This window comes from Schistocerca serialis, chromosome 4 (assembly GCF_023864345.2).
Source record: "Schistocerca serialis cubense isolate TAMUIC-IGC-003099 chromosome 4, iqSchSeri2.2, whole genome shotgun sequence".
NCBI lineage: Eukaryota > Metazoa > Arthropoda > Insecta > Orthoptera > Acrididae > Schistocerca > Schistocerca serialis.
The window spans coordinates 275,396,492-275,540,670 of record NC_064641.1 but is presented as its reverse complement, the minus strand read 5'-3'; the positions used below and the strand labels follow the sequence as shown (position 1 = coordinate 275,540,670).

Here is a 144,179-nt window from a genome sequence, read left to right as displayed (position 1 = left end):
CAAACTTCGTGTTTATCCATAACAGTATAAATGAACAGGTTCTGACGGCAAGTATACGATTTTTCAAACGTGTGACAACTTTTACGCAAAATCTTGGACTGAGTTGATGATCTTCAAGGAATTTTGTAAACTTCATTAATGAATTGATTTTTTCAATTAATTTTCTTAAATTACAAACAATCCCATATATTTGATAACATTCTATTGACGATTGTGAAAGAATACAGCAACATACGAATTTAGTTTGCCGGCCGGAGTGGCCAAGCGGTTAAAGGCGCTACAGTCTGGAACCGCACGACCGCTACGGTCGCAGGTTCGAATCCTGCCTCGGGCATGGATGTGTGTGATGTCCTTAGGTTAGTTAGGTTTACGTAGTTCTAAGTTCTAGGGGACTTATGACCATAGATGTTAAGTCCCATAGTGCTCAGAACCATTTGAACCATTTTTGAATTTAGTTTCCACAACACACATCAGGTGGTGTAGTTTGAAGGCTCCGGGGTGATTTTAATCCTAGCTTCTCCAATGTCCCGTAAGCCAGATGGAGGAGCAAAGACAAATATAGTCCCGGGAAGTCGACAATGTATTTTTCGGACTACATCTACCTTGACGACGCATCATAGTAAAATACACCACTAGCAAACACAGCAATAATACATATATTTTCTGCAATGACCAAAGAGCCGTTTTACAATAAAGGCAATATAAAATTTATGTAACATTGCAACCGGTAGTAATGTAAAACCTATAACTGCAATTCAGTGTGCTCATGTATGAAAACTGATGGGACTATATGTAATATACGATGTGAACTTGTGCCAGTTCGACGTACGTGGCCTGTCAAGCCATAATATTTCATGTAAATGTCTTAAACAGTCCAGGGGGCTATGCGCCGTTTCCTGGCGTATTTTTCCCTGTGAATGTACTTGTAAAACAGACTTAATATTTTTTTCTGTAGTATGTGAAAAACATGGACATTCTTTCATGTGAAGTGCATCGAGTGACAAGGAGAAAGACAATAACCAGGATTTATTATCTGTGTAGAAAATAATTTTTATTTGTCCAATAAAAGAGAAGACATTGTACCTATCCGATTAGTACAGCTGATCTAGCAAGACGCACTCTTCCCACGTTCCGTATCGAAAGGTCTGTAATAAGTGTAACAATTGTAAATTTATCTAAATCGTTTTTCGGGACTGATGACCTCAGATGACAAATCCCATAGTGCTTAGAGCCATTTGAACCATATCTCTCTCTCTCTCTCTCTCTCTCTCTCTCTCTCTCTCTCTCTCTGCCGGCCGGTATGGCCGAGCGGTTCTAGGCGCTTCAGTCCGGAACCGCGCTACTGCTGTGATCGCAGGTTCAAATCCTGCCTCGGGCATTGATGTGTATGATGTTCTTAGGTTAGTTAGGTTTAGGTAGATTCTAAGTCTAGGTCCTAGGGGATACTCCTGGAAATTGAAATAAGAACACCGTGAATTCATTGTCCCAGGAAGGGGAAACTTTATTGACACATTCCTGGGGTCAGATACATCACATGATCACACTGACAGAACCACAGGCACATAGACACAGGCAACAGAGCATGCACAATGTCGGCACTAGTACAGCGTATATCCACCTTTTGCAGCAATGCAGGCTGCTATTCTCCCATGGAGACGATCGTAGAGATGCTGGAGGTAGTCCTGTGGAACGGCTTGCCATGCCATTTCCACCTGGCGCCTCAGTTGGACCAGCGTTCGTGCTGGACGTGCAGACCGCGTGAGACGACGCTTCATCCAGTCCCAAACATGCTCAATGGGGGACAGATCCGGAGATCTTGCTGGCCAGGGTAGTTGACTTACACCTTCTAGAGCACGTTGGGTGGCACGGGATACGTGCGGACGTGCATTGTCCTGTTGGAACAGCAAGTTCCCTTGCCGGTCTAGGAATGGTAGAACGATGGGTTGATGACGGTTTGGATGTACCGTGCACTATTCAGTGTCCCCTCGACGATCACCAGTGGTGTACGGCCAGTGTAGGAGATCGCTCTCCACACCATGATGCCGGGTGTTGGCCCTGTGTGCCTCGGTCGTATGCAGTCCTGATTGTGGCGCTCACCTGCACGGCGCCAAACACGCATACGACCATCATTGGCACCAAGGCAGAAGCGAGTCTCATCGCTGAAGACGACACGTCTCCATTCGTCCCTCCATTCACGCCTGTCGCGACACCACTGGAGGCGGGCTGCACGATGTTGGGGCGTGAGCGGAAGACGGGACCGTAACCCAGCTTCATGGAGACGGTTGCGAATGGTCCTCGCCGATACCCCAGGAGCAACAGTGTCCCTAATTTGCTGGGAAGTGGCGGTGCAGTCCCCTACGGCACTGCGTAGGATCCTACGGTCTTGGCGTGCATCCGTGCGTCGCTGCGGTCCGGTCCCAGGTCGACGGGCACATGCACCTTCCGCCGACCACTGGCGACAACATCGATGTACTGTGGAGACCTCACGCCCCACGTGTTGAGCAATTCGGCGGTACGTCCACCCGGCCTCCCGCATGCCCACTATACGCCCTCGCTCAAAGTCCGTCAACTGCACATACGGTTCACGTCCACGCTGTCGCGGCATGCTACCAGTGTTAAAGACTGCGATGGAGCTCCGTATGCCACGGCAAACTGGCTGACACTGACGGCGGCGTTGCACAAATGCTGCGCAGCTAGCGCCATTCGATGGCCAACACCGCGGTTCCTGGTGTGTCCGCTGTGCCGTGCGTGTGATCATTGCTTGTACAGCCCTCTCGCAGTGTCCGGAGCAAGTATGGTGGGTCTGACACACCGGTGTCAATGTGTTCTTTTTTCCATTTCCAGGAGTGTATATATATATATATATATATATCAAAAAAAGTTTTGTATCACCTCGGTTCCAAGAGTTCCGGAACCTGTACGGAAAATTGGAATAGAGCTCAACATAAACATTATTTCCGCCCTCTTTTTGCTCATGAAAACCACAAATTGCCTGTTGTACCACCATACAGTGAGACCTTCAGAGGTGGTGGTCCAGATTGCTGTACACACCAGTACCTCTAATACCCAGCAGCACGTCCTCTAGCACTGTTGCATGCCTGTATTCGTCTTGACATACTATCCACAAGTTCATCAAGGCACTGTTGATCCAGATTGTCCCATTCCTCAACGGCGATTCGGCGTAGATGCCTCAAAGTGGTTGGTGGGTCACGTCGTCCATTAACAGCCCTTTTCAATCTATCCTAGGCATTTTCGATAGGGTTCATGACTGGAGAACATGCTGGCCACTCTAGTCGAGCGATGTCGTTATCCTGAAGGAAGTCTTTCACAAGATGTGCACGATGGGGGCGCGAATTGTCGTCCATGAAGACGAATGCCTCGCCAGTATGCTGCCGATTTGGTTGTACTATCAGCCAGACGATGGAATTTACGTATCGTACAGCTGTAACGGCGCTTTCCATGACCACCAGCGGCGTACGTCGGTCCCACGCAATGCCATCCCGAAACAGCAGGTAACCTCTATCTTGCTGCACTCGCTGGACAGTGTGTCTAAGGCGTTCAGCCTGACCGGGTTGCCTCGAAACACGTCTCCGACGATTGTCTGGTTGGAGGCATATGCGACACTCATCGGTGAAGAGAACGTGGCGCCAATCCCTGAGCGATCCATGTGGCATGTTGCTGGGCCCGTCTGTACCGCGCTGCAAGGTGTCGTGGTTGCAAAGATGGACCTCGCCATGGACATCGGGAGTGAAGTTGCGCATCATGCAGCCTACTGCGCACAGTTTGAGTCGTAACACGACGTTCTGTGGCTGCACGAAAAGCATTATTCAACATGGTGGCGTTACTGACAGGGTTCCTCAGAGCCATAATCCGTAGGTAGCGGTCATCCACTGCAGTAGTAGCCCTTGGGCGGCCTGAGCGAGGCATGTCATCGGCAGTTCCTGTCTCTCAGTATATCCTCCATGGCCGAACAACATCGCTTTTGTTCACTACGAGACGCCTGGACAGTTCCATTTTTGAGAGCTCTTCCTGGCACAAAGTAACAATGCGGACGCGATGGCACCGCGATATTGACCGTCTAGACATGGTTGAACTACAGACGAGCCGTATACCTCCTTCCTGGTGGAACGACTGGAACTAATCGGCTGTCGGGCCCCCTCCGTCTAATACATCTACATCTACATCCATACTCCGCATGTTGTTTACATCTTTGGGCGGGTTTAGTGACATCTCTGAACAGTCAAAGGGACTCTGTCTGTGAAACAATGTCCACAGTCAAGCCTATATTCAGGAGTTCTGGGAACTGGGGTGATCAAACCTTTTTTTGATATATATATATATATATATATATATATATATATATATATATATATATGTGTGTGTGTGTGTGTGTGTGTGTGTGTGTGTGTGTGTGTGTGTAGCAGCGTAATCCTCCTCTCATGAATTTCATCAGACTCTCAGCTTTCACTAGAAAAGTAGCAAAAAGACAAAGCTAATTATGCCTCCGTCAGGTGGAGAATAGAGGAAATATCAGTACCACCATACGCGACCAAATATGTTTCCCCTCATTTGACTTTACAATTATGTCGACAGGACATCGTATTTCTACATTAACTGCGGAAGAACCTTACATCTAAACGTAATAAAACTACTCTCGTCTTCATGTTAATTGGTAAAGGGAATATGTTTGATACAGTCTCATACTCCAACAATTATATATCCTTAAGTTCCATATAATAAGATGCGTTTGCATGGATGACGTGTTCTAAATAGAAACTGTCAGATTTTATTTACAGAATTACTCGTAGGAGCTGTTTGTGTAGCTCATAGTATCCCTGCTGTAACGTCTGTTGATAGTTACGTTGATGTTATTTTTTATGGTTACATTGCTGTTATTTTCATATATGCATGTTGGGATATTAAGCAGATAACATTTTAAAAAATTCCAGTCAGCCTAGATTTATCTGTTATGTATATGAGTTGCGAAGAGAACATTATATTCGCTATACCTTGTCGGACTGATGTTCTGTTTTTATCTTGGAGATCGATTAGTCGGGATTCGCCAAAAGTAATATGCATCACAATCACACATCGTCATGTGATTATCACGAGGTCGACCTCAGGACAGAACAAAGCTGTTATCAGTCGCACGTGATTTTCTGCAACTCGTGGTTCTATTCGGAAGAAGAAGCGATAACAAGGGGAATACCACTGACAACATCTTCACCGAAAGAAACGCCGCCAGCCGCAAACGCTACCTTACTCCCCAAACGGACGAGACCATTAAAATCGTTGTGATCAGCTGCCGGACCATTCGCAGGACACTGAAAGAGTAAAGCACTCCCAAAAACCTTTGTCAGTCACATAATACTATGAAAAACAAAAGCAAGCTAGGCACTTAACAGACCATTTCGACGTTTTCTGGGATAAATCTAACTACATATTTAAATGATGGGCTCATGGGAGCGGAACATTTTCGCAGCAGGCAAAAAATCAGAGCCATCGTGATTGAAATTGAAGCGGTGTGTGAAATTATCTGGCCAAGCTTTCAGCCTATAAATGATCCTTCTACCGACCAACAGACTGACCCTCAGATGAAACTGATGAAAATGAAGAAACCTCATCTCGCTAGTGAGTCATCATTAGAGGAGATAATTTTCATCGAATAATAAAGTGGGATTGTCACAGTTTTGCAAATGTAGGGTGTGGCAAGACACCCTGCAGAAAAATGCTAAATTAGTTTTTTGAAAACTATCTAGAACAGGAAGGTTGGAAGTCCATGTAGGAAATACATTAGATTTGATGGCAACAAATCTAACCAGAACTCCTTGAGGATGTCCACTCTGATACTGGTGCCAATGACCATGAGGCGCTGGTACCACCAGTGGTTATCAGAGTGCAATGGATAACACAAACTAGTACAAAGTTTTACATGGTCTGTAAACTCATGAGGGGGCTGGAAACATTCAACTCTGGGCGGATGTAAGTAGAGGAGCTACGACTGAAGTTTAGAATAGTTGACCAAGCACTAAATACATAAGTACCTAATACAGAAGTTAATCATTGGAGAGATACTTCATGGCATGTAGTCTCTGTAAAGAAACGTTTAAACACACAATAGCTACTGCGCAGTATGTGTAAAAGTGTATAGGTGTATAGCTGTAAAAGTGTGAATATCATCAGATAGAAAAATGCTACAGGAGACGTGTCTTGGCTATTAAAAGAGCAAAGCGTGAAGCTTTCAACTACCGTATCAGACTCTTTAATAACGTCTTTTTCCAAAATATTAAAAAAAGTAGTATACGCATGAGTAATCTTACACTTAAGTAGAAACGTTTTACTTGCGATATCACAGATTGGATTCCACAAGCGTCGGTAAACTAAGAATGCTGTTAACAAAGTATATGTTCACACATCAAATAGTACTTACCTTAAATGATAAAATATCTTTCCAAGGTGTTTGATTTCGTGGATAACTTCACACACTAATAATAAATTACTTTTTATGGAAAGGATGATTTAACGCACAGCTGGTTTTAATCATACTTAACGAACAAGTAGCAAAAAGTTGCGCTGAATCATTTAAACAATGTTGGAATACCTGTAATAGTACCTAACAAACAGAATGCAAACAATGTTAAAAGGGTAGAAAAATTTAGTGATTACAGAGTCACAAAGGTAATTTTGGGTCTACTGCTAGTCCTTATTTATATATATATATATATATATATATATATATATATATATATATATATATATATATATGTGACAGACCTTCCATTTAACATTCGACAAACAGAAACTTATAAATGATGTTTTTCAGAGCATTATTATTAGGTTCTCAGAAAATTTTCTCTCCCTAAATTTTGAAAAAAAAAAAGAAGCAATACATTCAGTTCTGTACGACAAAAAGAGTAATATCAACAACTGATGTAGCATAAGAGCAGGAGTCAGTAAATAGGGTAAATTTCAAAATTACTGGGTGTACATTCCGATGAAAACTTGAAGTGGAAGATGCATATTACTGTGCTTCTCAAATAATTAAGACTAGCTCATTTTCTCTTCCTATAACTGCTAATCTCGGAAACAAACGAATTAACCTTTTGATTTATTTTGGAAAGTTCTAGTCAATAACGTCTTGTGGAATAATTGTCTGGGGTAACTCACCGCTTTGAAATGATGTATTGATTGGAATGTTGTCTACTCCCGGGGTCGATCCACATATCGAAGTAAATATATTTAATTTTTGGTGCATGTCGTGGTTGTATTCATATGTGATGTTGCATCCTAAGTCTTATTGAAAGTCAGATTGCGTTGCGCTAAAAATATTGTATGTCAGTTTAGTGATGAGCAGAATAAGTAAAGAGAGAAATGTCTGAGTAAGTTCAGTTTTGCCCAGCTGTTTGAAAATCAAATAACGTAAGAGGTTTATCAGCACAGTAATTCATAAATTTTTCTAAGGGGAAGTTTCAAATTCAACGCCTACTACATAACGTTTTTTCCTCAACATAGATTCCTGAAACCCATTATGACTCCCATAATTCTTACGCTAATTTTAACAGTTACCATGCTAAGAAAACTGCGAGGGGCCAGGGGCGGAGTGAAGATGTTCTTACAGGTCCTGACACATCTCGGATCCGTGGTATTTCAGCTCCCATTGTTTTGAGTCAGCGTTGAATGATGAGGAGACACAAAACTCGAAAAGTAACACACTACAGTGGACGCTGATCTGTTGCTGTTCTGGTGGCGCTGTATCACGACCTACGGCTAGCTCACTGGAGAACGGAATTAGCAACAGAAGCAGAATGAGTGCTGTGTAGAAACGAAAAGAAACTGAAGTGCATTGCACACGACTCAGGCACTCATTGACAGTGGAAGTCAATTAGATATCGTCTCTTAATATCACAATTCCCTCTTTACAATAAATTAAGCCTGCAGTATTGTCTATATTCATCTAAATTTTCTCAATTCCCATAATGTACCACATCTCAGCCACTTTTTTACACTGCCTGCCTCAGATCCCTCTTAGCCGGCGTGTACATCATACTGCGTCATGTGGCTCGCTACATGGATCCACACGAGCTGATAGGTAACACCGCATGCATACGTTTTCATCGGCCTGTTACTTGGGACCTTCCCGGATACTACAACTAAATCTATTTCTGACATATTGAAGCTCAAAATGTATCAAATAGGACAGCAGGAAGACGACAAACCCAGGAATAATAGACACAAGATGCCCTCGAGTGGTTGCAGAATGCACGTGTTTGCAACTTACTCTCATCTGCGTTGCCAATGATGGAGCCATCTCCACCGCTACCACTTGTAGGGGCGTGGGTGTTCTCTGGTGAGTCGGGTTGAGTCAAGAGCCTCTCAATGACAGCAGAACCCCTTTATTACTCTCCAGCAGTTCGTATTTATCGCACACGTCATATCCGGTGGGTGGTGAGTGTGGGCGTCGAGCCCACAGACCTCTGAAGGGAGGTGTTGTGAAGACGTCAGTAGTGCCTACGCCCATCTCGCCACAACAGCACACCACGGATATTCCTGGCCGGACGGCTGACCTACATCAGTTGCTGATGCCATAGCCTGGCACAGCTGGCCAAGTACGACATGTGCTTCATTTCAGGTATTAGGCACGTAGACAACTGCAGTATTTCATCTCTGGTACGGCCGCCCTTAGTTTGTTCTTCCAATGCACTTATAATTGAGAGCCCATACTGGGACTCTTTCTCCACCCATAAGGTTTTCATATTCATTATATTTTATCATGTTTTATTTCATTTTTTATTTATATTATATACACCTAAATCTTTCCATACATCCTCATTTCTTTTACGAACTCCTCTTCCACTCTTCGTAGAAATCTCATTTCTTGAGCCTGCATTCTGCTTTCTTTTTTTTTCTTGCTATCCATGCTTCGCTTCAATAATTAATGGTTGGTACTGTTATGGTTTTGTGAAACTTCAGCTGGGCTTCTTCCCTGGCTTTATACCGCAAATTTTTATAATCTTCACCTCCCAGTACCTACTGCAACGTACATCTTTCTGAATCTGTTTAGTGTATTCATCTCTTGGTCTCCCTCTACGATTTTTAACCTCCATGCTGCTCTCCAATGCTAAATTGGTGATCCCTTGATGCCTCAGAACATGTCCTACCAAGCGATCCCTTCTTCTAGTCAAGTTGTGCCACAAACACCACTTCTCCCCAATTCTATTCAATTCCTCCTCATTAATTATGTAATCTACCCATCTAATCTCCAGCATTCTTCTGTAGCACCACATTTCTAAAGCTTCTATTCTCTTTTTGGCCAAATTATTTATCGTCCACGTTTCACTTCCACACATGGCTACACTCCATACAAATACTTTCAGAAAAGACTTCCTGACACTTAAATCTATACTCGATGTTAACAAATTTCTCTTCTTCAGAAACGCTTTCCTTGCCATTGCCGGTCTACATTTTATATCCTCACTACTTCGACCATTATCAGTTATTTTGCTCCCCAAATAGCAAAACTCATTTACTACTTTAAGCGTCTCATTTCCTAATCTAATTCCCTCAGCATCACCCGACTTGCCGGCCGGAGTGGCCGCGCGGTTCTAGGCACTGCAGTCTGGAACCGCGCTACCGCTACGGTCGCAGGTTCGAATCCTGCCTCGGGCTTGGATGTGTGTGATGTCCTTAAGTTAGTTAGGTTTAAGTAGTTCTAAGTTCTAGGGGACTGATGATCTCAGCAATTAAGTCGCATAGTGCTAGAGCCATTTCAACCATTTTTTTTTCACCCGACTTAATTCGACTACATCCCATTATCCTCGTTTTGCTTTTGTTTATGTTCATCTTATATCCTCCTTTCAAGACACTGTCCATTCCGTTCAACTGCTCTCCCAAGTCCTTCGCTGTCTCTGACAAAATTACAATGTCATCGGTAAACCTCAAAGTTTTAATTTCATCTCCATGGTTTTTAATTCCTACTCCCAATTTTTCTTTTGTTTCCTTTACTGCTTGCTCAATATAGATATTGAATAGCATTGGGGATAGGCAACAACCCTTCCCAACTACTGCTTCCCTTTCATGCCCCTCGACTCTTACAACTGCCATCTGGTTCCTGTACAAATTGTAAATAGCCTTTCGCTCCCTGTATTTTACCCCTGCCACCTTCAGAATTTGAAAGAGAGTATTCCAGTCAACATTGTCAAAAGCTTTCTCTAAGTCTACAAATGCTAGAAACGTAGGTTTGCCTTTCCTTCATCTATTTTCTAAGATAAACCGTAGGGTCAGTATTGCCTCACGTGTTCCAACATTTCTACGGAATCCAAACTGATCTACTCCGAGGTCGGCTTCTACCAGTTTTTCCATTAGTCTGTAAGGAATTCGTGTTAGTATTTTGCAGCCGTGGCTTATTAAACTGATAGTTCGGTAATTTTCACATCTGTCAACCCCTGCTTTCTTTGGTATTGGAATTATTATATTCTTCTTGATGTCTGAGGGTATTTCACCAGTCTCATACATCTTGCTCACCAGATGGTAGAGTTTTGTCAGGGCTGGCTCTCCCAAGGCTATCAGTAGTTGTAATGGAATGTTGTCTACTCCCGGGGTCGATCCACATATCGAAGTAAATTTATTTAATTTTTGGTGCATGTCGTGACTGTATTCATATGTGATGTTGCATCCTAAGTCTTTAATATGTTTAACTTGCTCCATCATTTTATTATTCAAGACTACTTTTGATCTTACTGGTTGTGTGACCTGAAATTCTATCACTTTCTTTTTATCTACAGCCAATTTTAGGTTGTGTTCTGAGGCTATCTACTGTAACTAATAGACTTCCATCTAAAGGTCATCTTCATTATCTGCAACCAATGTTCGGTCATGTGCATATGTGATTGCATTAAGTGTAGTAACTATTACTTTTTTACTCACAATTTCTCGATTTACTAGTAACTTTATCAATGAATAAATGTGAGAGTCTAGGAGAAATACAGCACCATTGCCTTGCTCCTTTGTTTACGTTCATTGACTTGGTAACTATGTTTGCCATATCTGTAACAATTTTGGTGATCGTGTGCACACTCTTAATAGTGTTTACGAGATGTGATGAATAACCTCATTTAGCTGTCATACCCTATAGCATTTCTTTCGTTAACATTATCAAATGCCTTTTGAAAATCTATAAAGACAAGATGATATACCCCGTTGCTTCTCGCCTCTTTTCTGTAGCTTGTTGTATCTTAAAAACATAGTCAGTAGTTGATCATCACTTTCTAATACCGGTTTTTCTTCAAGATATTAGGTTTTCCGTGACATTTTTAGTCTGTTTAGTCTTTTACTCTGGATTTCGGCATGTTTTGGTATCTTTTTACCTCTCCAACATTTATTAAAAATTTGATACTTTTGATGTAGGAATGACCTTCCATATCTCCACAGGTCAATATCAATACCATCGAAACGAGTAGCCTTTCTGTTATTTGTAGCTTTTGTTAGATTCTCTCATTTCTCTCATATAAATATCGTTTATTCCTTCCGAGTCATATAACTAAGATGATGTCTGAATTACACTATCATCGGATAGTCTTATTATTTCTTTGTTTTTCTGTCTCAGCTGCACTGCCAATTCGGGTTAATGATGGCTAGATTCGAACGTGACCATTAACTATCGAACCATAGCCTGAGCGGTTCTGAAATGATTAACGTAACAACTTTTGTACATTTTGTGTTATTCACAACAGTTCAACTTCGAATATTCTGTGTCGTTAATGTAACTGCCTGCAATACGGGAGTCATTTGTTAGCGAAACGTAATTTAGTGGATAGAAGGCACATATTTAGGCACGGCTGAGCGCATTGAGGCTGATTCCTCACCTGTGGTAGAGTGGGAGGTCGTCTCAAGGTGTGGCAGGGGGCGAAAGACATTCCGGAGGGCTGAACGGAAGGCCTCTCCAGTTTGTCTGACGAACCGGTTTCAGGCTCTGTCTCAGGCTGATACTGATCTTCGGCCTAACGTGGCTGCTTGTCCTGTTCCAGAGGTTGCCCCTCAGTCTGCAAGATCCGGGCGGTCGCAGAGGGTGGGCTTACTGGTAGTTGGGAGCTCCAACGTCAGGCGCGTAATGGGGCCCCTTAGGGAAATGGCAACAAGAGAGGGGAAGAAAACCAATGTGCACTCCGTGTGCATACCGGGGGGAGTCATTCCAGATGTGGAAAGAGTCCTTCCGGATGCCATGAAGGGTACAGGGTGCACCCATCTGCAGGTGGTCGCTCATGTCGGCGCCAATGATGTGTGCCGCTATGGATCGAAGGAAATCCTCTCTGGCTTCCGGCGGCTATCTGATTTGGTGAAGACTGCCAGTCTCGCTAGCGGGATGAAAGCAGAGCTCACCATCTGCAGCATCGTCGACAAGACTGACTGCGGACCTTTGGTACAGAGCCGAGTGGAGGGTCTGAATCAGAGGCTGAGACGGTTCTGCGACCGTGTGGGCTGCAGATTCCTCGACTTGCTCCATAGGGTGGTGGGGTTTCGGGTTCCGCTGGATAGGTCAGGAGTCCACTACACGCAACAAGCGGCTACACGGGTAGCAGGGGTTGTGTGGCGTGGGCTGGGCGGTTTTTTAGGTTAGATGGCCTTGGGCAAGTACAGAAAGGACAACAGCCTCAACGGGTGCGGGGCAAAGTCAGGACATGCGGGGACCAAGCAGCAATCGGTATTGTAATTGTCAACTGTCGAAGCTGCGTTGGTAAAGTACCAGAACTTCAAGCGCTGATAGAAAGCACCGAAGCTGAAATCGTTATAGGTACAGAAAGCTGGCTTAAGCCAGAGATAAATTCTGCCGAAATTTTAACAAAGGTACAGACGGTGTTTAGAAAGGATAGATTGCATGCAACCGGTGGTGGAGTGTTCGTCGCTGTTAGTAGTAGTTTATCCTGTAGTGAAGTAGAAGTGGATAGTTCCTGTGAATTATTATGGGTGGAGGTTACACTCAACAACCGAGCTAGGTTAATAATTGGCTCTTTTTACCGACCTCCCGACTCGGCAGCATTAGTAGCAGAACAACTGAGAGATAATTTGGAATACATTTCACATAAATTTTCTCAGCATGTTATAGTCTTAGGTGGAGATTTCAATTTACCAGATATAGACTGGGACACTCAGATGTTTAGGACGGGTGGTAGGGACAGAGCATCGAGTGACATTATACTGAGTGCACTATCCGAAAATTACCTCGAGCAATTAAACAGAGAACCGACTCGTGGAGATAACATCTTGGACCTACTGATAACAAACAGACCCGAACTTTTCGACTCTTTAAGTGCAGAACAGGGAATCAGTGATCATAAGGCCGTTGCAGCATCCCTGAATATGGAAGTTAATAGGAATATAAAAAAAGGGAGGAAGGTTTATCTGTTTAGCAAGAGTAATATAAGGCAGATTTCAGACTACCTAATAGATCAAAACGAAAATTTCTGTTCCGACACTGACAATGTTGAGTGTTTATGGAAAAAGTTCAAGGCAATCGTAAAATGCGTTTTAGACAGGTACGTGCCGAGTAAAACTGTGAGGGACGGGAAAAACCCACCGTGGTACAACAACAAAGTTAGGAAACTACTGCGAAAGCAAAGAGAGCTTCACTCCAAGTTTAAAGGCAACCAAAACCTCTCAGACAAACAGAAGCTAAACGATGTCAAAGTTAGCGTAAGGAGGGCTATGCGTGAAGCGTTCAGTGAATTCGAAAGTAAAATTCTATGTACCGACTTGACAGAAAATCCTAGGAAGTTCTGGTCTTACGTTAAATCAGTAAGTGGCTTGAAACAGCATATCCAGACACTCCGGGATGATGATGGCATTGAAACGGAGGATGACACGCGTAAAGCTGAAATACTAAACACCTTTTTCCAAAGCTGTTTCACAGAGGAAGACCGCACTGCAGTTCCTTCTCTAAATCCTCCCACAAACGAAAAAATGGCTGACATCGAAATAAGTGTCCAAGGAATAGAAAAGCAACTGGAATCACTCAATAGAGGAAAGTCCACTGGACCTGACGGGATACCAATTCGATTCTACACAGAGTACGCGAAAGAACTTGCCCCCCTTCTAACAGCCGTGTACCGCAAGTCTCTAGAGGAACGGAGTGTTCCAAATGATTGGAAAAGAGCACAGGTAGTCCCAGTCTTCAAGAAGGGTCGTCGAGCAGATGCGCAAAACTATAGACCTATATCTCTGACGTCGATCTGTTGTAGAATTTTAGAACACGTTTTTTGCTCGAGTATCATGTCGTTTTAGGAATCCCAGAATCTACTGTGCAGGAATCAACATGGATTCCGGAAACAGCGATCGTGTGAGACCCAACTCGCTTTATTTGTTCATGTTGTTGTTGTGGTCTTCAGTCCTGAGACTGGTTTGATGCAGCTCTCCATGCTACTCTATCCTGTGCAAGCTTCTTCATCTCCCAGTACCTACTGCAACCTACATCCTTCTGAATCTGCTTAGTGTATTCATCTCTTGGTCTCCCTCTACGATTTTTACCCTCCACGCTTCCCTCCCATGCTAAATTTGTGATCCCTTGATGCCTCAAAACATGTCCTACCAACCGATCCCTTCTTCTAGTCAAGTTGTGCCACAAACTTCTCTTCTCCCCAATCCTATTCAATACCTCCTCATTAGTTATGTGATCTACCCACCTTACCTTCAGCATTCTTCTGTAGCACCACATTTCGAAAGCTTCTATTCTCTTCTTGTCCATACTAGTTATCGTCCATGTTTCACTTCCATACATGGCTACACTCCATACAAATACTTTCAGAAACGACTTCCTGACACTTAAATCTATACTCGATGTTAACAAATTTCTCTTCTTCAGAAACGATTTCCTTGCCATTGCCAGTCTACATTTTAAATCCTCTCTACTTCGACCATCATCAGTTATTTTACTCCCTAAATAGCAAAACTCCTTTACTACTTTAAGTGTCTCATTTCCTAATCTAATTCCCTCAGCATCACCCGATTTAATTTGACTACATTCCATTATCCTCGTTTTGCTTTTGTTGATGTTCATCTTATATCCTCCTTTCAAGACACTGTCCATTCCGTTCAACTGCTCTTCCAAGTCCTTTGCTGTCTCTGACAGAATTACAATGTCATCGGCGAACCTCAAAGTTTTTACTTCTTCTCCATGGATTTTAATACCTACTCCGAATTTTTCTTTTGTTTCCTTTACTGCTTGCTCAATATACAGATTGAATAACATCGGGGAGAGGTTACAACCCTGTCTCACTCCTTTCCCAACCACTGCTTCCCTTTCATGCCCCTCGACTCTTATAACTGCCATCTGGTTTCTGTACAAATTGTAAATAGCCTTTCGCTCCCTGTATTTTACCCCTGCCACCTTTAGAATGTGAAAGAGAGTATTCCAGTCAACATTGTCAAAAGCTTTCTCTAAGTCTACAAATGCTAGAAACGTAGGTTTGCCTTTCCTTAATCTAGCTTCTAAGATAAGTCGTAAGGTTAGTATTGCCTCACGTGTTCATGAGACCCAGAAAATATTAGATACAGGCTCCCAGGTAGATGCTATTTTTCTTGACTTCCGGAAGGCGTTCGATACAGTTCCGCACTGTCGCCTGATAAACAAAGTAAGAGCCTACGGAATATCAGACCAGCTGTGTGGCTGGATTGACGAGTTTTTAGCAAACAGAAAACAGCATGTTGTTATCAATGGAGAGACGTCTACTGACGTTAAAGTAACCTCTGGCGTGCCACAGGGGAGTGTTATGGGACCATTGCTTTTCACAATATATATAAATGACCTAGTAGATAGTGTCGGAAGTTCCATGCGGCTTTTCGCGGATGATGCTGTAGTATACAGAGAAGTTGCAGCATTAGAAAATTGTAGCGAAATGCAGGAAGATCTGCAGCGGATAGGCACTTGGTGCAGGGAGTGGCAACTGTCCCTTAACATAGACAAATGTAATGTATTGCGGAATACATAGAAAGAAGGATCCTTTATTGTATGATTATATGATAGTGGAACAAACACTGGTAGCAGTTACTTCTGTAAAATATCTGGGAGTATGCGTGCGGAACGATTTGAAGTGGAATGATCATATAAAATTAATTGTTGGTAAGGCGGGTACCAGGTTGAGATTCATTGGGAGAGTGCTTAGAAAATGTAGTCCATCAACAAAGGAGGTGGCTTACAAAACACTCGTTCGACCTATACTTGAGTATTGCTCATCAGTGTGGGATCCGTACCAGATCGGTTTGACGGAGGAGATAGAGAAGATCCAAAGAAGAGCGGCGCGTTTCGTCACAGGGTTATTTGGTAACCGTGATAGCGTTACGGAGATGTTTAATAAACTCAAGTGGCAGACTCTGCAAGAGAGGCGCTCTGCATCGCGGTGTAGATTGCTCGCCAGGTTTCGAGAGGGTGCGTTTCTGGATGAGGTATCGAATATATTGCTTCCCCCTACTTATACCTCCCGAGGAGATCACGAATGTAAAATTAGAGAGATTAGAGCGCGCACGGAGGCTTTCAGACAGTCGTTCTTCCCGCGAACCATACGCGACTGGAACAGGAAAGGGAGGTAATGACAGTGGCACGCAAAGTGCCCTCCCCCACACACCGTTGGGTGGCTTGCGGAGTATAAATGTAGATGTAGATGTAGATGTAGAACAGTTGTGAATAATTCAAGAAGTGCAAATGTTTCTTCCTTAATCGTTTCAGATCCACTCAGGTAATGGTTCGATAATCAACGGTCACTTTCGAAACTAGTCACTATTACTCAATCACTGCGACTGAGACACAAAAATAAACAAATAAGTAAGATGTAATGCAGTTGTTTGTTCTTCTGCCAATGGATTGTTCGAATTCCGTAAAAGATACAAACTTTGCGGAAAATTGAAAAAGTCTACCTAAATTATAGTGAGATAAAATAATACACAGAAACTATGAAGAAATGTTGATGTCGCAGTCGAATCGTCCCGAAAGTGTGGCTTCGAATCTACACCTCAAGTCTAGTCGCTTACGTTTTATTACTGTTCTATTTCTAAGCAGTCCTCCAAATATGGCTCAGGCTATGAAGATCTAGAATCTTTTCTCCCAGTGCAGTGCCTTAACAGAGCAACATTATGCTTCATTATCAAGTTAGAACTACATTTTGTTTTGTAAATATCCTACAGCTACTGTTATTATGACTATAACACTAATGTAATGTTTGTAGTTACCTGCATCTAAATATGTCACCGTGGCAAATGTGGGAACAGGACTACGTTTTTCTGTAATTCAGATAGCGTCGTAAGTGTGGCTATCTGTGTATTTATGGACACCTAATCATGGTCTCCACGCGCCTAATACCTTCACTGATCACTTCATCCACTCTACCTGACGCTCGCTTTTAACTCGCACTCACTGTAGGGTCTTATTCCCCGTTTTGCACGTGCAGCACCCAGCAAAGTAAGTAGCGACACCTATTCTTGTTATTTAAATTTAGGGTGGAGGAGAAGAAAGGAACTGAAAGGGAAGGGACTACTGATGTCAGCTGCGTCAGGTTCTTCGCCGAATCAGGGGCTGCGAGAGAAAATATATGCTGGACTGGGATTCGAACCAGCGATCGCCTGCTTACTATTTTTTTTAAAAGGAACCTTCCCGGCGCCCAGATGGTGGGGGAGGGGGGTGGGCAAAGTGGGCAGGGGTCGCAACCCGAGGCCTGGCCACCATGTCCCGTTCCCACCCTCCAGGAATCAAGGAAAGCGAAGGGAACATGGAGTAGAGGTAAAATGAACATCGTTTATTTATTTTCCTTTTCTTACTTGTCTTATTTTTGTTTATTTTAACATTAACACGATCGAGAATAGCAGGACCGGCGTCACGAGAAGGAAGGCGCAGCAAGATGTCAGAGTCAGTGAGACTATCGATGTGTAGTTTTTCCGAAAAGAACATTCCGATGACCAGAGAATATATCGGTTGTAAGTGTGGAAGAGGCGCTGATCAACTCTCCATAAAAGGAACATCCCAGCTTTGGGGTGGGTTAAGGAAGACGCTACTAAGGAAATTGGAGAAAAATTGACTGTATTTTGGATTGCGAACAACTGAAAAATGGCGTTCATTAAGGAACTGCCAGAAATCAAGGATACTTTTCTCTCCATCCGCAAACAAGTAGGGAGCTGCGTGTCCACAAATCCACTTCACAGAGTTCGTCTCCGATTTCAGGAAGTATCCCGCGCCCGGAAAGAGGAGCATCAGAGTAGATATCTGAGGAGGAGACGTAAGGGTAATTAGACACAATATCTGTCGCACCAGACCCAGACACCTCTTGCCGATCTGCACACTAGGCGGTGGTGGTCTGTGTCCAAAACATCACAGGCGACGCAAAACGGGATGTCTGCGAGGTGAATCCTGTGAAGGCGTGACCGGTATAATTGCTTCCCATTGACAGTATGGTATCATGCAGACTGGACATCAGTGCCGAGATAAGGAGAGCACACCGATCGTCAAACGGCACGCCAGCCGACGTGGGGTTGCTTCTCCTCAACCACATTCGATGACCTGTGCTGCTGAAGGAAACCATAGATCGCCTTCGTGGATCTCAACTGGACTGGCAGTATCACAGTACAGTCATAGCTCAGTTCGAGGAAAAAGTGGGGGAAATAAAAGAAGGACCGTGGGACTTCCGAAAGCTCGATAGATGCTGAGAGAGAGAGTGGTGCAAGGGCCTCCATCGAAGGACTATGTTGGCTCAATGTAAAGAGCCAATGGAAAGGGCTACAGCTATGTCAGGGACATGATACAGACCTAAACCACCCTGCACCGCGAGAGAGTACGGCTCTAGTAACTTATCTTGAACAGCAAGTCGTGGCAAACAAATGAACCCAATGCCACCAGCGTGCGGCGGGCCATGGATGGCGGAAGTGTCTGTGACACGTGGGGGAAACGTGACGCCAAACATACATTTACGTATAGTGTCTGTTGCAGAAGGTTGAGTGCTCGTGAACGGTGATCTAACAGCCAAGCTCACAGTTGGGAAAGTAGACGTCGACAGTTGAGAGCAGTTGTCCGCCGCAGATCACTTGACTTACTAGGCAGCTGCATTAACCGGTGTGTCATGCGGACGCAGTGTCTGCTGGAACTGCGTGGACTACCTCGACACGCCTCTCGGCAATTCCTACCTAGCGCCACCTATTCGCAGACTCTGTCCGTGTCCTCCATGCTCGCCACTTTGGGATTCCCACAGGAAGTCAGACGTAGTGATGCATCCGCAGTGAAGAAGGTGGTTGCCCATCGAAGCGAATCAATTTTGAATGCGTGGTATCTCTTCTTTCGGACGTGTCAGAAAGTGCTGATACCTTGCGTTCATATAACCTGTTCTTGTATTCTGCGGCAATGTGTATGGCATTTTGTTTCCTAGATCGTTAATTGAAATTCATTTTTCTGGTTATTTTATAGCCATATAATGCATAAATCTGATGCAGACGGAATATTCGGTATAGAGGTGTTGAATAAAGCGCAGTGGAAGACTGAGTGTTTTTAGTTTCTACGTTTCGGCACTTGCAGACGCGTCTTTGCGTAAGCTCGTGTCAAAAGATGCACCTTGTCAAGAATGGGATAGACATAGTGCATTTTCTACCTTTCCCAGGTGCTCTAGAGGTGTGAGCAAACTCGCCGGCCCCTATAGAAGTGTCGTCCAGTCGACTCTACGAAGTCTCCACCTATGTGCTGCTCCTTCCAATGCCTCTGGATGACGCATAGAAACAGTAGTGAATGCAGTGCCTACAGACTTGCTCTTAAAACTATGGGAAAAGTTTGTCTATCCTCCGAATCTTTTTCGTGCGTGCACTGGAGGTCACATTGAACTCTTGTGAAAGGTAAACGAAAACTTTGATTCACAGCGTAATTGCAACGATGTATCCAAACGTTGGGCGTGAATACACGTGAAATTGCAAAGTTCTTGTTGTAAATAGTGCGTTAACGAACGAATACCTTGTGCATTTTCTTACAACTATATTATTGCTTCTACAGTCAAAGAAATTTCATAACAGTATTTATTTACAATATCCACATTCTTTATACTTGAGACTGAACAGGGTAACAAAGTTGTTGAGGACTGCAAAAAAATATTCTCAAGACAGAAAGGAATTAATAACATTAATTGCTAGTGGACATTGATTTAAATCAACGGGGAAAGTTGAAAACTTGTGCCTCAGCGAGTTCGCACGTTTGTCTCCCGCATACGAGGCAGATGTACTAACCACTGCGCCGTCCTGACATACTGGTCAGCGCGTCTGCACTGATTACTCCTGCACGCCTTCCATCAAACTCGTATTTTCAACTTATCCACACACACTACTGATGTAGTGGCCCTTGTTCATTATAGTCATTACTCGCAGCATTTCGACGATTCCCGTAAAGCATTCGCCTCCGCATTGAAGTGATCAATTGGTCGTGCTCGCATTACATATGAGGTGTCATGTAGGTATTTCTTCAAGGCGGTGTATTTATGTGTAATTTGCACTTAAGTGTAATTACTCATTCTATGTAATGGCTGCGACGACCGAAAATTTAACTCAACATCCTCTGGTTATTTATTATCCCTTTCCGTGATTTTACAGTTGTTGCCTAATGATGACTCGCACAAATGTGATAAATCAGACATGGTTATCATATTTTCGTTTCAGCGACACGTTACAACGTCAGACTGTGATAGTGCCTGCATGACTCCCTTGTAATCCTTGCGCCGGATGTGACGTACGACGTGAGCAATGCACTTCCAATGAAACCAAATTATATGGCTTTCTAGAATACTGGAACAGTACACTGATACTGAAAAGACGTTCAATAATGACCCAAGAAATACTGCCGCAGACCACATTTACATCTCCTACGACTTTCTTCTTTGAATATTCACTCACGAACTGCAAACCCTAACAGCCAAAAATATGTTTTCTACAAAAGAAATGACAGTATGTATTACCGCCTCTGTCAAAAGGGAACCCTTCTGCTGTGCTGTTAGTAATTATTGTTAACTGGGCGAAATGGTGTGATATGTGAATGTTTCTGAGGGTGGAAAAGGTGATGCTGTACAGACAAATATTTTTGGCCCTTTCTGTTTTTCTGTAAGCTACATTTACTAATAATGACTCATTTGCTGTCGTGTATTACGAGATTCTTCGAAAAGTGTAAGAAATGAGATGTATTAATAGTAATAATAACTTATTAACAGGTCACGTTCAATGTCGTCGCCATGCAATTCCTTGTGCATAGAAATATGGTACGGGTGCAATCGATGTTGATGTAGCATTCTCAACACCGACGTTTTTGAGATTCCCGATTCTCGCGCAATTTGTCTGCTACTGATGTGCGGATTTGCCGCGACAGCAGCTAAAACACCTACTTGGGCATCATCATTTGCTGCAGGTCGTGGCTGACGTTTCACATGTGGCTGAACACTTCTTGTTTCCTTAAATAACGTAACTATCCGGCGAACGGTCCGGACACTTGGATGATGTCGTCCAGGATACCGAGCAGCATACATAGCACACGCCCGTTGGGCATTTTGATGACAATAGCCATACATCAACACCTTTTCCGCAAGTGGTAAACGGTACATTTTAACACGGGTAATGTATCACGAAGCAAATACCGTCCGCACTGGCGGAATGTTACGTGATACCACGTACTTATACGTTTGTGACTATTACAGCGCCATTTATCACAAAGCGAAAAAAGTGGTCCGATTAAAACATTCATATTTCTTTACGTACTACACGAATATGTAATCACAGATATACAAAGCTTCTAATATATGCGATAAAAAGTTTGTATCAGAACATTACTGTCACTCTAGACCTCAGCCGAAAAATTACTAGTGTGATCCCAACTAGCGACGGAGCACAACAAGGCCATTGCATCTCCCGAACATTGTATAACATTTACATAGTATATATACGGGAAACATAATTTCAAAACGGTATAAACCTAGACAGGAGGACTCCTTTAAATATCTTACTATATGATGACGATGCAGCGATCCTAGCAGGTAAAGACTAGGAACTTCAGAAAAGACTACACTTACTGAAACGTGCAAGTGGGGCAGGTTAAAAGATTTTAGGGCGAGTAAACCACTTCATTTATCTAGGATGTGAAGTGACATATGGCTTCAGCAAAAATACAGAAATTAAGCTTAGTAAATTTAACGTGGTACGTGGAACAATTAACAGAAACTTTATAAACAAAACTAGGGAAGATATGCAGATTAAATTCTACAAAACATTTACATCCTGCACGCTGCCCTATGGAAGCGAGACCTGGGTGATTAGGAAAGAAAGCCGTTATCAGGCTCAAGAAATGGAATTCCTCAGACGAGTTAAAGGTTTCACAATAGAAGACAGACTAATGAAACAAGATATTAGAGAAGATCGAAAAAAATTTAGTTCAAATGATAAAATTCTATAGTTTGGGAGAAAATGTAAAGAATACCTAGAAAGAACAGAGAGTGACAGACCCCCTTAAAGACTAGAAATTATAAGTGCCAAGGAAGAAGAGATAGAGGAAGACCCCCGCAACGACGGGTACCGTAATAGGCAACTTCGTCTAATAGCTGAAGAGGTGACGAAGAAGAAGATTCCGGAAGTGATGTTTCTAAATGTAGCGGAGGTTACAATTAAATGGAATAACTGAGCGAGCCTCAGTCCGTATTATTCAAAGTCCAAATTATGGGACTATTTTCTAAACTAGTTATCTGAAGCTATAATTAGGAATATAACATACAGTGTGTGCGTGGTAAAATAAAAGAACTTTAATTTTATAAAAAATTCTGTACAGTGTAACTAAAAGCAACTAATGTAACGATTAAGCAGCACTGAATAATAGGATTACACAGACTGATGTCACAACACATACTCAAATGGTACGTTAGGTGAGCTTGATGCACAGACTGCTTCATATACACTGTTCAGTCACATTAACGTGGCCGCCTATCAAAAGCCTGAATAACCACCTTTCGCAGCGCGTAATGCTGAGAGACGTGCAGGAAGAGAGTCAATGGAATTCTAGAAGGCACCGACTGGAATGTGAAGCCGCGCCGACTCCAGTGTCGTGGTCAGCTAAGTTTTTCGGTTGAGGATTCATGACGCGTACAGCTCGATCGAGGTGGCCACACAGTTTCTCGACTGAGTTTAACCCGGGGAGTTAAGTGGCCAAGGGAGTGCGGTAAACGCATCCTGCTGCTCCTCGAATAACGCACGTGCTCTGAGAGCCTTGTGACACGTTGCTTTGTCCTTTTGGTAGATGCCATCACGCTGGGAAAACATAAATTGCATGTAGGGGTGGACATGGTCCCCGAGAGTAGATGCATAATTGCTTTGATCTGTTGTGCCCTTCAGAATGAGAAGATCACTCAGGGAATGCCACGAAAACATTCCCCGGGCTATAAAGCTCCCTCCTCCGGCCTGGGTCCTTATAACGATCATTGTAGCGTGTTTGTTTTCAGATGTTTCACGTCATACACTGCAACGGTCATTTGTCCGATGGAGCGTAAAACGTAATTCGTCTGAAAACACCACATGTAGCCAGCCTAGTTGTGGTATTGGTGTGAAAATTCCAGCGATAGTCGCCGACAAAAAGCAGTCTGCATGGGTGCATGAACCAGGCGACTGTTGCGGAGGCCGTTACGCAGAAACGTACGTTGAAAGGTCGTTGAGGTGGCTCTGCTGAAAGCCGTTTAGTTCATCTTGGCGGTCAGTTGCTCAGTAGCAGCACGTCTGTTCGCCGATACACATCCCCGCAGCCGTCGTTCATCCCTGTCATTTATGGCTCGTGGTGCAAGGCATTTAGCGACGCACGGTATACTTAATACTTATATACATTGATGACCTGCAGCCGTCTAGAACGAAATTAGAATTATATTAATACCTTCAGCTGCTGACATGCGTTTATATACATCAACGGGGAAAATGTGTGCCCCGGTCGGGACTCGAAACCGGGATCTCTAGCTTACATGGCAGACGCTCTATCCATCTGAGCCACCGAGGGCATGGAGGATAGTGCGACTGCAGGGACTATCTCTCGCACGCTTCCCGCGAGACACACATTCTCACCCCAACACACTCATTACTCCCGGAAGACATTCTTACCAAGTCCCGTAAGAGTTCGGGGAATATGTGTGCATCCCCACAGAAAAGAAGAAGCCCAAGGCCGGTATTGCCAGAATTACACTACAGGTCATTAAAATTGCTACACCAAGAAGAAATGCAGATGATAAACGGGTATTCATTGGACAAATATATTACACTAGAACTGACATGTGATTACATTTTCACGCAATTTGTGTGCATAGATCCTGAGAAATCTATACCCAGAACAACCACCTCTGGCCGTAATAACGGCCTTGATACGCCTGGGCTTTGAGTCAAACAGAGAGCTTGGATGGCGTGTACTGGTACAGCTGCCCATGTAGCTTCAACGCGATACCACAGTTCATCAACAGTAGTGACTCGCGTATTGTGACGAGCCAGTTGCTCGGCCACCATTGACCAGACGTTTTAATTGGTGAGAGATCTGGAGAATGTGGTGGCCAGGGCAGCAGTCGAACATTTTCTGTATCCAGAAAGGCCCATACAGGACCTGCAACATGCGGTCGTGCATTATCCCGCTGAAATGCAGGGTTTCGCAGGGATCGAATGAAGGGTAGAGCCACGGGTCGTAACACATCTGAAATGTAATGTCCAGAGCTGTCAGTGCGAACAAGAGGTGAACGAGACGTGTAACCAATGGCACCCCATACCATCAAGCCGGGTGATACGCCACTATGGCGATGACGAGTACACGCTTCTAATGTGAGTTCGCCGCGATGTCGCCAAACACGGATGCCACCATCATGATGCTGTAAACAGAACCTGGATTCATCCGAAAAAATGACGTTTTGCCATTCGTGCACCCAGGTTCGTCGTTGAGTACACCATCGCAGGATCTCCAGTCTGTGATGCAGCGTCAAGGGTAACCGCAGCCATGGTCTCCGAGCTGTTAGTCCATGCTGCTGCAAACGTCGTCGAACTGTTCGTGCAGATGGTTGTTGTCTTGCAAACGTCCCCATCTGTTGACTCACGGATCGAGACGTGGCTGCACGATCCGTTACAGCCATGCGAATAAGATGCCTGTCATCTCGACTGCTAGTGATACGAGGCCGTGGGGATCCAGCACGGAGTTCAGTATTACCCTCCTGAACCCACCGATTCCATATTCTGCTAACAGTGATTGGATCTCGACCAACGCGAGCAGCAATGTCGCGATACGATACACTGCAATCGCGATAGGCTACAATCCGACCTTTATCAAAGACGGAAACGTGATGGTACGCATTTCTCCTCCTTACACGAGGCATCGCAACAACGTTTCACCACGCAACGCCGGTCCACTACCGTTTGTGTATGAGAAATCGGTTGGAAACTTTCCTCATGTCACCACGTTGTAGGTGTCACCACCGGCGCCAACCTTGTGTGAATGATCTGAAAAGCTAATCATTTGCATATCACAGCATCTTCTTCCTGTCGGTTAAATTTCGCGTCTGTAACACGTCATCTTCGTGGTGTAGCAACTTTAATGGCCAGTAGTGTATAAACTTATATGGATATGGTGTCTGTTCTTTCGGACATGTCCCTCTTACAGGACTTGGTAAGAATGTCTTCCAAGAAAAATGAGTGTGTTGGGGTGGGACACTACGAATGTAGCGTGTGGATACTGCTTTCACAGGTAGCCCTGCCTTTGATGGGATAGGTGCTGTTTGTGACCAGCCTGGAGCAGGTGGTGGTGGGAGAATGTATGGAGCAGGTCTTGCATCTAGGTATATTACAGGGATATGAGCCATGAGGCAAGGGGTTGGGAGCAGGAGTGGAGTAGAACGGACATGGATAACGTGTAGGTTCACTGGGTGGTGGAATACCACTGTGGGAGGGGTGGGAAGAATAATGGGTAGGGCATTCCTGATTCCAGTGCATGAGTAGAGGTAGTTGAAACCCTGGCAGAGAATGTGTTTCCAGGTTGTTCCACTAGTGTATGTTATTAAGTCACAAGGGGAATGCTTCTTTTTATCTGGATGATGGGACTTTGGGGTGGTGGGTGACTTGGGGGATCTGTTTCTGTAAAATGTTGGGAGGGCAATTTTGGTCTGTGAAGGCCTCAGTGAAAGCCTTGGTATGTTTCAAAGATGACTGCTTGTCACTGAAGATGCAAAGGCCACAGGTGGCTAGGCTGTTTAAAGGGGACTTCTTGATATGGAATCGATGGCAGCTGTGAAAGTAGAGGTATTGCTGGTGGTTGGTAGGTTTGGTATGGATGGAGACACTGATGTAGCAGTCTTTGAGGTGGAGGTCAGTATTGAGGTAGATGGATTGTTGGGTTGTGGAGGACCACCTCAAGCGAATGAGAGAGAAGGTGTTAAGGTTCTGGAGGAATGTAGATAAGGTGTCCTCACCCTCAATCGAGATCAAAAAGGTATCATCTAGGAATCCGACTCAGTACCATCCAGGACTGGAATAACTTAAAAATACCATACTCCACTAGGGTTTCGAGTACCTCTCCTCATGTTCTGCAATGAGGAAGTCCTACTCACTCCTTCCACAGTGGTATTCCTCCACCCATCAAAACTATACAATATCCTCATCTATCCACTCCTGCTCCCAACCCCTTACCTCATGGATAATATACATGTAGTAGACTTACATGTAAGACTGGTCCCATACATCCTCTAACCATCATCTAAGTCCAGTCACAAGCATCATCTATCCCATCAGAGGCCGCACTTCCTGTGAAAGTAATTATGTCATCTACAAACTAAGCTGCAACCCTCCTGGCCTCGGTTGTCGTTAGTTACTGTCCTTCACTCACCTATCCCCTCCTATGCTCTCACTCCAGAGCTACAAGCCTTCTGCACCTAGCTACCCTTCCCCCTTCCTACCTCGTCTCTCGTCTTGTATGCTCCCACAAGCAGCACTTTATCATCCCCCACCCCTACCCTTGCTGCCCCTCCTCCTCCCCACACCAGCCTTCTCCTTATCACCACAATGCACAGTTGATCGCAGTCTGGTCTCAGCTGCCAGAATCAGTGGTCATGTGTGTATGAGTTGTGTCTGTGTGAATGTGTGCATGTGTTTCTACTTCTGGAAAAGTTATTTTGGCGGAAAGGTCTTCTTCTTTTTGTTGTGCCTGTCTACAGCTCAGCATCTCCACTATTAGTTAGTAGAAATCTGTTCTTTTCATAATAGTGTCATTATTCCATCCTGAATGTTCCATTGTTTGAAAAGTTATTTTTGTTGGTCAAGATACAGGGACATCCCGTACTGTCTTCTCCATTGTCTGCATTGAAGGATACCATATGTTCGTCAAGTTGCTTGCGTCTATAAAGGCGGTTACAAATAAGAATCATTCTTAGATCCATAGACTGTATCAGCGATGTAGAGCCAGGAGGGTCAAAAACCCTTGTTGAGTCCACCATCACTACCAAAATTAGGGGATTGAGCTGAAGCAGTGTCGAAAAGCAATAACATTTTCAGATTTCCGGGTTTCAGTTTTAACTGTTCAATTTGGAATTCTCGAACTTCAGGGACGAAGTCGTTCTTGAACCGGTAAAAGAATGATTGTGGGGCAATTGAAGCTTTTTTGTTAGCTGTATACACGATTGGAAAATGGTGTATAATATTTTTGATAACTATACTTCTTTTACGGATTCCCCAATCACGAATGAATTCAAACGATGTGAATCATCAACTTAAACATCGGTTAATACTGTTAAGCAATCACGTGTTGGAAATTCACATGGAGTGAATACTGAGGGTCGAAGAAATCAATGCATATGATTGAGAATAAAAGAATCTTAAATTTGTTTTAGTCCTTTACGGGTATTATCAATGTTGAAACAGGCTTAAACGTTCAAAATGAGCACCATTAACTTAGCGCAGAACATGTACTGACGTTGCAGTGTATCCCATGTTAGATGGGAAATGTGTAGTGTGTTCTGTGTCTTCTGTCACTGCTCAAAGAATTCTTGCATTTCAGAATTATCAGCCATGTGGTCTGTGTTCTTGTAATTATTCTTCACATTACAATTTTGGTTAAAATTTATTCTAAGGAAAAGTAAAGAAGGGAAAATTTTATGAAACTTGAATATTGACTGTTCTTTAATTTTTATGTGTGTCAGCTTCATTGTTTGTGACAAGATCTGAAGATTACAATTCTCATATGACTGTGATTCAAATTCTTTGTGTTTAAACGGCTACAGCATAATTTCAGTTTTGAATAACAACCTTTTCCTTTATTTGTGATCAGTTCGTTAAGCTTTCCTCCTCCTATTTGTAAGTCAAACTTATAACGTTCCTGAAGCACTATTGTGTGACCAGCTAGCTGCATTCTTTGTAATATATCAATACTTATGAACAAGTAGATAGTAAATCTTACGGCTCTCTCCTATTCGTGGTTTCTTTCAGGAATTTGCAGCTAAGGGCTTTATTTCAAACATTAAAGCAGAGCAGGGCAGAGCAGCGTTGTCCACTGTGCAGATAAGAATCAACTGTAGGGCACAGACGAATTTTTTTAGGTAGAATCCGGGAACAGCACTCATTTGTATATTTTTCATATAACCCAAAAGCTGCGTTTTCTATCAGCATACAGGTTTAATACAAGACAGTTGTGAATCGCAATTTCTTCAATTTTGATGAGGCATTAATTCATTGTATCGCAGACAGCTACTCTTTGGACTTAATTATTAATGATTCAACGTTCGTTAATTTTAGTTTAGAATAATTATATCTCAAATATTTGAGGAAATTTGCATAGTTAATATTTACATTCAGAAGTAGTATAGTTATGGCACTTCTAGATCAGGGCATGTACTAACACTGTTATTAACGGTTACATACAACAGTGCTTGAGTCTTGACGGTACACACCTTTACGCCGTACCTGTACAACTGAAGAAAAAAATTAGAAACGCAGATTTCGAGATGTGGTACGATGGACCTTTTGCTGCGCTTGAAGCGATATAAAACATCCGTAGTATTCACAGTTTGAAAATGCTCAGAAACCCATGAAAATGACATTTGAAGAAGTCTACGTAAATTTCTTAAACACTCCTTGGAAGATCACAGAACCGAAACCTCTTTTTTAACAAATCAAGTGCTGCATACAACACCATATGAACATAAAAGTTACACCACACAGGCAGTCATTCACAGGTAGGAAAACACACACAGGCAACTTTCAACATAATGATGTCAATAGAACGTTAGCCAATTAATACTAAATCACTACTATTTTGCCCAGAGATAATGTTAAAAAAAATGGGCGTAACACAACGATAAAATAAAGAAAAAAATTTCTAAGCAGTAGAATACATATACAACTGAAATATATTTTTCCGATACTGTGACACACCAACCAAGAATAACAGACGTGAAAGCACAGTATTGTCACTCACCAACGTAGTATGCTACAACTGAGCAATCGTATAGACACAGCACAATAAATGAATAAAGTCGAACCAGGATCTACTTCTACTACCAAGGACTTCCACCAGTAGTTTACTACAATTACAGGCCTACTAACGCTGACTAGCCTATTGACAACAATAGCAACATAAAATTCATGAAACTGACATAAATGTACAACAGCTGAACACGCCTTTACTGTGAATACGAAAAGAAAGCAGAATTTTCTCTTGTACAATGATAGAAAAAGTCCTCAGCGTGGATATAAGACACAATACCAAAGCAGACACTTGCGTCCACATGGCCATGACGTGTAACATTGGACTTGTAATGAACATCGTACTCAAAACATATATGCTAGCCGCTTGCGGCCTTCACCGTAAACAGCACCCGGCGCACAATAATCTCTCTCTTACAGTTTGCCAGCTGCCCACCTAACGTAATTGGCCGCTAAAGCACACTCCTAGAGCTCTGAAAATTACAACTATAACAAAACCACTCTTCTCCGTACCTGATTTCGGTTGCCGTCTTCACTGGCCCCGGTGATGTCCATGTAATATTGTTCGTGACCCGCATTGACTGTTGGCTGCGTACGCTGCCCAGCATCTCAGCATACTTTCCAGCTGAACTTCCGTCTCGGTTGCTGGCCTCCAACCAGGTGTCGTCGCTCCGACTACGGCCCACGGCAACAATTTCGGCCTATCATGTCACACACAAAACAAGTTCGGACCGTGCGCCATACCAGGGCCAGCGTCGCCCCATGACTCGTCCGCCTCTATATACCGTGGGTTCTAGCGGCGGCTGAAGTTCCAGTCGCAGCACATTCCATTCCAATGTGCAACTCTCTAGGACCAGCCTACTTTCACAAACTTGCCCGTCACCCGAGACCTCACCACCGGCAACGTGCCACGGAGTTGTTGGCCACTACACCGCGGCTGCTGGGTCTGTTGATAGTTCTAAGCAGTGCAGCTTATTCCACTCAGTACGAAAAAACGCCGGATGCTGCGCCGATCCTTGGGCACGACGACCCGCCACAGGCTTGTCCGCCATTTTCACTACGGTTGCGGCGCTGGCCTACACTACAGATGATGATATTGGTATGACTCGGGGCAGCTGACTAACTTCTTCTGTACCACGCCGCTCCCTCTAAGCCCGAAGCGGAGTTGCTGCGGTCCAAACGCTGCAACCACGTCCTCTGGCCACACTACGTGTGAAAGACAAAGCACCACTGGGAGGGAAAGAAAGCAATTGTACTGTGAAATTCAATTTCGCGGCACAGAGCTGTGTCAGCACCTTCACTCAAGAAGTCTAGTACTCTTATATAACACTGAAGGCATATTCTGCAATATGACGATCAAATAATTACTGCGTCGACCGACTGGCAGTCTCGTTGCACGTGAGTTTTCATCTGCCTTTATATGGAGGTTACGTCAGTTGCACGTGCCTTAAGAGTACATTAACCCTCCTCCGTAAACATCACAATTTTAGGAAATTGAGGCCTTCATTCTGCTGCTTTAGAGCCCAGCGTACAGACTCAAGCTGAAGTGGATAATCGTCTCTTCCCACAGCCTGTAGTCTGGTCGCACGCAAACGATGAAGCAGCTCCATATCAAACAGTGGTGACCACCGAACTCAGCCTACGGTGTTCACTTTGGCTTCAAACACATTAGTAAATTCGACAGTGTGGCATGACGCAGTGACGCCTACACATGGAATGACTCTTTCTGGTGATCATTTTATGGTACAATTATTCAGTGTATGTCACACATGGTTGTTTTATTTATGCCAGACACTTTGTGAATATGTTCTGGTTTTTATGCTGTGACACTTGCATTATATAACCAAGCTTAATGTACTTCTCCAATGACTTCGTTTATAGACGTCTGGTCCTGCCCAACATTGTGATACTTGGAAGTGGACAAAGGCCGAAATCATGATTGTGCAGTATAATAAACGATATATGCAGTTAAATGATGGAAGTTTTGTTTAAAAAGTATTACGTGACTGTGGTCACGAACCACTGTAAAATCGTAAGCGGCAATTGTTTGTATGCTTGCATCGCGCATTTCCTAAAAACACAACAGCACGTCTTCCACAAAAGTTACGCATCATCCATGGTCTGCCTGCATTGGGTCTGCGTACCATCAATGTACCAGTAGTCCAGTCCAGCGTTGGTTGAAGTAAATGTGTGTGAACGCAGACATCATCGTGCAGGAAAACTTTCGCGGTGCATTCGCTGAGCTACTGGACTATTTGTAACCGTACAGTGTTACTTTATGTGTTGTCAAGATCTGGTTTTGTTCATTAACAGCTATATACTGATGACTGTACGGCGAGGGATGTGAACAAACCTTCTAAAAGTATAATTGCATTAGGAATTGCGCATTTATTTTGTTGTTCTGAAATTAAGAGTATAAAAAAAATTCGTATGGTCTGACGTCTTCCTTAGAATGTTATAATTTATTGCTATGAGAAACATAAAATTTTGCCAAAGAAATGAGTAAGCCATTAGGCTTGTTTCTCGTTGATTTTCGTGATAGCCTTTTCTGCAAATGTAAATGCACAGCAGGGAGACCCAGTGGACAATGTCGAAATATGGTTGGTAGGTGGGCCTTGCCGCTTTCCATTTTGTGAACACCTGTTACGGGGAACGAAGTTTACCGCAGATATCCCGAAACTGTGGAGAATAGCCCGTAACACGCCCGGGGGTGCAACTGGTGGAGAACCCTTAAACTGTTCTCGTTTTGACCGTGTGCCCTGTCCACACCTCGTGCCTGATACTCCCGCGCCGGTCACGTTAATGCTGCTCCACATTGTTGCTGGCTTGCTTGAAATTATGTATATAAATATGCAGGCGGGTTTAACACCAAACACGACACTGTTCCACGTCTGGTATGAATAAATATATTCTGAGACAATAAGAAAATCGCAGGTTGCACTGTTTACACTCTAAGTCGTAAGTGTTGATGCCAATTAACATTCTTGCTGATTTGATGAGAGCTCATAATTATCATGCCCTTATTACATTGTAGCATTCCTGGCCATGTTAATGTCTGTCGCTATTGAACTTCACGCCGTCACACGTATTTCACAATCTTACACTGACCGAACATTCGGCGATAAATACACAGGCAATGATGATGATTATCTGTCCACGATTATCACTTGGACGAGCGTACGCGTAACCGACACGACGCGGGTGATTGTTGATGATGCGGAAACCGAATGGTCGAACGAAACTTCTTACGCGCGTCACGTACACACAGATATCTACTACCAGTCCTTCTTGACACTTGCAATAATATAACACTGTTCATAAGAGTTAATTTACATTTCACAGTTCTCGCTCGTACGAGCGTGCGCGTAACCGTCGCGACGCGGTTGATCCTTGATGATGCGGAAACGCGATGACCGAACGCATGTTTTTACGCTCGCTACAAGACACTGGCACTTGATTGGTCTCCTTTGCGGTAAACTATTTTTACTCATTCATATTAGTTTCATTCTGGGAGGCCAAACACAGCGCCGATGATTGTCGTTTTATGGTGCGATACGCAAACGGGCAGATACTCAAAATAAGCTGTCGGCAGCGTTGCTCATAGTTAATTACTTTTTTACGCACTTTTCACTGAATCCACAGCCATATCTCATTACTTCATAATAATAGCACTGGCAGCCACATTTGAACTTCCATAATAATGCCTTTCCCATGCAGAGCTACCCACAACACAACGTAGCAGCTCCGTGTCCCATGTTCGAATCTGCAAAATGCAGCCCCTCGCGAAGACACTCCGCAACCAAGCCAGCGATATGACAATACGCATAAAAACCTGTCAGTAGTGTTAGGGCAAGGTCATGTACTGACATACTCTGCGAGACAAATATTAGTGATAATGTTGGCACAAATTATGGAAGAAGGAGGTAATCAGCAGGCGGTAATCAGCACTTCTGCGTTAATAAATAATTCTAGCAGTGGAAGCAAGAATTTTCCAGACTAGAATATTCTGTTGCATGAATTACACCATCTAACTTCATGAATTCGCTGAAAGAAGTATACCAACAGCCGTCATTCTTCCTAAAAAATATTATGTAAGCAAACAATTTCGACGCTTCATTAGCGGGGACGTTTATTTATTCGACATGTACACTCCAAACACACGACAGCAACTGTGTTGTCTCCACTTGTTGATGATGAAACAGGTTGCTTAAATAATAAAACTTTAAGGATGAATTGCCTGCTGGTATCCTTTTTCTACGAGTTATTGATCACCCACAATCCTGCATCCAGATCAATATGACAGATATGTAAAAAAAGACTTCAATAACGTTTCCCAAACGTATTTATTATGTAATCTGGTCTACCTAATTAATAAGATACGTGAAGAATTTGCAAAAGTATTTTTACAGCACTCCTGTTAAGGTACGCTAAAGACAGTTTATTTCGTTATTCACATACAGGAAAGTCAGCTTAACATAAATTGTGGTGAAAAGTACTTTGTGTTCAAAATACTGAAATCTAATTCTAAGTAGTTTTAACATCTTTTATCAAGTACCTATCATTACTCTGCTTAAATCCTGTGTTAAAATTGATGTTTACGGTGTAGAAGAGCAACAACAGCGAAATACAATGTTTGTGTGGTTTTTTAACGTAACTAAGTGGCGATACATAACTCTGATGGTCGCTTTGTTACAGTACATGCTTAAATTTCATTTGTTAGAATTCGCTCAGTAAAAGTCTCGAGATTAAAGTAATTTCACTCTGATGGCGATTAAAACTTCGTATTTTTGCGTAGTTCGTAAAGTAATGATTGAAAAGGAAGTCATTTAAGATCTTGATAATTTCATTTTGGTACAAGAAAGCTACATTTCTGGAATTATAAATTCATTATCTCTTCTAAGTTGAATGAGCACTACCTTCGAAGTTCGTATCTTCAGGACGAAGCGACCGGTATTAGCAAGTAGAATTATTGCTTTTTAGGAGGAAAATTCTGAAGTTGAGTAAGTATTGGTTGCTAGCCCTTTGGTGAGTGCTATTGCTGTGCTTTAGTGCAAAAAATTAATTGTCGTATCAGAACGATATTTACAGGTAACATTGAAGTGTATACTTTGTTTCTGGATACAGGAACCGCTAGTTGACCACTAAACGCTTCGGGCGAAGCACGATAGCCTAAGAAATATTCAGACAAGTAAAACTACGGTAAGAAAGTTCAGATTACTCTAAAGTAGTGGTCAAAGTATTAATGTTGCTGTTTTTGGTAGGGAGTCGTACACTGATGTGGCAAAAGTCATGGGATACCTCTTAATATCGCCTCGGACCTCCCTTTGCCCGGCGTAGTGCTCCAGCCCGACGTAGCATGGACTCAACAAGTCGTTGGAAGTACCCTGCAGAAATACCGAGCTAAGTTGCCTCTATAGCTATCGATAATTGCGAAAATGTTGCCGGTGCAGGATTTTGCGCACGAAATGATCTCCCGTTTATGTCCCATAAATGAGTCAATGGGACTCATTGCGGGCCAAATCATTGTCCAGAATGTTTTTCAAAATGGCTGGGTGTTGTGTGCTGTCCTTAGGTTAGTTAGGTTTAAGTAGTTCTAAGTTCTAGGGGACTGATGACCATAGATGTTAAGTCCCATAGGGCTCAGAGCCATTTGAACCATTTGTTTTTCAAATCAGTCACGAACAGTTGTGATCAGGTGACATTGTTGTTTGGGAACATGAAATCCATGAACGTAAATGATCTCGAAGTAGCCGAATATAAACATTGCCAATCGAGGATCGGTACAGTTGGACCAGAGGACCTAGTCCATTCCATGTAAACTCAGCCCACATCATTATGAAGCCACCACCAGCATTCAGAGTGCCTTGTTGACAACTTGGGTCTATGATTACGCAGGGTCTGCGCCACACTCGTACCAAACCATCGCCTCTTACCAACTGAAGTCGGGAAAGTCCAACCAGGCCACCTTTCTCCAATCGTCTGGGGTCCAACCGATATAATCACGAGTCCAGGACATGCGCTGCAGGCGATGTCGTGCTATTAGCAAAGGCACTCGCGTCGGTCGTCTACTGCCATAGCCCATTAATGCCAAATTTCGCAGCACGGATACGTTCGTCGTACACTGCGGTTATTTCACGTATTGCTGCTTGTCTGTTAGCACTGACAACGCTGACGCCGCTGCTCTCGGTCGTTAAATGAAGACCGTCGGCCGCTGCGTTGTCCGTGGCGAGGGGAAGTGCCAGGAATTTGGTATTCTCGACACACTCTTGACAGTGTGGCTCTCGGAATATTGAATTCTCTAACGATTTCCGAAATGGAATATCCCCTGGTCAGGCTCCAATTACCATTCCGCGTTCAAAGCCTGTTAATTTCTGTCGTGCGGCCCTAATTACGTCGGAAGACTTTTGACATGAATCATCTGAGTACAAATGACATCTCCGCAAACGCAGTGGTCTTCTGCACCTCGTGTACGCGATACTACCCCCATCTGTATATGTGCATGTCGCTATCCCATGACTTTGGTCATGTCAGTGTATGTTTCGATAGACAGACAAGTTCCTACAGGGTCATCTGTTTAACAGGCGCAACCAGATACTCATAGTAAAAGGAAATAAGAGAACACTATAATTACGAGTAGAAAAGAGGGTACAGGGTTCTGCATTGCCTTTAGCTCAGCTGCACCGTAAAGAAAGTGCATGTCTCGCAGTTCCTACCATGTGCAGCGTTCCATTTTATGCAGTGCGATCGTCAAGCAGATACTTCAGGGCTATATGTTGCTTATTGGCTCAATACACGCCAGCGTGTCACAAGACACCTCAAGTCAACTTGATGTAACGATGTTTGAGGATTGTACTTTTTGTTTATCTTTTTCCACCACGGAAGTGCTTATGGGTTCTTAGTGCTCACTCAGTATGCGTTTCTGACACCTGGGTGCTACAGGAAATATGTTTGTAGTGGGTTCCATAGCAAAAAAATGGTTCAAATGGCTCTGAGCATTATGGGACTTAACTTCTGAGGTCATGAATCCCCTAGAACTTAGAACTACTGAAATCTAACTAACCTAAGGACACCACACACAACCATGTCCGATGCAGGATTCGAACCTGCAACCGCAGCGGTCGCGCGGTTCCAGACTGTAGCGCCTAGAATCGCTCGGCCACTCCAGCCGGCGTTCCGTCGCACTATCTGTCCCTTTGATAAGTGCGACTTTTAACACCCTGAGGAATGGTGAAGAGTGACAGACTAAATTCGTATCAGCTGTGATAACAGGTGATAACCGACCACACAGTGATAAATCCGTCCAGTGCAACGTGGGAGGAACGTCATATGACGACTTAAATGGTTTATCCGTTCTGATAACTTGTCAGATATGACTAAAGGAGCGGGATTTGCTGGTTCATCTTCGTATTACGTCACTTTCACTGCTCTTATAGGAATGAGCGTGAAAACACACTGCAGTTGTCATTTGACAAGCAAGGAGTTTGAGTTTAGAGTCTGCTAGCGGCGATTATCTCGGTACCCGGTAAGATACGATTATGTTGTGCACCTTCATTCCTACTACTTAGTGCTCTGAACCACCAAATTAAAGTTGAGTGAATTGTTTACAACTAAAACTGTTTGGGATTTGATTTAGATTTCAGTCGGTTGACTCGAAGCAACCGTGGCGTTATTTCACTCACAATAACGGCTATTAAAATATTTTGGATTTGGTAATACCAAAAATTTTACCTGCATGTTATTGTAGTGTCATTCATTTTACGACATTAACAACGACAGTTATGTTTATATAAATAAAGAAAATAACTGAATAACATACAGCAATAAAATTTATTTTATTCGTAGTTCCACTGGACTGTGGTGTAAAATGAGACTAAATCGGCAATACAGTAGCATGTCATGGCTTTATCTATTGCAAAAATTATTTTCCCATGAGCTATCTACCAGGCTCAGCAGTATCACGATCAGATGGTTGTATTTCCAATGCATTAGATCGTAAGCTACGTGGCAATTGTGGTCAAAGATGTAATGATGTCACAGAGGTGAGCATAATATGCTAAAGATTCTGGTGATACAAAATATTGTAAATATAAAATACTGCAAATAATTGAGGGTGTAGGTTGCAAGTGCTACTCTGACATGACGAGTTCAGTACAGGAGAGGAATTCAGGGAGGGCCTCATCAAACCAGTCCGAAGATTGATGACTCAAAAAAAAAAAAAAAAAAATTGTTTCTGCAACTGAAATAAAATATTGCTTCAGTGGCACGAATGAAGAGGGTAAAAAATAATTTTCACTATACAGCGTTGTACATATGAAGTGCCTGTAAATAGAAGAGTTATTAAGCTAAGTAAGCTGTTGATTAGCGCTCGGGTGCCATAGTGCTTGATGGTATGGAAATCATAAACATGAAATCTGACACGTTACATTAATCTTAATAAAAGTACTAAACGAAATTAAAGCTTAATGTAGAATCAAAATGCCGCTTCAGTTACGTAGCTTTCCTGCATTTGTATGAGTGATTATCTGGCATTCTAGATCACTGGAACATGTAATAATTAAGCTGAATGTTAATACTCGTATTACTGGCGAGAGCTACCTAAAAAGGACCAGAATAATGTGAAATTTAGAACTATGAGTTTTGTTTCGTTACGAGATTCACCTGATATCGCAGAATAACCAGTCATGATGAACAGTCAGTGTTCTACATTTACTATTCATTCTTACGAAAATACAACCGAAATTATCACTTCTATTACGACAATATGCAAATAGATGAACACGTAAAAACCGCGTAAACAATGTTGACACTCGGTGCGGTGGCTGATGGGAGCGACCGTACAGGCATTTGCCATTTACGGTCGCTCTCATGGGCCAGTGCGTCGAGTGTCAGCTTTATTTACACGAATGATGTGTACCTTACATCAGTTATTCTTAACCGCTGAGACTTGTCGATACTACCACCATTCATCGGACCTGTCATATAAATGTCACTATGAGAAGTTAGGTCGGCAACGCAGTTGCAGATAGGAAGGGATGTATTTTGCACCATGCGAAAGACAAATTTAACTAAAAAGAAAGTTGCTTGTCTCATTCTTGTATTGAACTCTTGCTGTATTGGTTAGCTTTCTTTTGCAACTACCCGATAGATACTGCATAAGTCAACGGGACGGAAAATCCTTACAAGTAGAAAAAGAAGCAGGAATTACATTTATTTTTCCTTTTAAGTGTGAGTTGATTACTAGGTGTTAGTCCGAGACAGTGAAATTCATTTGTTTCATTTCTTATTACGAAGACAAGAAAAGTGTTTATCAATCATGGCTGATAAAAATGAGATTATATTAAAGTCTCGTATTGCATTTCATGCCGGATACTGGATATGACGGAAGTTGGGTTTGAAGATTTTGTTGACATTCAGTTGAGACGACAAAAAGGAAAAAAATGTTGTATTATAGAAACAGTAAACAAATCCACAATGAATTTCTCACTCTGCAGCGGAGCGTCCGTTGACATGAAACATTCTGGCAGATTGAAACCGTGTGCCGGACCGACACTCGAAATCGGAACAACGTATGTTCTGTCTAGGATAGACAAAGAAATGCATTCAACGAGTGAAAATGGTCATCTAAATGAAAAATATCAGGCAAGGTATTAAAGAGATTTTTATTGTCGAGGCAGAGACTCCTAAATTGCGTACTGGTCATACAGGCGCTCGAGACACAGAAGGTAATGGACATCACAGCAAATATATTCCACTGATCTTTATAGAGAACATAGGAAAGTAAAGAATATCGCGTAAGATGGAATAATTAACAACAAATATCGAGCTCATTCTGAACGCCTTGAAGGGATATTTCAGCTATATAGTTTGAACGTGTAAATACAGATGCCGTTTCCATTCCGAAAGGATGAGTGATCACACATTACTAGATGACAAAGTATTTTCACCACTTCCCAACATAGCTATCCAGGCATATATCACGACCTTACTCGCTGCTTCCATTCTGATAAAAGCGTTTTTTGAGCGGAAGCTCTTGTCACTGGAAACGGATTCCCTAAAGGTCGAGATTTCTTAAAACTTTGTACCAACGCGCTGTGAATAAAAGGCAAGCCAGGTGTTGATTTATGTATAAAGTATAATCTCTTAGAATCATATATTACAATAATGTACAATATTTTCAGAAAAATAATACACGTGCAATAGGAACAGACGACAATGAGAGAATTCACATACTGCGTAACCCGTAAGTGAACTGTGGTAAAGAGAAGCATTGCACCTAAGAAATAGGGTACTTGCTATAGCATTTGATCTACTGGTAAACAAAAATGGCTATATCGACAAGACATAATTGGAAGTGTGGCCATACGCACCTCGCTTTCGAAATACAGACACAGTAGGAGAAAAATTACATGTCTTCCCCGGACCTAGAATCAAGATTACTCAAGATGATCGAAGCGAGGGATTTTGACGCAGACGATGGTACATTTCTTAAATGGTAAAAATCCCTTGTTATGAAACAATCAGAAGTGGAGAAGGCGTTTCTGACATTGTGCGTTTCGGGCACTTTTTGGAAAGAGCACATTGAACCATGGAAAACAGGAAAAGTTTAATTCGAAAGCAAATAAAAGGGAATGCTATTTTTAGAGCATGTAAAATAACCAAGAATGAGACGTTACTGAAATGTTTTCTACAGAACTTCTTAAACAATAAGAGACGTTAACTGCAGTTGTACGTATCTCACAATTTAAATCAAACAACTGTATGAAAATTGAAACAGGTTATACGGCAAAAGTAATAAGACTGTAATTGCTCAAGTTCGGTGTATGGTTTGCTTTCAGATTTATACACTCTGAACAAGAATGAAGGTCAAGAAGGAGGAAAGTGATCCGGAGCCAATAAAAGTGGTGAGGGTTACGAATCTGGACGAAGAAGGCAACAAGACTGGGGCACTTGATGTGTAAGCATTTTTTTTATGTCTAAGTACTGTCTCAAACGTCACAGAAAATTTGTACAACCTTCATTCTTGTCTTCGCTCGTCTTGTTATATCTGTTTGTCGGAAGTGTTTTAGAATTTATCTTTGGCTTTCAAAATGCAATTTTTTCTAGTGTGTCATAATAATCTTTATTGCAACTTGAATCATAATACTTGTAATTTCTGCGTTTAATTACATCTCTTGCTTCTACTTCACGTTGATGCTCTATTTTTAGCTGTCATAGATCTCTCCTGAGTTACTACGACTATATGTTTTATAGTTTGTAGCTTACATGAAAGTCATCCACTTGCTTATAGGATGAAACTATGTCCTAACTAATATTTACTGTTCTAGGGAATTCACGGAACCGGAAAAGTCGGAAAAAACAGAAGAAATCCCTAGTGTGTCCTTCATTAAGCTGGTAAGCAAATGATATGTTATATAAATTATTTACTCCAGTAGAATTAGTGTCGGGTTCCATAACAAGAATGACAGAAATTGAAAACAAATTTCTCTTAAAATGAGTTTTTCATTGAGTATATGTTTTTTTTAACGTTCTGCTAATTGTTACCATTCCAAAGCGACCAGTGCGTTTTTTTTTTGTTTCTAAACTTTTAATGAATCTGTGAAAGATAGTTTGTTCTGATATTCAGTCCGAAGACTGCGTTGATACAGCTCTCCATGCTATCCTGTCCTGTGCAAAACTCTTCATCTCTGCATGACTGCCGCAACATGCGTCCACTTGAACCTGCTTACTGTGTTCAAGCCCCGGTTTTCTTATAAAATTTTCAACTCTCACGCTTCCCTCCAGTGTCAAATTAACAATTCCTTGAAATCTCGACTGATCTCTTCTTTTCGTAAGTTGTGCCACAAATTTCTTTTCTCCCCAGTTCGATTCAGAACGTTCTCATTAGTCACATGATCAACCAATCTAATCTTCAGCATTATTCTGTAGCACCACATTTCAAAAGCTTCTATTCTCTCCTTGTCTGAGCTACTAGTCGTTCACGTTACGCTTCCACACGACGTTATATTTTGAATGTTTCTCCAATATGTTAGTAGTTGACTGCAGAAACAATATTGTTGTTACAGTAGTCTACGGAAACCCGTTCACAGATGTCGGGCGCTGATGGGGTCGTGTATACGATTAGAGTTCACCTCCTCTGCGTCAGTTAAGGACTGAAGATGGTGTAGCAAATCACCGAAACTATGAGCTACAGAATAAATAACATGGAAAGGACGGCTACAGGTGTTCCATTTTATAATAATGGGTGACGTACTTCTCTCTTCACATGAGACGGGGGTGGTCTAGTTTGTAACGAGTGTTCTGCAGTTGCGAGATCACTCTGCGTGACGGAAAAGAAAGCGATCTTAACTGAGAAATGCTCTTCTTTACTGTTCATAAGTCCACCAAGACAGCGCTACGTTCAGAAATGCTACAAACGTGGTGCTACAAACAATATGAGCAACATATAGGAAACAGTGAAGCTCAAAATCAGAGAGGATGGCCTGAGGGAAGGGAAATGATTGTAGCCGTCCATCTGACTCAAAGAGTGACGCACTAAATGTACAGATATTTTTTATTTCTGAAGAACATTCAACATTACAAGTTCCGGCCCAGAAGTACATAGCCTGTTTCGAAATCAGGGGCTGACGAGATCTACATTTATATGTGAACCGCAAGTAACAGTACAGTGCGTGGGAGAGGTACATTGTGTCTGATAGTCGACAATGACGTACATACAAATAGATTTAAATTTACTCACGTGAGGCTTGTATGTAATAATCCAGATGTGCATCACACTGTCTCACCTAATCCCATCCCCAGAACCATGTCAGAAGGCAGACAGGAAGCAAAAAATATGTGAAGCGAGAGACCACTACTCGTAATATTAACTACAGCACACTGACCCTAGTACAGCTCCAGATAAAGCGGATAAACAAGGGATTCACCGAACCCTGTCTTTTTGCCTCGGAAACTAGTGGTTTGCTTACCAGAACTTGGGCAACCTGTCTTGCACGTGCATGCATGCATAATGTCACATTACCCGAGGATCCAGACAAAGTGAATCGTTCTTCATAGCATACGCCAGAGGTATCAGACACATCACTCTGGACACAGCTGGTAGTGGCTCGTATAAATTATCTATCGCCTGGGCCGTTTCACTTATAGTAACAATAAAGAATGCTGAAGGCTGTGGATCTAGATATGTTGTTATCGATTTTACAACGGTCGGTTGAATGTCCCCCTTTCATAAACTGACAGTTCAGAAAACCAGTGGATAGTTTTACCACAGAACATGTAGAAAACTGTTGTGTATTTTGAATTTTTTTATTTTTATTGTGTGTAAAATTTTTTTAAATGAATGAAAATCAATTAAAAAACCGAAAACGAAAACAAAAGGAGTCTTCTCCGTTCATATCGTGTACGATTTATTATAATTTCGAGTTCCATGGCTTCAAAGTGGGCGAAATCGCAACGAGGAGCCGAAAGTTGCGTTCTGAAACAATTTTCTGGACTATCCCAGCTAAAGGATGTATATCAAGTTCGTATACACATATAGCAATTGCGAAACATTGCCGGTTTTGCTATCTTGAACAAAAACCCCAGAGAAACAAACGTTTCTTGTTTTTAGTAACATATACATATTTCTGGAGAAACAAAGGTGACTGGGATCATGGATGTCACTGTCCAAGATGGTGGCGCGAGAGGTGGTGCCGTGTCACTCCAATATTTTTTTAAAAATATTCAATTTTTTGAGTCTTAATTGACAAAAAATGACACCTTCGTACGAATATACCCCAGATTAACTAATTACCCTCGTTAAAAACTCTTGTGCAGTAAGAATTAATGATTTAAAGGATTTACTAACATGCCAGTTAATCAAATCCGCTTATATTATTCGCTTAAAAGACAATATTCCAAGTTTTAATGAACTGTGTTGGGACGGCTATGAATGATAAAGGAGCAGGGGAGATTAGCACGAACCTGCTTGGTTTTGCTCTAAGTCTGTAGGAGGGTTGATCAGAAGACAGACAGCTAACAATCGAACACTATGCGACAATTACTTACTGTCCGGTGTTAGTAAATAATAAAGTTACATTCAGAGCATACGCCGAGACGACTTGCCATGAAGAGAGTTCAGGGCAATTGATTAATGTTGTATTTTTTAAAAAGGCCAAAAAATGATTTTAAGTAAATATGTTTTACAGAGTATATTCCAATTTTGACAACAGAAGAAATGTATTTAGATTACTATACGAAGAATTTTTTAAGGTTATTTTACCTTATGCTCTTGACAATGCATTTAATTATCGTTTATGACCATTCAACTGCTGCATTTTTATTCCTAGTTTTCATAGTTCTTCGCGATTTTAAATGTTATTTCTTATGTTTGAAAAATAAACTGAATTAAATCGTGTATGTAACAGGCTATTTATTTACATTTACAATAAATATTAAGTAGAATTTACTTTGGAAAAGTATTCCAGATGAAATAATCTCTACGGTTGTTTAGGACATAATAATCATACACACACCGCTGGTAAATTTAAATTTTAATATTACGTAGCTTTTTAATGCTCAGTAATAGCAAAATACGTTTTAATTCAGGCTGAAATTGGCAGGCTTCAGAAGTTTTAAGTACCAGTTGAAATGTGTGGACTGCGGCTTTCAGAATGCTCCAGAATGCGATATTAGGTCTGAATTTTTTTTCAAGGGTATCTCCCGTTATACCCCTTTTGTGACCTGTAACTTATCTATTGTGTGTGTGTGTGTGTGTGTTCCCCCCGCCCCCCCCCCCCCCTCCCCGCTTCCCCGTCCACTCTAATTCCACGCTGGTGACGCCCGATTCACCGAACACCACGCATCCCTTATGCCATAGTGTTGAGGATACATTCCTGAGCAGCCTCTGAAATTTTGTGGATGTAGTTCGGGTTCACTCTGCATGACAGTGGATTACTGTCAGTGTTTAAATGGAAGGTCAGCCTACAAAGCTGTTGGCGCTGCACACGGTGTCTTTCCACAGTACCGGTTCTCGACTGCGTGGGAGAAGCTGCTGATGTTTGTGGGGCTGGTGGGAGCCGTGGGCAGCGGCGTGTGCCAGCCGCTGAACGTGCTCTTCTTCGGCGACCTGACGGGCATCATGGTGGATTTCGGGTCGGAGCTGGGCCCAGCCATCGTGTCGGCGTCCACAGCCTTCATGGCCGGCAACCGCCGGGACCCGGGAGAGACGCTGACGGACGCCGTACTGCGTGTCATGTACTCCGAGGAGACCACGATCACCAGCGGCAACTTCTCCTACGCGGAACTCACCCAACGCTTCCTCGACGGAGTACACACCTTCGCCGTCAACAACAGCATCATCGGCGGAGCCACACTCCTCTGCACCTACGTCGCTGTCGCGTGCTTCAACTACATCGCTTACACACAGGTTAGTTTGATAGTTTTCTTCGAATCTGCATCTACATCTACATTTAGACGGTACATGCGGGTTTGCATCTATTCCCCTTGAGCATATTTGCTCTGTGTGGTGGACTTTGCTTACTGCGCTACTGTCACTTCCACCTTTCCTGCTTATGTTGCGAATGGTATAAGGTAAATTCAAATAGCAATTTACGCACTGACATAACTACTTAGACTTCCGCGGTCGGTGTCAAAACGAATGAAATTCTTCTGCATGTTGCACCACGTCATAGCATAAAAGATAGAATAATTTAAAATATATACACTACAAAACGGACGTTTTGAGCGTATTACCACGGCCTTCTTCAGGGTGGGTGCACTGGAGGAAAGACGCCTCTATTAATTGCAAACTGTCGGTGTCAGTACGTCATATTTCTATATCTTTATTCGCCCTAGAATATAAGGACGCTAGTCATGAGGAGAGAGGGACCTAAGGAAGAAGGCTATTCGGTGATTATCCGGCTTGTCGATGATTGACACATGTCTGAAAATCAGCGTTTGGCTTGTGGTGGGCATGTTTGCTTCCTGGTGTGCGCGGAAGTCAAGATCCACGAGGTGACAGGTTCCACCAAGAATGCAGTGAACGATCTTAATACTACAGGAGTACGAGTGCAGAGCTGCCGACATAGGCTAGTCATGGAGGCCATTCAGCACACGCCTGGCACGTGCGACTAGGACAGCACAATAAATCGGCGATAGCTGAACAACACCGTGACTGTGGACAGCCTATAATGTTTAGGAAGGGCGTCTACTGGCAAAGGAACCGTGGAAGCGCCAACGAAACATATGAGAGGTAAATGAAATCGTTAAGCAACCTCACAACATCAACAGAGAAGACAGCTACAAACTTCCGGCGTACTGGCTGCCGGCTATCCCTGTCCGAGGGGCCGCGAGCGATTGCGGGACGGAAACCTGACGGGGCAGGGACAAAAAATGTTCAAATGTGTGTGAAATCTTATGGGACTTAACTGCTGAGGTCATCAGTCCCTAAGCTTACACACTACTTAACCTAAATTATCCTAAGGACAAACACGCACACCCAAGCCCGAGGGAGGACTCGAACCTCCGCCGGGACCAGCCACACGGGCAGAGACACGACAACCTAAACAGACAGCTATAGAAAGGACTGTCAGTGAATTTCCGCGCACACCAGGAAGAAAACATGTCCACCAGAAGCCAAGCGCTGATTTCCAGACATGCGTCAATCAACAACAAGTCAGATTATCCACGAATAGCCTTCTTCCTACCCTGATTAAATGATAATTAAATCAATACCTTAAGCTGTCCGCAGGCGTTGATGTACGTACATCAACGGGGACAGTTGAAAATGTGTGCCCCGACCGGGACTCGAACCCGGGATCTCCTGCTTATATGGCAGACGCCCTATCCATCTGAGCCACTGAGGGCACAGAGGATAGTGCGACTGCAGGGATTTATCCCTTGCACGCTCCCCGTGCGACTCACATTCCCAACCTAATGTCCACACACTACATTCGTAGTGCCCCTGCCCACTACACTCATTACTCGCTGTAGACAATTTTACCGAGTCCCATAAGAGTTCGGGCAATGAGTGAGCACCCGCACAGAAGAAGGTCAATGGCCGGTTACCCTTAACAATATATGGTGATGGTATTTGCTCTTCCGGACATGTCCGAAAGAACAGATACCATCGCCATATATGGTTAAGGCTAACCGGCTATTGACCTTCTCCTTGTCCGAAAGAGCAGAAACCATCTCCACATATTCTTCCTACCCTTTCCCTCTCGTCATGACTAGTGTTCTAAATTCAAGGGCCGATCGTCTTTTGTTCATCAAGGTACACATTATTTTGTTAACCTAATAAACTTTTGCCAACGGCCTTGCTGCAGTGGTAACACCGGTTCCCGTCAGATCACCAAAGTTAAGCGCTGTCGGGCTCGGCTAGCACTTGGATGGCTGACCATCCAGTCTGCCTAGCAGTGTTGGCAAGCCGGGTGCACTCAGCCCTTGTGAGGCAAACTGAGGAGCTACTTGATTGAGAAGTAGCGGATCCGGTCTCGTAAACTGACATACGGTCGGGGGAGCGGTGTGTTGACCACATGCCCCTCCATATCCGCATCCAGTGATCGCTCTAGGCCGAGGATGACACGGCTGCCGGTCAGAACTGTTGGGCCTTTATGGCCTGTCAGGAGGGAGTTTAGTTTAGTTTTAATAAACTTTTATTGATTGCTACACTACACTTCAAAGTGACACAGATGCATGACACTATTTCTCAACGCAGTGACTAAGCCTTTGTCAACAGCCTACTAATCGTTTGATTTCTCAACGAAACAAATCTGCTCCTTGGCCACAGTGCCTTTCGAGAACCGCTGTGTGAACGTTGGAAAGTATCTTTTCCCTAATATATATTATTTTAGCCTGTCGAAAAGATGGATATGACATGGAGCAAAATTTGGACTTACCGATCAGCATCACCATCGCTTATGACGTCTTCTTTAAACTGTCGCCACTTTACTACGGCTGGAGTCGATTATGAATTTGCCCCACATACCACCAGAATTTCACAGTTAGTCTGTGCGGAATTTAGACGGTTTACGCACAAGAACAGTACTGTCCTGCGAACTTCACCTTTTGTGGACGTTTCCTGTTGCCGCGTCATTTTACTAGCACACTGTGATCCACATGTTATCCGTACCGCAGTAGAACTGTGTCCGCAAGAAACTCAGAACACGTAATCTCCTCTGACAATGCGTCACTCCTGCTGCGCAATGGTCTTAGCGTGGGATGTCATGTGTAGCCTACTTTCTAAAGTCTATGCTTGCTTCGGAACAACGATTGCTGACATACCTACGTAGGAGATCGAATCTTTCTAAGATTATCTTTACAGTATTTTAACGAGAGGGCCTGCTCATGTAGCTTAACAAGCAGAGTGCTAGCTAGTGAGACAGAGAGAGTAGACAGATCCGAATCGGATGAGCAAGCCGGATTAAATGACCTTTGATCTGTTATACGTCTCAACCTGATTTTTTAGCGGTTTTCCACTTCCGTTTAGACAAATTATGGATTGGTCGCCAACCTCCACCAATACGACACACAAACAGTTAAATTATGATAACACACAAAACGAAGTTAACAGTATTCGTAGACATCTGGCGCATCGAACGCCTTTTCTTAGGTTAATTTATGACTGTAGCGACTGCATGGACATTCTGCCACAAAGTTAAATAATAAAACAAATCTACCAAATCATGAAAACAGGCGACTCTTCACGGTGGGGTAAGTGCTACTAAAGAGTATCTATTCACATGACATATGTGAGAGGAAGCAATATGTGTTTGACTATTCTGGAAACGTACGCTCACGAAATTTTAACAGAAAATCACGTCGTGATGGACAACGGTTCTCTTAAAGTGTCTGACACAGAACTGAAAAAAGAATGGATGAAGATCAGGGTTCAACTTCCCGTCGACAAGGAAGTCATCAGGGATGAAGCACAAGGAAATCGACCGTGTCTTTTCAAAGAAACCATCTCTGCATTTACCTAGAGCGGTTTCAGGAAACCACGGCAAAACCTGAATATTTGGAAATTTGTGGTAAGTTCTACGGGACCAAACTGCTGTGGTCATCGGTCCCTAGGCTTAAGCACTACTTAATCTAACTTAAACTAACTTACGCTAAGTACAACACAAACACCCATGCCCAAGGTAGGACTCGAACCCCCGACGGAGGCAGCCGCACGAACCGTGGCAAGGCGCCCCATACCGCTCGGCTACCCCGCGCGGCGGCAAAACCTGTATCTGGGTTTGTCGGTACGCAATTGGATACCTTCTCCCTGGCTGTTTCGCACTTGCTTAACGAATCCAAGATTATGTATTAAGCTCTTCTTCTTTCGAGCTTCTCTATATCTTTTATCAGTCCTAGACTGAGGTGTGGTACTCAGGTACCGGTCGAACGATGGTTCTGTAAGCTGCGTGCGTTAAGGGCAGACAACACTTCCTGAGAATCTCATTCCTTAATCCGCCTTTACAAGATTATTTTTTGTGGTCGTTTCTCTTTACATTGGTCAGTACGTGTACTTCCATACGTGTAACAGACAGGACTGTCTACAGTGAATTTTCGGCAATCAAAAAATAACGCTTATTTCCCGTTACCTGTGGCACATCGAATTATGTTAACAGAAGGCTTCAAATATCTTCAGAAGGCGTCGTCCTCTGCAGGTCTTCCTGCGTATCTCCGCAGTTTTCTATCCTTCCGACTTCCACAGTTACTGTTACAGGTACCTCAAATTAACGTTCATACTATTTGAACACTTGGAACCAGAGTACAGATAACTTCGGTCATGTCAAGGTAACGAGTTGACGCACCATTACTGTTCATACTGTACACTGACACAGCATTCTGCATTAATTTTAATAACAGACATTTTGTTGATGGCCGGCCGGAGTGGCCGTGCGGTTCTAGGCGCTACAGTCTGGAGCCGAGAGACCGTTACGGTCGCAGGTTCGAATCCTGCCTCGGGCATGGATGTGTGTGATGTCCTTAGGTTAGTTAGGTTTAATTAGTTCTAAGTTCTAGGCGACTGATGACCTCAGAAGTTAAGTCGCATAGTGCTCAGAGCCATTTGAACCTTTTTTTTTTTTTTTTTTTTTTGTGATGACGCGCTTACATATGAGAAAGTCTAAACTCAGATCAACTACGGTTCAGCTACGTCCATCGTGCCGAATGGGAATAAAAATTAGCGTGAATGTTGAAGTCGGAAGAGTGGGTGCAATGTCTATGATTATGAAGGTATGTCTTTAACCGTTATTACGACCAACGAATGAGTGGTTATGTTTCTGAAGCATTGGATGGATACGATAAGAAGGCAAAGAGCACATAATGATGACATAATTACCACTCCCTTTGAGAATGTGGAAATGAAATAAGAGTATAGCAATCACACATCTTACACTGCCCGTGTCAAGTGGTTTATTTGACGACCGATTCCGCAGCACTACTACCCCATTTCCGATAGCAACATAGGACACGCCATCATCCTGGTTGATTATGATGAATTTGAAAATTGATGTTTCTTTGAATATATATACGTATTGACGTGACTTACCACGATTTATTCTTCTGTGAAAATCTCCACAGCTCAGGGTACCATTTACATCCAAGGTCTAGCGTTTTATTTGTTTTATTAACGGCGCAATCTCTGTTTTCCGCTACAAATTTTGCCTTTATGTCTCCACCTAATACAATGAATCATATTTCCTGATCTTAGCCCATGCCTTAACGCCTCGTCCCTCCTTGTCGCTACTGTCTTCCACACATTTCATTTGTCGCCGATGCTACGGAGAGCATCCTCATTCATTCTTTTCTCAGTCCAATTAACCCTCAGCTTATTTCAACATCACCAAATCACAAACGCTTAGATCTGTTTTTAAGGAAGTTACCTACAATCCAGTACTCACTCCCATATGATTCTGTGCTCCAGATGCACACCCTCAAAAATTTACTTCTCAAATTAAGTTGTGTTTTTTTATACTATACCTTTCGCTTGGCAACGAATGTTCTCGTGGCTTGTCTTACGTTGGTTCTTATGCCCTCCATGCTCCATCCGCAATGCATTATTCCGTTTCCAAAATAGCAGATTTCCCCTACTTCGTCTACCACAGGGTTCTCAATTTACTACAGAGTTCTGAATTTAGATGTTGTTTTTGTCACTAATATCATTTCTGCAGCATCTCAGTATCTAAATCTTTGTCTTCCGTTCATATTCATCGACATTCAGTAAATCAGCAGTATGTTTATTCCATTCACTATGTCCCGTAAATCTATCCCACTTGCACAGGGATGATGTGTTATAAGCGCATATTATCGTTTTAATCCAACTTGTGAACCTCTTATGTACACCCTTTACTTCTTCAATACAGGCACTATAAGTTGAATAATGAAGGAGACCGTTCCTGCCTAACGACCTTTTTAATCCGTGCTCTTTTGTTTTCTGCCTTGTCTTCCATTCTTATCGTTTACACTTGGTTCTCATATATACTCGCCTTTCTATACAGCTTTAACATTTTAAATGTTCGGATAATAAGTTGCCGTCTCTTTAATCTAAGAATAGATGATCAATGCAGCTAGCCGCTCTCTCTGTGTAATGTCTTGTCTGTATAGACGTGTATCTGTTGTCTTTAAGATCCCTTCACCTTCACACATAAGTCTATACAGTAAAGTAAGGCCCTCCCAGTTCTTGGCTGATCCGTGAAAAGACAGGCGAAAAATTAGACTAATGGAGGATTATTAGTATTATCTCTATTTTCATTCGCTCCCTCTCTTTCTCTCATTTATCTATGTATAGTTTTTAATATAAGATTTCATTACGTGATATAGTGATAAAAAGAATCAGCCAAATAGAATCTTTGGTGGAGTCCTTCGTCTTGGTAATCAGCGGCTGGCTTGCTGTAAGAGATCTTTCCATTTATTATTACTGTTAAACACTGCAGTCAGTTGGGAGAATCAATCGTTTGGACAATTTGTTCCTTTTACGAAAGATTGCGAATTCCAGATGTGTACGAAGCCTTTTTGGACGATTTAACACAGACTCAATGATTGCAGGCTCTCTTCGACACAGCTGAAACTTCCCCACTAATTACGGGGCCAACGTGATCAGCAAATGATTCAGAAAAAAACTCATTCGTTCATTCACTCCAGAACAAAAAAGTCGCAACCCCTTATTTATGGACGAAATCGTGTATTAAATCCATCTCCATTACATGTCCAGATCTCCGGTGATTCCACGCCTTAATTATTTTCCTTTTACAATCTCTTTCCCTTCAAAACAAACCGCTAGCGGCACAAATCCCTCCACAGATACTCAAGAAGCTGTCCTAGTTACCACTCTAACAACCATGGAGAATGCATATATGCATCTCTGTTATTTCAAAGAATAAATGCACTAGAAAATACTTTGGCGTCGACGAGCTGTCACCGCATATATTAAGAGAAGATCAGATCAGATAACTTTTCCAAAGTGAATGAATGTGGATGGTTTGATTGAAAATGATTAATTGGTGCGTTATAGAGGGTATTTGCTGTGGGGACATTACACAGCGTTTATCTATTTTTCTGCTCATTTCAAACATCCTATACCATTTTACAATGTGACAAATGTTGCTATGAGGAAAACGGTCATGTTATAAAGAAGTTGGTAGTAGTTGTAGGATGATGTTTGATCTAGGTCCTACAACACAACAACCGCACCCTAGTAAAATTCATCCTCATACTGAACAAAATATTGCAAAAGAAGACTAACTGTGAAACACCCTGGTAGATTAAAACTGTGTGACCGACCGAGACTCAAACTCGGGATCTTTGCCATTGAAGGGCAAGTGCTCTATCGATCTACCCAAGCACGACACACGGCCCGTCCTAACACCTTTACTTCCACCAGTACCCCATCTCCTACTTTCTAAACTTCACAGCTCTCCTAAACCTGCCCGACTAGCACTTGTGGAAGAAAGGATATTGCGGTGACATGACAGCCGTATTGTGGCGTATGTTTCCAGAATGAAAGTTCACTCTGCAGCGGAATTTGCGCTAATCTGAAACTCTCTGACAGATTAAAACTGTGTGTCGGACCCAAATTCGAACTCGGAACTTTTGCCTTTAGGAGGCAAGTTTCGCAGGAGAGCTGATGTGAAGTTTGGAAAGTAGGAGATGAGGTACTGAAGGAAATAAAGCTGTGAGGGTTTGTAGTGAGTCGTGCTTTCGTGCTTGGGTAGCTCAGTCGGTAGACAGAGAGAAAACTTAATGAATTATGAAACAAATAGTACTCTCTGCTACGCACTTAACAGCGATTTGTATAGGTTTGGATGTAGAATCAGAAGGAAACACAAAGGAGAAGAGAAGTGTGTATGGTGTCGTAGAAAATACTGTAATGAAAACTTCTCTTGAAAGGGAACGTGGGAAAAGTTGGCTGAACAGTTTATTCGGCAACTTTTGTCAAAGGGACTTGTGTGCCAAGAGCCTAATAGCGTATTAAAGAACTGCACGCTATTTTTGTGCAACTGTTACTACTCTAACTACTTGTGATCATGTTACAAATTGTAGCCAAGCGAATCGTCCATTAATAGCGCAAAATACCGCAGCGGAGGGGAAACCTAGAGTTGATATCTAATTATTGTCCACAACCATCGATCGTTTTGAGAAGTGGGAAGCTCAATTTTGATCAGAAGCAGACGTGGAAGACAGTTTGTGCATAGTACTTGAAATTAATGTCGAGTGACAGAAGGTGCTTTGAAGCGATATATCGTGCCGTGCAGTCGAACGTGAATCCATTAATTTAATCTTATGATAAATGAAACAATAAGGGGCTGTGCCACTAAGACTGTCTACGAGTTAGTGAAAGCAAATCGCAAGCGTCCATCGGTGGTATCGTAAGAACGCTCTGGTCGGATATGAAACTTTTTGTTTATACGGGTTTTGATAAATGTTTATAACGTTATCACGCATGTTTTTCATAATAAATGACATCTCACTGGCACCATAATAGATGTTTTTCACTATATTGTCGCTAATATTCCACCATTTGAAATCTGTTTATCAGCTTCGTGGCGAATGTCAAGAATAGAAGAAATAAGTCCGACAGACTGTCAGTTTGAGAAAGAGTTCTACAACTGAAATATAGATACATTATCTACATCTATATGACCATTTTGCAACTCACCGTTAAGTGCCTGACAGAGAGTTAAAATAATCATTTTCACACTGTTTCTCCATCGCCCTACTCTCGAAAAGCGCGTAGGAAAAAACCAACACTTTCCGTGCGAGCTCTGATTTCTCTTATTTTATTGAGATGGTCGTTTCTCCCTACATAGGATGGTGTTAACTAAATATTTTCTCATTCGGAGACGAAAGTAGGAGATTTTCATAAACATATCTCGTCAGAAAACCGCATTTGTTTTAATGATTGACACCACAGCTCGCGTATCATATCCGCGACGGTTTCTTCTCTATTTCACGATATCACAAAACGAGCTGACCTTCTTTGAACCTGCTTGACGTTATCCCTCAACCCTACCTACTCAGGATCCCATTCTGCACAACAACACTTTCGCAGAAGACGGAGAAGCGTAGTGTAGGCAGTCTATTTAGTGGATCTGTTGCATCTTCAAAGTTTTCTGCAATTAAAGCGCAGTCTTTGGTTCACCTTCCCCATAAAATTATTTATATTTTTGTAATTCTTATCCATAGGTATTTAACTGAATTCACAGCCTTTAGATTTGTATGATTTATCGTGTAACCGATATTTAGCGGATTTCTTTTAGTACTCACTTGGATGAGCTCGCAATTTTCATTATTTAGAGTCAATTGTCACTTTTTGCATCATAAAAATATCTTGTCTGAATTATTTTGCAATTGATTTTGATCTTCTGATCACTTTACTATACGGTAAATGATAGCATAATCTGGACATAATCTAAAATGACTGCTCAGATTGTCGCCTAAATCGTTTACACAGATTAGGAAGAGAAGAGGGCCCATAACACTTCCTTGGGGACCGCAACATATCACTTCTGCTTTATCTTAAGGATTAACATGCCACTTCTGCTGTATTTACTCTTTTTTATTGTCAGAACACAACCGGTTTCGTGGCACTGAAAACCACACCCTAAGGTGACATGTAACTAAGTCATTAGTACCAGTTACTTAGTTATAGCTTATCTGAGGACGTAGTTTTCTTTGCCACCAAACAGGCTGTGATCTGATAATAAAAAAGATTAAGTACAGCTGAAGCGGCTTCTTCAGCCCCAAGATGATTAGTGACAGCAGTAGTTGCACTGTATACAAGACTTCTGTTTTACTCGATGAGCTTTCATCAGTTACTACACACTGTGACAGAACGCCACGAATGCAGTCGCATAACTGAGACGATACTTCAGGCACGTAATCTGATTAAAAGTTACACGACAAGAACAGTATCGAAAGTCTTCAGGAAAGCTAGAAACATGGTAATTTTTGATAACATTTCTCGTCGAGAGTAGCTGTCTGGCAAAAAGTACTTTAAAAATGGACACAAATAGTCTCGACCGCAAAAACATTTACTTTTATGGTAAACGGTTTTGGTCAGTTTTTGACCATCATCAGACCTTCATACTACGGTGGGAGTCGGTGGCGGTGAATGGAGCGGGTGTTGTAACTCCACGAACTTCAACTGTTCACTGCTGTGAGAAGTTGACATTCGTCGGAATTACATCATCCGCTCTATTCACCGCCACCGACTATCATCGCGTTATGAGGGTCTGAGGATGGTCAAAAACTGACCGAAACGGGTTTCCATCAAAATACATGTTTCTGCGTCCGAGAACGTTTGTATCTGTTTTTAAAGAACTAGAAACATAGAATCAATTTGTGTTCCCCTGTCGACAGCACTCATTACTTTACGAGAGTAAAAAGCTAGTTGTGTTGCACAGGAAAGATATTTTATTTCTATTTTATTTATATTATTATAATTAAAGTATTCCTACGTTCATGTTGTTAGCGTTTATAACAAAAATGAGTAGTGAGAGCAACGATGTTTCTAGAATACTTGTACGCTGCACCTGGCGATATGTTATGATCTCGTGTTGCCGTTTGCAGATTCACCGGATCCGAAACCTCTACCTGCTCTCGGCGCTACGTCAGGACATCGGGTGGTACGACGTGCACCAGTCTGGGGAGTTCGCTAGCCGCATGTCGGAGTGAGTACCGGTGAAATAACTTTGTTCCCACCGTCCACTTGTCGTTGAAAGGAGAAAAATGACTCGTCGTGACGAAAATTCATGTACCATCGACGCCAGAGGGCTTTCCCCTCGTACGGTGCAAAAGTGCATGCCACATTTTGTCCTTCCACTTACGCCATAAACTTCAGCAGGCTTTTCGGAGAAAACTGTCTCATAATCTTTATCTGCGAAGAATTTAATACAGTATAGGACAAAAGGATTGTTGTTCAGGAGAAAAAGTAGTTGTGGTAATCTAGCATGAGACTCTCGAAAAGCATGTGTGAAGCTAATGAACTGCAGGCAGTAAACCTTTTCTATGGAAGAAAGCTGTATTCACCAGTAACAATCGGCTTCTGACGGCTCTCATGCTTACATTATTTTGTTTAATCGTGTCACTTCTTTCTGCAGTCGACTTCTTTCACTTCCTTTGCCTTATTTTACTGTTTCTGTTTTTCATTTTGTTTTATTGTGTAACATGTAACGATCTTTCTACTGCTCGTCGACATTACTGCTCATCTTTGTATTGCTCACTTTTATTTGTAACACATATTATTTGTTAAGTTACTTGTTCATTCCACTGAGCAGTTCTAATTACTGTAGAATCCGCACGTTACGAAATCAGCTCGAGAAAGCATAATACAACAGCTACTAAAATGCTTAATGCTACAACAATCACATACCACTTATAGAAAATTATTGAACATGTCTGAAATGATAATGCCAAATCGATTGACATGTGTCTGTCTCAAACTGTCTGCGAATTTATTGCGAGTAGAGTTAGCAAAACAGAAGTAATAAATTCAAACGTCACGCATGATGCGGCAGTTTTTCACGCCTCTCATTTTATGGCGTGAAATCCAACAGCGACTGTTCCCTGACAGTAATCGATGTGTTACCAAGTTTGGTTGAAATCAGTCCATTAGTTTAAGAGGAGATACGGAACATTCAAACAAATATACATTCATCCATTTCTATAATAAGTATGCATACTTCAATTTACTTTTTACACAAGATACAATAACAAGAAAGGTTTTCGTAGTTAGCTGTAACTTTGAGCCGGCCGCTGTGACCGAGCGGTTCTAGGCGATTCAGTACGGAACCGCACCGCTGCGACCGTCGTAGGTTCGAATCCTGCCTCGGGCACGGGTGTGTGTGATGTCCTTAGGTTAGTTAGGTTTAAGTAGTTCTAAGTCTAGGGGACTGACGCCCTGAGATATTAAGTCCCATAGTGCCTAGAGCCATTTGAATCATTTTGTAATCTTGAGATGCATTGTCTCGTCTGCCATTACAAATATACAAACAAACATATTTTAAGAAGTATGCATACTTTAATTTACTTTTTACACAAGATAAACTAACTTGAAAGGTTTTGATAGTTAGCTGTAATCTTGAGATGTATTGTATTGTGTGCCATTTAAATATCCTTATGTTTTTTCACAATCACTATTAAAATTAATAAGATAAAAACTTGCAGAAAAAAATATATTTCATTCCCTTAAAAGAGCAGGTAGTTCGCTTTAGCGCGCTGTAGTGGTGTACAACTGGTACGTCTTGGCAGTTGAGTCGGGTGTATGGGCTAGTCCGTTGATTAGAATTAGCGCGTAATGTGGGTCGTCGTGGAGACGTGACAGGATGGCAGAAAGAAGCTGTCATGTTTGGTAGTGCCCATACCCACACAGTGAATGGAGCTGAGGTTTTGTTGGCGCATCGACGAGGACTGTCCAACGGTTCTTCAAGGAATGGTGTACACCTCGCAGCCGCGTAGCATGGCGTAAGAGCTATTATAGTAAAATGGTCCTAACTGATATGAATTAGAAGCGAGCGGCAGACCTTCTCAAAGAACATGGTTTCAAATCTGACAGGAATTCTGCCACCAACGAATGCAGTACATTTTCTGCCTGTTTCCGAATGTGCATTGCGAACAGAACCACATAGAGTGAACATTTCTGGAGGAGGCTACCTCGCCGAAGACCACTGATGACAGCAGCATACAAAGCTACACATAAATTGAACACCAGCTGACTGGAGACGAGTAGTGTAGTTCGACGATTAGTGATCATTCTTCTTTTCAAATGATGCAAGTGTACCAGTGGGGTGTTTAACGCACTGTGTACGGAAGGTATTACTGCCTGCCATACCATGTGCACACAGTGAAGCCTACGAACTGCTCTATTCTAGTACACTGGTCCCACCTACAATATTAGTATATCATGGAGACATTCATAGTTCAGGACATACGACGACATAAACTCTGAGATGGCGTGAAAAACTGCCACATTGTGCGTGACGTCGAAACTTGTCATTTCTTAGCTACTAAATCTATTCGCTACCCATTTGCAGACAGTATCAACATATTCCGCTAAATGTAGAAACAAAAGTATATCGCTGTACGACATACTTCACTAGATATGGCTTCAAATATTAAGAAGCGTAACAAAATGCCACCTCTTGCATGAAGTTTTAATTTATTACTTTTCAGTACTAGGGTCACTGACAACACATTTCACTGACAGTATCCATATATTTCGCTGAATGTACCTACGCAAATAGATAATTGTACGACTCATAGTTCCGGAGATATGACGTCATAAACACCGATGTGCTCGAAAAAATGTCGTGTCATGCATGAAGTTTTAACATACTTGTTGTTTACTACTGAAACATTCTTACAGTCGAATCAAGGAAATCCCTGACACCTGGCAGCGATTTTGACAGTTTTAAATAGCGAAGGGTAAAACGGCTGTAGTTGCAGAAACAAAAGCCGCCTATAGAGCTTTGAAAAGGCGTTGCCATAGAGACGTTTACAACAACGTGTTGTAGACCAAGCTGCAGCGCCAGTCGTACGGAAACTGTCCATCCGACGGATATGCGTTCCAATCAGACTTGCATTTGCTATTACAGTTCACAGTTCATTAAATACTGCGGAGTGGATTTGACATATCCATGTTCCTCTTATGGGCAATTTTTTGTTGCTTATTCAAGGATGGGCTCTCCCAAGAATTTATTCATCGCAGCTCCGGGTCATGTAACTAGAAATGTTGTTTATAATCAAGTACTGACTTAATATACGTTACGGAGAACTTACTAGATTTGGAACTTTAATAGTGGCAACTATTTATTCACAGCTCGTACAAAATAGAACCTTGTTTCAAAGTTTTACTGACCTTCAAAGTAGACACCAGCATTGTGTATAACCCGTTGCCAGCGAACTGGAAGTCGTAGGATACTCTTAGCAGTGCCAGATGTGTTGACAGTTCGAGCGGCGCGGTCTTTCGCCCGACGAATTTGTTGCAGTTCTGAAGCGAATGCCGTGAAGTGTTTCCTTCAGTTTAGAAATCGAGTTGAATTCACGAGAGGTTAAGTCAGGGACTGTAGGTCGTACAGCACTAAGTAGCCCCATCAGTTAACAAATCAGTAACAGCTTGTACTCTATGTGCTTGCGCATTCTCCTGCAAAATGATGGCAGGTCCTGCAGAAAGTGTCATCACTTCTAAGCTGGTCGTAGGTTGTGTTCTAAAAGTAAACAGCATAGAGACAGAAGTAATGACACTTTCTGAAGGACCTGACCATCATTTTGCAAGAGATTGCTCAAGCACATAGAGTACAAGCTGTTACTGATTTGTTTGACTGATGAGGCTACTAAGTGCTGTACGACCTACAGTCCCTGTCTTAAGCCCTCGTGCATTCAACTCGATTTCTAAACTGAAGGAAACACTTCACGGCATTCGCTTCAGAACTGCTACAAATTCGTCGGGCAAGGGAACGCGCCACTCGAACTGTCAACACAACTGGCACTGCTAAGAGTATCCTACGACTTCCACTTAGCTGGCAACGGGTTATACACAATGCTGGTATCTACTTTGAAGATCAGTAAAACTTTGAAATAAGGTTCTATTTTGTACGAGCTGTAAATAAATAGTTGCCACTCTTAAAGTTCCAAACTTCGTATTTGTACATATGCATATTTCTTTGTCCGACTGTTTCGTTAATTCAAAGGTGTTTTCACGAATATATGGAAATTAATTTTTTTCGATACTGCACTACAAACAGTCAATTTTTTTGTTATCGCTTCTAATATAGGATTTGGAAATTGAATGCCAGGGTAATTCTGAGTTTGTTTGTTAATATGAGTTTATAACCACCTAAGTCCACCAGCCTTTTGTGTTGTTGTTCACTACCTAATCAAAAGTATTCTGGCACCTATCTGTGGACATTAATATGTCATTGTGGACATTAATATGTCAACCCTTCGTCTTGAAGTCTGCTGGGGACACTTTGTACGAGGTGGCTATGGAGGAATGGTAGCCCATTCTTCCTCAAGAGTCGTAGCTAGAGAATGTAGTTAAGTAGGACACTTGAGTCTGCAACAGAGTCGACGTTCTGACTCATCCCTAACGTGCACCATTAGGTTCAGGTTGGGTCTCTGTTTTGACCAATGCATTTCAAGAATGTTATTGGCCACAAACCATTGCCTCACGGATGCTGCTTCGGGCACCTTTAAAATGGTTGGAATGTCCCTGGTGGATTTGCTACTGAGGTGATGTGCAACGATTGGTCCACGTCCGAAGTCACTGGACGCTTCTGACCCACCTACTCTGCTGCTGCTGCTGCTTCTCCTACTACCAACAAAACACCCTCTGCACCTTTTCCACTGGTGGCTTAGCCTCGGGCGAAATCTTGTGGTCACTTCAGCATAAGGCCGTCCAGATACTTTTGGTCAGATAGTGTACATAATGACAATGGATAAATCTTCAAAGGAATCGGTTAAGAAGTTTCAAAAATAAAATGTAATGTGGTACTTGATTTGTGACAGGGATATGACGAAGCTGGAGGACGGCGTTGGGGAGAAGGTGCCCATGTTCGTCCATATGGTGGTGACCTTTCTGGGCAGTGTGGGCCTGGCCCTCTACCGCGGCTGGGAACTCGCGCTCATCTGCCTGATCTCTCTACCTGTCAGCGTCATCGCCATTAGCATCGTCGGTTTCGCAACATCGCGCATCGCCAAGAAAGAAATGTCTAAGTACGCGCAGGCGGGGGCTATTGCGGAAGAGGTGCTTAGCTCCTTAAGGACCGTCATTGCCTTTGGAGGCCGTGAGAAGGAGGTGGAGAGGTAGGTTCCTCTTCAGCAATAGTCCATTAATTAGTACCTAATGAAAATTTGCTTAGAGTCATGTAACTGGAAGTTTTCTCTTTCAGTTGTTATTGATATATCTCCGCATGCGTTTTTTCATTCAGTAACAACTCCTCAATGTTTCACAATGGACCAGCTGGTGAACGGCTCTACGGAGTCTACTGATACGACTGTTATAATTTCAAAGTGTGCGGAGTTACATACAGCTCGTTATGATTCTTCAGGCTTTGCCGTCTGACCCGTTCCACATATGGCTTTCGGGTCATCATATAAAATTAATTGTTGGTAAGGCGGGTACCAGGTTGAGATTCATTGGGAGAGTGCTTTGAAAATGTAGTCCATCAACAAAGGAGGTGGCTTACAAAACACTCGTTCGACCTATACTTGAGTATAGCTCATCAGTGTGGGATCCGTACCAGATCGGTTTGACGGAGGAGATAGAGAAGATCCAAAGAAGAGCGGCGCGTTTCGTCACAGGGTTATTTGGTAACCGTGATAGCGTTACGGAAATGTTTAATAAACTCAAGTGGCAGACTCTGCAAGAGAGGCGCTCTGCATCGCGGTGTAGATTGCTCGCCAGGTTTCGAGAGGGTGCGTTTCTGGATGAGGTATCGAATATATTGCTTCCCCCTACTTATACCTCCCGATGAGATCACGAATGTAAAATTAGAGAGATTAGAGCGCGCACGGAGGCTTTCAGACAGTCGTTCTTCCCGCGAACCATACGCGACTGGAACAGGAAAGGGAGGTAATGACAGTGGCACGTAAAGTGCCCTCCGCCACACACCGTTGGGTGGCTTGCAGAGTATAAATGTAGATATAGATGTAGATGTCTGCCACTGGTTCACTTCGAGTAAACCCGACAGTATTTCCTAGAAGCAACTGCTAGTCATCGTCATGTTGTTGGCGTTGGTTGCTGGTAGAAGTTAGCAACTATGGTACCTATACTGCTACGGTCTTCTTGCGGAGACCTCGTCCGAAAGTCGAGAAAGGCTAACTGGTTACGTTTCCTTAAAAAAATAGGAGGAGCACCCAAAAGACATTGTCAAATCTCAATGTAACTTCGTACACGTACACACCGTTGGCGCGTGTCTAACTGATCAGCGTTCACAATTCTCTGTGACTGGTATAACGGTCATCGGAGTGGACCAGTGTTGTTCGTGGAATGATCAGTATAAAGGATGCCGCGTACTTCGTGTGAGGCAGCTATACCGGTTGTTGACACTTCGAAAGAGACCTCATTGTGGGTCTCAATTTGGCCGCCTGGTCAAATCGTGAAATGTCCAAATTTTTGAGGCGTCCAGATGTAACAATGGCCCGATTTCAGATTGCTTGGTAAAGTGGTGACAGGCACAAACGTCGTCAAGGTTCCGGTTGACTACGTCTGACCACCGCACGAGAGGCTCTCATTATGTACCAAGCACATCCTAACCACGGCATCCCCGCGTCTGCCACCGGAGAACAACTAATAGACTCTTTGCAACGTTCTGTGTCATCTCGTACTATTAGAGAGAAGGAGCAGCCGAGCTAGGGAATTACCGTCCCACGAGTAGGCTGCCATTGACACTGAAAAGGTAGCGTCTGGAGTGGTGAAGTCAAGGCGAAGGATAGGCAGCTGATGAATGGCGTCGCATTGTGTACAGTGATGAATCACGGTACGGCACTACCCCCGATAACAATGATCAGTGAATACGACGCCGGTCTGACGAGATGTCCCATTCTTCCAGTGTTTTGGAGAGGCACAGTGGTATTACTCCTGGTGTCAAGGTGTGGGGAACCACCAGGTATGTTAAGGTCGGTAGTGACTGAGGGATCTCCAACGGCACAACGGTACGTCACGGACATCCTGCTTCTTCAAGTGTTGCCTCTCAGGCTCTCGTCAGAATGTCGTTACTAATTTTCCTTACTTTTCCGTTGTAATAGGGGGGCGGCTTCAACTTGGCAAGTATAGACTAGGAGAATCATGCCATCAAAACTGGTACCAAAGACAGGGATTCGTGCGACATTGTGCTGAATGACTTGTCCGAAAATACTTCAAGCGGAGAAGTACAGAACCAGTTCGTGAAGGTAGTATCTTCGACCACCTAACAACAAACAGACGTGAACTTCGCAATCAGTTGACGTAGAGGAAGGTATCAATGATAATGAGGTTGTGATACATACTATGACTACAAGTTTTGTAACGAATGTTGAGAAAGGTAGGAAAACATTATTGCTTAACGAGAGTGTCAGGATTCAAACTTCAGAGCACCTGTGTAGCCAGCATCAAATATTCAGAGGTGAGGACTACGATGTGTAGCAAAGACAAAAAAAATTCAAAAGCATCGTTCAATATGCCTCAAACAAAAATGTCCCGAGCAATGTCTTAAGGTATGAAAAACAACCATCGCCATTTAATAGCCGTGATAGAAAACTTCTACTTAATCAAAGAGAGCGTCATTACAGATTCAAGAGAAATCAAAACGTGAATGACAAACAAAAGCTTAAGGAGAGAAATGAGAGAGGCATTTTGTTAACCAATCTGAGTAAAAACTGTAAGAGGTTTTGGTCTTACATAAGATTAATAAGTGGTTCGAAATCCTCTATACGTTCCACGCGTTGAACATAGCGGCACCGAAACAGAAGATAACAGAGAGAAGGCCGAAGTACTGAGTATTATAACCTTAACTGGTAAACAAACTACCTTGAATTATTAAGCGCTTAAGGCCAGCTTTGTTTGCAGAGTGCTTGATTGCTCTACAGACGATTTAAAAATGAAGAAATTAGTGTCTTTTACATACTGTCGAATATTAACTTGTTATGGGATAATACATGGAGGAAACTCAGCTTACAGTATTTTTAGAAAATGGAAGTGTGTTGTAACAGTTATATTCGGTGTCAATTCTAGAGCTTCCTTTCCAAAAAATTATCTGTTTAAAATATTTGTATTCATTGATCATCTTTGTCATTACTAATAGTTCAGTTTAAAAAAAAATAGTGAAAAAAGTTTTATAGCACTGGGAACGAAAACAACCTTCACAAACACTTCAAAGGGTTAAGATTAATACTGAATGGAGATGGTTACGCTGTTGCATATGTATAACTTGCCAGAGCACACTGAATGTCATATGGATAATGTAGTGGAGTTGAAGTGTTAAGAAACTCCTTCCACTCCAGAGAAGGCTATCTTCACAGATTATCTTAAGTTTAATGTACCAGGTTATTTTATAATTGGAATTAGCACTATATAGTTAAGTAACCTCACTGCATTTCACAAAATTAAACTAAACGTACATCTCTGCCTTCTTTCCACATCCCAAACACCAATCTGCTCGGGTTTCATTCAGCACGATTAGTGGAACGTAATACAAACCATTTGACCGATATTTGGGAAGGACGGATAAAATTTATTACTAAATCGATTTCGAGGCCATACGAAAAATACAAAGATGAGAAAGGAATGGAACATGTTCATTTTTTTTATAAGATCGGTGATTCAAGGAAACCACGAAAAACTTGAACTGTTAAAGGTGGACAGGGAACTGAATTCCACTCCTCTTGAATACGAATATAGCATTTTAGCCACTACGCCTTCTTGGTGAGTCTGGTGTATAGTGAAACTGGCATTCAAATAATCATTCTGCCTTCTTAATTTGGGTTTTTGGAGATTTCACGGTTCAGCTTGGACGAACACAAAACGGTTCGACAATTAAGAAACAGTAAGGTCTAATTCCCTAGCACACTTTCCCAACTGAGCCGCTGTAGTTTCTCCAGTGTCATATTTCTTGACAGGATAATGGCCGGGACTTCATCTGCGTATTTGAAACATTTATCTAACCGCTAATAACAAAAAGAGTAGGCTTAACATCACATGTAAACCTTATTTTAATTCTCTCTACAGATATGAGAAAAATCTTTTGTCTGCTAAAAAGCTCAACGTCAGAAGGAATCTGCTGAATGGGCTTGGATTCGGTATCTTATGGTTTGTCATATATGCAAGCTACGCACTCGCCTTCTGGTACGGTGTGGGGCTAATAATCGAAGACATGTACAAAACAGACGACAAGGTGTACGACGCTGCCACCATGATCACGGTAAGTTATTCGACTGAACTCCTTCAAAAATCTTATCTTATTATCCTTTGCTGTATTTTTTCATGCATCAGAACAGTAAGAGAAGATTTCATTGCAATATACATCGTTTTCTAGTACTGTTGGTGGACATTTGAACATCAACTTTAATTCCGTAAAGGTATTTTGGTACTGGAAGATTAATCAATCGTTTTAAGGTAATTATATTCACATCAGGCAACGCCATGTATATACATATGATGGTTCAAATAGCTCTGAGCACTATGGGACTTAACACCTGAGGTCATCAGTCCCCTAGACTTAGAACTACTTAAACCTAAGTAACCTAAGGACATCACACACCTCCATGCCCGAGGCAGGATTCGAACCTGCGACCGTAGCAGCAGCGCGGTTCCAGACTGAAGCGCCTAGAACCGCTCTGCCACAACAGCCGGCTATACATATGATAAAAAGCTATTAAGAAATATAAAATTACACTGTGAGTGGCTGTACAGTTACATTAATTATTTATTGCTTGTTGTACCTATGGCTTATGTTCACATAACAGTAGTGTCTACAAGATTTTTAGTATTTATAAAACAATACAACTATAGAAAACAGTGTATATTCTAGCATTAATTTACTTGTGAAAACCATATATAAATTGAGACCATAGTCGCAATTGAAGTAAAAATATTAAATATGTAAAATACAGGATAAAAATAAGATCACCAAAATGTAAATAGAAATTGATACTAAATTGGTAAAGAGAAATGTTCACAGAAACATAAAGAGTGAAAGATTACAGCAACATGTACATTATCACTAAGTGCTCAAAATTAGACGAATTAAGCATGAAACTACTTGCAAAGGGAATGGAAATTCTTTTCGTACTAAAATCAAGATGGCTAGGCTACCTCGGATCTACGATACAGTGTGGTAAAAATCGTCATCGATATTCGTGTTGTGAAGCAACTGCGCCCAACAGCATCGCCATTTTTGTAAAATATTCGAATAGGTAATACGGCAGACCGCAGAAGAGGACCATCCGTCCTTATCAAAGTGCAGTTACGTGCGTAGAAAGTCCCAAATAGTCTCGGCCCACGTCCTTCAACCTTGAACAATACGTCCAAGCTCGACATTGAAATTTGCTATACGCTGTTGACAACATTTGTATCAGTACTGTGTACGTAAGCAATCAATGGCTTTGATTATTGTTAAACAAAATTTCAGATCTTGTCCTATCACTTGACTACCGTGCTCCGAAATAAAAAAAAAATCAGTTTACTAGAGGGGTTCCAATTAGAAAGCTTGCTTTCACGAAAGGTCTAACGGCTTTAATTTGGTTTGTTAAGAAGTTTCCAACACTATTTAATAAACTGAAAACCAGTTTGGCAGACGAGTTTTTAAAAAGGGGAAGAAAGGGAAACTTATTTTTTTCGTGGACGACAAGGTCATTAGAGACGGAGTCTAAACTTGATTGAGAACGGATGAAAAGGAAACTAGTTGTGTCATTTACAACGGAATCAACGTGGCATTCGTTTTAAGCTAGTTCGGGAAACCAAAGGAAACCTAAATCTTGATGAGCGAAAAGGGATTCAAACTGCTCCCCTCCGGAATGCGGATGCAGTGCCTTACGAAGTCAGAACAGAAGATAAGGTAACGCGTTTGCCTGCTGTACAGTTGAGTTTGATACGGGCAGCACTACCGGAACTACACTTCAGTATTAAACGAATTAGAAACGGCCTCGGCTTTCGGTTTCCTGCACACAGAAAGGAAAGGTAAAATCTTTCATGTCATTCCAATGTAATCATTAGAATTACACAACTAAAGTTGTATCTAAGGAAGTCCTTGCTGTGACGTACGAAATATTATACCCGGAGATTAGATGACCCTTAATCAAACTGTACTTTATTCCATCTCATGTAAGTTACGTTTGACTACAGTACCAGTTGAACTGTTGACGTGGAGTTCTGCAGCACTATAGCAGATGCCTTTCTCTCTGCCGCAGGTGTTCATGGGATGCATGACAGGCTTCATGTCGTTCGGGGCCGCGTCGCCATTTATCGAAGCATTTTCGATAGCGAGGGGTGCCGCCGCCAAGGTGTACTCCGTCATCGACCGCGAATCTCTGATCGACAGCATTTCCACTGAGGGAGAGCGCCCGGACAAAGTCGACGGCTCCATCAACTTCAACGACGTGCATTTCGAGTATCCTTCCCGCAAAGGCGTGAAGGTAACTAAAAGCCATATTTTGTTCATAAAAACGTATTTAAACGCCTCAGGGGAAATCTGCAGTGTGCTTTACGACAAAAACCTTTCGTTTCTAAAATACACTCCTGGAAATTGAAATAAGAACACCGTGAATTCATTGTCCCAGGAAGGGGAAACTTTATTGACACATTCCTGGGGTCAGATACATCACATGATCACACTGACAGAACCACAGGCACATAGACACAGGTAACAGAGCATGCACAATGTCGGCACTAGTACAGTGTATATCCACCTTTCGCAGCAATGCAGGCTGCTATTCTCCCATGGAGACGATCGTAGAGATGCTGGATGTAGTCCTGTGGAACGGCTTGCCATGCCATTTCCACCTGGCGCCTCAGTTGGACCAGCGTTCGTGCTGGACGTGCAGACCGCGTGAGACGACGCTTCATCCAGTCCCAAACATGCTCAATGGGGGACAGATCCGGAGATCTTGCTGGCCAGGGTAGTTGACTTACACCTTCTAGAGCACGTTGGGTGGCACGGGATACATGCGGACATGCATTGTCCTGTTGGAACAGCAAGTTCCCTTGCCGGTCTAAGAATGGTAGACGGTGGGTTCGATGACGGTTTGGATGTACCGTGCACTATTTAGTGTCCCCTCGACGATCACCAGTGGTGTACGGCCAGTGTAGGAGATCGCTCCCCACACCATGATGCCGGGTGTTGGCCCTGTGTGTCTTGGTCGTATCCAGTCCTGATTGTGGCGCTCACCTGCACGGCGCCAAACACGCATACGACCATCATTGGCACCAAGGCAGAAGCGACTCTCATCGCTGAAGACGACACGTCTCCATTCGTCCCTCCATTCACGCCTGTCGCGACACCACTGGAGGCGGGCTGCACGATGTTGGGGCGTGAGCGGAAGACGGCCTAACGGTGTGCGGGACCGTAGCCCAGCTTCATGGAGACGGTTGCGAATGGTCCTCGCCGATACCCCAGGAGCAACAGTGTCCCTAATTTGCTGGGAAGTGGCGGTGCGGTCCCCTACGGCACTGCGTAGGATCCTACGGTCTTGGCGTGCATCCGTGCGTCGCTGCGGTCCGGTCCCAGGTCGACGGGCATGTGCACCTTCCGCCGACCACTGGCGACAACATCGATGTACTGTGGAGACCTCACGCCCCACGTGTTGAGCAATTCGGCGGTACGTCCACCCGGCCTCCCGCATGCCCACTATACGCCCTCGCTCAAAGTCCGTCAACTGCACATACGGTTCACGTCCACGCTGTCGCGGCATGCTACCAGTGTTAAAGACTGCGATGGAGCTCCGTATGCCACGGCAAACTGGCTGACACTGAAGGCAGTGGTGCACAAATGCTGCGCAGCTAGCGCCATTCGACGGCCAACACCGCGGTTCCTGGTGTGTCCGCTGTGCCGTGCGTGTGATCATTGCTTGTACAGCCCTCTCGCAGTGTCCGGAGCAAGTATGGTGGGTCTGACACACCGGTGTCAATGTGTTCTTTTTTCCATTTCCAGGAGTGTATATTATGACACTTTATTATTATATCAATGCCCATACTGTTCCTGCTATCATAAATACTGATCTTTCAGATCCTGAAAGGTCTGAACCTGACCATCAAAGGCGGTGAAACAGTCGCTCTGGTCGGTAGCTCAGGTTGTGGCAAATCTACTTGTATCCAACTTATACAGAGGTTCTACGATCCGATAGACGGAGCGGTGAGTACCTTCAACTTAAATAAAATTCTTTTTCTTAATCTTGTACGGTGAACAAATGGAATTATCTGTGATTATTACAGTTTGTCCAGTATCCTAAAAACAGAAACCTCCTCCGCTATTTGCACGCCTGATTTTGGTAGCACGTAGACGCTCGAACGTGTTTTAGTTTTGCCTTAAAACTCAGTCTTACCTAAAGAAAATGAAGCAGTATCATGGCTTAACGATCCGTCGACAACTAGGTCATTAGCGACCGAGAACCCGAGAAAATGTGGTCCTATGCTTTTATTCGATCACTAGTTGATTAGTTTGGTGCGGCAATACAAGACCACAAAAGGAAAGCTGAAGTTTTAAACTTCACATAAAAAAAATCATTCACGCGGGAGAATCGTACAGTCATACCATCGTTCGACCATCGCACAGACTGTGTGAGGTCATAGACATAGGCATCTCTCGCGTTGAGAAGCAAATAAAAGTGTAGAAAACAGATGTCTGCGGGGTCATATGGAACTGGCCATTTACGTAGCTTGCGCTTATTGCGAACCCGTCGTCCAGCTCAAAGTCGCAAACGACTGGAGAGACATGCAGGCAAGAGGGGTAAGAGACCGAATCCGCAAAATTACAGAGCCATATCCTTCCTCGAGACAGAAAAACTTCAGTCCTCAACTTATCACCGATTTAGAAGGCATCGCTAGTGAGAAACTCAGCATGCACTTTTCTCGCGCTATATCTCACAACCTATGGATGAAGGGCAACTGACAGATTCCACGTTCTAGATTTATTACAAGCGTTTGACACAGTGCCAGAGTGCATACTGTTAACGAAGGCCCGAGCACACGTGACAGGTTCACAGATATGTGAGTGGCCGGAAGACTTCCTACCTAATTGAACGCAATACTTTGCCCTCGACAGCGAGTGTTCGTCAGAGACAAGGATAGCATAGGTGTGCTCCGGAGAAGTGTGATACGACGGCTTTTGTCCCCTACATACGATATGAGGAGTAGGGTGAGTAGCAATTTGCGACTGTTTGTTGATGACGCTGAAGTGTAGGGAAAAGTGTCGTCGTTGAGCGTCTGTAGCAGGATACAGGGTGACTTAGACAGAATTTCTGTGTGATGTAATGAATTACAGCTAGCTCCAAATGCAGAAAAGTGTAAGTTGATGCACATTATAACGGTAGCATGGCGATGTAAATGTTATTCTGTCACCTTAAGACGTATATAACGATAGTATATAGACGTAGTAAATGTTCTAATCCTGTCTAAAGGCCGCTTACAATACACACGGTTTCTACTCTTGCAATTACGTTTAGTATATCAGATGTTATTCTAGCTTCGGTAATTAAAGCAATTAACACAACTACCTCCTTAACAACCGCTAGTGACATCAGATGCCGCGTAATGGATAAATCTGGGTCAAATGTGAAGTTATCGTATAGTCTTGGTTGCAGATTTTATTTTTCGTCAAACTACTTCTTGCGAGTGATAATAATACTGAAAAAAAAAACGGTCGCCAGCCAATACGTTGGATCGATTGACGTTACTCAACAAATTCACCAAATTTGGTCTTTACTATATTTTGGTTCTTATTAAAACTTTTTCTCTTTTAATAATTTCTATCATTGAAGGAACAGGCTAATGCACGTAGGTAGCTGAATAATGACTGCTTTCAGATTTGTTCATACACACACACACACTTAGAAAGTTCTGGTCCATGAAAACAACGTCGGAACGACAGTAATGCCTACTTACGTTTCTGAAGGTAATATCAGGAACACTGCCTCTGAAAACTTGTAGTATACATAAGAAATATTTTTACGATACTTTTGTTACTATCGAAATGATTGCAAAAGGTTTCATACTTGGTTTTTCTCAGTTTGATTGAAACAGTTACTTCAGATAATTCCTTGGACAGAAGGTCCCAACAACGAAGTTCACATACTAGGTAGAATTGTCATTTACTTTTTTTACTTTCAAGGCGATCTACAGTTCTCCACGTTTTATTTAACTGTGATAATTTAAATTTACTTCGCAAGAAAATACTCACTTGGGCAATAATGTTTCACACCAATGGATTCTCGGTTTCATTCTCTTTAGTATAGGAAAGAAATCCTACTTGCAACACTTTAGGTTAAATAAGTAGTTTTGCATAAAAAACAATTCAATGATTATTGAACAAAACACACAAAAACTTGTTAGCACAGCTCGTGTACAGAACTATGGACGGTTAATTTCAGTAGAGTCGTTGTAAGCACAGTTGCTGGAGATTTAGGTGCTCTGAAGGTACGTACCGTTTCGCAGCGACGGAGATTATTACCTGTCTTCGTGGCATCGAATGATGCGACTTATACCATCGCAAATATGAGTTTGTTTTTCCTGGGGATCTGCGTCAGTCTAAGCAATGGATGCCTTAGACCATTTCACATCCAGGAACCAACACTCGCTTGATTTTATTTCTCCTCTAAAGCGTTGAAAACTTGTACCTTAGCACTTCCCCTTCACTCACATCTATTAAGCAGTTAAACTTTAGCTTTGTTTAAACAATCCTGGGGAGTACAGGGCGCATCAGCTTTCATCGCCTGCCTCAGCAGTGTCTTGCGCCTGTCTGACCTGCTCCACTTCTCCCCTCTCCTACCTGTTTCCGTTAGCAGCAAAAAATCTCCACCTTTTCCGGCCTTCCAGAACGGCGGTAAATCCCTACTGGTTTTCACCTATACTTAACTTTAGCCCTGAGCTCATGTTGTTTTCACTTTACAAACAATTGTACATACTTAAATAAAAGATACTTATTGTTACTTACATAACACTATGAACATTTGTTAATTACATGTAAACATTAAACTTCTCACTGTCAAAGAATATTGTCTTCTGCAGACCCTCTTATACACTGCATACTGTACAAAACTCATTCTTTGCTTCATTAGTGCAAAGTCTCTCGACTCTAAAGAGGTCGATAGTGTTACAACAGGAATAAGAAAAACAATGTTGTAATGTTCTAATACAGTTTTAGTGACTTGCTGCTTTGACACAGTCACGTTGATAAAGTATCTGAGCACAACGCTGATGTGCGATGTGAAATGGATGAGCTCATTTGATGAGTTGTAGGGTAGGCAAAAGGTCGACTTCGGTTTATTGGGAGTATTTTAGGCAAGTATGGTTCATCTTTAAAGAAGACTGCGTGTAGAACTTCAGTGCAGCTCGAGTCTTTAGGACCCCACCAGGTCGGATTAAAAGAAGACATTAAGGCAATTTAGATGCATGGTACTACTGGTACGTTCTATCAGTACGTGAGTATCACGGAGACGCTTCATGAACCCAAATGAGAGTTTCTGGAGGGAAGGAGACGTTCTTTTCGAGGAAAGTTATTGAGAAAATTCAGAGAACCGGCATTTGCGGCTGGCTGCATAAAGATTCTATTGCCGACAGCGTAGGTTTCGCGTAAGGGCCGCGAAGACAAGAGAAATTAGGACTCGTACGGAGACAGGTGGATAGATGTTAGTCATTTTTCTCTCGCCCAGTGTGTCGTCAAGTGAAAAGACTTGCGACTCGGCGACAGAACATCTCCAATTGGGGCTCCCGGATATTAATGCCTTACGATCGTTTCATTCACTGTTTGAATACAGTCCCTACTTGAATATAATAGCTGTTTGAGTAGAAGTGGTATATACATATTTATAAATGTTAAACACATTGACACAGTAGTCTAGTTGTAAAGGTTTAATGCGTAAGAAGCTGTACATGAGCTAAAATAAAGCCTGCGTTGTGACATAGCTGACAAAATTCGTCGTTCACTACTAGGTGCAATAAGCAACACTAGCACAGGAGTCATACCAGTTTATGGTGAATGAGGAACCTATTACAAGAACACTGGTTCGATGCATTTTTCCCCCTCATTCAGGTGGAGCTTGACGGCCGCGACATTCGGAATCTGAACGTGGGCTGGCTGCGCTCGCAGATCGGCGTGGTGGGCCAGGAGCCGGTGCTCTTCCAGACTACCGTTGCTGAGAACATCCGCTACGGGCGGGACACCTGCACCATGGAGGACATCGTGGAGGCCGCCAAGATGGCCAACGCGCACACTTTCATCTCCAAGCTGCCACAGGTATAGCTCGCCGATAGAAATCCGGATGCTTCCGAAATAGGTAATACAAATCTATAGGGTAGAGACATGGATTTGTGGGGAACGAAACGAACTGATAGTATACTGAAAGTAACTACAAACTGACACTCAGTAGACCAAGACACAGAACAACATTGGCTGAACAGTTACACCGTGCTCTAGCAAGAAAGTTGATAATCATAACTGAAAGGCATTATAGAGTGTCCACTATCGAATCATATATCCAGTACTTGTGTTCTTAGACCATCAAACATTCGTTTGAAGCTCAGGACCTTTAAAGTTTTCAACAGACACAAATATGATACCTTCCACTAATAATTAAAAAGCAATGTATAACTTACTTATAATGTCCGTTAAGACCTTCTCTGCTCAACATTTCCAACATTTTACAATTATAAAAAATTAAACTTGCGCGTCATAATCTGAGGAAAATTAAATGGCATACATCAATTTATCTTTGAACATTGTCTCGCTTCCCTTACCACATACAACAGCACCTTGACTGTTTCTATGGCTGCAACTTGTCTTCGCAAAAAGGGTCAGTAGCTTTAGAGAACTTCACTGTCGTAAAACTCATAAGCAGTGAAGAAATTAACAGCTACACACATAGCTTTCTACCTTCTCCTATTGCTTGTCGCACAAATTTTATCATATTCTACCCGAGACAAACGAATAATTATTTAACACTTACCCTCCTCCTTGACCGACCACCCTCCCAAACTACTCATGCCACCTTTGCCTGGCCTCAGCGCCAAGAAGGTGATTTTACCAACACATCACAAGACACACATCATTTCTCCGTACCTCAAATTTTCATAAGATTGAAATTTTGTAAATGAATACACTAGTTCCTTGAAGGAATTTTTTCCAGAAGTATTTCGGTGAAAGACATTATCAATATGTTATCAAAACGTGGCACTTCGAAACACACATCTACTGTGTTCTTCAATATGACCACTTATTGGCAGGACTTAAACCTAGGTTAGGAAGGTCACCAGGTCTCAGAAGTTCCAAAGAACGACATACGTACATCTGTCCACTTTAATGGACAACCATTTCCCGTCCTCTTCATCCACAATGGCGACACTCCATCCATGTGCCTTGGCACACTTGGGACCTGCTGTCGACACCCGTACGGAGTCCAAACGTTGTTTAGTCCGCATCGCCTGTTGGCCCACTCCACCTCCACCTTGTAACAGGAAAACGGGGTGCCGAAGCTATAAAAATTAGACTATTGAGCAAAGAAAGAAAGTCATTCGTTCCGATGAGTCTTGTTGCACACGATTTCCAAAGTCGGGCCGAGTTTACATCTAAACAGTAAAACATGGCGGTGTATCCATGATGATCTGGGGAGCAGTATCACTGTACTATATGGACTCCTTTGTTACTCAGCAAGATAGCGTTACTGCCAAGGGTTTTGTGACCATTGTAGCTCATCATGTCGATCACAAGGTATATTTGTTCCCCAACGGTGATGCTATGTTCCAAGACTGCAGGGCCCTTGTTTACATAGCTCGTATTGTCCAAGACAGGTTCTCTGAGGTTGATGGTGAACTGTCACACCTCCCATGGCCACTACAGTCACCAGATTTCAATATTATTGTGCCTTTGACGTCTAAAAGGTTCAAATGGCTCTGAGGACTATGGTAATTAACTTCTGAGGTGATCAGTCCCCTAGAACTTAGAACTATTTAAATCTAACTATTCTAAGGACATCACACATATCCACGCCCGAGGCAGGATTCGAACCTGCGACCGTAGCGGTCGCGCGGTTCCAGAAAGTAGCGCCTAGAACCGCTCGGCCACCCTGGCCGGCCTTTGACATCCGCTTTAGAGAGAAGGGTCCGTGATCGATATCCAGCTCCATCATTGTTACCTCAACTTTCCACTATTTTGCAAGAATTATGGTGTAAGTCTCTCTTGAGAACCACACAAGACCTTTATTTATCCCTTACGCCACGCGGGATTAGCCAAGCTGTGTAAGGCGCTGCTGTCACGGACTGTGCGGCTGGTCCCGGCAGAGGTTCGAGTCCTCCCTCGGGCATGGGTGTGTGTGTTTGTCCTTAGGATAATTTAGGTTAAGTAACGTGTAAGCTTAGGGACTGATGACCTTAGCAGTTAAGTCCCATAAACACACACACACACACACACACACACACACACACACACACACACAACCACGTTACGAGACATCTGGAAGCTGTTTTCTATGCCGATGGATTCTTACACCACTTGTAGCTGTTTTCTATACTAATGTTATCATACACCATATTAGGGATGGTAACGTGTTCTTCGTGTTCCCATACCTTTTTTCACACCCTTTAAATTACGACCTTTTTGGGCTCATATCTATTCATCACCTTGTTTGGCGCTTTGGTCCTGAAACGTAATGTGGCCCTTCTCCCATTCTGCAGGGCTACGACACGATGGTAGGCGAGCGTGGGGCCCAGCTGTCGGGCGGCCAGAAGCAGCGCATCGCCATCGCCAGGGCGCTGGTGCGCCGCCCCAAGATCCTGCTGCTGGACGAGGCCACCTCTGCTCTGGACACCGGCAGCGAGGCCAAGGTGCAGGCCGCGCTGGACAGGGTGAGTGGCGTCCACGTCTTGCTTCAGACTCACCCCACAAAACCACTATCCCAAAATTGGTCTCTAACGTATTATAAATTTGGTGCATGATCCGTGGCAACGCTTATTTTTTGCTACCAGTCTCCTGACTGGTTTGATGTGACGCTTCACGAATTCAAACACTTCATCTCAGAATATTACTGGAACGAGAAGTGCTTCATTATTTGTCAGCTATTTCCCAGTATCTGTCTTCCCCTACAGCTGTTACCCCCTACGACATTCTCTAGTGCCACGGAAGTTATTGCTTGAGATCCTAACACATGTACTACCACCATGTCCCTCCTTCTTGTCAAAGTTTCCCACATGTTCGTCTCCTGATTGTGTGGAGAATATCGCAACTTCTTATCTAATCAGTCCATTTGATTTTCAAAATCTTTCTTCAGCATCACATGTCAGATACTTCCATTCTCTTCTTTCTCGGTTCTCCAATACTCCGTGATTCTCTTCCGTACAGTGGTATACTCAACACGTGCGTTCATAGAGATTTATCCTGAAGTTAAGTCCTATGTTTGGTAATAGCAAATACTTTTTGCCAGGAATGCCCTCTTTGCTCGTCTGTTTCTTACTTTCTCCTTGCTCCGTCTATCATGGGTTAATCTACTGCGTAGGTAGCACAATTCCTTATCTGCATCTACTTAGTGATCACCAAATCTGTTGCTAGGTTTCTCGCTGTTCTCATTTCTGCTACCCCTTATTACATTCATCTTTCTCTGATTTGCTCTTAGTCCATATTGTGTACTCACTAGGCTGTTGATTCCACTCAGCAGGTCCTGTAGGTCTTACTTTCTCTGAGGATAGCAGTGTTAACAACGAATCTTATCATCGAGATCCGTTCACCGTGAATTTACCCTCCCCCCCATTTATGAAGCTTTCTTTTATTTTCGTCAACGTTTCTTAGCTGTTTAAACTGAACAGTTGGAGTGAAAGACCACATCCCTGTATTATACCCTTCTTAATTAGAATAATTCGTTCTTTGTCTGTCGTGGGAGCTACATGAGTGAAAACATTGTCAGTAACTCATGCCCTGTGGTGTAAGGTTGATGGACGACATAGAATGACCTAGGCCCACGTGTAAGTCGTCGTGGTGAGCTCTTCGGAACTCAACCATTATGAACCATAACTGTTTCCTTCCTGGATCTGCTGGATTGATTATACCAAATAATTAACTAACATGACGTTGATCATACCAACAAACGTTTATTATGTTTCATTGGGAAGCCACATCGTCACTGGCCAGCAGTTTCTGAACTATAACACAGGTGGAAACTGAATAACTTTTGTAACGACTACATACAACCGAGAAACTCAGCTGCCTCCTGTTCATGTCACAAACAAGTGTGCAGCGTCATCAGGCATTCGGAGAACCCATACGTCATGTTAGTGGCAATTTCTGAACTATTCCACAAAAGAAAAAATTCCTATCATGTTTTGCGACTTGCACACAAGAATTTGTGATCATCCACACTGTATATTATTCCAGTTACTGAAAGTATATCTTTCTACATTGTTTAGAAGGGGGAGTATACCATAAATTCAATTACTGACAGTGATAGATAGTTTAAAAACACAGTTCAAGCTTTCATTCTCTTATATGAGTGCTTGTAAGAACCGATAATGAGGCACCTGACCCAGTGTTCCATCTTCACGCACGCCGTCATCTCACTGTCAGATTGAAGGATTCAGGGGGAAAACGAATGGCTGAGGGTGGTAAACATCAATCTGTGGTCTATGAAAAATGGACCTCCCTAGCGTGATGAACGTCATGCCATTCTGTTATGAATGTCACAGGGATGAGAATGGGACACTGACCATTGAAACACAATATCCTTCTCCCGCGGGATTATCCACTAACACCTGAAACCTATGGAACAGCGCTCCAAGTAAAGCATATTTTGGCTACATGTGTTTTCTGTGCTGGCTGTATGCCCGGAGAGCTTTCCACTATACTGGGTGACAATGACAACAATGTAACAAGCATTTTGAATTTTTGTTTAATGTCGGGCTTCCGCCCTTACGTGTTGTGGAGAGGAAGTCAATGGCCTCCGAATGAATGGCTCGGACCCTTTGTTCTCTTTAAGTAGTTAGCCGTCCATGTAATTATCATCATTCCCGACGTCAACCTTACATTACGACGATGATACCAATTTTTCTAAAATAATTCCTACATCCATATTTTATAAGCAACCTTCTTTAAAAGTGATATATTACCGGGGGTCGAATAATTTGCATGAAAATACGCCGTAATTAAAGATACATTAGTAGTAGAGGAGGCAGATCTCAATATATTGATACTGTAAAAGGGAGAAGATGACTGCGGAGTTGTGTGTTAGGCATAATCGTGTTTCTTTTGACAGGCGAGTGTTGGCCAGACTACAATCATCGTAGCGCATCGTCTGTCCACAATCCGAAACGCGGACAAGATAGTGGTGATCCACGGTGGGCGCGTGGTGGAGGAGGGGTCTCACGACCAGCTGATGGCGAAGCGCGGCAACTACTTCGACCTGGTCACCACACAGATCTCATCATCTGAGCCACCGACGTCTCCAGGAGGTGATAGTGGTGAGTGTACGACACACTGTTTCCCACTTAACTCCTTCGATTTCCCTGTTGTGCGTCTTTCTCCTTTCTTTTCCTGGTTTTCCACTGTGGTCGGGAGTGTTAACTAGACCTACTGGTTCTAGCAGCGTTAATGGCTATTGGTGGCTGGATTCCTTTCCTGACGCCATCATTACTCCGGGAAGAAAGTTCTGTGCACCATCAGTTGTGTGTCTTGTGTACAATGAGTCACAAAAGCCATGGGACTGCGATATGCATATATTACAGGTGGAGGTAGTATCGCGCACACAACGTATAAAAGGGCAGTGCATTGGCGGATCTGTCATCTGTACTCAGGTGAATCATGTGAGAAGGTTCCCGCACGACGGGAATTATCAGACACTGAATACGGAGTGGCAGTTGGAGCTAGACACATGGGAGATTCCATTTCGGAAATCGTCAGGGAATTCAATATTCCGAAATTTACAGTGTCAAGAGTGTGTCGACAATATCAGATTTCAGCCATTACCTCTCACCAGGAACAATGCAGTGGCCGATGGCCTTTGTTTAACGACCGAGAGCAGCAGTGTTTGTGTAGAGTTGTCAGCGCTAACAGGAAAGCAACACTACCCGAAATATCCGCATAAATCAATGTGGGACGTGTGTTGAGCCGGCCGAGGTGGCCGAGCGGTTCTAGGCGCTTCAGTCAGGAGCCGCGCGACCACTACGGTCGCAGGTTCGAATCCTGCCTCGGGCATGGATGTGTGTGATGTCCTTAGGTTAGTTAGGTTTAAGTAGTTCTAAGTTCTAGGGGACTGATGACCACAGATGTTAAGTCCCATAGTGCTCAGAGCCATTTGAACCATTTTGAACCTCCCTCCTCCTGACTCTGCTTCATGGTTTGGGGACGATGTACTTTCAACTTGGTTTTAAGTTTGGGAGTCGGGATGAAGTCTATTCGGGTTTGGTCCGGAGAATACGGTGGATACGACACAACGGGAATGTCATGATTCGCTAGATAGCTGCGGACAGAAAATTACGCCGGAGCTGGCGCACTCTCAGGATGCAATATCTAAGTCTGGTTTTCCCACAATTCAGGCCTCTTCCTGTGCACATTGCTCATGCGAGCTAGGATTCGCCATCAACTTCTGGACCAGCCAGACAATTTGCACGAAGGACAGAACGATCTTTCTCGACATAGTTATCATCTGTTAATGTCGAAGATCGTCTAGGCTTGGGGCCGTCTCCGAGCAACATTCTGTCCTGCTGAAAACGTTTAAAGCACTCATTGCACTACGTGAGGATCATACAGTCCTTCTCGTATGCTTTGGTAAGCAAGTTTTGCCGAGTTTACAGCAAAATTTCACACAAGCATACGTTGTTCTTCAAGCTCTTTGATTGTCAGTTTGGAACTAATCTGACGAACAGATTGTGCACAAGCTTACTTCAGCAGCTGTAGCTCGCTTCCCGGCCGTTGTGGCCGAGCGGTTCTAGGCGCGTCGGTCCGGAATCGCGCTGCTGCTACGGTCGCATGTTCGAATCCTAGCTCGGGCATGTATGTATGTGCTGTCCTTAGGTTAGTTAGGTTTAAGTAGTTCTAAGTCTAGGGTACTGATGACCTCAGATGTTAAGTCGCATAGGGCTCAGAGTCATTTTTTATGTAGCTCGCTTGCTAACGGTCCAAATCACGGAAGACGTGATCTGGACTAATGATCACAGCGAAACAAGGCAAACGGTGGTTTGCTGTCTAAACCTGCCTCCGCGTGGGCTCAGTAGCCACAGCGCTCGTCCCTCTTCCGGCTGGTGCGCTATTTCAAAAGTTCGATTTCTTTTCAGGCATACGTCGCATATTTAGAGGTAGACGTAGGTTTTCTACAAGTACTATGATGAAATGCGCAACTTCGAATAACAGCTCTCACCCGGTGTGTGCTTAAGAGACAACTTCTACCAGCATGGTCAGTCACAATACCAGTGTTTTGTGGATTGTTCGAGATATCGAACCAGAGTTCATCGTAAGTGTCTAGAGCAACTGCTGAAGGATATGACATATGTTGATAGCTTAGGGCTCGTTTTGGAGCGGTTAGCTCTGCACCAATCACACATCCGCTGAAGGATGCGCGTCGAAGAATTCAATCATTTTATTATAGTGGTCGACCGGCTGGAGATATGGCGTCTTTTGGGATAAGGGAAGTACTTTGATGCCGGGATTGTGTGTTTTCGGTCAATTGAAGCTTTAGTAGGTTTGGTTAGGGGAATAACATTATTGAAAATTTTCTGAGTCATTAAGTATGGATGAACATGGACAATTCATTGATAACAAAACTGGTCAAAGATGCGTGCCATATCGATTATTGTTCACAGTGAATATCCAGAAACATTTCACAGAACATGAAGCTATCCCCGGTTGACTTTTTCCAGAAGTATCTTTTTCCAGAAGTATCTTCATGGATTAACCGCCCGGTAACAGATTACGTCTGTCCTGTGAAATAGGAAGTCTGACCCAGAGGAGGAAGTTACCTGCGTATCAGTTAGTATGAATAGATTTTCGTCCAATTCTGATGTGAATGACAAATGAATCTAAGCTTTCTTCATAAGGCTAATTCATTATGATGCCGGTAGGTCGCACGCACAACGCCGTTTTACTGGAAAGGCTTATAATCTATTCACTAACTTCCCTTCTAGAAACTCGAATAAATCACTTCGTTTACCCATACACTTTTCATTGATATTCTCATTGCCCGATCAGCAGTCTTCAGCCTATGTACGGTTTTAGAAATATTTGAAAAGTGTTTTCAAGAATAAAATAAAAGATTAAAACATATAAAATCTGCTCATAAATAAAGTGATATCCACAGTGGGATGCAGTATCAGTGGATCAGTATCGGCACTTGGGAAATATAAATGACAATTGAGTATATGGAAAGTGAATTAATTGGACCTTCTTGAGGATCGTGTGGGTGGGATAGGAAAGGCATTTGGAAATGGGTGTTATCGGGATTAAGCTCGAGAGGAATATCGAAACAGAGGCTTGATTTATGGAAGGAACTGCTCAGGGAGGTACCATAGTGACTGAAGGTTGGTTTGCTGGACAGTTAGAAAACGAAAGAAGAGGGGAGGGACAGCAGCAGCGGTCGGGTGAAGAGACATCCTGACAGTCCACTTAAATGCCTACTAAGGCAGTTCATATCAAGTAATATAATAATAGCTCCTGCAGTGTTATCTGCAGGAGTGACAAAAAACGTGTCCTTTCTTTACTGATCACCTAGAAGCTTCATTCAATCAAAGATTAGTTTCGATAGTATTCTCTTCTAGAGGACATAATGAAGTCATATTGACGAGCTACGGTGAGCATTTGCCATCTCATATATAATGTACGTCGTAAGTGCAATGCTTCTTGGTACGTAATTACAATGGCTCGCATCTACTTCGACCACAAGCAAATAATATTATTGAAACTAGTCGGTAACACTGCAACTTCTAGGCGTCATATGTCTTCTTATTTCATATTTTTTGAGTTGTACCAGTTGCAAACACAGTCGTTTCAGAATTCAGGGTCACCGTCAACAATTCATAGGTTTTCAGACCTATATGTTTTATGTGTGCCCATCTGGCCACACGACAAACATCCGAATGGCAGTCATGACCGTTCCATACCTTATGTATTGACTTCCTGTCAGTTGTCATCACAGCACCACTGATGCGGTCTGTGAGCTATTCCAGTGTTCTTGGCAGTGAGGGCCGGCCACTGTGGCCGAACGGTTCTAGGCGTTTCAGTCTGGTCGCAGGTTAGAATCCTGCCTAGGGGATGGATGTGTGTGATGTCCTTAGGTTAGTTAGGTTTAAGTAGTTCTAAGTTCTAGGGGACTGATGACCTCAGATGTTGAGTTCCATAGTGCTCAGAGCCATTTGAACCATTTGGCAGTGAGGATACGTAAAGTAGGTCCTTAATATATCCCCAAAGGACAACAGTCACAAGATGTTAGGTCAAGCGATCTGGGGCGACAAGGGGACACTGAGCATCACTTCACCACTGCGCCATGAACCAGAGTCGCGGAAGTTCGTCGTTTAGGCAGCGACGAACATCAGAGCTCGAATGAGTGAATGCCCCGTCTTGTTGGAAGATGAAATTCTCGGAATCAGCCATAAATTGTGGAAATAGCTGCAACTGCAAGATATCAAGGTAGGAGGTGCTCGTCATTGTCCTCTCACACAAGAAAGACAGCCATGCAGCCTCGTCTATGAGACTGCTCAGAAAACATTAGCCTTCAGCGAATAGCGTTCTTGCGTCCCAATTTCAGAGGGATTCCCAGTGCCCCACTGTCTCACACTGTGGTGGCTAACCATACCAGATAAATGGAAGGTTTCGCCGCTGAACATCAGGTTGGAAGCGAAATGTTTATCATCGAGTGCTCCTTACATTGTGATGAAAATTGAAGGCGCTGGTCACAGTCTTCTGGCTTTGATTGTTGCACGGTCTGAAATGTAACAGTTGTCGCAAAATCTTCCCGGATTTTGCTGCGGTATTCCGTGATGTTTGGTTTATACTTTTTAAGACTCCAGTGATAATTCTCAAAATAGTAACAGTAGAAATGAATGTTTTTAATTGAATGCAAGTTCGTAGCTTGCAAGGACAGTTGAGTTTTCTTGGAATGCATGTGAAACTCCATGGTTGTATCTGGCAGACTGGATCGACCGATACTTTTCTGTTAACAGAGACAATCTGTGTCCCTAAATTGTCGATACCTGTTTACATGGCGGTTCTTTTCAGTAATACCTTCTGACTACTTTGTTATTACAGGTACACATCTCGCAGGTTCCAATACACAAAAACTCTTCTCTTGCTTTGGCACCATTTTGTCAAGGCGCTGCACTCGTAACGCCAACTGTGGGTACAATGCAAATCTGATGAGTTTACGTTTCTATTTATGCATCAATTATATTTCATCATGTACCACTTTGGAAGATATAGCACATTGAAACGAACGATTACCATACAGTAGCCCTGTAATTTCATTCGGAACTAAAGATTACAGAGGCATGCTCAAAATCTTTACCACCAGCAGCGACAGTTGTATCCCCCCGTTGTTACGAAATTACTGTGGTGTAGCTGGTATGCTCACATTTTACAGTGAAAGGACGCATGAAACCGGACCGAATGCTGAGCGTTCGCAGCGAGGCATCAACGGTCGCCGATGAAGAGGACGAGGACCTGACGGAGGGACAGCGGCGACTGGCGGAGAGCTACCAGGAGGAGCCGGTCCAGGCCGCCACCATCATGAAGATCCTGCGCGTCAACCGGCCAGAGTGGTGGCTGCTCATAGTCGCGACAGTCGCGTCAGTGGTCAGCGGGTTCGCTATGCCACTTTTCTCTGTGTTCTTCGGCAGTCTCATCGGGGTGAGCTGTTCTTCGTATACTACTTGGCGTTGCTTTAATTGTGTTGCAAAATGACACTTGTTACGAACAATTCTAATTTAAGAGCAAAAACGTCAGTAGGATAAATATAGTTTGATAGTTTGTACAGTGATGGAGTTTTCACAGGTAGTTGGCAGAAATGGCGCACAAAACTGTCGTTCAATATACACGACCCAGTCACGTAAATGCCTTTGTTCAACGTCAACCTGCAATAACAACTCACGGACGGCAGGTGGCAGCACTAGCGGTGGTGGGTATATAAAACGCGTCGGAGTGGACTCGAAAAACAGTGCAGTCGTTGTCGTAACGCGGAAATGGAACGACATATCTGACGTCCAAAAGACATGATCATTAGCTTTCAGCACAAGTGTGGAAGCATTTACGAAACGGCTAAGTTTGTAAACCGTTCGCTTGCCACTGGTTAAAATACACTGTGGACGGAAAAATGGCACTCTTCAAAACTGCAACCGAAACAACTATGGTGCAGTATGGCCGTAAATGACAGGCATGAACGACAACTGCGGAGGTGTGTACGGTCGAACAGACGGGCAACTGTTGATTAACTGACTGCCCAGGTGAACGAAGGAGCCTCTGCAGCAGGCGCCTGGCTCGTCACCCGCGCTGACTGCGTTCATCGGCGACGAAGGCTAGTGTTTGCACACCAATACTGCAACTGGATGTCCACTGAGAATAGCGACAGATTAACTTTTCAAGAGAATCACGTGTTTACTTCATCGGACAGACGACCTTGGATTGTCGGACTGATCCAGTCTGGAAGAGGAAGTGTTGTGATCTGGGGAATATTTCTGTGGCTTTATGTTGGTGATCTCGTCATTCTGGAAGGTGCAATGGGTCAACAGAAGTATGCATCTAGCCTTGTGGACTATGTCCACTCGTACATGTACTTTGTTTTTTCTCTGCACGCTGGTATCCAGCAGCAGCACAATGCGATGTATCCCACGCCCGTAGTCTATTTTCGTGGTTCGAAGAGCACCAGCATCAGTTTACCGTACTGCCCTGGCCACCAGCCTCCCCAGGTATATATCCAATCGAGAATCTGCGGGACCACCTCGATCGGGATTTTTGCGCCATAGATCCGCAACTGAGAAACTTTGCGCAGCTGGCCACGGCAGTGGGATCGGCATGGTACCCTCTAGAACCTCATTGAATCTCTTCGACAAATCGTCACATTAATGTGACTGGGCAGTGTATTTTTGTAGTAGGACCCTAGAACGTACCTACAGCACACACAAAATGAGGTATGTCGAACAGATTGACCTCCTCCAGGCTAACCATCCTCTACTCTGTAAACATCGGCCGTGTGAAATCCAACTCATATTCTTCTAATATGCCGTCCCGCGAACCACAGACCAAGGCAGAGAGGTAGGTGCCGTGTCATTTGGTAATTGAAAATCATTTGGATCTGTACCGCACCATCACTGTTTAAAGAAAACACGATCAAGTGGGATATGACTGGAATTTGTGATTTGGTTGGGGATGTCTTGGTTAGATAGCGATCGATACAACTGTAACTTCGAAGGTGCCTCAGGAACTTAAGTTGGGGTCCTTACTACAAGACAATGCTTAGAATCTGGTTCTGAGCACTATGGGTCCTAACTTCTGAGGTAATTAGTCCCCTAGAACCTAGAACTACTTAAACCTAACTAACCTAAGGACATCACACACATCCATGCCCGAGGCAGGATTCGAACCTGCGACCCTAGCTGTAGCGGGGTTCCAGACTGTAGCGCCTAGAACCGCTCGGCCATCCCGGCCGGCTGCTTAGAATCACCTCAGACTTTTTGCAGATAGTGCAGTAATGATGGACTGTAGGAAAGAGGTACTCTGATATTTAGTCAGATTTTGATAAGATATCAAATGTGAAAAGATTGATATCTAACTTTAAATGTTCAGAGATGCAAAATTGCACGCTCACACAGGACGTAAAACATTTTGTTGTACTTGTTTGCTAGTAACCTAGAGGTTTAGTACCTCGCATTTTTGTATTATGTGGTAAAGAAAGGTTGTAAATTTCTTTTTGCAGACTCTTGGGCAAGACGACCCTGAACAGATTCGCAGCGACACTAATTTCTTCTCCGTGCTCTTCGTCATCGTCGGCGTGATAATGGGACTAGTAACGTTCATTCAGGTATGTAAATAATCGTCTTTCGTAAGAACTATTTTACCGTTACAGTCGCAAAATGTGTTTTACTGTCAAAGATGAACTGGTTTGCACCTGAAAAGCAGATGGCAGTAGAGGAAACACTAATATTGCTATAAATGAACCAGCACGGACCGAATAAATCATCGATATTTTTTCTTCTCTAGATGTACATGTACGGAATCGCCGGAGAGAAGCTGACGATGCGCTTTCGAGGTCTGATGTTTTCGGCGATGCTGCGTCAGGAGGTGGCGTACTTCGACGACAAAAACAACAGCACCGGAGCGCTCTGCGCCAGGCTTTCCGGAGACGCCGCCAATATACAAGGGGTGAGTGCCGCAGTCACTGCCGCACGCACACATGAGCGTTTCAAACGTTGAAAATTATTTTTTGTTATTGAGATACTTGTCTCTAGATTATTCTTGGGAAGAAACGAGGCTGCCAGCAAAAGAATATACAAAACAAGGAATCAGAGCGCCTGGCATAGGTCACTGAAAAGTTCTGTTCTTAACCTGGTGACGATTTTAACTCGAGACAAAGAATTTACTCGTAATATTCTCTCTATGGAGTTAACGAATACCTTTTGAGTACAGCAATAATAATAAGAACAAGGAAACAAAAAATATTTTAACTGATATCAAGTACATTAAATGTATTCGCAATTACGAATATGGACAACCATTAGCTGTACAGCTGTAGAATAGAATGATGACGATTAAAACTTTTGCCAGCCCGGGACTCGAACCCGGATTTCCCGCTTATCACGAGCGATCGCCTTACGCTCTTTTTCTTTTTTTTGCATTCGTTCAGTGCTATTCGTTGCGTTTGGTCTCGGCGGACGTCACAAGACATCCGTTCAAATTGATCGTAGATTCCTTTACTCAGTTTTTTATTACAGAGGGCGGGCAGCCCTCTGATCGAACACTCTGAGCTGCAAGGCACCATTTGGCTATCTATGCACAACTTTCGGCCAGACCCAAACTTCCATATGTTGTAAACCATGTGTCGGCAACCTGTAGTCCTACATCCATTATATGTATTCCTGTACAGGTGAGACATTTCATTTGAAAGTAACTTGCCCGATGTCTGCGGATAAATGCGATATTGCAGTGCCTCTGACAGATGTTTCACTTCATATGGAAGTTTGGGTCTGGCAGTGAACCGTGCAGGTACAGCCAAATGATAAGGCGGCCGCTTGCAGTAAGTGACAAATCCGGGTTCAAGTCTCGGTGTGACACAAATTTTCGTTGTCATTTCATTCTACAGTTGATGGTTGTCCATATTCGCAATTGCGAATACATTGAATGCATTCTCTGACGGCTGTAATCACCGCAGTACCTGTTCCTTTGGACATGCATACATGCACGCATGCATGTCCAGAGGGACTTTGCATAGTAACTGAGAGCAACACAGGCATTGCAATATCGTACATATTTTCACTTACTCTAAAATTTATTTTTCATTCAGTAAAATGTTATAATGTAGGTAAAAATTAAATTTCTGACAGATAATGATAGCAACAACCACAACGTATGCATGGAGTAGTCAGTTTTTGTCTTCTCTTAAGATATTCTCCCGAAATCTTTCTAATGTGGATACTAAAAAGGCCGTGTAGTTTACAGCATGGCTGACAAGAGATGCATGATCATAGACTGTTGTAGACTGGAACTGGTAAACGATGAAACCGCGAAACGTTAAAATTAAAGAAAACTGGTAAAAAACATGACGTTAGAACACACGTTATTCGAAGGAATGGAAATTTCTGACAGTTTCAAATCATTTGTATAGTCGATATAAAAAGCGTTTAAGAAATATAAAAATGAAAATTCAGGTAAAGATGTAAGTGCACTGCTCCATTACCAATGAATCGCTTAATCTTCACAGCATCACTTCACTTAATTTTGAGCGGTAACGTAGAATACAGTACTGACACCACTGACACACACAGAAATGAAACTCCTTGTACTTCACTTTAAGAAAATTGACCGTGGCTAATAAGTCCTTCTTTTCTTTCAGCGCTTACATTTTTTGGTAAATAGAAGGCGAGGAATAGTTCCTAGGATGGGAAGATCAGAACTGAGCAATATTTTGTTTTATTTCATTATTCTGCGCAATACTCAGTTAAATTCCAATCATTTCAACTTACATCACGTTGTGATGGCTCTTTCTGATCAGCAGCCTATCCTTTGGTTGTTAAATTCACGCTGAAAATAGCTCAAATGAAGTAAAATGCACTATTGCTTCTTATTCGTAGGAAGCGAAGGACAAAGAGGCAATAACACGTTTACCACTGCGGTTAAACATGGTCAGCACACTGAGCTTTCCCTTGTCATTATCATATAAACTTTCACACTGTTTAATGTGCTGAAGGTACTTCGAAGTGCTAGGAGGCTTCACTGGTACTTCAAACCTACCTGAAGATATTAGCCATAACATGGTTAATGGTTTATAGGTTAAAAAATGTATGTATATCCAATTTTGGTACTTTCAAATTTTCCCATTTCCAGTCCTTAGTTGCTGTGGCAGACATTGAACATATAAAATTTGTACAATACTGCGACACGATAGTTACAACTACACTTTAGCAGAAAGAAAAACGATGTGACGATGGAATTACCTAAACGGGACGGAAATCAGTAGGTATACAGACAAGCAAATGATAACAATTTCAGGAAAACTGGATGATTTATTCAAGAGAAAGAGATTTACAAATTGCGTCAGTAACGCCTTAGCTCATGTCTAGTCCTTATGCAAACAGTTATTCAGCATGATATTGACTGACTGAGTTGTTGGATGTCCTCCTGAGGGACATCATGCCAAATGCCTGGAGTGTTACGGGCAGGATCCTCCAACCAGCTCGGGCTGTTGATGATCTAACCGCCAATTGGACAGAATTTGGGACGATACCTCTCAGTAGGATATCCATCAGCTCTATCAATCAATGCCAAGCCGAATAACTGCATCCACAAGGACCAAAGGTGGACCAACGTGATACTTACTTACTCAATTTGCAAAGCTCCTTCTCTTGAACAAATCATCCAGTTTTTCTGAAATTGTCAGCTCCGTACATATACATCACATCTAACTAGTTTCGTGGTGCGTCGTTTCTTTTTTGTCTTACAATGTAATAATATGACTTCGTAATTATTTAACTCTCCTGACGTAAGTAATATTCTGAGACAGTTGATCCTTACGGCACAACGTCTCAAGCCGTCAGTGATAATATGAGTATTAAGAATCAATTCTTCCTGCTGAAAACTACTGTTCGGTGCTGGTTAGTATTGATATTTGATATATGAGACAGAGCACTCCCTTAAATGCGGCCCTTGGAAAGAGCAGAATAGACATGGTTTATCATTGTTTTCCTGCTCCCTATAATGAACGGGAACACTCATATGTGTGTCATGTGGCTCATTGTGATGAGGATTGTTTAGTGCAGTGTTTTTTTGTAGAAAGGAACGGAGACGGTATAATCTGGTGAGAGGACCTACTCCACTTTTCAATGCGCGCTGCCAGTGTCAACGTTCTTGACCCACGGAAGGATCACCATCAACCGTGTGAAATCCCATCGCTCCCAGAAATACTACGGAAACGTTTAGAATTTAACTCATGGAATGGCTGGGATCAGAAAGACTGAACCACCCAATTTCCTCCTCTTTCCAGAGGTGAAAAATTTGTGATGAAAATGATGAGATTTCGAATCGAGTACTTCTTAGTAGAGTCCCACCAGACAGACAAGGCTTAGCGACTTCGGCTACGAAGATGGGTTATCTGAATACTGCTTCCGAGTTTTTCCCGCACTTGTTCTCATTCCCAGGTATGACTTTGGCTCAAAACCTGCAGTTGCTTTCCTCTATTCACTCACCATTTCTTCATGTAGGAGACAGTGTTTGAAGTCCGTTGTCCCTCACGGCAACACGTATTAGCGATCTATCTACTCCGTTCAGGTATGTTGAATGTGTATCATGTATGGCAGTGGACGATGTCTGTTCATGGGATAGATTTAAATGTCTCATTAAAATAGACTGATAGCTTGTGATTCATTACAGCATATTTTGTCTAATGCAGATACACTGTGTGATCAAAAGTATCCAGACACCTGACTGAAAATGAATTACAAGTTCGTGGCGCCATCGGTAATGCTGGAATTCAGTAGGGTGTTGGCCCACCCTTATCTTGATGACAGCTTCCACTCTCGCAGGCATTCGTTCAATCAGGTGCTGGAAGTTTTCTTGGTGAATGGCAGCCCATTCTCCACGGAGTGCTGCACTGAGCAGAGCTATCGATGTCGGTTGGTGAGACGTGGCACGAAGTCGGCGTTCCAAAACATCCCAGACGAGTTCTATAGGATTCAGATCAGGACTCTGTGCAAGCCAGTCCGTTACAGGAATATTTTTGTCGTGTAACCACTCCGTCATAGGAGTGTTAAAAGATGCAATCGCCATCCCTAAATCGCTCTTCAACAATGGGAAGCAAGAAGGTGCTTAAAACATCAATGCTGGCCTGTACTGTGATAGTGTCACGCAAAACAACAAGGGGTGCAAGCCTCCTCCTTGAAAAACACGACCACACCATTAAGCCACCGCCTCCGAATTTTACCGTTGGCACTATACACGCTGGCAGATGACGTTCACCGCGCATTCGCCATACCCACACCGTGCCATCGGATCGCAACATTGTGTACCGTGATTCTTCACAAAACATTTTTCCACTCTTCAATTATCCAATGTTTACGCTCCTTACACCAAGCGAGGCGCCGTTTGACATTTACCGGCGTGATGTGTGGCTTATGAGCAGCCGCTCGATCGTGAAATCCAAGTTTTCTGACCTCCCGCCTAATTGTCATAGTACTTGCAGTGGGTCCTGATGCAGTTTGGAAGTCCTGTGTGATGGTCTGGATAGATGTCTGCTTATCACATATTACGTGCTCTTCAGCTGTCGGCGGTCTCTGTCAGTCAACAGACGAGGTCAGCCTGTACACTTTTGTGCTGTTCGTGTCCCTTCACGCTTCCTCCTCACTATCATATCGGAAACAGTAGACCTAGGGATGTTTAGGAGTGTGGAAATCTCGCATACAGACGTATGACACAAGTGACACCCAATCTGCTGACCACGTTCGAAGTCCGTGAGTTCCCCGGAGCGCCACATTCTGCTCTCTTACGGTGTGTAATGACTACAGAGGTCGCTGATATCGAGTACCTGGCAGTAGGTGGCAGCCTAATGCACCTAATATTTGTGGGCGTCTGTATACTTTTGATCACATAGTGTATCTATTTAAACATGAAGTTTCAACAGAGAGCTTGCAATACTTTTCAGCTACATATTCATCCGAGCTCATATATATCATTGTCGAAAATGCTCGAGAATGATCAAGTTACTCGATAGCAGCAAGATCTGATAGATAATGGACGCAAGAAATAGTTCAAAGCGATTGTATTTAGCAGTATTAATCGTGCGTAACAAAGTATCAAGTTGTTATATGGAAATAAAGTATGAAAACTGTTATACAGAAATAAAGTATGCCACGGAACATATCAAGAAATAGTTTCTGAACTTGAGGAGCGCGTGAATTGTAAGATGTGTTTCTGTTTAATGAAAAATTGCTAGAGGATTTCAGTTAACAACGCAACACTTTTTTTTCTCCGCAGATTTTGGTTGAAAAAATGCGGAATTTATCGTTCCCGCTTCTGCCCCTATAGTCTCATTAAGTTTCGATAGGTGGTGGCGCTATACGTAGCCTTTACAATAACGTCTGTATCGGAAGTGCGCTCCAAGCAGAGAGCTGTGACTGAATTTCTTTTGGCGGAAAATCAGAGCATATCAGGTATTCATACGCGCTTGCAGAATGTCTAGAGAGACATGTCAGATAACAAAATCACGGTGAGTTTTTGGGCGAAGCGTCTGTCATCATCGCAACAAGGTCGCGCAAACTTGTCCGATATCCCGACGACAGTTTCATTTCCGATCTCTCCACATTTTTCCTGCAGATATTTAGCTTCCATAGTTACGAACAACTACACACTGATCGACCAGAATATTACGACCACCGACCTAGTATCGATATAAACCCGTGCAGGTGACAGCAGCGTCATCTGGCGAGGAATGATTGCTAGTCGTACGCACGGTGCACGTAGTATCAGTGCTGCCGGCGTGTAGAAAGGGCAATGCGATATTTATCTTTGACTGAGGCAGATTGTGATGGCCCGGAAGTTCGACACGAGCATTCGGAAACTGCACAAAATGTCGAGTCGGGTGTTCAAGGAGTGCTATGGTGAGTGTCTTCAACACGTGACGAAACCAAGGTTAGACCACGCCCAGATGCCGTGGCGTTGGGCGGCCACCCCTCGTTACAGATGACGGACGTCGTAGGTTGTTGGGCAGATTGATAAAACGGGACAGGCGGCGAACTGTAGCAGAACTAAAATCAGCCTTTAATTCTGGGCAGAGCAGAAGTGTGTCTGAACACACAGTGTACCGAACACCCCTATCGATGGGCCTCCGCAGCCAACGACACATGTGTGTGCCAATGTTAACACCACGACATCGGCAGCTACTACTGAAGTGGGCAGGTGACAATCGGCGCTGGACGTTGGCACAGTGGAAAACCGTTGCATAGTCTGATGATGCCCTTCTTCAGAAGGCCGAATGTTGACCGCGAATTCGTCGTCTTCCAGGGGAACAGCTCCCTGATACCTATACTGTGGGACGGAGACAAGCTGGCGGCGGTTCCATTATGCTCTGGTGAACATTCATCTGGGATCCATGGGTCCAGTTGAGTTCGTGCAATGCACCATGACGGAGTGTCGCGTACTGGTTGCAGACCACGTACACCCCTTCATGGCGATCATGTTTACCGAAGGTAATGGCATTTTGCAGTAAAATAATGCGCTACGTTACAAGGCCAGGAGTGTGATGGAGTGGTTCGAGGAACATAGAGACGAGTTCCAGTTGATGTGCTGGCACCCCATCTCGCACAGATCTGGAACCCTATCGAACACGTCTGGGATGTGACTGAAAGTGGCGTCGGAGCTCTTCAGCACTCTTGCTGGAAATTGCTGGAATTAGGTGACTTGTGTCTTCAGATGTTGTGCCAACTCCCTCCAGCGACTCAGTGTTTCCATGCCACGACGCGCCCCGCGGTTATACGTGCCAAAGATGGATATACAGGCTATTAGGGAGGTGGTCATAATGTTCTGGCTGATAGTATACATCCACATAACCTACATCGTATAAACATTAATCACAGGCATCCACAGAAAGCAGACTAGGTCAGGGTAGAGCATAGGTCAGTGGTAAGGTATGCTTCATACACAAAGTGCCGGATGAGCTGAACCCTGTGTTTTTTACTGGTGCAGGCGACTGGGCAGCGCATCGGCACCATCACGCAGTCATTGGGCACGCTGGTGCTGTCCGTGGGGCTGGCGCTGTACTACGAATGGCGGCTGGGCCTGCTCGTGCTGGCGTTCGTGCCGCCGCTCTTCGCCGTCTTCTTCATCCAGGGGAAGCTACAGCGCGGCGAGTTCCTGGGCAACGCCTCGTCCGTGGAGAAGGCCACCAAGGTAGGCCACTGCTCGCGGCTGCAACAGTCTTGCCGAAGGTGGGACAGTTTGTTGGTGAGATTATGTGCGTCAAGGCGGTTCTAACTGGAGTCATTTCATCTCATCGTAGTGAACACTGCTTACTTCTTATTTTACATATTTTAGTGAAAGTAATATTACTGGCTGAGCCTGCCCGGTTAACCGTGCTGTCTAACGCACTGCTTTCAGGCCGGAAAGGCGTGCCGGTCCCCGGCACGAATCCGCCCAGCAGATTAGTATCGAGATCCGATGTGCCGGCCAGTCTGCGGATGGTTTTTAAGTCGGTTTTCCATCTGCCTCGGCGAATGTGGGCTGGTTCCCCTTATTCCGCCTCAGTTACACTATGTCGGCGTATGCTGTGCAGACACTGTCTCCACGTATGCGTACACCAATTACTCTACCACCCAAACATTTGGGCTTACACTCGTCTGGTGTGAGACGTTCCCGGGGGGGCACCACAGGGGGCCGAACCGCACAATTACCCTGGGTTAGGTGTGGGGTGGCGGAGGCTGAGTGGACTGCTGTAGCCTGTTGGGGGTTGTGTACCACAGAGGCTACGGCGGGGACGAAGCCTCTCCGTCGTTTCTAGGTTCCCAGTTCAATAGATTTTACATAACAACTGACGTCCCTATTGACAATATTTTCTATTACGTTGATTTGAAAATGAATAATTAACCATTTTAACTTTGGTAGCTTCATTTGGAAATAAAAGTAGACAGGTAAACTTCGAAATAAATTCGATGAAAAAATTACTTTACCTGAAGAATACTGAAATTAGTATTATTTGTGTAAAACTATGAGAAATGCAAAACAATAATTCTAAATTTGTTTCTATCGTATAATAAATGTACGATGTGTATAGCGTAATCCTTTTCTTAATAGTGTTGGCAAGCTCTGTGCGTAGCGAATGATGAGCCACTGATCGTCTTTCGCTACACAAATTCATTACAAACTCTTCAACAATTATATGAGCAGCTGCCAAATACCAAAGGTACGGTGATAGTGCAGAGTGATAGCTCTTCTTAAACCAGAACTTTAGGATAATTAGCCTTTTAAGACATCCTTACAAACTGGTAGAAGACATGATTACTAACAGAGTTCTACGTATTCTACTTATAAGTGACTCTCTAGATATACATTAGAATGGTTACGACGCGGAAACAACTTTATACAGTTCCTAGAGGATGCATTTGGAACTCAATATCTTTCTTTTGTGGCTTTCTTGTCTCTGAGAGCACCATACGACAAAGTACAGAACCGATTACTTTACGCCGACCGCGGTGGCCGTGCGGTTCTGGCGCTGCAGTCCGGAACCGCGGGACTGCTACGGTCGCAGGTTCGAATCCTGCCTCGGGCATGGGTGTGTGTGGTGTCCTTAGGTTAGTTAGGTTTAAGTAGTTCTAAGTTCTAGGGGACTTATGAACTAAGATGTTGAGTCCCATAGTGCTCAGAGCCATTTTTTGATTACTTTACGTCAAATATTGCAACCTGCTAATGGACCTCCAATGCACTGATTTTATCAGAACACTTCGGCAAAATAGTATGCTTTTAGTTGACTTCCAGGCATATCGTATTCATGGGAGCGTACCCCCTAAAAAGCTGCCCCAAGGAGGTAATATAGCTCAATTTCTCATCAATATCTACACTAACAACCAACTGCTGACTCCAAATACAAGAAGATTCCTGTCTAAAAATGACAGTTCTAGCTTCATAGAGCGGAAAATGTACGCTGTGGAGAGGAATCTGACAACTGTGCTCAGAAAGCTCTCGGATTTCTGTAATGGGAACCAGCTAAGTCCGAACTCTTCTAAAAGAGAAGTCCGTAGCTAGTTGTGACCTACATGCAGTACGACCAGGATCGTAATTACAGAACTGTAATGCCCCGGATACTGGGAACCAAGCCTCACAGTACTCGCACCTTAAAACATCGTTACAATAAAGACCAAATTGAATATTTCTACACGAAACAAAATCGTATTCATATCCTTCTACAATCCGCGAATCATCAACAGCACTGCATTTTTCTAGAGAGGAATATGCGTCTTCAGTCTTCTGCAGATCACCTTATACTAGACACGTGTATGCAAGTTCCAATCAAACACGTAGACTGATTAAGTCTCAAGCCTTCTCCTACATATAAACTTTACTACCTAACTGAAAGAATGTTCGCAGAGAAATGGACGTAAATGTGAGGTTGAAAGGTGAGGCTTAAAAGTGGTGAGGCTTATAATTGCATCCACATATGCCTCCGGCACAGTGGACGACGTCCAGGGAGAGCTTCATACGGCTTTCCGCGCATCCCGATAAGGTGAGGATTCGAAAGGTGCAAGAACAAAACAGTTCATCTGTGCAGATAGCAACAGCTTATTTTCCGTGGAAAACAACGAAACCCGGTTGGTACGGAAGTCATTAAATACATTACGATTCGGAGTTGAAAGTTTCACGGACAATACGAAGAGAAATTGGGATTTAATGTTGATGACACGCACTGTGAATGTGGACAAGAGCGAATTATAAGCGAGATGCTTCAGTGAATAATCATAACGTACAACGAGCCTTGTAGCCTGCGAATTTCTGATCAAATGTCATATCAAAATACAATTCACCACATATATTTTCCCAATCTTAGTTCTCTATTTGACTGTTTGTGTGTTTTTATGTTCCTGACTCGATAACGAGAAGCAAGTAATGAGTTTATGTCAACCGATAAGTAAGCCGTGTGGAGTATCTATATCGATGACTTTGTTTGAAGTTAACAGCAAGAGCTCTGAGCAGCGAAAGGAGATCATATTTGGGGAGTTTTTGGTTTGATGTGTGTATACTGTAGTGGACGGGAGAGCACAAGAAAATGTCTACTTACTACGAATCAGCGTAAAAATCTCCCGAACACATGTCAAGTACGGTGATTCACTCGTTGTCAGCTAATTTTCATAGTGAAGAGTTCCTACAGTTCAATTTTTTTTTTCTTTTTGTGAACAAACACCAGCGTGTCAAGTGGCTACCTGTGAAGATTCGTCAGATAACGCCGAACGAGGAGTTGCAGGGAGGACCTCCTCTTGTCAGGTTAACGATAGTTGCTCTGCAGTTATCTGTCTCCATTAACAAACAAACAGTGATCGCAAAAGAAAACACTGTATGCGATAGCAGGACTATCACAAAAACTGCACAGGATTATAGACTGGCTGTTGTAGTACATTTGACAGTTATACATACGGAAATGGACTAGCACAGCTGTGGTCTTGCAGCACTTGAAACTTTACCTGAACGATAGACAGCTAGTTCTATGTCAGTAGCTGGGTCGACGTAAGCGAGCAATATCGCAATCGAAATCACTCTTGTAGACGGTACAAAATAAAATATATTATGGGTGAGTTAGATAAACAAGATACTGAGAGCAGCAATGTCCAGAACTGGTCCTCGAGGTCCAGTGGCTACGTTAACGACCATGTGACTTGTTGCCATTTGCAGCGACTTGCTGCTGCACTCAACACCTTCCTGCTGGACAGGTGATGCAACTTCAGATGGAATATCATAACAATAGACTGATGATATCGCAGTTTGCCTTGCGAAACCCGTTCTTCCCACTCGCCATTTGCGAATGGAACAGGGAGGGGGGGGGGGGGGGAGGAGGGAGCAGATGTACCCTCCGCCACGCATCGTTTGGTAGCTTGTGGAATACTATTTGGATGTACTTGTTCTCATGTTTATTACATTATTGTGTTTCGTGCTGGCTACATCGTTCTTAGTCAATGCTCGTTATATAACGATCTAACATTATACCTAAAATTGTTTATTTGAAAGAACCGTATATATGTTTCATAATTTAATAATGTAACATGAGTTCAGAGCCAGTTTTGGTCGCCACTGGGGACGCCAGCGCCGGTTTTTGGGTTCCTAAGGACGGTGCATATTCTCCTCTCTAAAACAATGGGTCTGTCTTCCCATAACCCGGCTATGTTGGTGGCATTATGGACAGACCAAACTATTTTCGAAGACGATTTTTTCCTGTACCCACTGGAAAAGAAACGTCTCAGAGTGTTAGCAGTAGGTACTTTGAGCGTTAACATTAAATACCCAATTGAAGTGCTTTCATTCTGCGCCATTTCCTTCTTGTTCTGCACTCCGTGGATTAAGCAAAGTTGGGTCTCCCGATATCAGAACCCATTTCACCATCGTTTCCTTGGTTTTCTCGGATATCCTCTTTTCTTAGATCTATAGTAAAACACTCTTATTGAGGTCCGCGCCTTCGGTATTGTATGAACATGCCCTTACTCATTCCTGTAGTTTACAATTTCTCCTTATAAAGAATTTATTCCTAGTTCTTGTCTTACTTTTTTATGTTCAGTTTTATTTGAAGGAGTACATCCTCTTACTGTCCTCAAGAACCTTATTTCGGCAGCTTGTGTCTTGTTTTTATCAGCTTTTGTGTAAGTCCGTGTTTCAGAGACCCATAAAGAAAAACAGGCACAGCCATTACTTCATCTACGTTTCTTTTGTGGTTTTAGTTTGTACGCCTCTGTTTATTGTACCGCATGTTTATTGGAGCAAGGGTAAATAGTTTTCAGAATTACTTTCACATCTACAACTGACATGTATCTAAGTAATTTATACCTGTGAATTTTTGTAATATAGCATCACTGATAATAATTTTAGTTCCGGCATTATACTTAATTCTGAAGGCCAATGTTTTTGTTTTATGTATGAAAATTTTGAAGTTATAATTCTCGCATAATTTCTGTAACACATATACTGGTCTTTGCCGATCTTCTTTAGTTTTATAATCTCAGTTCCAACAGTACACTTACCTCGGAAGGCCACTGTTTTTGTTTAATGTATGAAAATTTTAAAATTATAATTCTCGCATAATTTCTGTAACACATATACTCGTCTTTGCGGATCTTCTTTAGTTTTACTTATAGTAAGCTGATCACCAGCAAATAGCATCTTCTTAAGCGTAAAATTTGTTGCAATACAAATGCCTCCGTTAATTTTGTATATCCAGTCGCTAACGAAATCATCTGCATAAATTGTAAGCAAGATAGGACACAAACTACAATCCTGCCTTAATAATGAGTTATATGTAACTCGTCACTGTACCTTCCATTTCTGACATGCTGATCGTTGTGTATAAAAAATTCTTTTCAGTACGGTACTTTAATTAAGAGCTCCAGATATCCTCTTTGAGTCATTATTTTCCGTAATTTTTCCCTATTTATCCGGTCGAATGCTTTTTCCTAATCAGCAAGAGGTATATGAGTTTCAATGTTATGTTCCCTTCTTTTTTTCTATTATCTGCTTAACTGTTGAACTGATATCTGTACAGGATCTATCATTTTAAAGCTGTTTTGCTCTAATAGAAAACGCCTGTGATCGCTCATACTCTATTTGATATTCTTGCATACATTTTACATCCTGTATTCAAAACGTTTATTCCCCTATATTTTTCACACCTGTTTCTAGCACTTTTTAAAAATATAAACGCAACTTGGGCATGCATCTTCGAATATAATTTCCATTCCAACATCTATTGATTAGATTCAGAAGTCTCTGATTTAATATTGGGCCCCTATATCTCTACAATTCTGCATTTATTCCGTCTTCTTCGTAGTTTTCGTATTCTTCATTTCTTTTAATGGTATTTTTAATTCCGCTACGGTAACAGGATCAACACTATCGCAAAAAGGCTCATCATTTCCCTCTTCTTTTCCAAGGGAGTTATTAGACTACATATCTCTGAAGTAGCAAACATCGTTCTTCTTCGGTTACTTTTTTTTGCTGCATCTCTTTCCTCGCTATCTAGACGCTTAGCCACATTATAGGTTAGCATTTGCCTCCGATGTATATCATCTTCTATGGAGCTTATAAATTTGTCCCAAGACTGTTGATGAGTTTCCCTTACAATATTTTTCGCTTCATTTGGTTTTTTCTTTACACATTTCTCTTGTTTCATCTGTTTGTTGCTGTAACGCTTGTCGATGAGTTAATTAATTGTCTGTTAATGCGATTGAAATTTCTTCATTCCATATCCTTAATCCTTTATTCTTTCGGTTTGCTACAGTACGAAGCCTGTTTACAAAATTCCAGCACTTCATCCACAAAATTTTTCGGCTCTTAAGTTTTCTTATTGCTCTTGGTCTTCGAAATTCTCTCCTCTACAATTGATACAACGCTCCGGATCGTGCGAAGCGCCGTCTGCGAATTTTCTTCTATTTCGTCTATCGTTCCAAATCTTCGTCCTTTCAACAGGGTTTTCAACTTTGGAAATAAAAAGAAGTCCGCAGGGCTAGGTGTGGAGAGTTCGGAGGATGAGGCAGAACAATGCTTTCGTTTTTTGTGCAATAGTCACACACCAACAGGAATGAATATGCGGGTGCGTTATCATGATGCAAGATCCATGAACTGTCTTGCCACATTTGAGGCCGTTTCTATCTCACATTTTCTCGCAGGCATCGCTACACGTCCCGATACTATCATTCCATTTATCTCTGTGACACGAATCCTTCAAAGTCAAAGAAAACTGTCATCATGGTTTTGACATTTGACATATCCTGACAAGCTTCTTTTGTGAAGACTAAACCTTGATCTCAACATCATAGCCATAGACCCATATCTCATCACCAGTTATGATTCTCTTAAGGGACATTTCGTTCTCATTTGCGCCATCTCAAAGCTCATTACGGGTTGCGAGGCGAAGGCCTTTATGGTCTTGACTCATGAGCCGTGGGACGAACCTGGCGACAACACGATGCGATCCAAGATGCTATGACAGGATTTCATGATATAATCCAACTGAAGCCGGCCGGTGTGGCCGAGTGGCTCTAGGCGCTACAGTCTGAAACCGCGCGACTGCTACGGTCGCAGGTTCGAACCCTGCCTCGGGCATGGATGTGTGTGATGTCCTTAGATTAGTTGGGCTTAAGTAGTTCTAAGTTGTAGGGGATTGATGACCTCAGCAGTTAAGTCTCATATCGCTCAGAGCCATTTGAACCATTTTGATCCAACTGACATGTTACATTCTTCTGCAGTCTCTCGGACAGTCAGTCTTCGGTTGGCATAAACAATTTCGTCGGCGTTCCTGACACAAGCGTCGTCGGTAGACGTCGAGGGGCGTCCTGAACGATGGTCATCTTTAACTTCCGCCCGGCTATTTTTAAGCCGTGTTAGCCCTTTAATAACACCGAGTTCGGCTTAATCACGCATCAGAATAGGCTTCCTGCATCATTTAGTGTGTCTCTGTAAAGGTTTCCTTGTATTTCACAGAACATTTAAATCAGACGCATTGCTCCTCTCAGTCTGCCATATCGAAATTCGCAAACTGTGCTACACAACGTTCTACTCAATACAGCACTGAACAGTAACTAACAGACATTCAACAATGAAACTTCCGACAGTTACACATCGAACACAGGCACAAACGCGATAGCCTGCGGTCAAGCGGTACTTGTCGGCAACGTAGGGCGAGACTCGTGGCCGTGTGGTGCGTAGATGAGATTTTAGAAATACTGCGTGTAAGAATTTGGAGAGAATGATCCTCAGCGATCAATATGGCTGCTTTTCGATTTTGTGTGGGTGATTTAATGAGCTACCGTTTGCTAGGTGGACAGACAATAAATTCCTGAAACATCCTTAGACATAGTGAATTTTTTTTGTAAAGATAATTAAATGGACACCCTAGCTGCAAACAGGCGTTGATATACTTCATTGGGGACATGTTGAAAATGTGTGCTCCCACCGGGACTCGAACCCAGGATCTCCTGCTTACATGGCAGACGCTCTATCCAGCTGAGCCACCGAGTGCAAAGAGAATAGTGCGCCTGCAGGGACTTATCACCTGCACGCTTCCCGTGAGACCCACATTCCCAAGATGGCCCCACCACTACATTCGTAGTACGCCTAATAGATGTTTGCCCATCGTACTCATTACTCGTGGCAGAGTAATCTACCAAGTCCAGTACGAGTTCGGGCATAGCGTGTGCGTTCGCAGAAGAAGGTCAATGGCCGGGAAGCCATATTTTATCTACACTCCTGGAAATGGAAAAAAGAACACATTGACACCGGTGTGTCAGACCCACCATACTTGCTCCGGACACTGCGAGAGGGCTGTACAAGCAATGATCACACGCACGGCACAGCGGACACACCAGGAACCGCGGTGTTGGCCGTCGAATGGCGCTAGCTGCGCAGCATTTGTGCACCGCCGCCGTCAGTGTCAGCCAGTTTGCCGCGGCATACGGAGCTCCATCGCAGTCTTTAACACTGGTAGCATGCCGCGACAGCGTGGACGTGAACCGTATGTGCAGTTGACGGACTTTGAGCGAGGGCGTATAGTGGGCATGCGGGAGGCCGGGTGGACGTACCGCCGAATTGCTCAACACGTGGGGCGTGAGGTCTCCACAGTACATCGATGTTGTCGCCAGTGGTCGGCGGAAGGTGCACGTGCCCGTCGACCTGGGATCGGACCGCAGCGACGCACGGATGCACGCCAAGACCGTAGGATCCTACGCAGTGCCGTAGGGGACCGCACCGCCACTTCCCAGCAAATTAGGGACACTGTTGCTCCTGGGGTATCGGCGAGGACCATTCGCAACCGTCTCCATGAAGCTGGGCTACGGTCCCGCACACCGTTAGGCTGTCTTCCGCTCACACCGCAACATCGTGCAGCCCGCCTCCAGTGGTGTCGCGACAGGCGTGAATGGAGGGACGAATGGAGACGTGTCGTCTTCAGCGATGAGAGTCGCTTCTGCCTTGGTGCCAATGATGGTCGTATGCGTGTTTGGCGCCGTGCAGGTGAGCGCCACAATCAGGACTGCACACGACCGAGGCACACAGGGCCAACACCCGGCATCATGGTGTGGGGAGCGATCTCCTACACTGGCCGTACACCACTGGTGATCGTCGAGGGGACACTGAATAGTGCACGGTACATCCAAACCGTCATCGAACCCATCGTTCTACCATTCCTAGACCGGCAAGGGAACTTGCTGTTCCAACATGACAATGCACGTCCGCATGTATCCCGTGCCACCCAACGTGCTCTAGAAGGTGTAAGTCAACTACCCTGGCCAGCAAGATCTCCGGATCTGTCCCCCATTGAGCATGTTTGGGACTGGATGAAGCGTCGTCTCACGCGGTCTGCACGTCCAGCACGAACGCTGGTCCAACTGAGGCGCCAGGTGGAAATGGCATGGCAAGCCGTTCGACAGGACTACATCCAGCATCTCTACGATCGTCTCCATGGGAGAATAGCAGCCTGCATTGCTGCAAAAGGTGGATATACACTGTACTAGTGCCGACATTGTGCATGCCTGTGTTGCCTGCGTCTATGTGCCTGTGGTTCTGTCAGTGTGATCATGTGATGTATCTGACCCCAGGAATGTGTCAATAAAGTTTCCCCTTCCTGGGACAATGAATTCACGGTGTTCTTATTTCAATTTCCAGGAGTGTATATATGACGGTAGAGTCTGTTCCCGGTCGGGGCACATGTTTTCAACATGTCCCCAATGAAGTATATCAACGCCTGTTTGCATCTAGGGTGTCCATTTAATGATCATTTCATTTCTAGCAAAGTTGCATGGTCATCAACGGTAACTGTTCTTTCGGGAACAGACACTACCGTCATATATAGTCAAATTTTCTTGTAACAGTCACGGCCGCACCCCCATTTATAACCGACTCACCTAAACTGCGTGGTGCTGCACGCAGGTGGCTGTGGAGTCGGTGGGCAACATCCGCACTGTGCTGGGGCTGTGCCGGGAGCGCCAGTTCCACGCGCAGTACCTGCAGGAGCTGCAGGCCGCGCTGCGCACCGCCAAGCGGAACGTGCACCTGCGCGCCGTCACCTACTCGCTGTCGCGCAGCATCGGCTTCTTCACCTACGCCGCCGCCATGGCATTCGGTGGACAGCTCGTCGCCAACGAGGGAATGCCCTATGACAACGTCTTCAAGTGAGTCCCACTGCTGCACTCTGGCGGAAATTGACTGCGAAGTCTTGCCGTGTGGGATTAGCCAGGCGGTCTCAGGCGCTGCAGTCATGGACTGTGCGTCTGGTCCCGGCGGAGGTTCGAGTCCTCCCTCGGGCATGGGTGTGTGTGTTTGTCCTTAGGATAATTTATTTTAAGTAGTGTGTAAGCTTAGGGACTGATGACCTCAGTACTTAAGTCCCATATGATTTCACACACATTTGAACATTTTTTGACAAGTACGTCGTAAAATAATTTGCCTGATTTCTTGTTGTGCGAAGGGGTTTACTGTTTCTTAGTCTTCCCATCATGTTTCTGGTAATTTACGTTGATCATCTGTCTCTCTCTCTTCTCCATCGTGAGAAAGTAGTGTTTCCATTCGCTGGGAAGTTGACTATTCCTAGCTTTTTGTTACCGTCCCATAATTCGTTTTGAGCATGGATAAGCCTGTTGGTTATCGTATTTTCTCGCATACTATTTTATATGGTAAACCCCCGGATCGGTTTCTAAATTAGGCTCTACGAATTGTTCCAGCCTTTCATTTTTGTTCTCACTAATTCTTCCTTAAAAAATTGTTTAACATATTTTTATCTATGCAACCTTCGGACTCTTTCTTCTTGCGTCATGCTGCTTTGATATAGCTTCCAGACCCTTCTTGTTTCACATCTTAATTTCTGCAGTGCCCCAGTACAGATGCAAGATACTACTTTAGAAAGACCTCTGCCAACAGGTATCGATGCCTCCACTGCTCTACGTTTAGCCACTGTCAGTTCTCGCGCTTTAATATCTGCATTATCTCCCAGTTAAAAAAAATTAAATGTAGTTGCATGAGTAGGGCTAAAAATATTAGTACGTCCATTAATCTTAACACTAATCATGTGCACATATTCCGTAAACTGGCTCGTTTTACATCATATAGACAAAAGAATCGTTCAAATGATCTGTGGAACAAACTAATTAATTTACGAAATGAATGACCTTAGAGAACCTGAGAAAGAATGATCTGGTTTTCTCGAGTGAACCAGGTGTGATAGAAAGGGCAGAAAGTAAGATGCAGGTGGGAGATCATGAACAAGTCTTTGTAATACTGTACACGATCCTGCAGTCAACAAACGAAGCCGTAGAAAAGGAAATCCAGTGGATTATACAGAAGCACGAAGTGGGATAAGAATTGGTAACTGATCATAAACCTGCTCAAGCAGAAAGAATTATGCAGGAGGTGAACTCCATGTGGCGAACATATTCCACAGAAAGCACAGTATGTGGAAAGTATGTTTAGAGAGCTTGAGAGTAAAAAATAAATCAGTAGTGTATATTACTTTGTGGCTAGCCAATATGGTGAATTTACAATACCTAAATAGCGGGCAGGAGCACATTACATTTTGTGTGAACAGTTTAATAAGAATTTTCTTTACATTTTTAGAGCTTCGGGCTTACCGTGATGGACTTACCGTACACTGAAACACCCCTCTTAGTGCCTCCCAGTTAGCATCCTTGATGATATGTTTGGGTCTTATGCGCACGTTTTCTGTGGTGTCAGATTTACCTTTCAACGATGGTATAGTGTATGACATTGTAGTCACTTGATGTCATTCCACTCGTATTTCCTTTGTTATTGTAGGTTAACTCGTGTCTTCCCAAAATCCATTGCATCTGTCTTATAAGACTAGGCTAAATGGATTACAGTGAATTAGATATCTGCATTTTTAATAAAAAGGTGTCCAGATCGCAATAAATTTTTAATTCTGGTTTCTGGTTTCGGCCTGTAAGTTCATCCTCAAACCATAGCTCCAGATGTAAGAAGCCACTTCACAGAGCCGAGTGTAGTACCGTCTGGTACTGGTCACGATGGTTATTTGGAACTCTGATTTGAGGATGTCTTATATACGTAAATAGGTAACCAGAGTTAAAAATAAGAGGTTTATTGCGATCTGGACTGCTGTTTACTAAAATGTATGAAGTGCAGTAGCTGCGTTCGTTAACGATGTCAACAATTATTTGAAGTAAACATTGTTCACGAATCGTGTAGGGAAGATGAAATGAATGAGTGACCAAATGCTGCGGGCAGGCGTTAGTCGTCGGCTGCTGAAGCCTGCATGTAGTTCTGGTAGTAGTGGATTCGTGACGCCCCCCCCCCCTCACCCCTCCCCCGTCCCGATCAATTCAAATCAACGGCGATCTGGCTCGCATCAGACCGTTGATGCCCCCGAATGGCACTGTGATTGAGGCGACGTGACGCCTGCTCGTCAGACGCTTCTGGTAGTCCTGTGTGTCGGTTCACACGTGTCGAAGCAACGTCTCTGCGTTGCTGAAGATCCATCATACACACTGTTGATCTCGGAAATCTGAATCTTGATTTACTTCGATACGCTATGACTGATGCGCCTTGCACCGATTAGTATCTCATGCTAAAAATCGGTTAAATCGCGACGCGCTGCCACGTTTACCATACAAGTGTCTGTAACAGACTGCTCAGACATCGTGTTACAAGCTCGCCATATCCCGCATCTAGTGGCATTATTTGCGAGTCATGTGCAGCGCATATACGTTTCATCACTTAGCTTATATCGACACTATTTGAGTGTCGTTAAGAATTCATTTTCTCTGTTAGTTAATGATTTACATTGTATGAGTCCTTAAAGTTTCTCCCACCATTCCTCACTTGCTCTTTGCCGTTGGTTCTCATGGTTTGCTGAGCCACATTGCCATCTAATTCCAGAGGAAAGAATAAAAACTCAAATCCACATAAGTCAACTTCAACAGTAAGGATAGTATGATCAGATTTTTCAAATAACTTAAAGTGGGCCTTCTCAGGCAGCAGTCTTGAGTCTGTGATGTACGAGTATTAATAACACTGCCGTGTAACTTTTATGTGACGGATGGGATGAAATGGATAAAGGAACAGTCATAATAGCAGCCAAGAGGAAATGGAATGCAGATTAAAAATAAGACTGATGGCGATAGTACCTTTCTGTGTGTAAGCAAGATGCACTCAGAAAAATCGGTCACTACAATGTCCCAGGTCAGCAAGGAACTTCAGGAAAAAACAAGGGCCGGCCGCGGTGGCCGAGCGGCTCTAGGCGCTTCCGTCCAGAACCACGCGGCTGCTACGGTCGCAGGTTGGAATCCTGCCTCGGGCATGCATGTGTGTGATGTCCTTAGGTTAGTTAGGTTTAAGTAGTTCTAAGTCTAGGGGACTGATGACCTCAGATGTTAAGTCCCATAGTGCTAAGAGCCATTTGAACTATATTTTTGAAAAAAAAAAAAAAAAAGGGAAAAATTGGAATTATACCAAACATGGGGAGTAAAGTAACCAGCTAAATATCGGAATTGTAAAGAATATTTTAAAACAAATGAATGAATTATGCTACGTAGAATCAAGATTTCACAGGATGTGTAAAGAAAGTGGCGTAAAAATGTTAAAACTATAGAGGGCGATGGAAATTAAAAATTATTATTGATAACTTCCGGCGAGTTAGTACATGAAGAGAAGAAGATTAGTATACACAGAAATGGTTTAGAAGATGTTGTAACTGACAATTCTAACGTTTTTACAACACAACTTTTATTTACGTGAGTCTACATGGAAATAACTGAATAACAACGAAAAGTCACAATCACAAAGCCAGTAAGAATTTCCTACTAGAGGCAACAAAAGATAACTTCTAAGTTTCCCACGAGAGGCCGTTGTAACACACATACACTTAACTCCAAGTCCCGTTCTGATGGCGAAGACGTAGTCTTCCGTGGGGACGTCCTTGAGGTCGGTATTCGGCGTGAACTTACGTCCGGTGCTGGTTCTAGCCTTTAAATAGTATTGGTCAGCCAATCAGATGTTGGTGTAGTAATACTTTCTGCAGGCCATCACTAACTCCCTCTGCAGGAAGTAGTACGCGGAATGTCTGTTTCCAAAACAGCCGATATTTACCATTGCTTACGCCTTCGGGCATAGGCAACCTCGGTCCTGTGTCGTGTTAGATGTGTTGCAGGCCCGCAGGGGCTACCTTGGCGACGGCGTAACAGAGAAGTATCACAGTAGTTGAGGAACATGTGACAGCAAAATATACAAATACTGTTTCTTGTTTCAGGTTACTGCTAGTATTATGGTAACCGTGAGCAAAGCTGGAATTTGACGAACTCACCAGACACGTGGTTTTATGGAACGTGGCACATCTAAAGTTTTTCCTAGGCGTGTGAGCAACAAAACTGTCAGTCTGCTTTTGGTGTCATTTTATTTTTAATGCAATACACTGATAATGAGTTCTGAGTAGTATGCAAATGAAACGTGTCCTCAAAAAAAGACATCCTATGCAGTACGCTGAAGCACTAATCCTCAAATGATATGGTCTATCTAACGATTTTTCCTAATTCTGATGTTAGCGCTCGTCAAAATGCCTTTATTATATAAGGAGATTCAATAAATTGTGATTCAAAGGAGATGATAAGACCTCTCAAAAGTGTTGGAAGTTGCAAGACTGCGAGCGGGAGAAAATTTGTTAGGATACACTTTTTGATGAGTTCTGCGTGCGCAATGCGATGCAAAATATTTATTGTATGCAAATTATCCACGGTGTCAGCTGTACGTTTTGTTAACAAACAGCAGTTTTAATCAACTGAGACGCCATAATATTCATTCGGTTTCGCACCACCGATCATCATGAGGGAGTACAAGGTAGGAGGTGGGAAATATTACAGCCTCTTTTGCATGTTTCCATTTAGTTTACGTCTACTATACTAGGCGTTACGCTGAGGGATTTTTTATTTTTTCGCACAAGAAGTACCTGTTTTGAGTCTCTCGTTGTAGCTTCAATCACTTGTTGCGGGTCACCCTTCTGCTGAATTTGTGTTCATTCAGACTATTAGTTCCGCGCTGCCCGCCCCCGTCGGGGGTTCGAGTCCTCCCTCGGGCATGGGTGTGTGTGTGTGTTATCCTTAACTTGAGTTAGTTTAAGTTAGATTTAGTAGTGCGTAAGCTTAGGGACCGATGACCTCAGCAGTTTGGTGCCATAAGACCTTACCACAAAAATACCAGACTATTAGTTTTGAGTGTTGCAGTTTTAGCGACACTGTACGTAGCTGTTTCCTGTTTATGTGTTCCATTAAAATCGTCCTTCTTTCCAGGGTGTCACAGACTCTAATCATGGGCACTGGTATGGTGGCGAATATACTCTCATTCGCTCCCAATTTCCAGAAAGGAATAGAGGCGGCCTCTAACGCGTTCCACCTGCTGGAAAGACAGCCTAGAATCACAGATTCACCAAACGCCACAGACGAGAAGTGGGTGAGTAAGAGCTTTCAAACACTGCTAACACTGCTGGACATTTATACAAATTTATTTACTGTGTAGAACCCAATCTCTTTCTTCCCGTACAATTTATCCCCCGTGCAGAAGCTGTATTTTCACAGTGATATTGATAGTGTATAACAAAATTTTCAAACCTCTTACACCAAACTGCGGTGTCTAGCGTTTCAGCCAGTAAGGAAATACAATTTTTCGTTCTCTACTAACATAAAAAAACTCAGAAGTAAGAATTTCGCTAGGTGAGAAAAAATCTGTAAGAGAAAAGGAGAGAGGGTGGAGGTGGACATTATGAAATCTGTTATGCGAAGTTTTGTCAACTATACGGAGACACTGTTGGTTGCACTGTTAAGGATCGAAACAAGATATCAAATATATCTGACGTCGGTTCTGAATGGTACATCTTATTTTCAACAGAACTTGGGACAGTTGTGCACACGACCATCGACTTGGTGTAGCGAGAAACATGATTCATCCGACCAGGGAACACGTTTCCATTGATCCACAGTCCAATTTCATGATTCCGTCCCCACTAAAGCCGTAGATGAAGATGTCATTGTGTCACGAAAGTAACATGTAGGGTTCGTCAGCTACTGATACCCATCTTCAAGAATGTGCGATGAGCGCATCAGCACTAGGCTCTGCCGTCAGGTCTGCCTGTGATCGCCGCCTGTCCTGCTCTACAATGCAGGCAAGCCTCCGATGCGCGATCTGTGTTAAGGCGTGGACACTGAGTACCTGCTCCCCTACTCGTGGTTTTACTGTGATTTAACAGCTTCCCATAAATACTCATGACTGTAGCACGCCGACCAACATCGCCATTTCCGAGATGCTCGTTCTTAGGTGCCAAGCCATAACAGTCTGTCCTTTGTCAATATCACAAATGTTATGACAATCCTGTACGCTGAATTTTTTGGGCTAGCACCCGAATTTTCACATTTTGCTACCGCAGTGTTTTCTTGTAGAAGGTGCGCGCAGCCGCTCTAAAACGGTGGGGTCTCAGTCATTTCCGCCTTTGGTGGCTGCCAAGCCACCGCAGTGCATGGTTCTGCACTTCCTGTAGCATCTGTATTTGCATTCCGGCGCCTTGTTCCCACCGATGGCAGAGTATTACAGTGCAGAATGGAGCATTTCCTATGTGATACCAAGGTACGATGGTAGAGTGGAAGATAAATTCAACAGTAGATGCAAGTTGCTGAGCTGATCGTTGACTTGGTTCCTGAAGCCTAGGCTGGGATCCAGCGTGACCCAAGGTATCGCACCGTATCACTTCATGGGACAGGGCTGCCTGCGATGGTGAAGGGTGGCAGCGCTGCGGCAATGGCGCGGCGAGTCAATATCAAGAGCTGCATGTTGCTAACATTGAATTTCAGGTGTCATTTGTCGGCCCATGTGTGCAGTTTATCAGAGGAGAGCTGCAGTTTACGTTGAGAGTGTTGGCTTTCGTGTTGCTCCTGAAGATCACTAAATTACCAGCTTACAGCACGAGATGTATGCGGCCGGTCTTTGGAGTGTCAGTTGTATAGAGCTTGTGCACACCAGCACGGATACGACCGACTAGGGACAGTTCAGCTTCAGCCTGCATATGGCAGGTCCTGTATACGAGATAGGAGCGGATAAGGCAACATGTGGCACCGGCACTCCATGCTCAAGTTACTTAAAAGAGGGGCCGTCTTGTCTTGCACTGTCGAACCCTATAAACGTCGAGGAACACCGCCCCGAAATACTGGCGGCGATCCGGAGCATCAATGCCTCCTCCACTAATTGTGGGCGATGACGCTCGTTGGAAGACACTTCTAAAACCCGAACTACTCCCCAGGAGAATCATTCCCCGCTTCTTTCTGCTCCGCTTACATGCTTCCCTTACTTTGTGACGTTCCCGAAACTCCACCAGGTGGAATTCAGTCAGGCGGTGGACAGTGGTCATAATGTTTTTGCTGATCCGTGAATGTCATCTACTGCTCAAGGGCATACTGACCCCTGCCGCCAGTATATCCGTTGACCGTTATTTCTATGGCAAGTTTTGTGAGTAGTTATTATACGACAAGGCCACCTGTGATTCCAGCCAGAGTGTAAGTACTGCTGTGCTTATATCCAACAGAAGAAAGACAGGCTCAAATATAAACTAGTTGGAAGTACTGCTGTGAGAAGGGCTCAGATATAAACTAGGTGGACTCTTCCAATGGGCTACAAGAGGAACGCAGTGATTCCTTAGTTCCAACGTTGCTGAACAATGGCTGAAAACATTTCGCTGGCAGTCTGCAGGTGACGATGACATATGACCACAAAACTGTCTTATGCATATTTAGTTTTGGATTAAAATGACAGCTTGTGTGGATCAGTTTGGCATTACTGTATTTTCAATTCCGTCGTACATTAAAGTATGTAACTCTGTCTCCTTTCTCTTGTCGTCACATGTGGTAACAGCAACAAGTCCGTCATTTGAAGCTTCTCTTGTGCTCTTCTCTCACGCTTTCGTTTGCAATTCTGTTTTCTCGTGTTTCTGCATTAATTAATTCAAAGGAAAACCTCACTATTTATCTATGAAGATAGTTTCTTTTGCCAGTTGCTACTCTGACATTGCTAAATAACAAAACATGAACTCTACTGTACTATACTGATCAACAGCGATTTTATCAACAGCCTGGATCTCTGTAACAATATCGAGTAATACAAGGATTCCTTCAGATGCGACCGTTTTTTGTTTGGCTTTACCGTGACCGATAGTCATGTCGAATGAAATAACAAATTTACTGTTACCGATCACTGTTTATTTTTAGCCAAAGCTTCCATCAGCAGGTGCATTTACATGTGTTAGTATGACATATGTATACAGGGTGGTCCATTGATCGTGACGGGGCCAAATATCACACAAAATATGCCTCAAACGAAAAAACTACGAAGGGGGAAACCAGATGGCGCTATGGTTGGCCCGCAAGATGGCGCTGCCATAGGTCAAACGAATACAACTCCGTTTTTTTTAAAGAGGAACCCCCATTTTTTATTACGTATTCGTGTAGTACGTAAAGAAATATGAATGTTTTAGTTGGACCACTTTTTTCGCTTTGTGATAGATGGCGCTATAATAGGCACAAACATATGGCTCACAATGTTAGGCGATCAGTTGGTAACAGGTAGGTTTTTTAAATTTGGTAAGTGAGGTACGTTTGAACATTTTATTTCGGTTGTTCCAATGTGTTACATGTACCTTTGTGAACTTATCATTTCTGAGAACGCATCCCGTTAAAGTGTGATAACCTGTAAATGCCACATTAATGCAATAAATGCTCAAACTGATGTCCGTCAACTTCAATGCATTTGGCAATATGTGTAACGACATTCCTCTCAACAGCGAGTAGTTCGCCTTCCATAATGTTCGCACATGCATTGATAATGCGCTGACGCATGTTGTCAGGCGTTGTCGGTGGATCACGGTAGCAAATATCCTTCAACTTTCCCCACCTATCCACCTGTCATGAAATATGATATTCAATACCGCTTCTACCGCACGCGAGCTATGTGCCGGACATCCATCATGTTGGAAACACATCGCCATTCTGTCATGCAGTGAAACATCTTGTAGTAACATCGGTAGAACATTACGTAGGAAACCAGCATAAATTACACCATTTAGATTGCCATCGATAAAATGGGGTCCAATTATCCTTCCTCCCATGATGCCGCACGATACATTAACCCGCCAAGGTCGCTGATGTTCCACTTGTTGCAGCCATAGAGGATTTTCCGTTGCCGAATAGTGCATATTATCCCGGTTTAAGTTACCACTGTTGGTGAATGACGCTTCGTCGCTAAATAGAACGCGTGCAAATAATCTGTCATCGTTCCATAATTTCTCTTGTGCCCAGTGGCAGAACTGTACACGACGTCCAAAGTCGTCGCCATGCAATTCCTGGTGCACAGAAATATGGTACGGGTGCAATCGATGTTGATGTAGCATTTTCAACACCGACGTTTTTGAGATTCTCGATTCTCGAGCAATTTGTCTGCTACTGACGTGCGGATTAGTCGCGACAGCAGCTAAAACACCTACTTGGGCACCATCATTTGTTGCAGGTCGTGGTTGACGTTTCACATATGGCTGAACACTTCCTGTTTCCTTAAATAACGTAACTATCCGGCGAACGGACCGGACTCTTGGATGATGACGTCCAGGATACCGAGCAGCATACATAGCACACGCCCGTTGGGCATTTTGATCACAATAGCCATACATCTATAAATCAAATGGTTCAAATGGCTCTGAGCACTATGGGACTTAGCATCTGAGGTCATCAGTCCCCTAGAACTTAGAACTACTTAAACCTAACTAACCTAAGGACATCACACACATCCATGCCCGAGGCAGGATTCGAACCTGCGACCGCAGCAGCCGCGCGGATACATCTACACGATATCGACCTTTTCCGCAATTGGTTAACGGTCCATTTTAACACAGGTAATGTATCACGAAGCAAATACCGTCCGCATTGGCGGAATGTTACGTGATACCACGTACTTATACGTTTGTGACTATTTTTACAGCACCATCTATCAGTAAGCGAAAAAAGTGGTCGAACTAAAACATTCATATTTCTTTACGTACTACACGAATATGAAATAAAAAAATGAGGTTTCCTATTCTAAAAAAACGCAGTTGATATCAATTGACCTATTGCAGCGCCATCTAGCGGGCCAACCATAGCGCCATTTTGTTTCCCCCTTCAAGCTAGACGAGTTTCGTTCTTTGCAGTTTTTTCGTTTGACGCTTATTTCGTGAGATGTTTGGTCCGGTCACCATCAATGGACCACCCTGTACTTTGTGTTACGATTTTGGGGTAACTTGTGGCACTGTCTCCAGTGGTCACAAGCTCCTTTCTCTGTCGTAAGACAGCACATGCAAAAAGTTATATTTTGCAAACAAAATGTGACAGTTTACATGTGATATTTTATGATGGAGAAAGGTGCCAGTAAGAACTGGAGACAGTGCTACAAGTTACCCGAACACAGTAACACAACACGCTCATATATCGTACTAATGCATGTAAATCTACCTGATGATGGAGACATAAATCTTCGAAACGCGTTGTAGATATAAGTAAACAAAGACTGCTAACAGTAAACTTGTTTCATTCGACATATATTGCTAGTTGTAGGTATTTTTGTAACCCTTTCTGTTCTTAGGAATGGAAATGGAACTTAATTCTGGATGATTGGCTGAATTATGTTCTACAGCAGTACAATAAGAGTGTATTTGTATACAGGATAGCCGCGGTGAGGTGCAGTACTCGAGTGTGGAGTTCGCATACCCTACCCGTGTGGGGAGCCTGGTGCTGCGTGGTCTGGACTTGGATGTGCGGCCAGGCCAGACGGTGGCGCTGGTGGGGCCCTCTGGTTGCGGCAAGTCCACCTGCATACAGCTGCTCGAGAGGTTCTACGATCCCACCGCTGGAGTTGTGGTGAGTAAAGGAGACTCGGTGTGCCAGAGAGCCTGGAAGTGGTTTTTAGACGGTTTACCACATCCCAGTAGGTAAATACCGGTCTGGTTCTCAAGTCATGCCTCACTTACAATATTCGAAAACATTTAGAAAACCATCGCTCACTTTCCCATGCATGACACGACAAGCAGACAGAAGGGATATACATATTTTGCCCCAGGAGGTAACGAGATGGCAATAGGAACGGTATCTGGCCACCTCTTAAATTAACCTTGTCAAACCTTTTAATAACCATGTCGACGCTGAGCCGATGCGAAGGAACTAGAAAAAGAAGAAGATCAGATATCTTAATGTTGTTTGTATCAGAATGAGGTTTTTACTCTGCAGCGGAATGTGCACTAATATGAAACTGCCTGGCACATTAAAACTGTGTGCCGGACCGAGTCTCGAACTCGGGACCTTTGCCTTTCTCGGGCAAGTGCTCTACCACTTGTTTACATCAGCTATTTTCGGAAAGCAAAGCAAAACAGTGGCTGAGCGGGATAATGCAAGAGAAATCAGACCTGTCTGTCCTGTCTTTCTCTTTGCGGTGCACTGTCTTGAATATTCTTTAGATAAAACTAATTTGCTTCAATACGCTCAATTCCAGAGCAAATATTACTTTTTCTTTCAGTCTGCAATACATTTCTTTTATGTAACAAGCCTCGTACCTTAGAGTGAACAGCTAATCTGATAAACTGGACTCCATTCAAAAACGTTCCTTTCATATCCAGTTACAAAAATTACAATCAAAGACCCATAGATAAAGAGGGACAACATACTTTGAGGGGTGGTGGCCTTCGACGCATTACAGATTGTGACCATTTATTCGGCATCGCAGTCTGTTTTCAAAGGCGTCACACATTCTCCCCATTACATGAAAAGATAAAAGTAAAATATCTGAAGTCACATAACAGTCACGTATCTTGACATATAATACAACCTGTAAAACCGCTTTTACATAGATAGGTTCGGCAATTCCAGATAACAAGTGTCACAGATAATTTCATGACTCTTCATTTAGTATGGATCACATTTTCTTCAATGCAGATTTTCTGTTGCAGCGTGTGGACGAGCGAGACGTGTCAAAGGTGAAGATGGCGAACCTGCGAGAGCAGATGGGCATCGTGTCTCAGGAGCCGGTGCTGTTTGACCGGACCATAGCGGAGAACATCGCGTACGGCGACAACTCCAGGGAGGTTCCCATGGCGGAGATTATCGCTGCAGCCAAGAATTCCAACATACACAACTTTGTTGCCTCCCTGCCGCAGGTGAGGACACCAGCCGTGCTACCTGTGTTCGTAACGACTTACAGTTGAGGGAACGTGTGCATTCCTGATATCACTTCCATGATTTCAACCAATAATATTGAGAAAGACGTAACAGACTCAGTAGACATTGAGAAATTGTGAGACAAAAGATTTAAAGTAGGTCTCAATAGGATTCATTATGTGAGAAAAGATCATTTATGTTTTTTTGAATGAACGTCAAGTTAAGATGTCGTAAGAAACTACACTTCTCTCTTTACTTCTTTCTGCGTTTCGTAGGTTTCATATATGTATGAAAGTTGAAACTTCCCCTTTTGAATGTAAAGAATGACTGTGCTGGTAAAACTTCTACCATACTTGATTTTCAAACTGCAGAGTGAAACTGAACGTACTACGACTGTTTTCTCTTTACTTATTCTGATCATTTCTAAACAGACACACAATATTTTTGCGCAACGCAGTCTGACTTTCAATAATCCCTACGAAAGAATAGCCCTGACTAACAATAACCTATACCGTTCATGAATTACTTACCTCACAAAAATCTTCGTTACTCGAACTACTGCAATACAGCGAGCGCCAATACTGCCAGCTAAATAAAGGATTCTAACTACTGAAGGCATAGTTAGCAAATGAAAGATTTTGATAGAGAACACACAATGTATTTACGTTAAAAGTGTTCAAAAGTCATAATATATATGTTCGTGACATCCAGTTTAACAAATTTCCTTTTTCTGAAGGACACACGTCCAGATAGTCCGCTCATATTAGCATCTCAGAACTCTGGCATCTCTCTCCCCACATCCACCACTGCTGGCGGCTCACCTCCAACTGCCCAACCCTACGGGCTGTTCACATCCAACTGCCCAACACTACACTAGCAAATAAGATCCAACAATGAGTCCAACCAGCCACAGACTGCAAACAGCGCAGTTAGCGATTTTAATATCGAGAGCTACGTCGAGCTACCAACATAAAAACCTAAACAGCCTACTTGCAAAGTAAGCAATTAAGTAACATGTATTGTATGATATAGTTATTAATTGCCGTGAGATTGTGAGAGGGATCAGAGGTTGCAGTTCACTGGATCACACTGGTAATAAAGGCATAAAAAGAGTACTGAATATCTTTTCAAAAAGAGAACATAAAAAAATGTAAGCAGAAATGACAGCTCTCAAAATAACCAGAAGGAAAATGTGGCTACCTTGAAGTAGATGATGACGAGAGTGAAGAGACGATGATGATAATTGCTTCTCTGCTGAACCTTCACTCTGACAGTGACTTCATATGGGTACACTCATTCTAACTAAAATAAGTAAATGAGATGATAGTGACACCTGGCTATACGCGTACGGACCACTAAATCAAGAGCATGTCATATTTTACGGACTACTGTGTAGTGAAATACTATCTAGTTACCACATGTTAGCGGTACGTTGTAGAGGAAATACTGTTGGTCTCACAACGTAACATGCTATTTATTTCTGTTTCAAAGCTGCGCTGTAGTTTCTGTCATTTAATGACTTAGTATTGTAGATGTGAGCTTCGTGACAAAGACTTTGGGATAATTCTTACTTGGTTCTAGACCAACGTTCTGCAACAGAAGGATTCTATGTTTGCTTAATGTTGTTCACTTCATATCAACTCCTGCGACTTAAAAACGTTTATTCTGTTCTCTTCGTGTACCGCCCTCAACTTTGCTTTTCCACATCCTCATTGCAGTTATTACTAATCACTTTCAAAAATACATCAGCCGACCACCTCCGTATAAATTTATTTATTCCGAGACGCGTTTAGGGTTTCGCGTATCTTCAGTAAGCATAATACGTATGCTTCATCAGGACTACATTTTTGTCTGCAACTTATAGCTCCTTGTTTCTCATTTATATGGAGTAACATCCACACTTTGAGATTCACCAGTAAACTGATTCACCACAGCATTCAGTATGCCGACTTCTAATAAATAAAGTTAAATAAAATTGGATGGTTGCTCCATTTCTTCCTGTAATTTAATTCACAACCACGGAGCTCAGCCATTAATGTTATGGATAAATTAATACTAGTAATCAAGTTTCCCTTATTTTCTCCTTGAGCCGAATTGCATGCTATGTAGTTACATTCTTGATGGCTCATTTTTTTCTTCGACTTCCTCACTTCCAGCCCGATAGTAAGCATAGTCGATGAAAACCGATGTTAATCGGTATTTCATTTACCTTTCTTGCATCTTATAAATTACAGAGTGCAACAATCAGTCGTCCTTTTTAGATTTTATTATGCAAATCCAGATTTCGACTAGTAGCTAGCCATTCTCAATGCCCGAACAACAGGGACATACATGCATTCAGAATAAAAAATAGCACATTGAGAATGGCTAGCTACTAGCCGAAATCTGGATTTGCATGATAAAATCTAAAAAGGACAACTGATTGCTCCACTCTATAATTTATACGTCGCATACAGTCGCTCAGTGCATCCACTTTCCGAGTGGAAGGTAACCTGATTGCTTGCATCTGGCAATGGCAAGGAAAGCGTTTCTGAAGAAGAGAAATTTGTTAACATCGAGTATTGATTTAAGTGTCAGGAAGTCGTTTCTGAAAGTATTTGTTTGGAGTGTAGCCACGTATGGAAGTGAAACATGGACGATAAATAGTTTAGACAAGAAGAGAATAGAAGCTTTCGAAATGTGGTGCTACAGAAGAATGCTGAAGATTAGATGGGTAGATCACATAACTAATCAGGAGGTATTGAATAGAATTGGGGAGAAGAGGAGTTTGTGGCACAACTTGACTAGAAGAAGGGATCCGTTGGTAGGGCATATTCTGAGGCATCAAGGGATCACCAGTTTAGTACTGGAGAGCAGCGTAGACGGTAAAAATCGTAGAGGGATGTAAGGGGTCTGTAGGCCCTTACTATAAGTTTTGCGACAGCACAGGTCGACAGGACAAACAATCGATAGTTTGCGTCGGGTGGCGAGAGCGAGAGCGAGTGTTGAGACAGTAGAGTGTGGTACGCGCTGCGGGCCGAGCCGGGTGGAGGTCTGTTGCTGGAATGCAAGACCGTACCGACAAAGGGAGTGGCCATCGCCGTGGTTTAACCCCTTTGTGTTAGAAATATACGGGAAAGTGAAAAGTATAATTACTAGTGTGATTCAGTGATATTTTTTGTGCCGATATTTGTAATTACTCGTCTACCGCGCCGGCATTATTTGGATTGCAGTGTTGGATTGCAGTGTTGGATTTTAGTGGTGAAATACAATGATTGAAATTGCGTGTGAAGATAATGATTAACGAAAGGGCCTGTGCTGAGATTAGCCGTTATTAACTCTGTACGACGAAGGCAGTGGCTGTCTCCTTACTTTGGTGTTTTTGTGATGAATATAGGTCGTTGATTAATGAAGCTGTGTTGTTGTTCTTCTTGCCACCAGACATTTTATTATTACAGCATTCGAGAAGGACAAAATGGAATGTAACATCTCCGTAGCAGTCCAATCCGATTGCCAGCCCATTAGGTACACGGTCACAGTAATTATTATTTATTTGGGCTGCTATCAGATACCGATCGAGCGGGATAAGTCAGTAGATTAAACCGGAGTGTTACAGGGAGACCAAGAGATGAATACACTAAGCAGATTCAGAAGGATGTAGGCTGCAGTAGGTACTGGGAGATGAAGAAGCTTGCACAGGATAGAGTAGCATGGAGAGCTGCATTAAACCAGTCTCAGGACTGAAGACCACAACACAACAACACACTTGATTTACTCATCACCTGAAGTATCGTAAGAGTGACGACACAAGTGAAACCCAACGAGAACCCCCTGTTTTAGGACTTTTTGTTAGTAGCACTTGGTGTGTTTTTGCAGGGCTACGACACGCGCATGGGGGAGAAGGGCACGCAGCTGTCTGGAGGGCAGAAGCAGCGCGTGGCCATTGCCCGGGCGCTCGTCCGGAACCCCAAGATACTGCTGCTCGACGAAGCTACATCTGCACTCGACGTTGAGAGTGAGAAGGTAAGCATTTTGGCTACAAAGCCTCTGGCGACGGAGTCCTTGGGTAACAGGTTGTCGCTTAACTTCCCGCCTCAAATTCTGATAAAATCCCAAGCTTTCGATAAACCAACTCCATCACCGTCTTCAGGGACTTAATCACTCTTAGCCCTCGCGAACGCTTGAGATTTTATTCGACATTGATCATACAAGTTGAGAACCTTTGACCAGTTAAAAATTTTCATGTACTTATTTTATCCATTTGGAACAATAATTAAAAGTTCGGGTGAACGAAATAAAAACTCCAAGGTTTACTAGTGATATTGTGTCGTGGAAAGAAGCTATAATGTGAACATCAACATAAGCAAAACAATGGTACCGGTCTGTAGCCGAAACATATTAGTAAAATTAGATTAAAAAATAAGACATTGCAGATGCTGGATGAGTTTTGTTATCTGAGCAGCACAAGAACTGACGACAGTCGAAGAAGGGACTATAAAATGCATACTGGTAAAATCAATAATAGCATTTCTCATGGCCTGTGCGGCTGGTCCCGGCGGAGGTTCGAGTCCTCCCTCGGGCATGGGTGTGTGTGTTTGTCCTTAGGATAATTTAGGACTGCTTAGGGACTGCTGACCTTAGCAGTTAAGTCCCATAAGATTTCACACATAAAAAAAGCAATTCTGGGAAGATAAATTAATTGACACGGAACTGTTATGTACCAAAATACGAGAATGACGGAATGCGCTTAAAATCACTATTAATATAGCACGTAAAACATTGAACTCACACACACATACATCACGCACAAGTCAAGCAACAGAAACGTTCTAATAGTGACTTATTTTATGTTAGTCTAGGCAAACTTCCACAAATTGGGCGCAAATACAGTAAGAAAATGATAATAACAGTAAAATTTGTAACGAGAGTTTATAGAAAATTGTAATTTACTCATATTTAGCGTTTATGCTCTTATTTAGACATAATACGATGAAAAATAGGTATTAAAAGAAACATTTAACTCCAGCTTCAGAAATGTGTGTAGTATTTTATACTATCAATATACTTGTTTAAGCGTCGATATACCCTGGAAAAGTTTACGAATAGGAAATTGGTTAATACAATAATAACTTTGTCAAGCTTGCGATTTACTGCCCAAGCTCTTCATAGCATGACTACAGTTCATCCACAAGCTCCTCATTACTTCGTGATCTCCTATTTTCTAAGAAACTTAAATAAACGTTTTTAAAAACTTTCTCAGCGAACCTTCTCATCGCCATATAACATTTCATCAAATTGCTTGTAGTGAAAAGTACTCACATCCGTGGGCCAACGAAGATTCTCTTTTGAATTTTGGCTTACTTAATCGTGGTAATTTTTTCCTCAATTGTTTATTAGCCTCGCCCTCTTTACCAAATTTTGCATGATTTTTGTAAAACTCACTTTAGAACAAAAATAATACCAATTATACGTTGATAATAAATTTATATTACTTTCCATTATGGATGACAAGTTCTCTAAAACAAAAACCAAAGCTAAGTTTCAGTTTTCTTCATTACATTTGTTACAGCACATTGGATCTGGTAAGAATTAGCTATTCCATACAGTTTACATTTTGCACGGTGTAATTAGAATGTATGACTTCACTTGAGTAGCGGAGAATAGTAAGAAGTCCCAAGATAAACACATTAACAACTGCAGCGAGCTGTCAAGTGGAAGTATTTTAATTTTTTTCTTTTTACCATCGTCTCTCAAACCCTGTCTATCATTAGACTCGTATCTAGGCTCAACATTTAACTCACAACTCGATATTGGAAATTCTTAACGACGAGTATGTAACACATGAAATAATAACCACTGTTATTCCAACAAGTATCTTTAAACTGAATGTTTTAAAACTTCTCTTAGCAATTATACTTTGATGAAACTGTAACTATCCTTTTATGAAAATTTTGCGGAGTATTTCAAAACTTATGCTCACTAAGTAATTGTATACTTTACTACTCCACAAAGTCTGAGAAATTTTGTTAAAAGAAGTAACTACTTTTCAGTGAAATAAAATAGGATACTCGGAATTATCATAGCACTTGGTATAGGACCCTGTCTAGGTAAACGAATAAGGATAAAATATGATCGTTCAGCACAGAGATTACAGAACACAAACTTATTATTGAAAAAGACATCGCATAACTGATCCATGCTGTTATTCAATAATCTACTGGTAATTTGAGATAAAGGTGGTGGCGGTATTGGCCTCATACGTTATTCAAAAAAGGGGGCAAAAGCATCCATGGCTCTTGCTGTGTACATAGCTCTGAAAATTCTCTTCTTAGCGTTGAATTTTCGTAGTACAGAGCCAGCCTAAGTATGTCGTGAATAATAAGCCTAATTATGTCCACATCCGAGGCTATATTATACAATGTTGCAGTTATTCTTGCCTCGTTGAGTTCACAAGATGGGCACACTTTGGCTGCTGGCCACCATCTGACTCATGCCACACAGGAACCTTACAGTTAGATCGTCAGATCCACCGTTTTTATTCCCTCCTACCCAGTTCTGTTGCGGGGGGACGTCCCTCCAAATTTTATATGATAACAAACCTACTTTCCCTACGCATGTTTCAGTATTACAAGTAAAATTTTAACATTTTCATTTTCGTACGGTATATTACTTTTAAAATTACATTCATAGATTAATTACAATTACATAAATGGCCATAAATAATGAATAAAACACTTACGCAAATGCTACATCAAAGAGCTTGGTGGTACAGAATTAACGTTAAGTGAAAACAGACAAAGAAGTTAGATAAGACAATTCTATGAAATATCGATAATAGTGTTACAGTACCACGATATAATTTTGTGGATGCATTTAGCGGATTATGTGAATAATATCTGCGAAATTTATTACGAATAGAGGTAGTGCATAGCAGTAATAAATTTAAACGCAATGGATAACCCAGCAGATTTTCACGCATCTCATTGTTTATGACGTCATATTTCCTGAACTATGATATGTAGGTGGTCCTTACTCCGGCAGCGATTGTTGTCTGACAGTAAGGGATGTGTGTGCCAAGTTTGGTTATAATTGGTCTCGTGGTTTAGGAGATGTGGGATACATGCAACCACGCGCGCGGACACACACACACACACACACACACACACACACACACACACACACTCAAACACACACACTTACATCCATTTTTATAACATGCAAAATATATACGATCTTCATATCATTACAAATACTTTCAGTCGCTTTCTTTACAATAAAATAATTTCTTAGATTAATTCAAAAGCATTTACTTTCGTTAAATTTTGTTCATGTCACTGCGTTTCTGTCAATATCTCGATTATTTAACCACGCACAGAGTTAACATGACGTCGAAATGTTCATCTTCCCCATGTTTGAGTCTGCGATCATAAAAGCAATGAAAGAAAACGGGGTTTAAATAGACTGTTGTGTTATGTACTGACTTGTACTTGAAAGGGAATATAAAGGAATAAAAAATGTTTAAGATTCCTAGCTGTACTGTTCCATTTACCACGTTGTTCAAAACATCACAAGACTTCCTTTGGTGACTTCCTGTGAAATTAAAAACGAAAAAAAAAATACAAGGCTGAGGTTCCTTTTCGACTTCTATGGCTCATGTAAGAAAACCGGCCATAACAAGACGTCTTTTGTAATGATATTTGTCGAGAGTGTAGTGTTACGTGGAAGTTAAACGTGGGCGACAAACAGTTCAGGCAATAAGAGAACAGTCTTCTTTGAAAAGTGATTCTATAGAAGAATGCGGATGATGAGCTGTGAATATTGGGTAACTGATGAAGATGCACCGAATAGAATTGTGGAGAAAAGGTATTCTGGCATAACTTGACTAAATGAAGGAACCAGTTGATAGGACACACCCCGAGACATCAAGGAATCGCCTATTAGGTAACAGAGGAAAGCATGTGGCGTAAAAATTGTAGAGGGAGACCAAGGCTCGACTACTGCGCGCAGGTTCCAGATTCCAGAATCGGGTCATCTTGATTTAAGTTTTCCGTGATTTCAATAAAATCCTTCCCCAATCAGGGCTTGTGCTACATCTCTAATGACTTTGTTCTCGATGGGACGATAAACCTAACCTTCCTTTCTCCGCACTTGACAAAGTCTAGATGCGTGCGTCGGAGTGGGCACAGCCAACACAATAAATTCCCTTCGATAGTTTGTAGTCCCCTGCAGTCATAAATGTCCGCTGGCTCACCCTAGTAAAAACCTTGTGCTTCATTTATAAAAAAAAGAGGTTCTGGTACTGCAACCTTCAAGGGAGGGCGTTTGAATTTTAGACTTCTTAAAGCGCTATTTTCACGCTTTTCTGCACATTTTAAAAAGTGCGAATACAATATTTATTCTGGCCAAAAATAAGTTTTATCTTACCTCAACACAAAATTTGAGTGGTTTTTTTTTTTTTTTTTTTTTTTTTTTTTTTTTTTTTTTTTTTTTTTTTTTTTTGTCAGAGGTACCCGTACAGTGTACCGGTGCGTACCGTCACAAATCAAGCACTGTAAAAACCTACTAACTCAAAACTTCGTAACGTCGTCTATCTCCCGTTGTCCACTCTATCTTCTGTCCACTCTATCTTCATTTCATAAGAACGAGATTCAGAAGACATTATTCATTCTGCAGAGACATCTGGTTCTGGCTCACCGTCGTCTTTGGTTTCGACGAACTTGTTTGCGACTTACCGAGGACATTGGGAATATAAAACTTTTTCTGAAACTGACACAGTACGTAAGTCCTTTTGAGCTTTGTCTCTGCCATTCCTCATCTTGCCAATAGCTCTCGTCTTGCGTGTTGGGAGCGTGGCATAATACTACACCAGGAATGTATTTCAGTGGACAGTACAGTAGTTTTCACTGAGAACTGCATCCGCTCCTTGTATGGTCTGAACTGAGCCAATGAGATAGTGGCTACTCCAGATCAGAAATTTAATAACAGGATCTGAGGTCCCCATTTATTGGAGATGAGAACAGTGGTTGTTGTATTTTTGGCATGATACGGGTTGACTACCAGAAACCTGGGGGGGTATCTTGGTGACCTTACTACTCTTGATTCTATTCAACAGGTGGTGCAAGAAGCGCTGGACAAGGCGAAGGAGGGACGCACGTGCATCACCATCGCTCACCGACTGACGACCATCCAGGACGCCGACGTGATTTGTGTCATCAACGAAGGCCGCGTGGCCGAGCTCGGGAAACACGTAGAGCTGTTGGAGCGACGGGGCATCTACCACAAGTTACACAGCCTGCAGGCGGGCCGCCGGTAGCACATTAGCTCCTTCCTCCCTCTGTCTTTGTCGTCTCCAATAATTTATTTTTCTACTTCTCTACTGAGATCCCGTCTCCCAAGGACGGTAACTTGAGAAACTGGACCGTACTCCACTTGCTCGCAGAGAAATGCATTTCATTCATACAGAATGATTCTTTCCAAATCGTCTGATCTACACTGATAGCTGGAAAGAAGTGTAATGTTGGATCTTCTACTACGTCGTTATATATTGTCCAGTATAAAGTGAGTGCTTTGGAGACTCAACACATTTAACATTCTTGTATATGCCGACAGAACCTGCTATAATTTTTATTGTAGTGCAACTAGTTTCGACAACATGTGTCGACAACATCTGTCAGACTTTAGATTCATAAAATAGTCTGTATCACATGTCCATAATTTCATAATATATTACATGGCTACTCAGTACCGTGAAAGTAAGTGGGTCTGTAACTAGTTTCGACAATACGTAATCATTTGTCACACCTCAAAATCTTAAAATAGTCTGTACCACGAGTCCATAATTTTAAAATAAATTACATACGTACTCAGTGCTGTGAAAGTAAGTAGATGTGTGACAGACAATGTCATGGCATGCCACAGTCCACTCAATTTCAAAGCACAGGGTGTGTAGTTATACAACAAATTTTAAAATTATGTACCTGTGGCATACATCATTTTAAATTTCTCAAGTCTGTTATATAATGGCACGATATCGAAACTCATTTCAGAACAACAAAGATTTCAGCAGCTTGTGGTGGTACACACAAAAATGTCTTTCATAAAAGCTGTGCAGTACAATATAAAGAACGCTTATTTAACGTATACATTGTTACGATGGTACATCAGCGTGTGCACCCTCGCTGTGACAATATTTCTAAACCAACGATAAGAACTCGGCTTCTGAATAAATCTCATCTTTCGCTATTTTTCCTTTATATTTATTTTGAGGATTATTTATTGTATGTATTAGATTAGAACTAAATGTTTCTTATTTATATAATTTTATAAATCAATTATTTTTAATATACACTTTCCTGTTATTCTTCCCAACAATACAGTCAAACATGTTCTCCTGGCTACCTGTTTTGCGAGAAGCGTTAGAAAACTGTGACCTGATTAATTACTAAAACACCAGGATAACAAGCAGACTAATACTAATCATTTCCGAAGTTACTTGAATCGCAGATGTTCACAGACAGTTTGCATCACCACCACCAGAAACACCAACACCGCCTTTGCATCTACACCTCAGGTCTAACTGATTGCTCTGTTAACTATTTAACCTTATTTTCTAATATTTTTATTTAACTAATTTTACACGAGTGCCCTATTTCCACCTTATAGGACATTATCAACTGCTGTCTCACATTGACACCATTTATTCATATTCATAGCACTTGAGAATGGCTTGCATGCCAGAAATCGACCAGTCATGTTAAGCTCAGTAAACAAAAATACATGCAATTTGTAAGGGGTCCTAGGCCCTTACTATAAGTTTGCACTCGGCACAGGTCGACAGGGCAAACAATCGATGGTGTCGTGTTGCGAGAGCGAGTGTAGAGTTGAGTCAGTTTCCGGGTTGCGGGCCGAGCCGTGTGGAGGCCTGTTGCTGTAATGCAAGGCTGTACCGACAAAAGGAGTGGCCATCGCCGCGGTTTAACCCCTTTGTGCTAGAATAATACGGGGAAAGTGAAAGAGTATAATTACGAGAGTGAGCACTGATATTTCTGTGCCGATATTATTGGTTTCGCGTCTACCGCGCCGGCATCTTTTGTAATGCAGTGTTGGATTGCAGTGATTGTATTAGCGTGTGACGATTATGAATAACGAAGAAGCCTGTGCTGAGATTAGCCGTTATTAAATATGTATGACGAAGGCAGTGGCTGTCTCCTTCTTTTTGGTGTTTTTTGAGACGAATATAGGTTCTTGATTAGTGAAGCTGTGTTGTTGTTCTTCTTGGTACCAGACATTTCATTATTACAGCATTTGAGAAGGACAAAATGGAATGTAACAACTCAGTAGCAGCCAAATCCGATTGCCAGCCCCATTAGGTACACGGTCACATTAATTAATATTTGTTTGGGCTGCTATCAGATCCCGATCGGGTCGAGATACGTAAATCGGACTTGTTACAAATTCGAGCAACAGCAGCCGATGTGGAACCTTATCTGTAGCCCCATTAAAGTTTAATGGACAAAAAATAGAACTCGTCCAGTATGCCGTCGGTATACAGGGTGTTACGAAAAGGTAAGGCCAAACTTTCAGGAAACATTCCTCACACACAAATAAAGAAAAGATGTTATGTGGACATGTGTCCAGAAACGCTTAATTTCCATGTTAGAGCTCATTTTAGTTTCGTCAGTATGTATTGTACTTCCTCGATTCACCGCCAGTTGGCCCAATTGAAGGAAGGTAATGTGGACTTCAGTGCTTGTGTTGACATGCGACTCATTGCTCAACAGTACTAGCATCAAGCACATCAGTACGTAGCATCAACAGGTTAGTGTTCATCACGAACGTGGTTTTGCAGTCAGTGCAATGTTTACAAATGCGGAGTTGGCAGATGCCCATTTGATGTATGGATTAGCACGGGGCAATAGCCGTGGCGCGGTACGTTTGTATCGAGACAGATTTTCAGAACAAATGTGTCCTGATAGGAAGACGTTCGAAGCAATTGATAGGCGTCTTAGGGAGCACGGAACATTCAAGCCTATGACTCGCGACTGGGGAAGACTTAGAACGACGAGGACACCTGCAATGGACGAGGCAATTCTTCGTGCAGTTGACGACAACCCTAATGTCAGCGTCAGAGAAGTTGCTGCTGTACAAGGTAACGTTGACCACGTCACTGTATGGAGAGTGCTACGGGAGAACCAGTTCTTTCCGTACCATGTACAGCGTGTGCAGGCACTATCAGCAGCTGATTGGCCTCCACGGGTACACTTCTCCGAATGGTTCATCCAACAATGTGTCAATCCTCATTTCAGTGCAGATGTTCTCTTTACGGATGAGGCTTCATTCCAACGTGATCAAATTGTAAATTTTCACAGTTAACATGTGTGTGCTGACGAGAATCCGCACGCAGTTGTGCAATCACGTCATCAACACAGACTTTCTTTGAACGTTTGGGCAGGCATTGTTGGTGATGTCTTGATTGGGCCCCATGTTCTTCCACCTACGCTCAATGGAGCACGTTATCATGATTTCATACGGGATACTCTACCTGTGCTGCTAGAACATGTGCCTTTACAAGTACGACACAACATGTGGTTCATGCAGCATGGAGCTCCTGCACATTTCAGTCGAAATGTTCGTACGCCTCTCAACAACAGATTCGGTGACCGATGGACTGGTAGAGGCGGACCAATTCCATGGCCTCCACGCTCTCCTGACCTCAACCCTCTTGACTTTCATTTATGGGGGCATTTGAAAGCTATTGTCTACGCAACCCCGGTACCAAATGTAGAGACTCTTCGTGCTCGTATTGTGGACGGCTGTGATACAATACGCCATTCTCCAGGGCTGCATCAGCGCATCAGGGATTCCTTACGACGGAGGGTAGATGCATGTATCCTCGCTAACGGAGGGTATTTTGAACATTTCCTGTAACAAAGTTTTTGAAGTCACTCTGGTACGTTCTGTTGCTGTGTGTTTCCATTCCGTGATTAGTGTGATTTGAAGATAAGTAATAAAATGAGCTCTAACATGGAAAGTAAGCGTTTCCGGATACATGTCCACATAACATATTTTCTTTCCTTGTGTGTGAGGAATGTTTCCTGAAATTTGGCCGTACCTTTTTGTAACACCCTGTAGGAGTCAAATTCCTTCTTTCTTGTTACTTTTACATTAATTATTTTTTTAACGTGGCTTTGAGAAATAGCCAAGTGACCTAACTTGAACCCCCGCCCCATGCCCCAGTAGTATTATATTCGGAGATATCCATGATTTTGCTTTTCTTGGCAATTATCTGAAGGAAGTTGACATTTACTTCAACTGAAATTGTTTACAAAGATTAAATAGTCTTGTGCAATTTTTGTTCGTTCTTTTATGGGCTAATATTCTCCTACCATTTTTCTAAAAGTTTTCTTCCCTCCCTACTTGTGCGTCAGAATCCCCCCATCAGTATCACAACATTTGATTTTGGAATTTTTGACATTTCGCCTTCCAAGAGTTCCCAGAATGCTTCTAATTTACTCGGATATTTCTTATTGTCATCATTAATTGGAGGATGGCAATTAACAATGGTATATTGTTTATTTTTGCATTTCACTGTGTGAAGAAAGAGTCTTTCTGAACTGGGTTTGAATTCTGTAACGTTTTTTACGAAAGTTATTTGAATATAGAAGATGGCACCAAGTACTGGCATACATTTCATAATTTTTTATTGCTGATTTACCCTAAAATATCCTGTGGTTTTTAGTTTCTGTAACATTTTCGTCCAGAAATCTTGTTTCATATACTGCTAGAATTTGTATCTCACCCTTACCTAAGAGAACAGATTATTATAAAACGCAGAAATAACACATGTTATTATCAAAGGAGTTCTGTTGTTCTTTTAGTTAAGATAATAAGAAACAGCGTACAGTTTCACATGCATTGCATAACAGTCAGATAACATGTGTTAACTTGACTACCAAAACTAGTTGGCAAATAACGCCTCCTGCGAGCAACGCTGTCAGAACTTCACACAGCCCAGACGCTGTCAGTGGACTCGCTATAGCTCACCACTGTTCCTCCCAGAATGTCACGAATATCAGTACCTTTAACATGGAGCGTAGGAACAGCACGGCTAGTTCCACGTCGTCTACATTCATGCTCTCATTTCTCATGACCCGCTGGACTAGTGACCGTCAAAACACACACAGCAACCCACAGCTTCAGTGTCATCCGTCCGAATAGCTGTCTACCGCACTTCCACCGCTGGGGCATCAGAAACCAGCTCTTGACCGTCACCGCTTCTTAACTCAACCCTCCTTTCACTCTGATAAACAACCTGCCTCACTAGCGGTTTAACGAGCCCAGGAGGCGGACGTGGTGCGACCTCTACATAAAGTGTCAACATTGGCACATACTTGCTCTCCCCCGCCCCCCTACCTTACACCTCTTATTTCGGTACTAAAGTCCTTTAGCCTTTAGCAACCGGCTTAATCTGAGTGAGTTGAGCCCTAAGCTCTTTACCCGTTCGTGAATCGCCTAATAACACCGTGACCAGGGTGACAAATCTCCTTATTTTAAAGGGACCATTGCAACCGGCAACTATTTCTTCATAATATTTTCAGAGGCCTTATTGACACTCTCAAGATTTATAATGCACACTTCATCCCCGACCCTGTAAGAACTTGGCTGGTGGCTCTTACTTTCTACCGTTGCTTCCCCCCTTTGCTATTATCTAAGATTTTTTCTGGTCAGCCTCCCCTGAGCAATCACCTTATGTACATCTTTATTTTCGGGCAACACGTCCTCCGTTGACCATAAACTGTAAAGTGGAGTGGCCATCTAATATCACAGAAATAACCTGGCCGGTGTGGATTTGTGTGCCGCATGGCGCGGTATTAAAAGTGACAGGGGAGCGAACGGTCTCAGGCCCAGGCCTTGGTTTTTGCTACTCAGTAACCGTCGTTCGCAAATTACAACGGAGTAGGATAATACGGTGTGGCTGCTAGATACCGTACCACCATCCCCACACAAAATTGTTTAAAGCTACTAACAGTGAAATGGCTAGACTGTCTGTTACTATGAAGAGGGGAGGTCTAAAGGATCCAAAAATTCTTCATAAATTCCGATTCATTACTTGAGCTGTTGTCCCTTTAGTTGGCAACAGCCAAACGAATCTAGTAAAATCATCAAGACAGACCGAAACATACTTATTAGACATTGGCAGTGGCCCTACGGATTCAATGTAAAGCGTTGGAACGGACTTTCTAACTGTTTAGGTGCTAAATGGCCTATATTAATAGTGTGCGCAGTTTGCTAATGGAATAAATGCCATAGCTGGATATTCTCTTCCGAATTTCGTCATCCAGTCTACGCCACACAAACAGCTGGCTTATTTTCTCCTGTGTCTTATTCAGTCCAAGTGGTTTCCCACCGGAGACTTATGAAAATACTTGAGCAATAATCGGATCAGTTCGTCAGGAGCAACTATTTTTGGCTGGCCTCGTCTCCGCGGTTTGCAGCACACCACCCTATCTTGTAATATGAATGGCTGTATCACTTCACTCTTGCACAGCGTTTGTTTAAGATCGCGAATGTCTTGGAACTCTAATACTCCGAAACAAACTGGGAATCTGTGTAAGGATCGAAGAGACACAGGAAAGGTGACCTCGCTTTCCTCTTACCGGATCTTTCGTTTGATTGTCATCATTCCACAACACACACAGCAAATCCACAGCTCCAGTATCACCCATCGGACGACCCATACAACGCTGGGGCATCAAAACCCAGCGCTTCCTGGTAACCGCTCCGTAATGGATCTCTCTTTCCTCCTTGCCACTCGGATAAACAGCCTGCCTAGCCAGTGATATCACGAGTCCAGGTGGCGGAGGTACTGCCAACATGTTTATACAGTTGCAGCCACGGCACAACACCTGTGTGCCAGCCATGTGATTTTAATTTTTATAGTCAAGTTCTTATTTCGAGACCTCAAAATTATAGTCAACGTCTGGAAACTCAGTGGGAACTGCAAAGCCAAATGGATGCAATAAATATTCAAAGTATAATTCATGATTAACTTTCAGCATCGATTTCTATCGTATGTGCGGCATGCATCAAATTAATTCCGGGGAAAGAAATATTTTTGAACGAAAACTCAGTTTGTTTTTCTCCAAATCTTTGGAAGGAACAATGTTGTTGCGGGAAGATTGCTTGCGTTATATGTTTTTTGTTGTCTTTGATTCAAATGTTTATATGACAAGTACTATTCATCTAGTTGTTCGAAGGATGTAGAAAACAATTAACAGAGTGAGTGAAAGAGTAATTGTAAAGCGACCAGGATTAAGGTTTTAATTTCTTACTAAACCAAAACGTTTGAGAAATTTATTACCTACCTAGTTGATATACCCTGTTGCTTTACTTATCTTATTAACATTCATACACCTGCCAATTTTTATGAGGAGAAATAAAAATAAAGAAACCCCGCAGAATACAACCGGGAATCCAAGAGAGGTTCTCCGCTCCATAGCCAGATGCCTTGGCCACTACTCCAACTGCTCTTTCGGTTAATAGCTTTTACCTTAGGCTGTGGGTAAGTAAGTGGAAATCGAAAAGGTTTTTTTCTTTGAATTCTAGGAAAATATGCGTTTGCAGACCCCATATATCGGGATGAAAAAACACTCAGTTTTCAATTATCTATCGATCCCGTAAAATCTGAGCCGATTGCGAGTCACGAACTATAGGAAGAGTTTTCTCAAATACGAGGAGGGGGGAGGGGGATGAATTGTTAGGACACAATATGTAAGTCTTTAATTTTTAAGTTTTGCAGAAGCGACCTGCCAAATCTGAGCCGAATCGGCTGTCCATGTCTTAGATCTTCCCCTTGTTAAATCTGCGCAAGAATTATAGAGGAACAAGCCTCCTCGCTGTATATAATTCGTATGGCAAGACGAAAGCAGGCAAATTGATAAATGGTAAGTATCATATTACGACGGTTGTCCAAAAAATAAGTTTCGATCGCTCGCCAAATGGAAACCACAGCGAAAATCAGAAACATTTTATTTGCAAGAGTTAGCTACACTTTCCAGATACTTCTCTACATAGTCGCCGCTCCGTCTTAGACATTTGTCGGAGCGTTATACCAAATTTCCAACGCCAGCGTCATAGAAGGCAGCCGCCTGTGCTTTCCAATAATTCTCTACGCTGGTCTATAGCGCGTTTCATGTGAACAGAGATGATACTCAGAACGATCCAACTAGGGCTGTGTAGTAGGTGATCGAACACTTCCCATCGAAAAGGCTGCAGGAGCGTCTTCACTGCCCCTGCAGAGTACGGCTGAGAATTGCCATGAAGAAGGAAGTGCGTGACAGATGTGTTAGGTGGGTTGCATCCATTAAGGCGAAGCCTCCCAGTGGGCCCTCCTACTTGGCGAGAGACATCTTTGTTCTAGGCACCTTTACTCGCTCACAGTGTACTTACAACTGAAAAGAGAGTCTTGATGAGATCGACGCTCATACTAGAGACACTACCCAACACATCTGTGCCAAGTTTCATTGGGTTTTTACTGTGGTGTCCGTTTCACGAACGATCAGAACATACTTTCTGGACAACCCTCGTATATTAGATGACGGAGTAGATTTAGAAAAAGACAATGGCGCTTTAGTGAAACTAATGAGAACGAACCCATAATTTAATAATGACACAAATATTCTGCGCCAACATTATACAAAGACTTTTGATCACGTGTATCGAAGAAGATAATGGAAAACAGTGATGGGTTACAGACATCTTACTACATCTTATCCAGATAACTTATTCAAAGTCGTACACGGAGATAGAGTGCTCTGCTTGTAGACAGATATTGAGCTATTATTAATATCGAAAACTATCAGTGGACTACGACAAAAATGTATTTTTTTTTAAGTGGCCCACATCAGTATGCATTTTAACAGTCTGCAGGAGAAAGAGTTAAACGTCTCACTTTTGATACAAGAACAGACATGCACAATTTCCTCCTCCTTGTGTGAAGGAATTCAGATGAATTGGGAGAAAAGGGAAAACTCAAAAGTTGACGACAGCTTGTTACAGTGCCTCAAATGGCAGTTAGCAATTCCTTTCGACAGTAATGCAGTGCGCTGGTCATTTCCATTAAAGTTTACAGTGTGGATAAGGCTTTAATTCAGTGATCAAATTTTGAGGAACTCATTATGAGTTGAGATGACAGATGCAAGCTACCATGTGCAGTGTTAGTGCATCCATAATTCAATACAAGCAGGTCCATAAATCTCGAAATAGTAACCATCTTACCGTCTTCTCATCCTTCTCCACGCCGTAGGGAGACGATGCTATATGAAGAATGCAGTTGTACTCTACTGACTGTCATGAAGAAATCACATACACTTAATGAAGAAACAACGTTCCTCCTAGTTACAGGAATAAGTTTCTCATCTATACAGTAGCAGTCGCTATCGTAATACGTCTTGGAATGGGTGAAAGATTTCGTCTGAAACCCGCACTGTTGAATGATCTGCTCGCCATGTTAGTTAACACCATTACTGTCATTCATTAGAATTTAATTTCACTGGCGAGCCTAGAAAGACTTACTCTGACTCAGTGTTGACATTCTCTAGAACTTGGGCTTTACTGGCAGCGACAAGAGAATGTCATGTTCATCAATATCGTAACTACAGGTCGGATACTACAAACAAGTATATTACAGAAATCAGGTAATTCGTTGCCAGATTGGTGACTTCGTTTAAAGCGGACGTGACATAAGAAACTACATGGCGAGAATTTTAGTTATAAATTGTAATCATTATGAGAAAATAGTTCCCGTCTTCCTTACTATTGTAAAACTACGTAATTTTCCTCTGCTGGCTTCTTTTCTCATATGTGGTGATATGATAGCGTGTTAGAAATTGTAACCCATTATAGAAAAGCGTCTCCGCTCCCCATCAGCGAGGAAACACAAAATATGTTGCCTTTTTTGAGTTCAGGTAAGCTATGATTGAGGAGTCGACAAATTTACAATGTAACAGAAGTAGAAATCGCTTCATATGACGATGGTGTATGTCGCTGGACGCCGCATATGAACAAAAAGAAAGAAAAGACGCAGCGCGAAGGAATTATCGGGATGGGAGAGAAACCGGTAGATATGATGTACATGTACAGAGAAACAAATGATTACAATATCAGAACAATTCGATGATTTATTCAAGAGAAAGAGCTTCACAATTTGAGCAAGTCAATAACGCGTTGGTCCACATCTGGCCCTTACGCAAGCAATTATTCGGCTTGGTACTGATTGATAGATTGGTGGACGTCCTCACGAGGGTTATAATGCCAAATTCTTCTAAATTGACGAGATAGATCGTCAAAACCCAGAGACAGTTGAGGGCCCTGCCCACAATGCTCCAAACGTTCTCACTTTGGGAAAGATCCGGCGATCTAACTGGCTAAGGCAGGGTTTTGCAAGCACGTAGACAAGCGGTAGAAATTCTCGCTTTGTGCGGGCGGGCATTATCTTGCTGAAATGTAAGACTGGGATGGCTTACCGTGAAGGCAACAAAACGGGAGATAGAATTTCGTCGACGTACCGCTGTGCTGTAAAGATGGCACGGATGACAACCAAATGGGTCCTGCTATAAAATTAAATGGTAGGACAGACCATCGTTTGGCAGGTGACAGTCACCACCGCTCTCCGGGGCGTCTCCAAACACGTCATCGCTGATTATCGCTGCCTGGAATTGCATTGACTGTAGCGGAACTGTTTTCGGTGATGACTCTCGCTTCAAATTGAGCCTGGTAACCAGCGAAGATGTGCCTAGAGCGCACCAGACAGCCTGACTGTCGCCATCCATAAGTCCCGACAACCACGATCAATGGTCTGGGCTGCCGTTTCTTTTCATAATAGGATCACTTTGGTTGTCATCCGCATCATCCTTATAGCACAACGGTACGTCGACGATATTCTACGCCCCATTTTGTTACCCTTCATAACAAGCCATACTGGAATTATATTTCAGCAAGAAAGTTCCTACTGTTTGTTTTCGTGCTTGCCAAACCTTAACATGGCTAGCAGGACAACCAGAACTCTCTCCAACTTTTGGAGCATTATGGGCAATATGCTTCAACCTGATCGTGAGTCTGAGGATATAACTCGGTCAACTTGAAAGAATTGGGCACTATACACCTCATGAGGACGTCCAACGACTTAATCACTCACTGCCAAGCTGAATAATAGTCTGCATATGGGCCAGAGGTGGACTAATGCGGTATTGGCTTCACAATTTGTGAAGCTCTTTGTCTTGTATAAATCAGCCAATTTATCTGAAATAGTAATCTTTTTTTTCTGTACATCTACTTGTACTTCACACTACCGATTTCCGACCTTTTCTGATAATTCCTTCGTGTTGCGTCGTTGTTTCGTCTTGGAGTGTGTACGAAATATTACCCTTCCGACGGTCACGAACAATCACAAGAGTTGCATTGATATTATCTCTGAGAAAGTAGTTCCGAGGACCAAACCTGACGCACAGAACAATGAAACCTCATAGTGATGTAAAGTCACTGAGCCACCAAGAATATACTGCCTGTTATAGAGCGTTTTTAGCGATTCAGATTTCCACGTTCCTGACGCGCAACCCTTGTAATGAAAGTTTTTGCAATAACGTTCGGTAAATTGGATCTTTGAACTAAAGCATCATGTTGCCTCTCCGTATTGCCTCTCGTATATCAACTCTGTTTTGGCAAGGTAGCTCTACATTAAAAACACTACGTGCTAACCGAATGATTTACAGGTACTATCTATTGCACAAATGGAACTGAGGTCGCTGTTACCCCACACCATAAAAATTACTCTGGAGTGAACTGCCCTTAAAGGCAATTAAATTCAAGCATTGCTAATAAATGATTTATACATTGTTTTCTACATCTACATCGATACTCCGCAATTCATATTACGGTGCGTGGCGGAGGGTACACCGTACCACCACTAGTCATTTCCTTTCCTGTTCCACTCGCAAATAGAACGAGGGAAAAACGACTATCTATATGTCTCCGTATAAGACCTAATTTCTCGTACCTTATCTTCGAGGTGCTTAGGTGCAATGAATGTTGAAGACAACGGAATCGTTCTACAGACAGCTTCTAATGCCGGTTCTCTACATTTTCGCAACACTGTTCCTCGAGAAGAATTCCATTTTCTCTCTAGGGATTCCATTTGAGTTCCCAAAGCATGTCCATGACAGCTGCATGTTGTTTGCACCTACTGATAACAAGTCTAGCAGCCTGCCTCTGAGTCGCACTAGCATCCTAATTGCGGTCTCCTTTACAGATGAACAACACTTTCCTAGATTTCTCCCACTAAAATGAAGCCGTGCATCCGTCTTTCCTACTACAATCCCCACAGGATCGTAACATTTCAAATCAGTTTGCAGCGTTACTCCCAGATATGTAAACGACGTGGTTTTGTCAAGTAAGTCATAACTAAAGACGAACATTACGGATTTGTTTTTCCTGCTCATCCGCATTTCTTCTTCTCAGTGTCCACTGTGAGTTGCAGACTCAGAGAATGGATATTTTACATATGTGTTTCTATTCAAATAATAATACTTACGACGTCTGGAATAAAGAATCGCTTCTTGGAATGACTCGTTTCCTTTCAAGGAATTTCTGACGTCAAGCAAAACTCAGTGATGTGATGTTGTGGGCTCATAAGCTCGATTAGTTGGTGCTAATGTCAGTCTCCTAAGCAGGAATGGGCCACTGCAGGTGAGTGACAAGATCACAAAATCAATAAGTTATTTCCTCAATTCTCAGGATGTCGTACATTCGACCTGTGTATCTGCACAGTGAGTGCACAAATGTGTGCAAACCTAGCTTACCACTTAGCCCGCAAATGGACGAAACATCTGAACTGTCTTTTCTAGACAGACATTCTAAATAAATATGACCCTGGTTCGGTAAGGCAGCTAATATCAGGTGTAGATCGTAACAAAAAGCATTAGAAATGCTTCTGTCACCTACCTAGAATGCATGAATTAATAAAAGTGAAAGTTTGGGTCTATTCTAGAAAAACCAAGCAGCTATTCCCCTTTCTTTTCTACATATAATTTATCAACTGTTGCTTTGAGAGGTCAACAATCATGTTCAATTACTTTTGAAAAATATTTAATTTTTGGACATATTGAAATGACGCTTATTGAAATTGTTATCTTTGCACATCAAAATTTTTTATCACAGGAAAGAATGACTATTAAAATCCTCATCTGCTCATTTAAATCTACATTGTCGATGCTGGTCAATGCACTGAGTTGGTGGAGAATGAATTTACTTTTTGATCCAATGAAAAAAAACTCTCTTGTAGAGTGTAGGTTAGTATCCTAGCTTTCGGTATTCAATGGTCAATGAGTACGCAAGTTGGAGTGACCAAAGTCTACACTCAACATTTTCTGTGGCCTAATGCGTAATGGTACTTTACCAAGCGGCATCTGCAATGGCGTTATGTCTGTGCTCGATCTGAAACGCTAATTCCCTACTCTGGCTTTGACTGAATTCACTCAGTCGTAACTTTTCTGCATTCTGTACAACGTTAATCTTTCCCTAGTCGAAATAATGGCTATTGCACACTCGCTATGGGTTGGAGCGATGTGCACAATTTATTGGTTCGCAAAAATTCCCGCAGGAATAATGAACTACCGCTTTTCTATCTGTCGCCACGCTACGTGAAGCATATCGTCCTCACTTCGCAGAAAGTATGTCTCATGTATTAATCTTCCTCCATTAATTTCTTTTTTAGTTACTCAAACTGTGTAAACTTCCCATGACGTTCAACAATCAGTATCCTTTCTTCCTTTCAGGCTGGAGAGCTATGTGGCTTCTGAACCTTATAATTACTATCTGTCCCCTCTTTCAAATTTGTACCGTCATTTGACGGTTTTTACATGAACACTATAGCATACACAATAACGTATTTAAAATAAATTAACCGTTCCTCAGCCAAACTTTCTACATATGTAAAACACTTTCAATTATATGAAATTAAAGACATTTTGTTTTTAAAAACATACTGGGTGATTCAGCGAACTGCTCACGTCAGAAATTTCTTGAACCGTTTAAAACGTTGTACTTTTTTTTACACAGAGAACTTGTGAAAAAGCTATCACAAAAACGGCCTATAGTCTCTCTTCATAATTACATTAATTACGGAGAGCTCCGTTTCAACTTCCCTTTTTTTAAGTACGAGGGTTGGTCAAAAAGTAAGGCCTCCCATTTTTTTTCCCAAATATGGTTCGTTAAATGAAAAATTTCAATTTCATGCTATTCCGCAAAGCTCCTTCTCCAATCCACTGCCATAAAACCTTTCTGCATCAACAAGTACCAGTACTGCAGTCACTTGCGAAATGGTGGACATCGATATTCGTAATAGACAGCCTTGTGCGATAGAATTCTTGAATGCAGAAGTTTAAACCCCATTTGCATTCGTGAAAGACTGAAAAATGTGTGCAGTGATGCAAACAGTGGGTATCAGCATTGTTACAAGATTGGCTCGTAAAGAAGTTGAAGGGCAAAAGGCTGGCTGGTGAAACGCGCAGCAGCAGACCAGTCACTGCTGTGACTCTGCGCTACATTCAGCGAGTTCATGATATCATTCACGGTGAACGACAGGTGAAGACGAGTTGTGTTTCATTGCCTCCCTCAGTAAATGCAGTGTGATGACAGTTATTCAGCAACTGGGATACCCAAAAGTTTGTGCAACTTGGGTACCAAAAATGTTAACCGACCACAATAAAGAGACAAGAAAAGCAATTGCCTCCCAGTTCTCGCAGCGCTTCCACTTGGACGAGGAAGAGTTTCTGAAAAAAAAAAAAACTGAGTGGACAAGAAACATATGTTAATTTTTTTTATCCAGAATCAAAGAGGCAGTCAGTGGAATAGTATCACAGAAACTCGCCGAAGAAGAAAAAGTTAAAAACTGTGCGACTGGCAGGGAAAGTTATGACTATAGTATCCCAGGATGCAGAGGGTGTTGTTATGGTTGACGTCTTGGAGCGGGGATGCAAAATAAGTTCCGCCCAATACGTTAGAATCTTCAAACAGTTTAAAGCACGTCTTCAGCGAGTTTGCCCAATAAAAGCTATGGCGGATGTTGTTCTTTTGTATTACAACGCAGGACCACATACCAATCGTTAACCACTAAAAAGATTCTGAAAACTGGAGGGAAGTCTTGCCTTATTTCCCATACAGTCCTGACCTGGCACCATCAGATTTCCATCTGTTCGGACTGCTAAAAGAAGCTCATCGTGGGATTGACTTTTAAGATGAGGCCTTGAAAACGCCCTTGCGTCGTTGGATTCGGCAAGCAGGACTGTGCCTTTTGCCACACTGGAATACATTGTTAAAACATGATCCAAAATTGCGGAAATGCAAGTAGATCATATAGAAAAGTTATAAGTTAATCATCAGTGTTGTGGTTTTCCATCCGTGTAATCGCACTTGATTCACAAAGAAAAAGAAGGCGGCATTATATTTGACTGCACCTTTTAGTGCAATAGTAATTTTTGCTACTGCTACCGTACGTCTAAAAGAAATGAATTCAATGCCGTTTCTCATTAGCAGTTTCGCAGAAATTACGGTATTCAGAATTGAGGGATTATCTGTTTAGAACATGAAACCGATTGATGCCCTGTACGAAAATTCTCCCCAGTTTTGAATTTAACTTTGTCACTAATCTCATTTCTTCTACTCTTTGTTAATGTCGTCTTTCTTTGGTTAATTCGCAGTAGACTGCTCACTTCATTCAACATGTTCTGTAACTCTACTCCATTTTCACTTAAAGATAACCATGTCATCAGCGGTCTTATCATATTCTTTCATCATGAATTTTAATCCCACTCCTAAAACTATCTTCTATTTCCGTCATTCCTATTTCGGTTTGTAGACTAAACCATAGGGGGAAAGGCTGCGTTACAGTCTGACATCCTTGTTAATCTGATAACTTCGTTCTTGGCCTCCCGTTACTAACGTTCCTCTAGGTTATTACATATACCATATATTAACTATCTTCACCTATAGCTTACTCCTGTTTTTCTTAGAATTTCGAACATCATTCAACAATCCATAAGCAGCAGTCAAATGCAAACGAGACATGGGAAAAAGGTAAGTAAGTGTTATTTATTTCAAAAGTAATCGCCATAGCTGTTAATACAGTTATTTCACAGTGAGACAGGACAATTAATACATCCATGGATAAATGTTTGCGATTTTCTACGGAACAATGGTCGTACCCAGGCGCTACCACTTATGTTTGTAGACACATCGAGACTGCAAAGCCACCCTGAAAATAGTTACACTTAAACTACAAGAAGCATAAATGAAAAACGAATTAGGTCTTTAAGGGGTATTCCCGAAATACAGATGAACACACTCTTTGTCAGTGCTAAATGTAATGTATTTTGTAACACAGTTTAAAGTTCTCATACCTTACAAAAAGTTTAATAAATTTTAGCCTCCGTTTTCATAACACTTTATTTTCCATAGCTAAACTTCAAGGAACAGTGGTGTTCGAAACTGTATGACAATTGCACCTGTGTGATGGAGTCCATATGAGCGACCGATTGCAGGTGATATCGCTGCCTAGATTACCAGGTTGACAGCCCTTAAAGATTTTAATCTGCCCCCCCCCCCCCTCTCTCTCTGTCATGTTTTGCAGTTTGTACGTGAGTCATGCTGATAGTAATAACGTTGAAGTGAGTTATAGAAGCTTGCGGCATCTGTTATCAACAGGCCGTACTCCAGTACTGTACTTTCATACTTGGAAACCTACGAGATGGCGCAGTAATTACAACATTGCGCTGTTGTTCGGGAGAAGCGGAGGTCAGGTATCTGTAGGACCATTGCGGTTTTATTTTATTTATTTGTTCAGTTGTGTTGTGGTTAAAACAGCACGCTTCAAGAAAAATGCCATTGTCGACTTGCTGCTGCCTGCTTTCTCAGATGAATGTTGTAACGTCGCTGCCTAATGTCCTCTTTATCGATACTTAAAATACAGTTTTCCTTCCCTCTTTCGGTCTTGTGCTAGGGAGTATGAAGCTGAATGTTGTATTAGAAACAATACGTGAAAAATAAATGTTATATTGATAGTTCCTAAGAAAAACAATGAGTTAAATGCAGCTGCAAAGTGAAAAATTTCTGGCAGAATATTTTCTCTTAAAGCAGTCGGCCAGTATGTTAGACCCAATTCAGCAACGGCAGTACGAACTAGACAGAAGAACCGTTTGTTGTTGTTGTTTGGAGTAGGAAGTGTTTTCGGTAAGAGAATGATGCAGCACTAGCATTAAGGCCATGAGTCGATTGAAATGTTGTTTGGTTTCATACGAGAAGAAATGCGTTAGATTAAGATCTGACGGAGGAGGCTGTTAAACAGGTTCGGTTTTTACTTGAAGTGGACGAAACAGCGCTCACTGGAACTACACTACTGGCCATTAAAATTGCTACACCAAGAAGAAATGCAGGTGATAAACGGGTATTCATTGGACAAATATATTATACTAGAACTGACATGTGATTACATTTTCACGCAATTTGGGAGTATAAATCCTGAGAAATCAGTACCCAGAATAACCACCTCTGGCCGTAATAACGGCCTTCATACGCCTGGGCATTGAGTCAAACAGAGCTTGGATGGCGTCTACAGGTACAGCTGCCCATTCACCTTCAACACGATACCACAGTTCATCACCAGTAGTGACTGGCGTATTGTGACGAGCCAGTTGCTCGACCAACATTGATCAGACGTTTTCAATTGGTGATAGAATGTGCTGCCCAGGGCAGCAGTCTAACATTTATGGTATCCAGAAAAACCCGTACAGGACTTGCAACATGCGGTCGTGCATTATACTACTGAAATGTAGGGTCTTGCAGGGATCGAATGAAGGGTAGAGCCACGGGTCGTAACACATCTGAAGTGTAACGTCCACTGTTCGTCGTTGAGTACACTATCGCAGGCGCTCCTGTCTGTGATGCAGCGTGAAGGGTGACCGCAGCCATGGTCTCCGAGCTGATAGTCCATGCTGCTGCAAACGTCGATGAACTGTTCGTGCAGATGGTTGTTTTCTTGCAAAAGTCCCCATCTGTTGACTCAGGGATCGAGACGTGGCTGCACGATCCGTTACAGCCACGCGGATAAGATACCTGTCATCTCTACTGCTAGTGATACGACGCCGTTGGCATCCAGCACGGCGTTTCGTATTACCTTCCTGAACCTACCGATTCCATATTCTGCTAACTGTCATTGGATCTCGACCAACGCGAGCAGCATTGTCACGATACGATAAACCGCAAGCGCGATAGGCTACAATCCGATCTTTATCAAAGTTGGAAACGTGATGGTACCCATATATCCTCCTTACACGAGGCATCACAATAACGTTTGACCAGGCAACGCAGGTCAACTGCTGTTTGTGTATGGAAATTGGTTGGAAACTTTCTTCATGTCAGCACGTTGTAGGTGTCGCCACCGGCGCCAGCCTTGTGTGAATACTCTGAAAAGCTAATCATTTGCATGTCACAGCATCTTCTTCCTGTCGGTTAAATTTCGCGTCTGTAGCACGTCATCTTCGTGGTGTAGCAATTTTAATGGCCAGTAGTGTACAATAGGAGCCTAAAGACAGTTGCTACAGGTGAACGGCAGCACTTTTATATCAGTCTTCCATACCTGTTTGTCATAGATATTTTTGCTGTCGTATTTAGGTTAAGACACGGATTAATTAAATGTAATAAATTGGTACCCTGTTTCATTCCTGCATGCTATGAAGAAGTTTTATTGCCTTACACCATGTATGGGTCAAATTGTTCAAGAATGATATTTAAATATATACCATGTGGTATGTGTCTTTCATCTTATGGACTTAGTGGTAATTATAATACAAATTCGAGCTCATGCCGCAGCTAGTTCCTGTTGCGTTTCGTGCAGTGCGAAGTTTGAAAGTGACGCACGTCGAAAATACATAACATGTCAAATGAAGTCCTGAAGGCCCTGATATTACCAGATTAAGTTAATGGATAAGTAAGTACGGCAATCAGGAATTAGTAAACAACATGAGCAATATTCTTAATGCTGGTTCCTATGGATTACCTGTTCTGTATGTCTTGTTGGTAAGACGTGTGTACATACAGTCACCATCAAATATTCGTTGGACAAATGTTATATGAAGACTACCGAAAATGAGCTTACGTTTCACAATGATGTGATACAATATTACGATTATTAGATCTGCTTGTCAGCACCTGCTCTCATCACAAGATGCATGACATCAAACTTTCGTTTCAAAACTTAATCGCCCTCATAATTTAAACTGAAGCGAGCCACAGCTATCCGCTCTTTCTAAATTTTTCTCAGAGATGTTGCTTAGGCTGGTACATTGTAGCATAGCTTAAACTGCTGCCAATCAAGCGAGCAGCAATAGTAATTACGTTATATATCTTGTACCCTAGGTGGCGATTACGTTAGGTCATCAGTGCTTAGCTATGACCGTCCAATTGAAAACAAAGGCCAAGTTGGGTTTTATATTTTGAAGCCTAAAAAGACTCATTTTGTAATAATCACATTACGATTTGTATCCCACGAAAATCCGGGGATATGACAGAAACGATCATTCGCAGCAAAAAACTTCATATGGACCTGTGCTCTCTTCAGAATAGTTCCCAGAACACATTTAATATACGTTGTTATTTAGTTTCTGTATTATTCATTACGCTGTCATGTTTACAAGTGTATATATATACAACAATGAGCAAACATTAAAATATGCGTTTTGCAAAGTATCTGTTGAAAAAATACATATTTGTAACATATTGACCGCAAGCGTTATCGTGCTCGTCGCATTACTGGTGTTGAACAGTTCGCAGCAAGTGTTCGAATAGCCCGCGGACAACTTCAGTACATGATTGCACTCTTGGAAGAATGAGTTCAGTTGTTCGTCTGAGTGTCTCTGCACGTTCGCTAATGAGGGCAGCACTGTCCATGATGCGACTAAGGAGTTCATTTCGCGTATTC

The 144,179-nt window shown here is 42.7% G+C and overlaps 1 protein-coding gene across 1 annotated transcript; it reads left to right on the top strand.

Annotated features, from left to right (window-relative positions):
• Positions 1-40,310: 40,310 nt before the first annotated feature.
• LOC126474394 (ATP-dependent translocase ABCB1-like) lies at positions 40,311-124,466 on the top strand. Its single transcript, XM_050101863.1, has 22 exons — positions 40,311-40,408; positions 40,779-40,845; positions 44,453-44,605; positions 44,699-44,857; positions 55,492-55,592; positions 60,427-60,723; positions 64,625-64,817; positions 66,805-67,029; positions 68,619-68,744; positions 72,639-72,842; positions 75,275-75,445; positions 77,839-78,043; positions 83,149-83,414; positions 85,477-85,581; positions 85,761-85,922; positions 92,949-93,152; positions 102,873-103,114; positions 108,251-108,410; positions 113,690-113,884; positions 114,967-115,173; positions 119,030-119,176; positions 124,266-124,466. Exons 1-22 carry the CDS (start codon positions 40,311-40,313, stop codon positions 124,464-124,466), a joined length of 3,888 nt encoding a protein of 1,295 aa, XP_049957820.1.
• Positions 124,467-144,179: the final 19,713 nt, after the last annotated feature.

What these genes read in the sequence shown, in the direction of transcription:
- LOC126474394 (XM_050101863.1), top strand. Translation starts at nt 40,311, where the DNA reads ATGAAGGTCAAGAAGGAGGAAAGTGATCCGGAGCCAATAAAAGTGGTG. An exon ending in ACTACATCGCTTACACACAG is followed by an intron (nt 44,858 to 55,491) that starts GTTAGTTTGATA and finishes TGCCGTTTGCAG; the next exon opens with ATTCACCGGATCCGAAACCT. An exon ending in ACGCCACAGACGAGAAGTGG is followed by an intron (nt 108,411 to 113,689) that starts GTGAGTAAGAGC and finishes ATTTGTATACAG; the next exon opens with GATAGCCGCGGTGAGGTGCA.